This window comes from Pogoniulus pusillus, chromosome 34 (assembly GCF_015220805.1).
Source record: "Pogoniulus pusillus isolate bPogPus1 chromosome 34, bPogPus1.pri, whole genome shotgun sequence".
NCBI classification, from domain to species: domain Eukaryota; kingdom Metazoa; phylum Chordata; class Aves; order Piciformes; family Lybiidae; genus Pogoniulus; species Pogoniulus pusillus.
The window spans coordinates 6,712,807-6,842,500 of NC_087297.1; the positions used below are offsets into that span (position 1 = coordinate 6,712,807).

At 44.4% G+C, this 129,694-nt stretch overlaps 1 protein-coding gene and 1 long non-coding RNA gene across 4 annotated transcripts; one reads left to right on the plus strand and one right to left on the minus strand.

Annotated features, from left to right (window-relative positions):
* Positions 1-4,603: 4,603 nt before the first annotated feature.
* On the minus strand, positions 4,604-64,902 carry KLHL14 (kelch like family member 14). Of its 3 annotated transcripts, none has more exons than XR_010308380.1 (9): positions 63,726-64,902; positions 46,345-46,466; positions 24,184-24,273; positions 19,723-19,801; positions 13,140-13,330; positions 12,341-12,499; positions 8,137-8,294; positions 6,842-7,546; positions 4,604-4,750 (listed from the first exon to the last, which is right to left on the minus strand). XR_010308380.1 is itself a non-coding variant. In XM_064170730.1 (8 exons), exons 1-8 carry the CDS (start codon positions 64,661-64,663, stop codon positions 7,406-7,408), a joined length of 1,878 nt encoding a protein of 625 aa, XP_064026800.1. In that variant the 5' UTR covers positions 64,664-64,902; the 3' UTR covers positions 4,892-7,405. The 3 variants fall into 3 exon arrangements, 1 of the variants encoding a protein (XP_064026800.1); XR_010308381.1 differs by lacking the exon at positions 4,604-4,750 and having other exon boundaries at positions 4,892-7,268; positions 7,353-7,546; XM_064170730.1 differs by lacking the exon at positions 4,604-4,750 and having other exon boundaries at positions 4,892-7,546.
* An 11,848-nt stretch (positions 64,903-76,750) lies between these two features.
* On the plus strand, positions 76,751-78,327 carry LOC135189945 (uncharacterized). The gene is made up of 3 exons (XR_010308382.1): positions 76,751-77,090; positions 77,206-77,384; positions 77,480-78,327. It is a non-coding gene; the product is annotated as an uncharacterized LOC135189945 (long non-coding RNA).
* The last annotated feature ends 51,367 nt before the right edge of the window (positions 78,328-129,694 follow it).

A 129,694-nucleotide genomic window follows, 5' to 3' on the forward strand; every position in this document is an offset into this window, starting at 1 on the left:
TGCTGCAACCCTGGGGTGCATTACTGCAAGTTAAACAGAAGTCTTTTGGTCTCTTCTGAACCAGTCAGTGCACAACTGAAGATGCTGACCAGCTGGAGATCAGCTTGAAAGGGAAAAATCAGACTGTGGGTAAAATCCACAGACAGGGAGGGGAGACTGAGTCACAGCCCTGGAAAACAGTGAAAACTGAGGTTTTGGGTATGCAAGAACATTTCTCCTTATCCACTGAGAGCAGGAGAAGGAAAAACAGCCTTGAGGGTTCTGTCATTTGGGAAAGTTTTAGATGGTTTAAGGGAAAGTTTTAAATGATTTACATCTTTGGAAAGTATTTATTTTCTCCTTTAGTTCCTGGAATAATGTCTTTAAACTAATGAGACACTGAAGCTAGGCATTAGGAAGGGTTCTCTGAGGATGAGGAGCAGATACAGTCACACATCACTATGAAGGTCAGTGGGGGGGTGCTGGCCAGCGCCAGCCCTGCCGTGGCATAGGGGAGGCAGGAGCTGACCTCGGCCTGCCCCAGTCAGTCCTGCTTCCTATCACTTCTGCAAGCCTGAAGATTTACTTTCACCCTGAAGGTGATCAGTCAGTCGTGATTTTGACCTACAGTTTAATGTGCTCTCTTGCTATAGTTACAGACATCCTCCTTCTGGTGATGCTCCCTGCTGTGACTAATGGCATCTCTGCAGTTCAAGAGGTGGGTTTTAAAGGAAAACATCCAAATTTCAGTGCTGTTACTGAGTTCAGTGTTTTAGCAAAAGCAATGGCACAGCAGTCCTTGCTGTGGCCCATGCACTTGCCATTTTCCAGGGGCAGGTGTGGGTGTGTGCACTCAGAACCCCTAAATACACAGCAAACTACAACTTCTCTGTTGCTGTTTATGCAACGGGTCATCAGCCTGGGTGGGTATCCCCCCTTCAACTAAACTGTGTTTAAAGTCCACTCCATTCATCCAAAATACTCTGGATCAGCCAAGGGTTTGTTTTAAAGACGGAGCTGTTCTGCACAAATGCAAACAGAACTGGAGATGAGTTTGCAAAGCATCAGGAACTGAATACCACACAAGATACTGCTACATAATCACAGAATTAACCAGGTTGGAAAAGACCTTTGAGATCATCAAGTTCAACTTATTACCCCACACCATCTAATCAACTAAACCACAGCACCAAGAGCCACATCCAGTCTCTTTTTAAACACTTCCAGGGGTGACACTGAGCAAGCTTTACAAATGCCACCACCCCAGTGTAGGCTTCTGAAAGATGACACAAGAAATCATTTCTTAAAGATAAAGCCATAAAGATTTTAAAGGTATATTGCAAAATACCTTAACCAGTAATAAATAATCCTTTTGAAAACACTGCAGTGACTGAGAGTACTTCTCACACTGAGGAACAGCTTTCTAGATGCAGTGATGAGACCACTTTAAATACATTCAGTTGATTTGTGTGTGTGGATGGATGCTCAGGAAAAAAAAATTTGGGAAATGCTCCATTTGTTTAAATCTCCTTCCCTTGTTTTTGCTAGTTCTAAATAGGTTCCCTGTATCCGTTCACCTCTAAGCCCAATTCCATTCAAGGGCAGCAGATCACACAAGCTAATGCTACTGAACCAAAATGTCTAATCTGTGTGGCAAGCAAATCAGCAAAGAGTAGCTCAAGTTTTCCTTTTCATTGCTAGATAAGACTGCAGATGTCACCTGGATGCTAATTGGAGTCCCTGTACAATGATGTCAGATGCCCTGTTCTCATTCAGTGTTGTGGCAGGTAACACAGCACCTGTGCTCTCCAAGCAAGGATCAATGACACAAAGGTGGTTTTCTGCTGCAGGGAGAAAACAGACAATTAAAAAAATCACTATTTGTATTCAATCTCTGTTTACACTGGTTGACCACATCTCTTGCAAGTGCACATTTCTCTCTAGCTTCAGAAACACACAAATATATCAGCAGCAGAAGTCTCCTCTCATTTTACTTTGCAATTCAGGATTGCTTTATTAATCAACGCAAGATGCATTCATTGAACTGGATTAATCCTGCATAAGTAATTTTGAAATTTCCTGCTGAAGTTATTTTTCATTTCTGGGAACAAATCATTTATTTGGATTTTCATATATCAGGATCACAGAGATTTGCCACAGTCAGATTTTAATTTTAGTTACATCTGAGCTGGCTTATATATTAGGGCACATAGTTTTGCATGAGAGCATCTTCTAAAATCTGTAATTGGTGTGGAACACTGACATGCACAGAATACATCTGACAAGGTCCAGGGAGTTAGGTTCAGTTTCACTGATCAGCATCTATGCTGCAGATTAACTGAATCTTTTATGGCATTACAAGCCCCCCAGAATTCATTAGTGTACTTTGCCTTCCCAATACCCACCCCGACCTCCAGCACTGCCACTGCTGTTTCCTTGGTGTGGACCTGAGAGGCTGAAATACTTCTCCACTGCCACACTAACAACAGAGAGAAGTGTGTCTGAAACTGCTCAGGAGCGTACACGATGGCAATAGCCACCTTGTCCTCTTTAGCACTGTTCAGGATTCCTGTCTCCTTTGTCTGTATCTGGAAGGCTCCATTTAAACTGAAGCACAGCCTGGCCCCTCGAAGCAAGAGAACTAGAGCACCGTGTTGGTGAGTGATTGTAACACAACACAAAACAGTGTATGTAATGAGCTTTGGCAGGGGGGTTCTCAGAAATGGGCTCACAGATGCAGCTAGCAGAGTAAACTGTTGGATTAGAAGTGGGAAGAGGGACAAACACGTGAAGGAAAGCAATGCCAGCTTTTGGGAAGTGGGTGCTTGGCATGTTTGAAGACAGTGCTGGAAAGCCTGTTTCTAAAACACTATCTTTGCCCTCCTTAAGAGCTTGTGGGTGGGTTGCAGGTCAGCAGACACTCAGCTTTCTCATGCTTCTGGGGTGGTGGATGGCTCCACAGCTGAGGACCAGGGAAACAGCTCCATTTGCTGGTCTGTTTTTACCCAAGCCCATCTCTGCAGAAGTACCTATACAAGTTTGCCATGCTGAGGACCAAGAGGAGGACAGTAGTGAAGAACAGAGGAACAGTCCAGATGTTCAGGTCTCAGCAGCAGCTCTCCTCCTTGGCCACAGGTGCTGCCTGTAGTTGGGTGCTTGCCACAGCACAGGTACCCCAAAGAGTCGCCACTGAACCTTCCTCTCATGGTTTCTATTGTACTTAAGTCCGTGCACTGAAAGGTTGAACACTGCAACCCCTAAGTACGCTGCTGATCCGATCCTTCTGCTTGACAGCTAGACCACTATAAATGATGAGCTAAAGCATAGAGGAGGCACCATCTCCAAGAGCTTATTTAGCTTCATGTTTATTTCATGTCCTCTTTCATTGCATTGCCTGCATTTCTCTTCTGCTCTTCCTATCACCTCTCCTGTCATTTCTTTCCAGGCTTGCTCTGATGTGTGCTTCTCAGAAACCATCTTTGCCTTCCTCATTACTCCATCCCTTACTTTCTTTGTGCCTTTGATCCACAAGAACCTCCCACTTTCTCCTCTCACAGACTCTCTATTTTCCTTTTCAACTTTACCTTTTCTTTCTCACTTCATTCCTTTCTTTTTGAAATCATATCCCTGTCTAGTGCTTTTACCTTCTCCTTTACCTTCTGCTCCCACATTATTTGGAAAAAAAAAACAACACAAGTCTCCCTTCCTTTCCCATCTGAAATAAAACTCATCGATGGAATCATCCTGTTCATTGTGCTGTCTCACTGTAGTTGCTGCTGGCTTGCCTTCCTTCTGAACAGGACTGATCCCTTCTTGTCAGACCAGATGTTTTCAGAGTGCTCTCAGCCACCCCACCTGTGGCTCACATTTGCTGGAAGTAGAGGAATCAGGGACTGCCTTTTTTTGTGCTTATTGCCCCTGCCCTGGTTAGCATATAAAGGTTCTGGTCCATGACAAAGGTTGGTAGGCATGAATAAGTAATCCATGAAGTATAGAACTGTTATTGATAATGATTCTGCTTTGCCTGCTCAGCCTGGCAGTACTTCTTGTCCCAGCTCCTCTACTGCTCCCTCATAGAATCATAGAATCAACCAGGTTGGAAGAGACCTCCAAGCTCACCCAGCCCAACCTATCACCCAGCCCTATCCAGTCATCTAGACCATGGCACTAAGTGCCTCATCCAGGCTTTTCTTGAACACCTCCAGGGACGGTGCCTCCACCACCTCCCTGGGCAGCCCATTCCAATGCCAATCACTCTCTCTGCCAACAACTTCCTCCTAACATCCAGCCTATACTTCCCCCAGCACAACTTGAGACTGTGTCCCCTTGTTCTGTTGCTGGTTGCCTGGGAGAAGAGACCTACCCCCACCTGGCTACAACCTCCCTTCAGGTAGCTGTAGACAGCAATGAGTTGCCCCCCTCATGCCAGCACTTCTCCAAGAACAGAAATACCACCAGCAGCTCCAGGCACCACAGGAGGGATATTTTGAAGAGGAAACTGCTACAGCTAGCATTAAATTCCCCAAATCGAGACTGCATTTAACAGAGCTGTGTCTCTTGACTTACCTTGCCACAGGACAGAGGATCAGGACGAGCAGCCAGGGCAGAGGCACTTTTCATCCATAGGCTCCTGAGGTCAGCCCCTGCCTGTGGGTGTGCAGATGAGGCCTTCCCTGCTGGAAACACAGCCCAGGCACCTGTGGTCAGGTGAGGACTCTGACTCAGGACATTTTACTGTGCTGCTGAGCTTACAAGCACTGAGCAATGACACCTGGAGAACAACGAGGGTGTTATGTACAGCCACAAAACAAACAAATATTTTTACACATCTACATGATAAAAAAAAGTTCCAAAGAATTTAATGTAGATATTATTTATACATACACTTTATAAGTAGGAATATGGCAGACAGTTGAATTAGTACATAAAGTTTTATTTAAAGTCCCCCCCCCTACAAGCAAGCTTCATTTACACAGTCTAGTACTGTACAAAATTTACATTCTTTGTGTGACTTGTTCATTTAGCACTTTCCTTGGTCATGCCTTCCTGAAGGATAAAAAGATTTACACAGAGTCCTCATAAATCTTGAAATTATCATGGTAAAAAAGAGAACCACTTAAAAGGACAACAAATATCCTTTACAAATGGTACATTTTAGTAGAGACAGGTGACAGTCAGTGTTTAATGGCAGACCTTATCCTGATCTTAAGTGTCCTTCAAGGTTTCTTCACTTAGTACCTTAACAGTTTGCTTTTTATATATATTTATATTTATATACTTTCAACAGGAGAAGGGGGAAAAAAAAGTCATGATTGCACCAAATATATTTTACAAGGGATCCCTTGGATCTGAACAATATAAATAAATATAAAACCAACTAAGATTGCACTATATAGTAGAAATGGATTGAGATTTCAGGATATACACTCCACCTTTATGAGTTCCTTAGCGATGCTCACTGGAAAACTCCCCAACAGCACATTCAAATATTAGCATCTTCAGAGAATTCTTCTGTTTAAACAATTGTTTTTTTTCCCAGGCATGCAGTTACCTCGCCAATTGGGTTATTGCATTTGTATGGTATCAGTCTTCACTGCACTACTCCAGTTTTACAACTGTGTAATTCTGCTGCAAGCAAAAGAGTTGCACTGCAATAAACCTGGGCTGATGATGCCAGGGAGAAACAGTCCCATGGTATTTGCTCTCTGTTATTGATATCTCTCTCATATACACTGTTATTTCTGTGTACATTTGCCCTCTTTCTATTTTGCAAAGCATACAATTAATTCCTTGTTCCAACTACTACTTGTGCAGCACATACCAACCTCTAGTAGTTTCCCGTCCTTGCTTAATGCACAAGCACCAAGTCCTGTTATGAAAGAGATGTGCAGGAAGATGCAGGATCTGAGTTTCCTTTGCCTATTCCCTGGTGCAGTTACAATTAGGCAAGTTAAAGGCCAGATTCTTAGCTGGTGTAAACCAAAGGACAACCACTGGCTTCAATGGAGCAGTGTCCATTTATACCAGCAAAGAAGACAGTCCTGAAGGTAATGGATGCAGCACCAGTAATGGCAGAATCGCATATACACTTCACTGAGGTGGAGATGATCATGGTAACTGCAAAGTAGTAAAGAATCAGGCTCAGATTTTGTCACTGCTTTTGCAAAGCCAGGACAAAAAGACAGAAGTTTAAACCAGTGACAGCCTGCTTTGTGCAAGCAAGTAGTGAGTTCATTAAGCGAGTCCTGCGTGCTGCTGGTGCCATGTGGGAGCATTCTGAACTGGCTTTGCAACGTGTAAATAATTACACAGGCTACAAGGCAGTGGAAAGTCTGGCCTCACATTACTTTGAATCCATAGTTAAAGTTTTTTAGAGTACATGTGAAGATCAACCACACAGGAGTATTTTAACTACTTACCAGTGTCTCTCCGAAACGGTGCATAATGATTGAAGAGTCCAAAGTAATACATTTACAGTTAAAAGTAGTCTTCTTGTCTTTGGAAGCAACTAGCATGAATTCTATCTAACAGCTTAGTGAAAGGTAAAGAAGGGTTCTGGTGCTTTGTTAAGTGGTTACAGAAATAACTTTCTTTACAAAGCCAGAATTTAAGGTGTAGGGTCAGATTTCTGTTATACCAATACAAAACCAGTCATTCCATGGATTTCAGTGAAATGACTCTGACTTTCCACGAGTGTGATTAGAGGAATTTGATCCTAATCCCTAAGCTGCTGTTGCAAGAAGTGCTCTGCAAAGCATGGCTTTCATTATAGGCTGCTTTCCGCTGCACTTACACATGGGGACTTTGAAGGGAGAGTGTATTAGTTGCCAAGCTGTGCAAAAACTGAGTGATATTTCTTTACCTTTTATAATCTTCTGCTGCTGTGTTGCTTGCAGAGCATGTGAAGTAGCTGTAGTTTAGGATTACAGAGGAGGAGACAATTCTGCAATGCAGTGTGAGCTTTTCACTATCTGAATTCTGAAGCATTCATGAAAACAACATCCGGATGACTTCAACACAGATCACATGCAGGTAGATACAATGCACAATACTGATCTTGTCTCTTCAGGCTGTATTTGAACAGTTAGCCTTCATTTTTAATTATTTTTTTTAAACCCTTTAATTTGATGTGAGGAGTATCTCTCTGCAGCAGGAAAAGTTAAAATCAGTCTGAAATGGCAGTCTGTCTGCATGTAATGTTCGGTGTGTTTTAGCTACTTGCTTCATAAGACACCGGCATCTATCTGAGATGGGACAACACTTGGGTTTTGTTTTCTTTTAGTTTGCTCCTAAAGCATAAACATGGGATAAAGGGTAAATTATGGTAGCTTTCTTGTAACAGGAATCCTGTTCTAACAAAATATTTAGGTCACCTGTCACGATTTTCCCAGAAGCAATCAATGTTTGAGTCTGTGCTCCTCAGCTGTCACTTGTTGTATGGTACACAGGCTGGCAATATGACAGTTGAACAAGCAGGTCCTGCAAGTGGCTCAGCAACATCTCCTTCTAGTTCTGTCCAAGTCCCTTTCTCTGGACTATAGCAAATAGTAGAAGATTTGTAGGCTCCCTGCAATAGCACAAAAAGTCATATTAAGTGTGGCTTTGGGAAAATCCAAGTCATGTATCAGCTTTAAAGATGTCTGAAAGTGACTCATGGTTGAGCTCTACTTTGGAGCTGTCAGAGAGCTTTGATTTTCATATGAGCTGAGCACCCGGCCTCTGCAAATAAGGCTCCTTTACAAGCATCTTATAAGCAGAGATCTAAGCATGGAGTCCTGCAAATCAGGCTCCTTTACAAGCACCTTATAAGCAGAACTCTAAGCACTGAGTCCTGCAAATCAGGCTCCTTTACAAGCACCTTATAAGCAGAACTCTAAGCACTGAGTCCTGCAAATCACTTTTGCCAAATTTCATCTGTTTTTCATATTAATCCACATCAATGAATACAGTCTGATAGGAACTCATCTAAATAGCAAAGCTCAAAGGCAGAAAAAAATACCCCATACAAGTTGAAAACCAACACAAAACCTGCTCCTGCAGCTACTTCTTCCCTCATTTCCTCCCTGTCTCATCTAATTACTCAGGTGGGACAGGGAGGAACTAAGCAGCATGGTCCCAAGAAGTAAGCAGGAATGGAGGGTGATTGCAGGCACACACCATACTCCAGCTGTAGCCTCCTACAAGGTAAATGCTGTCGTCCAGGACTGCACAGCCAGGGCCACTGCGGCCCTCCAGAATGGGGGTCTGGAGAATGTTCCACTGGTCACCTTTTGGGTCGTAGCATTCCACAAGCATCACGTCAAGATGAGAGAAACCTGCATGAGGGTGTTGAGAGAAGAGACCCTGTGTCAGGTGTGCTGGTTTATTGTTTGTTTTACTGCTAGGGACATTAAATTACAATGCTATTTTTACACTTGTAGCACCAATGTTAAGCTTTCTTCTAGCAAACACTGCCACACGCACATAGGCCATCTTCTATAGCGCTAACGTCTCATTACTTCAGGCCAACTAAGCCTATTGAAAGCTTTTGCCATTGGTTCTACAGCCTTCTACAAACCACAAAGAGATACAAAACCTGAACAGATCAGAAAGTAACACTCGCTTATCACAGAATCATAATCATTAAGGTTGGAAAAGACCTTTAAGTTGATCAGGTCCAACGTTCTGCCCAACACCTCCATGACCACGAGACCTATCAGTTATGCAAGCAGAGTCAAGGAATATTCCTCCTGGTTTGTCAGTGCTAATGCAAGTATGAACACGTGGGAAAAGACAGTCCTGGCAATCTTTCTCAAAGGTCAGCACATCTAATCTCTCCAAAAGGCAACAGATTAAATCTTGCTCAGAACTCAATGTCTGATGAATCAAAGTACAGTTTAGACAACTGATGCCACTTGATTCCAGAGAAACAAAGTGCTTAGCACAACACACATGTTCAGGGCCAGTTTCAGTTTTCAAGCTCTTTTAAGGTACACCCTAAACATGTAGCTGTGATGCCACAAAGTCTTTATGGAGACAGGAAATGTATCCAAAAAACTCAGTGCTCTCACCCTTCCCTGACTGAAAAAGGCTCCACTTGACTGCCACTTTGTAATTATCCAAGGACAGATGTGGCTCAGCTCAAGACTCTCAAACTGTATCAATGACCATCTATTAAGCGAGATGAACACAGACTTAGAACTCCCCTGGAGTCCTGGTTCCTGCTCCAATATTTAGACACCTCCCTATATCAAACTACCTGCTTCTACTGAGCACTGTAGTAAAATTAATCACAGAATGGCTTAGGTTGGAAAGGACCTTAGGGATCATCTGCTCCAACCTCATCCAGTATGGCCTTGAACATCCCCAAGGAGGAGGCATCTACAGCCTCCCTGGGCAACCTATTCCAGAGTCTCATCAACCTCATCCTGAGGAGCTTCTTCCTAAGATCCAGTCTAAACCTACTCTCCCATTGCCCCTTGTCCTGTCCCTAGACACTCTTATGAAAAGTCCCTCTCCAGCCTCCCTGTAGGATCCTTTCAGGTAAACTCCAGCTTCCTTAATCACCATGCTGGGATGCTGGACACTACTGTCCTCTCCACCACGGTACAACAGCACAGAGCAGTCTGATTTTCTGGAAAAGGGCATTTGGTGACACTGCTAACTTCACAACAACACTGCTGGTGAGAGTACAGTTTCTGTCAGCAATGACTAGCTGTGATGAAACAATTTTTTGTGGCTGTAAGTTTTTGAAGGGGCCATCGAAAGGCCACCGCAGACTCTGCCCAGAGCTGCGGAACAAAGCGCAGCACGCACATGACCGGCGCTGATGCGGTAAGTGCACCGCCAACACTGCCTTGCAGATCCAGCCTCACAAAGGAGGGCTTTGCCAGGGAGCCCTGCTGTTCCCCACCACTGGACAATCTGTGGCATTTCAGTCCCCTCCTTCCTCCTTTCCTGCCAGCTCCTCCTTTTGTTCTGCTGTACGCTTTTCCCAAAGCCCCTGCAGCAGACAGCCGCAGCTGTCCAGAAGCCTGGGTGTTAAACACCTCTCACAACAGGAGCAAGTCACACATAGCAAAGCCACCTAGGGCAACAGCTGGAGAGGCAAAAAAGCAATGTTTATTAGAAGTTCCTGCTCTCCCACAAGGTGGTAGGTGGAACTGAGTGAAAAAATAGAAGGCAGGATGGAAGCAGCTTAAGCCTATGGAAACCAAATGATGTGCCTTAGCTATAGGAAAGCTGTGGCCCGTTTAGTGTGTAGGAGCAAAGCCAATGCTGTGGAGCTCTCCAACCTCTGGAAAACTGGCAGGTGGAAGCCTGCAAGCAACTTTTAGCCTCTTTGCCCTGCAAGGGGCAGTTCAGGAACACTCATCATAACCAGAAATGGGGAGTAGAGGCACATCAGCCCTGAACCTTGCTGTAGGTGTTTATGCACCAGTGCCAGTTCCCATCTGAGATTTTGTCCCCTACATGCACCACAGCCACTCAGATCCTCAAAAGCAGAATAGGACTTCAGACTCTCAGAGCAACTCAAAGCTGTAAGCATCCAGGCACACACCCTGGTGGTACTGGCAGTTAACATCACTGCTGATTCTGCATTACAATTTTCTCCTTTTTGAAAAAAAATTGATTTAAAGCAGGAAAGAAGAAGAAAAAAATGTGACTGTAAACTGCCAGATATTGTCACAAGACAAAGGAGCAGGAGCTGTGCTTTTTGTCTAAGTGGCTGGATTAAGCAGAAGGCCCTTAGCAGTAAGAGGAATGGCATGTAGGTATTAAGACAAAACCACCAGCTGCCTAAGCAGTAGTTACTCTGAGATCTTTGCAAAAGAGGAAAACAGGAGACCTCCTCTCAAAAGAGTTATAATTAACAAGCTACATTTAATATTAAAAAGAGATCTAAAGAGCTTAGTCCTAATACTTAACATCTGTAGGTTGTCTTGGGTGGTTTTTTTTTTCTCTTCATCAAATGAGGAGCTTTTTGTTGTGTTTTTCTCTCTGAACAAAGCCTTCTCTAAGTGCACAGTTTGGAGAATGATTTACAGAGGAAAATATTGCTGGTACTTTCGGGTCAAAGAATAATCTGTTTGTTTCATTGAATTCTTGGTAATGACAAATTGTCCATGCCTTTGAGTAATGGAAGCTCCCATTTTTATTATCTAAAGCATTCATTACTCATATATTTAATGTACTGTTATAATTTTAAAATGATTTGCATAAAATGGGTTCTTTTTTTAAATTGCTGGCTCAAGTGTCCTGTTAAATCCTGTTGCCTGGGTTTTAATGTACTTAGCAGCAACTGGCTAACACAAATATTCTTTTTATCAGGAGCTGGGGGACACTGAAGTGCTTTTTTGGCTATTAAAAATATCACAGTATCACAGTGTCACAGTGTCACCAAGGTTGGAAGAGACCTCATAGATCATCAAGTCCAACCCTTTAGCACAGAGCTCAAGGCCAGACCATGGCACCAAGTGCCACGTCCAATCCTGCCTTGAACAGCTCCAGGGACGGCGACTCCACCACCTCCCCGGGCAGCCCATTCCAGTGTCCAATGACTCTCTCAGGGAAGAACTTTCTCCTCACCTCCAGCCTAAATCTCCCCTGGCGCAGCCTGAAGCTGTGTCCTCTTGTTCTGGTGCTGGCCACCTGAGAGAAGAGAGCAACCTCCTCCTGGCTACAACCTCCCCTCAGGTAGTTGTAGACAGCAATAAGGTCTCCCCTGAGCCTCCTCTTCTCCAGGCTAACCAATCCCAGCTCCCTCAGCCTCTCCTCGTAGGGCTGTGCTCAAGGCCTCTCACCAGCCTCGTCGCCCTTCTCTGGACATGCTCAAGCATCTCAATGTCCCTCCTAAACTGGGGGGCCCAGAACTGAACACAGGACTCAAGGTGTGGTCTAACCAGTGCAGAGTACAGGGGCAGAATGACCTCCCTGCTCCTGCTGACCACACCATTCCTGATGCAGGCCAGGATGCCATTGGCTCTCTTGGCCACCTGGGCACACTGCTGGCTCATGTTCAGGCGGGTATCAATCAGCACCCCCAGATCCCTTTCTGTCTGGCTGCTCTCAGCCACTCTGACCCCAGCCTGTATCTCTGCATGGGGTTGTTGTGGCCAAAGTGCAGCACCCTGCACTTGGAGCTATTGAATGCCATCCCCCTGGACTCTGCCCATCTGTCCAGATGGTCAAGGTCCCGCTGCAGAGCCCTTCTGCCCTCCAACCCAGCCACATCTGCCCCCAGCTTGGTGTCATCTGCAAACTTGCTGATGACTGACTCCATGCCCTCATCCAGATCATGTGTGAAGATGTTAAAGAGGATGGGGCCCAGCACTGATCCCTGAGGGACACCACTAGTGACCGGCCGCTACGGAAATGTGACCTTTCAAATGGTTTCCTCCAATGGCATACAGTCGGTCATTCATTACAGCCAAAGCATGGATCGCTCGCTTCGTGTTCATGTCCTGTTTGCGGGCCCAGACGTCCATCACGGGGTCATAGCAGTACAGCCAGGGGACATACTCTCCATTGTGAACACCTCCTGCAAAGCACAGACATTTCTGTTAACTCAGGGAAAAGGGACACTGTGCTGCAGCAAGAATTCAGGCTCTGGGCTTTTTTCTTTCTTTTTAGCGGGGGGTGTGTGTGGCGATTTTGGGTTGTTTTAAAGTTAAATAGCAGGAATTGTATAATCACAGAATCATTTCAGCTGGAAAAGAACTTCAAGATTTGGTCCAACCAGTATCTAGCTCTAACAAAGTGGGTGTTAGCCATGTCCTTTCAGCACCGTATCTCTGACTCTGAAACACCTCAAGGGATAGGTGTCCAACTTCTATGCTGGGCAGCCCATTCCAGTGCTTGAGAACCCTTTCAGGGAAGAATTTTCTTCTACTATCCAATCTAAAACGCCACTGGTGCAATGTGAGGCCATTTCCCCTTGTCCTATCACTTGTCACTAGGGAGAACAGACCAGGCCCCACATGGTTCCAAGCTCATTTCAGGGAGCTGTAGACAGCCATGAAGTCTCCCTTCAGCCTCCTCTTCTCCAAACGAAATAACCCCAGCTCCCTCAGCTGCTCCTCACCAGCCCTGTTCTCCAGACCCTCGTCCAGCTTTGTTGCCCTTCTCTGGACCTGCTTCAGCACCTCAGTGTCCTTCTTGTAGTCACAAAAGACACTGGCCTGATATGTAAATCTTGCCATTGTGCACAGCTCCCGCGTGGGCTGCCAGCGGCTGCGGCAAGGCGGACACGTAGCGCCACTCGTTGCTCTCCAGGTTGTAGCACTCCACACTGGACAAGTAGCCAGTTTCATTTCTCCCACCAATCACATACAAGTTCTTGTCGAGGCGACAGGCATAGAAACTGGCTCTCCTGGAGGACAGGGCAGGACAAAACAAGCCAACAACAAACCAATTAGCCATGTCGAGTGTTTTTTTTCCCCTCTCCAGCAGAGTCCCTCGACTAAGACAGCTGCTCCTTCAAACACTACTCTAGGGAAAACTGTCCAGAACCTCCACATTTTCACAGCTACCCCAGAAACTGTGCCTACTTTGCTAATTGAATGCACGTTCCATATCAAATACCAGAGTTTTGGCATCAAAACCATTAAGCACACCTAAACCTGGCAGAAAATGCACCTTTCCAAAGCTGTTTGTTGCTTTTGCACAGCCACGGAAGATAAAAAGGTGCTCATTAATGTTTGGGGCATTACCTTGTAAGGGATATAACAACTCAGTAAGACAAAGTGAAAAATGAGGTAGATAATGTAACAATAATGAATTATCTTGACATTCACTTTCTTTATGGTCCTTCAAGGGTCATTGTTCCCAATTTACTAAGAGAACCACATCATCAAAATTTTTCTTCAATTATCATTTTTTCCCCCTTCCTTCTGCAGTACTGCAAATAGAACAACTTTCCTCATGCCAGGCACAACATTACATTTCCAGCCTTTAACTCAAGAGAGGTATGTCTCCATCCTGCCAACTCTGGGGAAAGTTTCAGCCACTTCTCTGCTTTCACATGCAACTCACCTACGCAGGAAAAGAATTAATTTTGCTGGCTAGGACTGCTAAGTATACATTAGTTCACCTTCCTCCTGTCTCCAAAATTAATGGTGAGTGTCTGTTGCTGAAGTAAAAATAGAGCAGTAGATGGTTTTGAGAGACCCTGTTTGGTGTAATCCACCTTCAGGGAAAGCTCCCTGGATTGTTCAGCAGGTTTGCCAGGGTAGAGGCCTTTAAATTTAAACTGCAATGATAGGAGAAAAGAAAACTGCAGAAGAGCACAGCTAGGCTAGGATGATGACCTGCACAAAACACCAAATGTCAAGGATTGTCAGTCCCAAACCTAACATTTTCTCATGGGTAAAATCAGAGTGGTGTGGGAGCTCAAAGACAAGCAGGCAGGTCAGGCGTGGCAAGGTCTAGCTCTGACAGCTCCTGCAAAGCAGGCACGCCGGAGTGTGGCTGCAGCTTGCCAGCCCTGCTCCATGTCTGACACAATGTGCTCTGGTTCCAGCCCAGGCACTCGCATTTGAGCCTGGGACCAGCTGCATAGCACACAGGAAGCCCTGGGAGCATGAGGGCCACCTGCACCATCAAGGGCTTGATCTTACTGAAGAGTGCAAAGCATTCAGGGTGAGCAGTGGTCCACATACAGAGCATAACACATCACAGTGAACAGCTCTGGTATGCCCCAACCTCCCTCAAGCTCCCCTATAGTCACCCCATGTCCCAGCTCCTCTCCAGGCTTCCTCATAGTCATCTCACAAGCAGGGGAGCTAGCAAAGCCTGGTGTGCAGTGTCTTTCACGTGCCATCCAGCCAGGCATGAGTCCAGGAGCATTTCCTTCAGTGAAGGCAAGAATAAGACCTCTCTCCTCTACCAGCTGCCTATTTTCACAGCCTGCAGCATCACAGAATCACAGGAGTTGGAAAAGACCTTTAAGATCATCAAGTCCAACCATGATCTAACTCTCCCAGGGCCACCACTACAATGCTTTAACACCATGGAGACACTTCATAGACATCTTCCTTTGTTAAATGTGCCTGAGACTGGCTGCTGGTTTGTAAGTTGGAGGAGAGGTCAGGCAGATATGATTAAACACTTGGGCTGGCTGCTTGGGCATTCAGGAAGGAGATCTGATGCAACACTGCCTGTTTCTGGTCTTACTCTTTGGATTTGCTGCACACCTGACAGGATCCCCACCAGCCACCGGCACTGAGTACCTCCTGACTGCTGCTTTGCTTTCACCTCACCTGCACATGGGCAACTGGGACAGCACAGGAGGGCAACTCTTGTTTGCAGAGAGTGGGAACACCACCACAGGGATAAGGCCACCAAAAAAACCCAATACAAATAGGAAGACAGGAAAAGTGGTGAGGGCCTCCAGCTTGACAGCTGAATTAAAAGAGACCATTTAATTTATCTGTCAATGGGCAGATAGAAGCTGATGGCATATATGGCTCTGCATGGTCGGGCAGCAAATTGTGCAGCTATGTTTTTAGCCTGATTTTCTATGGAAACAAAGCTTATTTGATTACACTCTATGTGTACTCTTGTCTGCCTGAGTCTTGTCCCCTCAGCAAGGCCTGCTGGCTGATTTCATTCTAATTTGAGGTGTTACAGACCATCAAGTGCTTGCATACTTTCTGAGAGTATGTGACAGGCCAGAGGCAAGATAGCTTGTAGCAGCCCCAAAAGTAAGAGGAGGTGCAGAGGTCACCTCCTGTTAGACACAAGAGCCTGCATGGGCAGGCACAGGTCTCCCATCCTCCTGTGTCTCTTGTTGATGCTTGGGTATTTGCTCCTCTATCTTCACACATCTCCTCTGACAAACCATCAACAAACTGCTCTCAGCATGGGAGATTTTCTGTTCAGGTCTAATAAAGAGAAGTAGGTAGAGCTGGCAGGCATTATTCTCTTAACTAGGATGTCACCGGTGCTGTTCTCTGTGTGTACTCCTGGCTTCATCCACACAGTGTCACTCTAAGGAGCACAAATGAAAGCGTCAGCAGGCTTCACTCTTCTGCTTGCAGGTGGATATTCATTCGGTGGCTCCTGTCACAAATATCTTAAGCTTCTGGGATTTTTGGGGGGGATACTTTTCAGTGAAATGGTGTTTAAGGGCCATGCAGTTACATAATGGCTTTTTTAACTGCATTAAAATACGATTCAGGTTCAAATGTAAGACAGCAATCTTTGCAGGAGAACTTTCCCCACAAAGCTAGGAAGGCACTATCCATTCTAATCAGATCTCTGGAGTGCACCTCGTGGTCTGAGCATGGACAATCAGACTTATTGTCTGGTTTTCTTCAGAACTTGCAAGCACTTGACATTCACTGATCTCTGAAATGCTTTACCTTCAGACCCTTCACTCAATCAACCCAACTAGCTTCTTTTTGTAAGTACACGCACATAAAAGGGAAGAATTTCCTTCTGATTTCCACAGATGATGAATTCATGCCCTGGAACAAGAAATGCAACTGCCAGTCTGAGGGTTAAAGCTACCAATGCTGTTACTGATCATCACAATCTCTGGACCTCATTTCAAAGTCACTTTTAGAGTGTATGCTTTCTTAAGCTTTTTAAATGCTAAATCAATCCTAATAGGGGCAATAGCAATGTCAATAGCAAAAGTCTAACCCAAAATGTGCATTGTTTTAGCTCTTTTGTTCTGCAGTTTCCTTTCTCAGCTCACTCACTCAGCGAGGACACCAACCTTGTGCATCTTCAGGCCCTGGGCACAATGCTGTGCTTTTTGCTGGTCTTGAAACAAAAACTTTTAACTTGGAATTTGAGGGCGGCGGGGGGGGAGGGAAGCAGCTATTTTAAATGTTATTTTGTTCCACACACCTTGTCCATCTCTGGGCTGCGTTGGCAAGATGCAGCAGTGCTGACTGAGGTGCCCAGCTACAACTGCTACACAAACCGAGCCTTCAGCAGGCATACTGCTCGAACTGAACTGCTCTCCAAAGAGCACACCCTTGCTGTTGCATCCTCAGGCAAATGTGCATTTCCAAAGCTTATGAGTCATTTGCTGCTTCTCTAAACAACGCATGTCTAAAAATAGTCCCTACTTTTCAAATGCATTTGTTTTCGAGATGTTCTTCCAATGAAAAGAAACCAAATCCGGCTTTAAAGAAAATACACTGACAGCTCTGAACCCATAATGGGGTTAGACTTTTCTTTATAGCTCATACAGTAAAATCAATCAGATATGGATTTTATCATATGAGATAAAAAGTTTACCCATCAAATATTTCATACACCTTTTCAGCTGGAGAATATACTGCCTGTGAATGAGACCCACGTTTGCCTGGCAGTCATTTCAAAGGAGCTATTACAGTCTATCCAGCCAATTATTCTCAGGCTAAAACTCCTAAGTAGGTTTTGACTTGATGGACCATAATGACTCAGAAAAAAAACATTAAACACTCTGTCTTGTCAATGGTGCCTGCATTATGCCAGCAGAGACAGGGTGTGACCCTGTGCTCCTTGGGGGGGGTGGAAAAACCGGCTCTTGGCTTTAATGGGAACTTCACCTGAGTAAAGGAGCTGGGAAAGGAAAATGTACAAAAGCTCCCTCTTGTTTGCACGATCTTCTAAAAACTGGACCAGATCTGACCTCTAAAGGCTGCAGCAGCTCTGGTGAAGTCGTTAGAGATGAGCAACTAAACCATTAAAAACATTTCAGAAAGTGATTTGGAAATCCCTTTTCCATCAACAGCCCAAATGCTTAGGAGCCTTCAGAGAAAAATAATGGGCAAGCCTGTGGGTTTCCTATCCTGAAGAGAAGAGGTGACCATTAATGCTGTCACAGAAGGAGCTATGTATGAGTGGACTATTACACTGAAATGACACTGTAAGGAGCTGAGATGCTAACATGTTACAGTGTGTTACTGGGCAGCTGTTAAGCAACCACCATGGGCAGCACTTCCTGACTCCTGGCTGAAGACGGCAGCTTCCACCACAGCAAATGTGGGACAGAAACTGATTTTCTAGTGAAACACAACTGGCCACTGTGGAGGTGGAAAAACCCTATTGTCTGCTATGTCCAACCCTCAACTACCTACCTGCCTTCTGAGCTTTCTCAGCCAAGTGAAACCCTTCAGCCAGCCGCAGACACCCAGAGGGCCTCATCAGGGCTCCACACAAACACTGTTCAGCCTCCCAGCTCACTGAGGACTACCTGCACAGCAATGGCCAATCTCCCGTGCTCCTCCTGTCTTCCCTGTGCCAACACCTCAGCTGGTCATGATGCAATCATGGGAGCTGAACCAGAGAAGAAAGAGTCCCTCTGCTTCAGGATAAATAACCCAGTTGTGGGGTTATCTCCCTGTGCTGGCAGGAGTCAGGGAGAAGGCTGGAGGCTGCCAGAGCAGCGTCCCTTCCTTAGAGAAAGCCTGCTGCTGGATGAGCTCCACTAACAGCTGAGAAAGAAAACAGAATTTTTGTAATGGATTTTAAAGTATAGGATGATGTTATCAATAAAACCAGAGACTATAATCAACTGTGATGCTCTTTTTAATCTCTGTTTACATGGATAATTTTATGAGTCCACTCAGTTCCAGCAAAGCACCTGCTCAGATCTGTTCCACTTGCTTTTGTTCATGCTCTGGCAAAATGCAGTATTTTTTGGAGACAAGCATCACATTATGGACTGTGGACTATCAACCTGAATCCTGAACAAAAGCTCTCCACAAACTCTACTGACTGCCATTTCACCTCTAGAAACTTGACAAGACAGCCATATTTGTATGCATCTCATCCTGCACACCTGGAATTGCAAGGTTGCACCCAGTCCATAAATTTATGACTGCCAGACATCTGAACACTGTGGGCAGCAGAAAAAAAGAGATGCAATGCTGACAGTACATGGAACAAGAAAAGTGCTTCAGGAAGACACTGTGAGATCTCTTGTACACTGGAGCCATGAGAACATAGGTGTTAAACTGAGGGATGGGCACTGAATGCTTTTTTATAGAACACTGTAACTTTGGGTCTTCTATACCTTTGAGAATCTTCACAGACTGGTAGGTGTTGAAAGGGACCTCTGGAGATAATCTAATTCAGCCTCCCTGTCAAAGCAGGTTACAAAACAGGCATCATTCAGGTTGAGTTTGGGGGTCTTTTTTCCTGCCAGGGTAGAATCTGGTGTTCAGAGTTGAGTCTACACCATCACAACTGGTCATTGCTCAAGTCCACACACACCTCTGCTCTTTGGTACCAGTAAGTTTACAACCTGTGCTACTCTAATATGCATTAACTGACAGCCACTTCACTCAAAGACCACCTAGGATTAAGAGTTCTCTGACAAGGGGAGAGGTGCTCAGGAGAGCTTTTCATGGCTGGCACGGCGAAACAGGATGGAGTCAACACAGGAAGGTTTCAGTGCCCTGTAAGATATCTGACTATAATTGCTGCTTGTTTACCGCAAACTCATCATGACACTTCAGTCAGGGAACATGACAGGACACTATGGAGACTTCAGAAAAATCCTTCAGACTGTACTCAGGCAACCAGTAATTGCACAAGGTCCATGGTTATTTTGCATGAGTTAGCACTGCAGGATTTGGCATCTGGAGTTTTGAACTTGGAAAGTTAAAAAGTATAGGAGAGAAACAAGACTACTGCATGCTGCAGCTTTAGCTCAGTGCTCTCAAAGCTTCTGTAGGCCTCCTCACTCCCAGAACTAAGCCAAACCTCAGCTGCATCTTGGCTGATAAAACACACATTGAAAAACACGTGGCAGGTTTTTACCTCTCTTGCATGGGTGGAAGTTGTATCCAGCTGTTAAACCTGGGATCGTATCGGCTAACAAAGTTTGTACTGTGTTTCCCTGTAAAGATAGATTATTGTGACACTCAGCTGTTGGTTTCATGTATTTAACATCATGATTGTAATATATATTACATATACTTCACAAGTTGACAGCTTTTATGAAGGGTTCCCCCTTTTACAACAATGTATGATTACACTGTGTGTACAGTAATAATTCAACAAATGGGGCACTGCGAGGTTTGAATTAGCAATCGCTAGTAGTAAAAGCAGCTAAGAGATTATTCTTCTTCTCTGTAATAAGATCTTGAAAATGTGTATTCAAATTTACTCATAGATGCTGTGGTACTCTCACAGCCACAATAAATCACAGCACTAAGCAAAATTATGTGCCCAAAAAAAGGCATCCCCATGGCGATCTTTACGACTAGAGTATTTTTGGGTCAGGTAAAAGAAGAAATCTAAGGGAGAACATATGCTTTTCTTTCTCCTCACGTCATCTCTGTGTGGAGCATGGCAAAAAAACCTTCTGCAAATAACCAGGAGCTGCATAAGCCATCAGCATGGGGTACACAGTGTTTGCACTAGATGGTTTATTCTACCATGTACTTTTGGTGTAAGTCAGAAGGAATTACACATGTGCATCGAAGGGGGAATAGACTCTTAAGAGTTTTATTCCAAGTGTGTTAGCTAAAATATGAAACATGAGCAACAGACACCAGCTAACTAGCTTATCCCTGCTGTCAAGCCCAAGAAGTGTAGTCATGTCTTCAAGATATTAAGATTTCACCTTATTTTACATGCAGATTGACATCAAAGCAAGAAAACTGAAGCAAGAGAGTGGATGGCAATTTCCCCTAACACCTGAGACTTCAACAGATGAGGATCTCGGAAACAGAAACCTTTGTTTATGTATGTCTGACTAAAAAATTGAATTAGAGGCTTCACAGGCCAGCAGAATAACCCAACTGCATATGTCACAGATCTCTAAATGGTCACTGGGTATTCTACAAGGTGAATATTTTTGCATCGGACAAGCCTCTCGCTTTGCTCGTTTCACTCCACACTTCCTCCAGCATGTCTAAACAGACCATCAAGGCTGTAGAGAAGAATAACCACAGAGCTGGAATTTATATTCATAGTAATTTAAGATCATGTTCTACAAGAAAATAAAGAAAGAAACCATGCTGACCACCCTGTCTGGAAGCAAAGTCATCCCCTCGCTGTGTTATAGGCATGTTCCATACGAGCAGAGGACTGATGAATAATGCAGCACTTCCCTTGGAACCCAGCGTGGTGCCTGATGAGGACCAAAGCCCTTTATGCTCAACACCACTCAAACACATCTCAAGATACAGGGACACTAAGGGACACTGGATTTAGTGAAGTGGAGCTGAATTCACAAAAGAAAGCAACAAGTCACAGATGCAAGAAACAGGAAAGCAGTGACAGCAGGCATTTAACTGCCTCCAGCTCTCACTGCTTAGGACATCTATGTCTATTTCAACAAGCAGGATTTCAGAACAATATAAGTATTGATCATAAGTCTGGACATCTGGTAGGAGGTTTTCATGTTGCTGTACTCACCACACCTTCCAGAGCTCCTGGGGACTGGTGTGGCCACTGGTTACATAGAAGCTTTGTAACTGTTGTCATACAAGGCCATGATCTGAGGCCCTGGCCCTCCTAACACTACCTGTCATACACACAGCCACTACACACACCACGTATGTAGTAGTCTGTAGGGCACAGGATAGAAAGAGAAGGGTTTAGTCAGCCTGGAGTGGGAATAAAGAATAGAAATCTGGTCACTTCACGAGATGGGGGGTGAAATTAAACCAGAACAGGCACAAAGAAGAGCTGCTATGGCTACAGGAGGAACAGAAAGTTCACCTTATGGCAGGAGACAAAGAACTTGGCATGTTGCACCTAGGAAAACAAAAGCTGAAAGGGGATAGGAGTGCTCTCTGTAATACATCAGAGGAACAAATCTCCAGGAGGGCAAAATTTACTAAGCTGAAGGCCAACTTTGGCACGAGAACAAGGTGATTTAAACAGTCAAAAGAACACATCTACTGGAAATTAGAATAAGGCTCCCAGTCATTTAGAGCAATTGGATTCTGTAACAGCTTTTCAATAGCAGTAGTGAGGGCTAAAAATCCAACTGCTTTTGGAACCTAGCTCAGAAAATTTACACAATGGGACTATATGATACCTGCCACGGCAGGAAAAGGACTTGATGACCTAGTTAAGCTGCCTGGTGTAACTGGTTTGACTCCAGTTTGAGTTTGGAGTTCAGTCTGAAAGAGAATTGTATCTGTTGTTTTGTCTTGCTTATCAGTCACGAAGCTAAAGGTTTGGAAGCACCTGTCAGAAGACAGAGCCTGAGACTAGTGGTCAGAAATCAGGAGTAGCAAATCAAGACAATGGACCAAAAGGAGGCAGGTGCTGCTCTTTGTGGGAAAGTCTCTGCAGCCATACCAAAAGGTGAAGGGCTTTGAAGGTTGGTCTTCAATCTGTGCCTGTGTTCTGCAACCTGCTCCCATCAGTGTTTACTGATGCAGAGATCCCTTGTGACTGGAAAGGCACAGCCATGGGAAGATGTTACAAAGTGAGGCAGAGTGTCTCACATGCTCTCTGTGTTGTCAGGAAGTCACAGGAGCAGCATGAAGGGGCCATGAGTGCTCTTTGGGGCCTGCTTCTCAAGAACCTGCTGGTCCAATGCTGAAGAAATGTATGGTTCTCCTTCCACTGGCCTCACCTCAGGGCTAACTTCTACTGGAAAAACACCTGGCACTTTCTCCTTCAAACCAAAAGCTTTGTAATGCTCTTGCAAGACAGTTCCAGCTAGGTCCACCTGAAGCCCCTTTAGCGCTGTGATGACAGCAGACAAGGGTTTTCCCATCAATTGCAGCAGGTAAGTGTAAGTGGTTCCCACGTAGCTGCACATTTAGGGCAAGTCAATTCCAAGGAAGAACTCGCCCAGCAACTGCACAGGCAAAGTCCATGATTTCAGGTCCACTTTTTGTGACAAGATCCATTTCTCTCAAGGTAAATTTGTGAAGAGATCAGTGTCAGCAGTACTTCTACCTCTCTTATTCCTATCTTCTCTACAGAAAAACCACAGCATTGGTATTCAAAGAACAAGGAAGCTCTTGGACATCTACAGCTTGAGAGTTGATCCAGGCGACCTTAGAACTAAGGTACTGCCCCCTCCAACAAACAGTTGTGCTTAGCTCCTACCTCAGATGCAGGCTATGTACCCCTTTTAACATCCCTCCATCACCTTGAAACTCAGTTCCCACATCTTAAATTGTGGGTAGTTACACTTCTCTTCTTTTATCCTCTCTGTGACACGGTCATTTAATTATAAACTGTCTGGAACAAGCTTTGCCTCTTACTATCCATATGCCTACCACCAAGCACACCATGAGCCCTCAGTTGTTGGATGAGGCTGACAGTCCTAATAATAATTGTCATTAATGATACCAAGCTATCTCCTGGTTAATATAAAGGAAAATGAGCAGTAGAACTAAAGTCCTCTTCTCCTAAGACATTCAGTGATAGGGTGGACTGGATTGTTTGTCTCAGGTTTTAGGAAGTGAACAGATGTAACAATTTTCTATAATTTGCTTTAGTGCAGATGCTGAAATGGGGCATTCACAATAAAATATATGCAGTATATGTAATTTCAGCTGGATCCTCTGGTGTTTTAAAGTAAAAATGTGTACCTGCAAGCTGTTTTATGGTTTCTCAGTCATAATTATCTCTGCTACACAGGCTGCTACAACTACAACTCTTTCTTGGTGTGCAAGCTTTTTAACAATGTCTTGACAATTCTGTGAATTTTGCAAGGCATGGTATTCTCCTTTTGCTTTGCTCAGAAGCCTGTTAAATTGTTTAATTTCTCTTTGCAGTAAATTTATGAAGTAATCAAATCAAAGAAGGTAGCAGCAGATAATCTATACAAGAAGCTCTTGCACAAGAGTACAAAATAAGAAAGAAAAGAAAAAAGGACCAGTTTAAGAATCTCAGAGCCTAGATAATTAACACATTAACAACTTTAGCTGCGAGTATCTTGTTTGAAAATAGGAGAGAAGCATTCATCTACTGCAATTGCATTATTACATTGTGACTGGAAGGGGACTGGAAATGAAGGTTAAAATTCTTAACAGCTGCTGCCTGGTGCATGCACTTGAAAGAGTCTGTTCTGCTGCTTGTGGCAGCTCTCAAGGGATGTGGGAGCTGATGAATGACTGGAGATGCTAATGCTGAAGTATTAGATATTTATTACATCAATATCTAAAAGTAGCCTTTACAAGGTTCAACAATTAGGCTGAAGGTCCTCAAAATCCCATGTTAATGACTCTAACAGCTGATCTAACCAACAAACTGACACAGGAAGGCAGATGCTATCTGTGCCTTTTAATATTCTATACATACCATTAGGGTTCCACTGGTCTTCTCCTCCCAGCACAAACAAGAAGTTTTCCACTTCCACAACGCAGTGATGGGCACTGTTATATGGCATAACTGCAAGCAAAGCAAGACATTTTGGTCAGCTCAGGGCACTGTTTCCATCAAGTATTTCCAAAAGTACAAAATACAGCACTGAAATTACATCTGTATGGCATAGCAGGGCAGTGCATCACCACAAGCATCTATGTCCACAGCCTTAGAAGCAAAGCCACTTCTTTGCAATCTTTGCTATTTAATCTTGCAAATAGGTGGGGGAAAAGCTGGAATTCTGGACTCTCAGTGGCCCTGCACCCCTCATGCCTGCCCAAGTGCTATTTCCCTACGAATCAGCAGACACTGGGAATCCTTGTATGTTAGGAAACATTAAAAGAGCCTCAGCCCAGCTTTGTTCTGCGGGCAGTGTTTCCACAAGAGGAGTCAGTCTGTTCGGTGGCTTTCTATTACACAGCAATGAACAAGCTGCATTTCCATACAGTTTTAAGTTTTTAAATTAAGGTCCTGCTGATTTAATGCCTTTTCCAAATGTATACGCTTAATTTCCTGTACAATGCCATTAGCAGCACAATCACACATTTTCTATTCATCTAATCAGGAAGCCCTTCATTAACAAAGATCAAAACTGTGGCATTAAGGTTTGCAGTATCTCTCTATTATTATTATTATTATTTTGGAGGTACTGTGATTGCTGTGAGCCAACTACAGTTGCAATAATCTATTTTTTAAATTTACATTTGCCACTACAAATGCTAAGAGACAAAGCCAAGGACTTGTTTTATATATATATAGAGAGAGAGAGTCACATATCATTGCCATGCACCATACAGAACTATCGTGATATCGTGTGGTAAAAACACAAACTTAACACTGCCTTTACTTATCCTACCACATAGAGTAGTTTTGGCCCAGTGACACCAGTAGGAAAAATGATGTCCTTGTTCAGCTCATCATATGGGCACCTTAAATCTAGGTGAGGACAAATGGGGAGGTGATGTGCATGTACAGGCAGGGAACTTATTGCTTGACACGGATCAACAGAGCACTTAGGAAACCAGTGCAGTGGGAAATCAATATGACTCAGGGCCAGCTCTTACTTTGTGCTCTTTTGCCAATGCCAAAAAAAAAAAAAAAAAAGAAATAAAAAAATAGAGGCAGCCTATCTCACACTTGGATTATTTTGGGTGATATATCTCTCATTTCATTTGTTTTATTATCTTTTATTTTTCTCAGGATGCAGCTGTGCAGTATAGCATATGCAAATAATAATAAGAAGAAACAGGCACAGCTTTGTTATTTAGGACACATTTTCTTAAAGATCAAGTGGGCTCATTTCAGCTTCTTGCTGAAGGGTTTTTTTTTTTTTTGCCAAGGCAACAATGAATAAGTAAGGTATGGTTTTAGTTTCTAGTAAAGGTCGAACATCATTTTCATAGTCTGTGCTCTTACACAAGTCATGGAAGTGAAGCAGTTCTTAAATTGGGCAGCCAGGTACAGCAGAAGTTCACTAATTAAGGTTATTTGTTACTACTACACTTCACATAACTGGGAAGTAATCCTATACTGGGCACTGCGTAAGACTTCATACTGCCTAGATTCCTGCAGTGGGATGGAGGAATGAAAACTCTTTTTAGCCTTCATATCATATTTATCTCATTCTTTAACCTCAGATGTTTTCCTATTTTAAAATTTTCTCTCTCAACCCCCCAGCACTTCCCTTGATTTTGTGTAGTACATAATGAATTTGGGTCTCCCACAGGACATTGTCAGTCTTCCTTATGTGCTTTCTGGGACTCCTCCTCTCAAGAAGAAACCCCCCAGGATCAGTCTACAGAGATTTCAATTCTTAGCTAATGCAAAGCTCTATTATGGTTTTCAATTAAGCTCAAGCCAGTGCTTGAAGCCTCAGCCATGCTTTTCCTTGGCCAGTCTGGAGATATCCAGCATTCCTCAAAAGAACCCTCTGAAGGCAACACACAGAAATATTTTTCACATGTGTTTCCATTTCTGCAAACACTTTATTTATCTTCCATGCTGACACAAACAGTGCCAGTAGAGAAGGAAATTATGTTTTAAGCTTTTCTGCTGTTCCCATGCATATAAACTATGCAACAAGACTCCCACATTTATGATGATAATTAAACCTTGAAAACTAAGGGCTTAATCCTGGCTCCTACTTAACTTGATGGCAACGTTCCCACCGACAAGGAATTTGGCCTAAATGACCCAAATTACCACCAGTAACTCAGAGGAAAGCTGAAGGGAAGCTTGCCTTAGAAAGGAAGGTAGTATTTGGGCTTCAGAAGGAAAGGTGACTGCAATAAAACACTGCAGACCTTTACTGTGACCTTTGTTTTTCACACAGCTTTGGGGAAATCTCTGTTGTTGGTCTCATGAATCTGCACATGGGGCTGAAGGAAGCTGAACAGAACAGGGGGAGAATGGAGCAAAAGGTGGACAGCTAAGAAAGAGGGAGTTTGGACACTGTAACTGTGAGATTTCCAACAGCACAGCCTTTCTGAGCACTTTCAGAGCCCCTCAGAATGATGAGTTAGGCACAAAAATCAAAACTATGGGAAGGAACATTTCTTTTTTTACCACTGTAAAATGCTTCTTGAAAGCACCAAAAAGCTTATACTATAAACCATAACTCCTTATGAACACACACCCATTTAGGATCTAAGTTTTCACAGATACAGGCAAAATTTGGTGGCAACAAGCATGGTAAATTCAGCCTCCAGTATGAACAATCTTCTCACTGGGCTTGCCGGGGTGTAACAGGAAGAATTTGGTCCATCACGCGGCCTGGCCAGGCTGCTGCTTTCCATAATTCCATACGACCTTTTGCCTGCTGTTTTGCTTTAATGAAGTGAAAATCCCACCTTTCCTTTTTCCCTTTCAGCCCAGTGGAACACCTGCCTGCCCCACAGAAAGGGTATTTGAAGAGAAGTTTGTACGCCACGCTCAAGCACAGCCCGGTGTGAGTTTTTAGCGTGTCAGTCAGTGAGTTAGAGGGAAAGGGTAAGGAGAAGCTAATCAGGATGAAATGAGATTAAAGGCTGTCTAATTTTACAGCAACTGTGATCCATCAGCCACTGTGAAAGTGACAGTGGAAATGAATGATGGAGACAGACAGGTGGGGCTGTACATTTCACTGATTTATCCTCAAATGCACTGGGCCTTATTTTATTGAGTGAACATGACCGCATTTATCATGACTGTCATCTAAACCCACTTCCCTCCATTTAAAAAGGTCACTTTACTAGGAGGGAGTAGGATAGAGGCACTTTCAAAACAGATTTCAAATTTAATAACACATGTTTATAAAACCCTGTGCAAGAATTCTCAACTTTATTAAAGGCCAATTTAAAAGGAAGGAGAAAAGACCATTAAGAAGAGGAGAAGATGGAAAAAAAGCCATGGTCATCTAAGAAAGGTGCTTAGCTACCAAGGTGATAGACACCAGAGCATTATGTGAGATGGACTGATGCAAACAGATTAGCTGGAGCAGGCAGAAACCACCTCTTCTAAGCCCCTGCCCCTCACATACCCTTTCCAAAGCTCATCAGGCCCATGCTTAACAAACTTAAGCTTTCCTGGACCAAGAGCTCAAAGTAGTTCGTGCAAGCCCTATAGAAGACAACAGCCTCACCAGCTCCCTTCCCATGCAGTTTGTGCATGATTAGTAGCAGACCCTAGGTAAGGTGGGAAGTAATTCCCACCTGCAGAGCTTTCTCAGGTCAAAACCAAATGGGTGATTTATACTTGAGAATAGTCTGGAAGGCAGTGGAGTCCAAGACTGCAGTGGTGTTGGCTAAGAAATATTTTACTACATAAATACCAGCGACATTGTGCAGGAGGTGACACTCATGGACGTTCTTCAGATGCAGGTGGAAGACACAGCAGCATTCTGCACAACAGGCTACCTGTCCCAGGCAAAAGCTCCTCACAAGCCAAACCTCAGTCAATGAAGGGTGCCAGATAATGTTCTGGGACCTGCTTTCTAAGACAGAGTCTACAGCTTAACACTAAATACTTATGAAACCAGGCACTATCAGTCACGATGAAACGACATTTCAGAGGCACCTCCAACTCTTGTATGGAGGTGACAGTGACACACCTCACTTACCAACAAGCAATATTGGCTGTTGCTCATCTTATCCAGTTTTGCCTGGCTTCTGCCACAGCTAGGAAACAACATCTGCTTGTTCTTCACACATTAATGAAGAAGGCATCAATTCCTCCTTCTTACACCTTCCACTGTCTAGTAGCACTTCAACGCTAACTAGCAGGGAAGAGGGTACAGGAATAGTGTTTTTAAAGACAGGAGGAGGGTTGAGCTTTGGTTCCAGGAGATGTGAGAGCTGTGATACAGCCCATAGCTACTCCTCTGCTCTGCTACAAGCTCCTTTCAGAAATGGCACTTGATTTTCTACTCAAAGGGGTTTGTTTGTTTGTTTTTAAATAATAATAACAAAGAAAAATAATCCAGAGATTTTTCACTGGCCTGAACTGTTCAGCTGCTTGGAGTACAAGAGGTACCATGAGGAAAGCCAAGAAATCTCTTCCACAACTACTGCACAGCTTGAGCACAGCCTGTTCAAGACTCAGCACACACCAAGAAGCCATGCTTACTATCGCTAATGACCTGTGCAGATGACGCAAGAGAAGGGAGTCTGCAGAAACACGATGTCATTACCAGAGGACATATGGAGTCAGTAATGACCTTCTGCAATATTAACTGCCTAACCTGTTGGCTACAGAATATTCAGCTCCTGCTACCTGAAAACTGGTTATTTCCACAGCTCTCCAGAGGGCACAGTAACCCGAGATGATGTGTGTTTCCAGTACAGAAGACACCTACAAACTTACTTCAGGAGTTCTGCTCTTGGCAAAGGCACAATATTCATTCCACTCTCAATCCTCTTCCCAAAATGCTGGCCAGACCACAGCTGGTCCAATTATTTCTTGACAACAGAGCATTGGATGCTGTTCACCTTTCATTGGCTCATACATCACCTGCAGAAGACTACGCCTTTATTACCAAACATTACTTGTTATTTCTCACCAAGGAGGTTATACAAATAACACCAGGATCCCTCAGTGAACTGATGACTTCCATTGTTTCTTATCTAGTAACTGTGGGGAAAGGCTGCCCACAATAAGCATGAAATTCTAGCCTTGGTGAACACGGTGGGAGTTCTGCCACTGGCTTTAAAGGCATCCAGTTTTCACCCACTGCTATTTTCTGCTGAAAAGATAATGAAACAAAGTTGAAAGAGGAGAATAAAAGAACAATAGATGGCAAATACCTCTGTTAACATTCCTATGGTCATCTGTAGCAAATCTCCAGTCCTCTCCACTCTATGGCCTTGCCTTGTGGCTGGACTTTGGACCCATGTTGAGGCCATTCCATGCCATGACACATACCCCTAGATGGGAGTGCTGCTGTTTGAGTGAGGACTGCAGTCCAGATTTTACCCCAAATATGCATGTCCCTAACAGCACCCCAAGAAAAAAAAACCAATAAGCTCTTGAATGTCATAGAATAGCATAGAATCAACCAGGTTGGAGGAGACATCCAAGATCATCCAGTCCAACCTAGCACCCAGCCCTGTCCAATCAACTGGACCATGGCACTAAGTGCCTCGTCCAGGCTTTTCTCAAACAGGGATGATAACCTCCCTGGGCAGCCCATTTCAATGCCAATCATTCTCTCTGCCAACAACTTCCTCCTAACATCCAGCCTAGACCTCCCCCAGCACAACTTGAGACTGTGTCCCCTTGTTCTGTTGCTGGTTGCCTGGCAGAATTGCCCAACCTTACCTGGCTACAACCTCCCTTCAGGTAGTTGTAGACAGCAAGGAGATCACCCCTGAGCCTCCTCCAGGCTAAACAACCCCAGCTCACTCAGCCTCTCCTCATAGGGTTTGTGTTCCAGGCCCCTCATCAGCTTCATCACCCTTCTCTGGACACATTCCAGTATCTCAACATCTCTCTCGAATTGAGGAGCCCAGAAGATGCCCCAGCAGAGCTTAGTGCTCTTATGACCACCAAACTGGTCTTTCCAAGACAAGGAAACAATTGTCTTACTGCTGACACTTTTCCCATGACGGACAGAATATGATTTATAGTATTCTTTTTGCTCAGGGTAGACAATAAAAGCCCACTATAAAATGTACTAACTGCCAGGAAAACAAACAAAGAAGGGAACACAGGAATCTATCCACAAAAATTAAGTAACACCCAAACCTGTTTCCTCCAATAGAAACCAGGCAGAAACTTTGCTCTCCTACATCTCTCCACACAGATGGGCTCCCAAGGATGAAAAATGGCAGATCTACAGGCAGTTTTCAAATTCAGGGAGGGAAAGTTGACCAGGAGAGCAAACCTACATACTTATGTAGAACTGGCACAGATCATTTGCTTTGTGAATCTATGCACAGAAGCTGAAATGAGAATGCATGTCTGAAAAAAAAATTAAGTCCATTAATAGATTTGGACTCAATTTACGTTATTTTTCTTCTGCTTTCTGTAACAATAAATGCTGTGATAAATGTATTCTTATGCTTCATCATAATGATCTGGAAAGCTCACTCTATATGAATGCTCAGACCAGAAATTTTGTTCTACCTCTTCACAAACTTTTGTTTTAGAAAGCATTCAGTCAGGAAACAGAACTAAAAACGTGTTTCTCAAAAACTGAACACCAAGCTAAGTATCACAGTACAAGCAGCTGCTGTTTAAATCAAGCACTATCAAAATTCCTGGCCTGGACCATGCTCATACAAGACCACAAATAATTCACAAAACACACCCTAGGGCTGCTGATCAACAGGCTGAAAGGTCAGGTTAATTTAAATCCCTGGCCACTGCAGGAGTCAACATGCACAGCAGTGTGAATTGAAGCTGTTGTGATCAACCCCAAATATGCATAATTAAGTAATCCCAACTGGCTTCCATTTTCAGTTGAAGTTAAGTTTGCAAGAATATTGTTCATGCAAGTATCCTTTCCTGTTAGTCAGGAGGAGAGAAGTGAGGGCTGAGACACAGAGTCTGCATCAACGAACTGAGGCTTGGACCGGGCTCTGGCGTGGAGATTGACATCAAGAAAGGCAGGTATGTCCTGAGCTGCATGGGATCCTGTCCCTGCCTTTGCCACATGATTTTACAAGGTGCTAGACAAGTGCTTTAAGCTATTGTTTTCCATCACTACCCATCTCCCCTGTCCTGAGCACACCAATTGATGTACGCTTCATTTCTGGAGAGCTTGATCTGCTCCCCCTGTGTCTGATACACAGGAGCACTCCATGCTCACTGCTCTAGCTACCAAGTAAATGGGAGAGGCAGGCTGAAAAATATGGAAGTGGGCACCCTGAAATAAAGGCTCCCTTTGGCTTTAGCCTCATGGCACCTCTGTCCCTCATCTGCAAAGCAGGAACAATGACAGACCAAGCTCCTCACAAACAGGATGGTGCAAAAACACCATTGGGAATGTCAAGGAAGCAGCTGGCCCCGGTGAAACGTGTGAAGGAAGCCTTGTGAACAATCCTGTCTCCTCAAGACTTCAGTGTGACAGGCAGGCTCGACTTGCTGAACAACAAAGAATAAATGGTGGGAGCAGAAATTCGGCACGGCCCCTTCTGTGCACCGACATGCGACAAGGAATGGTGTGTGATATCACTGGAGATTGTATCTTAATGCTCATGCAAACAGAGGCCGATTTAAGGCTGCCGAAGCCGCTCAGATCTCTCATTTCCTAACTCCGGAGGGCTTGGCACTGCCGTCTGTCTGCCGCTCCTGTCACGCAGGGTGCCAGTCCCTCGAGTGGGATCCTCCCTGGCTCTCACAGGCAGCTATCGCCTTCCTCATCCCCCAGCTGCTTCAGCATCTCTGAATCACCCACATCGGTGCTTTGGAGTACAAAGTACACCGAGCCCAAGGCCGGAGCTGCAGAAGCCTTCCTCCGGCTGCTGTGCCGCAGTTCCCTCTCACCGGCAGTCTGAAGCTAAGCCACTAGATGGGGTGCGATGTGCTGGGCTCCCCCCACCCCGGGAGAGGCATTTCCATCATCTTTTGGCTTCAGGTTTTGCAGCCAACCAAAAAACAAAGGAGGTGAAAAACATCACACACACACAAAATCCCATAGGCAGCTTCCTCCCAAGCAGTGAACTTCTGCTTGTTCCTGGCGTTGGGCATCAAAGGGAGCACAGCAATCGCAGCCAGCGCTCGGCACATGGATGGTGCCGGGTGCTGAGCCCCGCTGCCTGCACTGGGCACGGCAGGCGCTCAGCTCTGGTAGGGCTCTCAGTCATACCTGCTTTGCCTCCTCTTGACTCAGCCACCCGGGGCAGGCCGCACCAGGCTCAGTCAGCGGTTTCCCTGGCAGTCCACACTCGTTCCTCTGCTGCTCCACATGCCAGCCCTAGCCCCACACCGCGGGCAGAGCTCCTTGCCCACCAACACCCTGCCAGAGCTCTCCCCCTCCCGCTCCGTCTCAATAACGATCTGGAGGCTGGGGAAACAACACGCTGGCTTTTGACAAAGAACATGCTTCCTCGTTGCAGGGGTAAGGAAGGGGAAAGAGGGCATGAGGAAATTGATGCCAAAAAAGTCACCTACAAAATTAAAGGGGAAAGACTAAAAAAGAATCCTTTTTAGAACAGTCACTCCTTGCCGGTGGAGTGTTTTACTGAAGGTTAATGCCAAACTGAACTGCACATAGGTGGTCAGATTACAGCTCTCTCCCCATCTCCTTAAAGAGCAATTTTTTGGGGAGCATGCAGAAGCTGAAGCATGCCTGTTCCACCAACAATGTGCAAAGGGGATGGGTATTTACCTGCAACACACTGCTGCCAACTCTCCCATGCCCAGCTGCTTACAAGAACTCAGGCATCACCCATCTCAGTAGCACTACTTATTATTAAACCCGCATCCAAAACAACCAGGCAATACTTTCCAACATTTAGCTTTCGCCAGCTTCCCACAAACATTCAGATATCCTAGATCCCCTATATAGCACCTTCTCACAACCCAACCCAGCCCTGCAAGCTCCTGCAGGCTCCTTCTTCTTCATGGCCAAAGGAAAGAGAGCAAAAAAACAAGATCATGTTGAAATCTTCTCTTTTGCTTGTCTGGTATGTGCAGAGAAAATCCTCCCACTCAGCACAGGAAGACTGCTGACCTGAGGGCAGCTTCTGGGGATACTCCTAACACAGGGTAGCAGTACTGACAGGGGTCAGCATACCCTCCGTTCTCCTCTTTACCCCAGCAATAGGCTAACCTGCATTGTGATGCACCTGATTAGGCAGGATTACATTTTAGCTGTGAACTGGGAGATGAGCACGGGCAGAGAGGCTTGTGCTGTCCAACAGTATGGCCTGTCACATACCTTGTGAGTGAAAACTCAACCTTCATTTCTGATTAATTTGGATTTTCACAAAGAGCTAGAAAAAATGTGGCAGGAAAAGAAAGGCAAATGAACTAACAAAGTGCACTTGAGTTCTTTGATTCGCACAGTAAAGACTGCCAAACTTGGCAGTGCATCACTACCAGATATTAACATAGACCAATCCTGTCCCAGGAGTTTGTAGTCTTCCTTTAAATCAGGACAGAATACAATCCCAAATGCAGTGCACATCATCACATATATTCACACGGATACTGCTAAGTTACCACTGACACAAAGAGCTCTGATTCATACTACAGAGCACAAAGAGATCATCAACACAACCGCTCTGGTTTAGCAGTGTGCTTGTGAAAGCCACCACTGGTCAGCTGGGCTGCAATAACTGCTTCCCACCTCTTACAACTCACAAAGCCACTACCTTCAACTGCCTCAAAGCACTGAGGAGATTGTGTAACAGAGTACAATCTACCCCACATTGGTAACCACCTAGGAACAGAAGCACTAGCAGCCACTGTGGTTCAACTAGTGGGTGCTCCCTTGAAGAAAAGCAGTCAAGCTGGATCTCCTGCAGTCCTTTGTAACAGAGCTAAAAATACTCCACAGATGTCACACAAACACTAATAGCAACTACCTGCAAAACGAGCTGGTGAAGTCAGCCTATGACATATGCCAATGGACCTTATTTACACTGCACAAATCCACTGGAATGTTGCACTGACTACACACACCCCAAGAAGCAGTGTGGCATTTTTATTAGAGAAATACCTTCATTAAAATTCTGTAGAGCCTTTGAAGACAAACTTTAGACGTTGAGCCTGCAAAGACAAGCTCCATATGGTCAGCTGTATGTAGCCTTTCAAATGATAAGTCTTCTGATTTTCGTTTTCTGACATAAAGAAGCACTTTTTGGTGTTCTGCAAGATGTAGATCCTTTAAGCAATTACAAAAAGCTGTTTGGGACACTTGCTGAGATCTGTGTCATTGGAGGCTCACAATTACATTCATTCTTGCTGCAATACCGAGATGCATAACCATAGTTTGGATAAAGATGAATACTAAGCATTTCTGCAAAAATCTTGTCTTCAAATCACATTACAGATCTTGTGGCCTTAATTATTCGTTCCCTGCTCTACAGTACAAGTGCTGATAACCCAAAACATTTTCAAAAATTACCATCCAGATCACTAAATCCAAGCTGCTACATATGCTTGATGCCCCTTCAATTTACTTTCTTCAATTTACTTTCAATTTACTTTTAATTTTCAACCAGAAGATCAAAACCTCCCATTTAAAAAATAATCAGTTGAATCACAAAGCTTTGTCTTAATACACTAAATGTGCAAGATCAGAGATAAAATTGTTGGCAACCCTGCTAATGTAACTCTGCAGCAACTTCCCTGAAATAATCAGAATTAGACACTCAGTTAGGCTTTGTTTAGACCCAGGACAAAGAGCAGTGTTATTGCTGTGCTCCGAGGGGATAGTCCCAGGATAAGACTGTGAGTACTGGAATTGTTAATGGGATAGCAATACCTGAACCAATTTCATGGTACTGATAGCCCCAACTGGTGTACCCTTGTTTCAAAGGTTGCAGTTGGTCCAGGGCCTGACTTCAGCAGATGCTGTATCTGCTGGTGGCAGGAAACAAGACATTAAGAAAGCATTGACAAGTAGGTAAATCAAATATTTCTTTCCAAATTCTTACTATCTGCCAGTGGGTTGCTCCAGTGGAAAACCATCAAACCATGTCTAAGGAGAACAGACATTAAATTCACAACAGATTTCATCCATAGATTTCATGGAGCGCTATGAATTTGGTCCACACAGTTCACTTTTCTTGCCTCTAATAGCCTAGACTCTCCTTTCTTTGTGTTTTTGTTTTCCTGTGACACCTGCACAACATTTTTGCATCAGCTGGAACAAAATCCAGCTGAGGACCCAGTGGGCAGCTCTGGTCTCTGCCCTTCCTACCCAACTATGGAAGTTCTAGCAAAGTCAACCAACCTAAACTGGACACTCCTTCACTCTGCCTGCATCTTCCTTGAGGCTCCTTCCACACAAAACTGGGACACAATCCATTAGTCTTCCAATACCTAAATGCTACCTCTACAGCCTTGCTTCTGCAAAGAGAAGTTTTCTGTACAAACCCATCTTCTCCTGGAACAGCAAGTTCAACATTATTCAAACCAGTTTTATTATTTGAAGATGTAATACTGAACACTACTGGTCTGTGCCACTTAAAGCCAGGGGACTTCTCTCCAAGGCATCAAGTATTTCCTCTGAGGACAGTGAATTATTTTCCTATATTGAAAGTTTCAAATAACAGCCCTCAAGTGACAACAACTTCAAGTGGGCACCAGCACTGTTTTATGTGGGGCGAAACCTCCTTCCTCCACAGCTCTGCCTGTCTGAGAGGAGGCCAGGCTGTTAAAACCACGCAGCTGGAGTGAAGCCAAATCATGGCTTCAGGAAAAGGGAAGCTATGTCAGGGTTTTACTGCTGTTGTAGATCTTTGCAGTTAAGAAAAATCAAACTTCTGAGCACCAAAATGATAATTTCCTGGAGCTATGCTGGAGACAGCCCAAGAGCTGACAGAAGGACAGTGGCTCCAACCTTGCTAGGTGAAATGTGCCCAGTATAGAGAGCCTCTGAAACACCCCACACATTAACAAGGTTTAAATTGAAGTCTTGAGTGCTGTGTAAGCTCTGACATGGGACACCTCTGCCCTGAATGTATCTGTCTTTCCTGGAGCTGAAGTGAGTGGGATCCAGTAAATGCCCAGCTGATTCCAGCAGTTGTCACACTGCTGAACAGAGCCAAGTTTAAACGAGCTCATGCAGACTTTAGTGGCAAAACAGCTGGGAGACAGGAACTGCAAGGGGACTAGCCAGAAGGCTGGGATCTGGACACCACAGATCATCCAGCTCTGTGCTACTGGCTGCTAGAGTGCTTAAAGCAATTGTAGTTCTCTGGAGAGAGTATATAGATAAAACTGTGTCCTACGTTAACGCACCATCATATAGAGCTGTTTGCAGGCAGTACTTAGTAAAGTATTTAAGCATGTATTTAAACACCCTGCTGAACATCAGTGTGATTAATACTTTGCTGAATTAGAGATATGATATGAATACATTTTTCTGCTGTTGTAATTTTTCATTATATACACTTATAAGCTGGCCATAAGGATTTCCCTTCAGTTCTGCATCCAGAAAATGTGTTAACTTAGGAGTCAAATTCTGCTTTAGCTGTGCCTGCGCAATGCCTTTCACATGCATGAGGGCAGAAGACTGCTCCATGACCTTTAATTGGACATTTTTTCCTAGACTTTAATGACTTGTCAAGGAAAGTACCCAAGTGGTTCTTTCTTTCTGATCTGGCAGCTCCTCTCATATTCCCTTTACATCATTTCAATCAGAAGAAAATATCTTTTATATATGGTACATATTTTTGTTAAGGCTGTGCACACACAGCTGCTGCTGCTGCTGAGTACAGGTGTGAGCCACACACGGTTATTCTACCTGTAGAACTGGGGGAAGTGGAAGAGAAGAAACACAGCCTTTACATCACTTGCCATGGTAATTCTATTTAAATGTGTTTTAATGATTTCTAATTATATAGTTTGCTAAGCCTCCCCACCTAAAGTGAGGTAAGCACATCTCTCTCAATTTTCCTTTCCTGCTTAACCCAGGGAAGAGCATTCACCACCTCCTAGTTTCCAGGTTTTGAGTCGATCCTTCCTTTCCTTTCTTCCTCCCTTTCCTCCTCCTTTCCCTTCCCTTCTGAAAACGATCAGAACCCAATGCCTTGTCCTACCCTTATACATTAAGGTGGTTATTTTTACGACTGCAAAACTGTTTCTTCACTTGCATTTATCTAGCTTTTCCTCACAAGGAACCAAGCATGACTTAATGGTTGTAGCTGCGGCCATCCCAGATTTGAAGACTTTTTTCCCCTTAAATTAAAACTAAATCACACATATTAAATCCATTATCTACTTGTAACAAAATGGGAAATTTGAAAATGATACAGTCACAGATAATTTGTTACTGCAAAGGACAGGCTCACACCAGCCACTGGAAGCTCTGGGTGCTTGCTGAGCTCAGTGAGTGCCTGTGTAGGCCTACCCAAGTTCACAGCTAACAAATGTTCACACCATGAAAAGGATCTCAATTCCTTTTCACTGCCCCTCATACCTCTCAGCAGCTCCCCAGAAGCCTCAGTGGGGGTTTCTCCTGCCAAGCATCTGAGGTGCTGGGCTTGCTTCCACACCTCAGCTCTCAGGCACAGATCACAAGGGTTCAGGTTAGCTGGGGGCAGTGCTCTCAGAGGGTTCAAGGTCACCTCTTTTTTTTAACCTCTGGGGGTGATCTATTCACAGGCAAAGTGGCCAGAGTCACAGGGCTTGCTTGTACTACAGCTGCCTTTGTTGCTTCTGCTTGCCAAATACTAGAGGACACCAGTTGTCTGGAGTGATTGGAAGGCATATGTTAAAGTAATTAATTCATTTGCCCTAAAAGACTGAGGCCAGGATTTGTACCTTTGCTACTACTCAGCCTGATCTTAAGCAATGGGATTTCCACAGTCTCCCATGGGAGACTATTCCACAACCTAATAGATCTCAATGTCAGGAAGTTTTTTCCTGATATTCAGCCATAATTCATATCTATGAATTACGAGCTACTGTCGACATCACACCCATTGAGGCATTCCTAGAGTCTGCTTCATTTAAAATTATATGCTCTAGTTATGCAGGGTTTCTGTGTACTAGGGCAAAATGCTTTTTCTGCAGGTTAATTCATTACTATTCAATTTGCTAACACTTTTTTTTTCCCCTCGGTGTGAACAGTGGTTCTGCAGTTGCACACCCTATAGTAGCACAATCCCCATCTGAGAGTAGAATCACAATATATAAATATGACAAAACAACACACCAAAGCCCATCCCTGTAAAGACATATTAGTCTGTTCTTGCAGATCCTCCTGCACTCAGGTAAATGAAAGCAGTAGCTCATACAACACCTGGTATGAGACTGAAAGCTTAGGAAAAAACCCTCTCAAGTCCATAATAATTTTTACTCCTGTCTTAAACAGAGGGAAGGAGCAGTAGTAGGGGGGTGAGTAGGGAAGGGGGAAAGGGTAGGGAAGGAAAAGGAAAAAGGAACTTAATCAAGCAGTGAGAAAACAGAGGAAAATTGACCAGAGAATGACTTCCTACAAACAATGAGCTGCTGCAACGCTGCAAGGACATACAACAGCAAATCAAGTTGGGGATGCAAAATGTGCACCGACCTCTTGCCACTGGCAGCACTTCCCAAACTGAGAAAGATAGATTGAAAATAACTGTGCACAAAACACTTCTTGGAAGGAAACTGCTTTTTGTTGCAGCAACATTTGAAAGGAGGAAAGAATGTAAACTGTGTATCCATTTCTGAAAGAAGGCTGAAGACTTCTCTGAGGATTTGTTCTGATTACGTTTTGCACAGCTAGAGGTGCTCTGCCATCTTGTTTGCAGCCCATCTGTACATAAATACACTGTCAGATCAGACACTGAAAAAAGGGAATGCTTTCCAAGGCAAGCAACTAGAACCACACCAGAGTTCATTTTCATCTCCATGCATGCCTAGCTCTCATTAATGCTACATAAATCCTGGAGTGTGTAAGGTGTAAAAAAAATTACTCTTTGTTACATTTCTCTTTCTCACTTCTATGTTCTGACTTCCCTGTATGTGTGAGGTGTGTAGCTTATTGGCAATGTCTGACCACACTGAATAAAACTCCTAAATACAAGCTTAAAGCTGGATAGTTGCACTGAGCAGTCACCTTTTCTGTGTACTAATCTCTCATCTTCTGTGACTGCATTTTGCTGGCTTTGAATCTTTAAAAAGGGAGCAAATATAAGAAGTGAGTTTAAAATTAGCCTTTAATGCACTGGGTGTATTTACACCTGAGCATGTGCATGTGTGTACAGGCACTTGTACAACTTCTATGTACATCCACCCCATTTACTGTATCTGTCTAGTGGGTAATGTCAAGAGTTCTGCCTTAGCAATATGCTAATGCTCACTCAAGCTTTTCAATGCAGTTCTGAAACCATCCTCCACACAGCACTGAAGCAGAAGCTGCAGCATTCCCAACCGCTGGATAAATGGTGTAAGAGAGGTGAAATTTATCAGGGCTGCCAAGAATTGTTCATCAACATGTATTTTGGACTAACATAAAGTGTGCACTATTCTCATCAGTGGCAAAAAGGCAGGAAGAAATTACAGCTGGCATATGTCAAGAGATTTAATCTGTCCATTTGACCTGACCTGACTCACTCTTTGTGAACACTATTTCTTTTATTCAGTTACCAAGTGATTGGGGATAAATTGAGGGAGGAAATCTTTGCTTCTAACACCCTATCATTCTTCTAAAAAGTAGAAGTTCTACAGTGGGTGAATTTAATTATTTAAAAGATGTAACATTTCCAAAGGCACATTATGTGCTAGGCATCTAGTGGTACCTAAAGAGGCATTCATGCCTTTGAAAATGTCTCCCAAGACCCTCCAAAGTAAGTGTATAAATGCTGCCTGCTCTGTAAGTAACCAACCTGGACAAGAGAAATCTGAAGACAGCACTTCAGTACATGAAGAACCAGGGACTCCAAAGTCATTTCAGAAGAGCAGAGGAAAAGGACTCCTGCTTTTAATTTGCCCAGGAAGTACAAAGTATCATTCTGCACAGGAAAGGTTGACGCAGCTGAATGTCGCAAAACGGCCAAAGAAAACACAAGAGAAAAAAAATGCAGCTTAGTGCAGCAGAAATTAGGTGGGCTGGGGAGTGGAGTGACCCAGGTCCTCTGCTGCTGACTAGAGTATGAAGCAAACCATTCTACCTTCCCTCTTCATAAAGACAGACACTGAAAGGGTTTCTAGAACCAGCAGTATCCTCAAGTGCTGTCTGGCACTCAAAGTGTGGCTGCCAAAGATGGAAGTCTGCTGTACAGGCCAAAGAGTTATAGAACATATGCAAGAGGATTAAAAAAAAATCAAAACAACGGCAACAGAAAGATGTGCCCACAGCAGACCTCCTGCAGTGGAGACTGCCTGGTGAAAATGAAAGCACAGCCAAGCTGGGGAAGGAAGGAGAAGGCAGGCTGCCTTTCTCAGAGCACTGAGGATGAAAAGCTTACCTGCCGCTTGTTATGACCAGCAAGGCAGAGGAAGACAAATAAATAAGAGCTCCTTGATATTGTGTGATTGCTGCTGGCATGAAGGAGAGAGATGGAGAGGGAAGTCGAAGTGCCTGATCCATTGTTTGTCCTTGCACATGGACAAACACAGCAGATGTAAATATACCTATCAAAGGGCAGGAAGGCCAAGACAACTAAAATAAGACTAAGGGATAACCAGGAAAAGAAGCAACCATAAATCCTGACTAACCTCTCCAGTTTAGTGACCCCTAGGACATTCCTTTGTCTTTCCCACCCAAACATGATCAGTTATACTTTCCATTGGGCAATGACACTGGCTTTCACACTGGATTAAAACCCAAACCTTATGCAATACCTAAGCATAAATGTCTTCTTGCCCCCACACACGTTTGCCACTGTTGTGCTGCTCACTGAATCCTCTCTGTGGTTTCCAAGCTGATGTGGTTAACTAGGGAAGTTAAGGAATGTTACAGTTAGCATTGTACTTAAAAGGTACAGCTGTGAAAGAGAGATCTGCTTCAGCTTCACATGGATGGAGGGTGCCATGTAAGAGTTCAGTAATGTTTCCAATGGCATTTCTGAGCTTTAGAGAAGAAGGAATTTAGCAGGAAGGAGGATTTGCTGTATACCTAGAAATTTGTAAGACACAATTCCTCTCCTGCTCATCACTTCTAATCAGACAGATGGATACATTGCTATGGAAAAAATTCAAAACCCCCCAACCTAAAACAATGACTGCATCATTTTTATTTATTTCTTGCATTCTCTGTTCATGTAGCAAGAAATTTAATTCCAGTTGGATCAGTCTCTTGTGATACTTTTTCTTTCATTTAATATATTTTTTAAATGCTTAGAGGCATTATGACAGAAAAGCATGTATTTTTTGCCCTGGTTTATACCCATCATCCTTACTATTACAACAAGACAAAAGCATTAAAGTAAAATTAATCATGTCAAAAGATTTTAGCAAAAAACAAGGGAGACCATGCATAAAGCATCGCTTTGTCTAGTGTGAAGTCACGCTCTGATTAAAAACATATAATGAAAGTGAAAGTAATACATCATTGCCTTAGCAGTAGGGTTTTTGGGAGAGCTGTGCAATTCTGAACACACACACACACACACACACACACACACACACAAATCTTTACAGATAGGCTCTGGATTTTGAAACTTGCAACGATTACAGAATAATTCTAACAAGCAAAACATTGCTTCACATCCTTAAAGTTTAATTAATCTTATACACTGCACTTAAAAAACAACTAAATGAGTTGTAGGACTCTTGGCAGGACCGTAGCTGGTAATGAAAACCAAAGCAGCAGTGGCTGGTTCTGACCAGCGAGGTATGAGGTAGTGACAGAGAGATTCCCCAACTACTCCACAATCACGAAGATTGCAAGATATCATGGAATAATGAAACTCAGTTACTAGAGCAGAACACTTGGCGTTACAAAAGACTGCCCAATCCCCATCCACTCAGTAGGTGTCACCAGGCAGCGGCAGCCTGTTGCTGCTATGGGACATAGGTAGTCCCAGTGGAAAATGACCTGGTGTTTGCCCTGCATATGCAAGCAAGCCTAAAAAGAAGCCACAAAGTGATGATGTGCTCACTGTCCTTTGCAGTCCATAACAGCCTCCACACTTTGCTCAGATACAACCCAGCAATAACTGGTGTTTCAAATTAAACAGCAATATGCACATTATCAATCTCAGATTGGGACTGTGCCTATGTTAAGTAAACTCAGGTGGCAGAGAATGTTTGTAAAATTCCACTTACTTTCACCTTTTTTTTCTTTACTCTGTCTCTATTCTTTGTTGCCAACAGAGGAAAAATAACTCTCTGGGAAATACCAGACAGGGAAAATGCACAGTTATACTAGACTGTGAAAAATCTACTGATCCTTTGAGCCATAGCATTCTTGCCTATAGATGATGACATTAAAAATTGGAAATGGGTGCATGCTTCCCCTCCTCTTCTGGATCTATGAACAAGGCAAGTTGTTTTCCTGATACCTTTAGAATTACTCCCATTAGTACTGATGCATTTGGTGCTTTGGGTAGCCAGGCAGAGAGAGGTGGGCAGTATCCCCTGCCAATAGATCTAGTCTTGTCGAGGGAGCAAAATGAGATTGCTCCTCTGCTGAACTGTCATACTCGATAGCTTGTGCTGTTCCACCTGCCAGTGTCTTCATAGCTCCAACTGCAGCACCATGGCTTACATGGAGTCAGTGGTTTCTGATGGTTGATCTGTTCTTTCCGCATCACACAAGGCAGGACACAGAGCCCTAAGTGGCTGCAGCAGCCACTCCCCATGCTGAGAAGGGAAAAAGACAACTGGCAAGCTGCTCCCTCTCAAATAGGTTTGTGGGCCCTGCTGAGTAACTTGTGAGGCTCCTCTCAGAGTAAGTTCAGTGTTCTCTCATCCATCTCCTCCTCAGCAGACCTGCCACCGCACTCAGGACTGTGTCTGCAAGCCTCTTTCTCATCCTTCCTACCCTCAAACGCCACTAGCACAAAAAGCAGAACTCAAACAATGTAGATGGGCATTAGCAAGGAAAGGGGAATTTCTGTGCATGCTTACATTGGATCAGCATACCTCCAGCTGCAAAAGCTGACTTTTGGTTGGGGTGTCAGGGAGTCTGCTGGAGGGCGAGGTTAAAGAGAAGACTGTAAACATTTGTAACTACAGTAGGAAATCAAATACACCTAAAGAGATAATAAAATAGAACATACTCAAATATCAGACTACAAGGACCAAGACTTTTCCCATCACAGAACTTCCTGAGCAGGACACAGCATTTGCTCTGTCTCTATTCACTAGGGAGCAAACTTCTCATTTGCACTGATGAGTTGGGGGTGAACTACAACCTCAGGGCTGACAGCCCTGTCTAAACAAGTGAAAAGAAACAGAAAAAAAAAATCTTTCTCCTTTCCTGCTGACCATACATCTTTGATAAGAATAAACAGACCAATTATTTTCCAGAGCTGTGCCCTGGGAGAGTGGCAAAAGGGTAAAGGAACGAAATCACAGAATCACAGAATCATAGAATCAACCTCCAAGATCATCCAATCCAACCTAGCACCCAGCCCTATCCAGTCAACTAGACCATGGCACTAAGTGCCTCATCCAGGCTTTTCTTAAACACCTCCAGGGACAGTGACTCCACCACCTTCCTGGGCAGCCCATTCCAATGCCAATCACTCTCTCTATGAAGAACTCCCTCCTAACATCCAGCCTGTACTTCCCCCGGCACAACTTGAGACTGTGTCCCCTTGTTAAAATAAATGTATTTCTTCCTAAACTGCAAAATGCACTTGGAAAACAAAGATAGAACAATGTCCTTAAATTCCCCCACACCATAAATGTCATGGTACATTTACACAACACCATGACAGCCCTGAACTGTCACTGTGTTATCAGCTGATTAGTTTGTGGTCTTACCTGCTCAGTCACAGTTCTTCAAGACCCTGCACTCTTGTGCTGTAAAGCCCGTCAATGTTTTGTGGAAACACAAAGGGGAATCTCAACACAAGGGGGAACTTCTTTACTGTGAGGGTCCCAGAGCACTGGAACAGGATCCCCAGAGAGGTTGTGGAGTCTCCTTCTCTGGAGACTTTCAAGGCCTGTCTGGATGTGTTCCTCTGTGATCTGTGCTAGATTGTGTGGTCCTGCTCTGGCAGGAGGGGCTGGACTTGATGATCTCCTTCTGTCCCTTCCAACTCCTAATATCCTGTGATAGCACAGAACAAAAGTTCTACTCCAACTTATCCTCACTCGACACCCACTCATATAGCAAATTAGAAAACAAAGCAGGGGACATTTGAAACTCTTCTTCCAACTTTAAAATATATATTAAACAAAATTAGTGATATCATTTCTTGAGTAGTAATAATATTTGCAACGTAATTATCCTTGTTAACAATTAGTTCCTTTTCAGTGTGAAAAAATAAGCATTGTCCTCTGTGTTCATCAAACAATACTCCAGGCCAAGACATCCTTTACTAGCAGGTTTCGTAAGAAGAGGATCACTCATGTCACAAGAGGGCTGTCTTTTTGACAACCATTGCCTCAGACAACACCAAGAAAGATCCAGGGACCTTCAAGATTACCAGTGATAAGTGCCAAGTGCTTGAACATGAGCTAGCTATAGGACTGCAAGAGATGCATGACCATCTTTGAACCACAGCACAGAAGGTTATATTCATTAACCAGCATAGAAAGGGAAATTTTGTCATGATTTTTAGAGGTAACATAGGAAAGATCATCATTCTTTTGATAAAAGTACATAAAGTCATTCAGAAACATCTCTCAACGGCACTGCAGATGGTTATTCAAATACTAATGACAGACTTTTAAACCACAGCATTTAGGTACTGGGCCTCTAGGTCAAATCTTCAAGACAGCATCACAAAATTCTCCAACAGCCCCACTATCATTTCAGGGCATCTATACCGAGCAGCCTTTATGCTGCAGCACTTTGAGAAAGGCTCCTCAACTTTCTATGCAAAGGCTTCACTGCAAGTCCTGCATCATAGCAGGCTTTTAAATTCTTTTTTCCCCCAGTCTGCGCACATATTGAAGTGGATGGATCCCAGGAAAGGGCTTCAGATAAGTGATGAAGAACAGAATTCTGTAAAATGTATTTTACTGGGGGAAAGCAGCAGGTCTATTAGGAGATCCAGGTTTTACCAGTTGTCCAGTTTTAGAAGTATGGCTTTGATTTATGGACCAAAATTGCTCATTTATTATTTTATCTATACTGCTTTGGGCAATTTTGACAGTTAAAATTTAGCTTTATTGACCAATGCAGCCAGTTTAGCCACAAGGGGACTAATGCACACAGCCTGCTGCACTCAAGAAGCTATGATTTGATTCCATGACCAAGTCAGACTGGGAATCACAACCAACATAACACTAAGTTCCAAGTCTTGACGCTCAAGGCAAAATACTTACTCTAAAACACAATCAACCTTTAAAAGAAGGTGGGAAAGAATTTTGTGATAGGAGCTTCCATGCACTGTTTACTGCAGCTGATCTATTCCACCAATGCTTCTGTCAGCAGTGGACGCAGAGCAGTACAGAGGAAACCTTTCTTTAATGATTGTGGACAACAGATAAAGCTGGAAGAAGGAAATGAAAATGCAAAAGAGAATCAATGGAGTGCTCTAGTACTATGGCTTACCAGGGATCTGAGTCTGAGCAAACCGTCTCAAACACTGCCTTTTTTGTTCTTCCTCCACCAGATTTTACGCATATGTACATCAATATGCATGTATTCGTGTTGCAGTATGAAAGACTTACAAGTTCACTTAAAAAACTTACTGGAATGATTTTAAGCCAATGTTAATTTAGGCCTATCCTATTATAAAATTAGCATCTTCTGCAATCTCAATTTATTGCTCCATTGTGAAGCCCCTTGTGATACATAAACAAATCTCTGAAGAGAAACAAATCAATAAAGTGTCTAATTTGATTAACCATGTTTTTAAATTCATCAAGACAACTGTACAAAAATAAACCACTTACTTGTCAGTATTTTCCACGTCTTCTTTTCATCATCATAATACTGAACCAAATTGCTGGGTAGTCGGTCAGGTCCGGGAGGCAATCCCCCAACCAACAACAGCATTTTCTTATTGGAACGAATTCTTCACCCAAAACAAGAAGAAAGATGAACAACCACATTACCAAGGAGCATTTTTAGCGGCAACAAAATCATAACCATCAAAAGAATGTTCACTGCTTGCAGCTTTCTATTTCATTTTTTTTTGGTGTTTCTATCCCAAATCATGTCTCAACAATTTTTTGAGCTGAGCAGAAAAATGATCAGAAAAGCTGCATATCTCTCTACTCATGGAATAATAAGCTTCTTTTATGCAATTTGTTAGAGGTTCATTCTAGAACGACCTTTTTCTTATATTATCCCTTTAAATCATCACTCTTTACAGCTGAATACACATGAAATGCTCTGGAGTTGTACTAAGGTTAAGCATTAGAGTTGCATGTCAAAAATCGTATTAGTCAAAATCATTATTATAAGCCATTCTACACTCAAAGAACCTTGAAAAAATTAAGGTTATGCAGAGAGTTTGTGAGCTAACTCTTTAATCACACACTGAACTTCAGATATGTAGCTTAGTACAATTAGCAGCACTGGGCTAATGGTTATGGGTTAAATGGTACTTACAAGCACTTTTGTTTGTTTAATTTAGTCCAGACTCTTGCTTTCACTCTCCCCCCCGGCTCCCCCTTTCCCTTTGCTCTCCCCCTGTGCACCACTGGCTATAGCAACACCAATTGGTAAAAATGAGACTGTGATGTTGTTGTGAGCCTCCCCAGAGTGGAGCCCTGCCAATGCTTGCCACTGATCCAGCGGCATGAACCTGCTCAACTGTGCAAAGTCACTCTAATTCCCTCCCTCTGTTTTTCTACCTTCTCCCCCAGGGGGTAACCACTGAAAGGAGTGACTACCCACCCATCAAGAGCTGGCAATTCGCTGCTATTAACCGTGACCGTGATTCCCAATCTGCCTGGCAGTTCTTAAGAACAGGACTGCAATGTCTCATATGCAGTAAAAGCGGTTATCTGCACCCTGGCCTCCAACGCTCCACCTGATGAATGTACGATTGCCTTGCAACATTAAGGGATTCAGCACAATTGGAAGTGAAAAGGGGAGGGGAGGCCCAGACCCCCAGATGAGCCCTGATGCTTTAATAGTCACTTGGCATATAATTGAACTTTCATCAGTGATAGCAGGCTGGGGTGTGGCAGCACTGGAACAAAGGTGTGCGCTCGGAATGCTCCTGCTAAGTAGGAAGGCGACACAGACCAGAAAGTCGGCATTGATGGGAATGGGTGTGCAGGGGGACCGTGCACTTGATGGAAAGCACCCCTGCCCAACACCAACATCACCGCAGCAATCTGTGTGCCACTCTGCAGCAAACACTCCCACCCAGGAAAGGTACAGAATGCCACAAACCAAAGTTCACCACTGTGACTAAATGAGGCAGGGTCCAGCCACCACCCAGGACTTAACAGTGCACTCTGGCAGCAGGTGTGCAGCGCACTGGTGACTTAGGCTCTAAGTACTACCTGGAACATGGGCTGAGGACCCACCCATTTACATTTGTGTCAGGACTGCACCATATTTTGAGGGGACTGGGCAAAATGAGCTAGGTTGTGCTGTAGACAGGCTGCCCAAAAGGAGCTTCCTTCAGGAAGGGAACACACGGCTGATCCACATCATGCTGGGGAACCAAATCTTTCACATGGCTATCCAGAAGACAAGTACAGACTGTAGATATAATCTATCACAACAGTAGCCAGGGAATTATGTGGCAGATGGTCTGGTTTGTTTTAAAATGGATATAGGGCTCAGAGATGGTCCTGAATTGACTGTAGAGGAAATGAAACCCCCACTGCAGAAGCTGAGCTACACTGCAGGGACAGTGACACTGTCCCATGCTGTCCTGCTTTGCTCCTGATTTGAAGAGAAGCCCTTGCAGTCCAGTCTTTCTGACAAGCCAGCCTTTGCCCTCTGCACTGAACCTGCTATGTGCTGTCAAATGATGACTGTTACTTGCCAACCAGCCTGTATCTGTGCAGGGTATGCGGAACAGGCTTATGGTCAGTGTCAGCACAGACGCTACTTGCTGAGACCATGCCCTGGGGAAAGCTTTCATAGGTATTGCCAGCATCTTGAAACATTCACTCTCCACAGTAAAGTTTTTAATGAGGGAACATTTGACAAAAACTATACAACGCAGGGGTATGATAAACTACTTTTGTTACGAGTTAGGGATGACTGCACATGTAACAAGTGGCAGAGCGAAGCAGAGCCATAAGTCAGTTATGCATGGCCATCCCTAACGATAGAGAATAAATTGTTTATTCCAACCCTCCTGTGTTGTATGTTATATCACAATCAACTCCCCGTGTATTGTAAAATTCAGAATGCCCTTGCAAGGTTTACTTGATAAAGGAGTTTATTTTGATTTTCATCTTTCATCTGTAAAATTCCCTTCTAACTCCAAAGCACTGTGAAAAACCAATGAATGGGCAAGACTCAATAGCTAAGGTGAAGAATGAAATGTCAGATGTAACTCCGAGTTTCCAGACTTTGGCAGCTGCAACTATCCTTAACATTACTTTTTCAGCTAAACAAGCAGAGAAGCTCCTGCTTCTTGAGAAGGAGCAGCACTGCTATATGGGAATGTTTCAAAAGTATTTAGTATTTTCACACATTTAAAATGGGAAGCAGCATGAGCAGAAATCCTTAATGGAAATGTATAAAGGTAAGAGCCAGCATGGTCTCTACCAAAACCACAAGGACCTCTCACATGGCAAGGAAGAGATGGGTTCTTTTATTCAAAGTATCTATTTCATCTATACTGAGAGCTTTTCCAGTGAATCAAATATACGATGCAGTGACTAAAGATACACATGTCTTAAACTGATCTGTTTTCCTGGACTCAATTCAGCTTTTCAGGTTTTGGTCTGAATCACTACATTTTAGGTTTCACCAAAAAATTGTCTTTATTACATTGTATTTGTGCTTCACATTGTACTGAGTAGTGCTGTTAAGATCTCAAAATACATTCTAAAATACAAAAGACATGGAAATGATCATTGCTTTTCCAAATAGTAGTAAAAACACAATTCAGTGAAATCTGGCAAAGGTAGGATTAAAAAACACATCTAATATCTTAGCAAGATAAACTTTCTCCCCTTTTTGCCTTATGGCATATTTGCTATTCGGCTGAGTATGAAACACTCTTATCATAGTCCTCATTTCACAATGCAGCTACACACTGAAGTTCACAGTGTCTCTAGAAAGGCTGTCATGATCATCTTGTGTTTAATTAACAGTACTGGGTCCTGGTCAACAGTAATATTAACCATGCCCAGGCAGTCTGATGACAGGGAAGAAGCTGATATATATTTATATATTTATCTTATCCCAAAAGCATTCCTTGTACCTAAAGTTCCAAACTCTAGTTCTTCTTGTTGTTATTCTGCACACATTTGGCAATTTCTGTTCTGCAAAGATTTTAAAACACTTAATTCACTTTAATTAAGTTCCTGGATACCCCATGTGGTGTGAAATCTATTTTGTCTACTCACAAGACTGGAAATTAAAGTGTATTTTGAAGGCAATATTTTCAAACTCTTATCATTTCCTTCAGACACACAAAGCTAGGAAATGGAGATCTCATAAAACTGGCTTCATTCTCAGAGTGTTGAGTATCTGAATCCTACTCACTTCTCAAGCAGCAGCACATGCACCTGCTCTAAAACTTAGGTCTCTTGCTCATAGTCTAAATTAACCACGAATACACAGGGCAAAATGCTAAGCCCAAGAGAGTTTAGTGACTCACAAGAAAGACAGTAACAGAGCTCAATACTCCTGACAACCACTCCCATTCAAAGCTCTTTTGCAACCTTGACAGCCTCATGTTAATGTAAAACGCATGAATGAGAAATACTCTTCTTGTACATTGTTTTCTTTATTAGCATATCCATCAATCTTGTGCGATGGTTTTGCCTTATCTAGGCCTGTAGCAGAAGTTCATTCTACCAGAGCTGGCAAGAAAACAAGCCCCAACAACAAGAAGTTTGCTCCAGGCTCTTCTAGTTTTTAAACAATGCAGTAAGCAAAGAAAAGATCACAATGGTGAAGTGGTAATCCTGTGGTTCTTAAGGTATTTGGTGTAGTGTTACATACAGGAAAGAAAAGCATCTTAGCCACACCAGTGATCACGGCAATCAAGGACAGAAAAAAACAGAAAGACCTTAACGACTAGAGTTCCCTCTTAACTCAGGGCTATAAAATAAGCAAAAATCGGGACTATTAATTCTTTTCTAAGGGAAGCTATCACCATAGCTTTGAGTATGGAACAAGGCAGGTGGTTCTTTAGACCAGGGACCTCAGACACATGATGCTCGCTCCTGCTCAAGCACTGACCTTAAACACAGCAGAGCCAAACCCAGCTTCAGCTATTTGCTTACTGAACTCAGGTGCAAACAAAGCCAGCTCAGATCCAGCAAGGGCAAGTGAATGGAGAGGGAATTTTACTTACATCCACAAATCTCATTATATCAAAGGAGCTGAGTAACTGGAAGCTAACACATAGTGATACTGCCAACAGAACAAGTAGTAACCTCAGAAAAAGTGTACTAACCTGCAGTGGGAGCAAAATATTGCAGTGAGGTTTAGGTACCAACCTCAAGGTAAAGAGATAAATATACTGCCCCAATCATCATTTCAGTTACAGACCTTTTGTTCGATAACTTAAAGATAACTTAAATCTAATCTTCAGGAGACCTGGATGGTCCTTTGCAACCTTTTTCTTCTTCAAAGGTATCTGAAAGAGTGTCTCATGAAAATGTAAAAGAGAGCCTAGCTGCAGTCTGCAAACCTGAAGTGATGCTGCAGGCATCCATTTGCCTGTGACTGAAGGAACTGTTTCCACAGAATTACAGAATGCTAAGGGTTGGAAGTGACCTCTTAAGATCGAGTCACCCCCCTGCCTGAGCAAGTCACACAGGAACACATCCAGATGGGCTTTGAATGTCTCCAAAAGAGACTCCACAACCTCTCAGGGCAGCCTGCTCCACAACTCTGTCACCCTCAAAGTGAAAAAGTTTTTCCTTATGTTCATATGGAACCTCCTCTGCTCCAGCTTGCTCTCATTTTCTAATCACTGGACACCAACGAGCAGAGCCTGGCTCCATCCTTCCAACACTGCCCTGCACATCTTTATAAACATGAAAGAGGTCACCTCTCAGATTCCTCCAAGCTAAGGAGATGAACTCCTTCAACCTTTCCTCATTTGGAATATGTTCCACTCCCTCTATCACCTCTGTGGCTCTGCACTGAACCCTCTTTTTGCCACCACAGAATATGTGATGAGATCTCTGACAATTATCTTCCCTGCTCCTGGATAGGCATTTCAGTGCAACAAAAGTGTCATATGAAAACTGCTTATTTCAGTGGATTTTGGCTTCCACAGCTGACTGCAAAGATAGCCATGATTAGCAACACATGTCTAATGGAGAGAAAATATCATTATCCAGCAGTTTAACTATGAACTTGATGAAAGCTGCAAGATAAAAATGTAGAATTTATTTTGGACAGAGAAATTCACAGGGTTTTGTTATCACATAAAATGAATTAATGAACATCACAACCTACAGGCAAAGAGGCAGCCAGAATCTATTCCTCACTTTGCAGCACTGCAAGGGGAAGGACCTAAGCACTTACAGACACCAAAGTCGTGCAGATCAGACTTCTGCTGGACCTCTGACCCACCAGGAATTAGATTTCTTCTTATTAGCAAAGTACAGACCTAAAAGAATACCTTGACTTTATCAAAACCCAAAGCATGCTAAGGTCTCGTTCAGATTATGACCAAGAAATTATTTAGTTCCTGGGTTCAAAATATGCTAAGTGCATAAATGCTGCTTTCTGAATGGATTTTTTTCTGATTTTCCCAAGGTACACTTGAAAGTATGTGAAAAACTTTCTATTAGTACTGTATCTGAAAACCAGCCTTATTATTCACTCCAGTGTCATGAAGATTCTAGTTTTCATCTTTTCATTCTCAAAGTGGGCAAGCTTAGCAGGAGGCCCTGAGTACAAGTTTTCATTGCAGCAGAGCTCAGTGTCGCGTTCAGTGATGCCCAAGAGACAACTGCTCTCCTGCTCACTTAATTCATGCTGCTGACCACGGACAGGTTGAAGTTCAGGAACAGAAATACTAAGTTGAGAATTATTTGCTGCAGACATTGATAGCTGATTTTGTCCTCAGAATCTACAAGGTGGTGCTTGTTTGTTATGTTTTGTTTGGTTGTTTTATGTCAAATAGCTGGTTTGTTTGGTTGGTTTAATAAATGCACAGAAAAAGGAGAGTCACTGTTTGCTTCAACAACAAGTATCTATTCAAAAAGCAAAAGCGTAAGGGTAAACAAGTCTTCTGTCTGACAGGCCACACTTAACTGCTGCAAAATTACCTGTTACAGCTTTTTTTCTACAGCTGTGAGACAGTTTTCCATCTCCTGTATTAAAATATCTTAAAATCTGCTTGGAGCTCCCAACATTCTGGTTCTCTTCATGAATCAAACCCCACTGCCATCACTAGTTTATAACAGTCTCTAAGTAAATCTTGAAGAATTAGGGAATACTTTCAGCTGGAAGATATTTAAAGTAAATGTCCCTTCCTCTGCAAACTAATAGGCAGCTTCGGGGTGGGTGACCATTTTGGATGAGTGGCATCTACCATCAGCATCCCTTTGGGAGGAACACACAGGAATGTCCTTCTCATCTTTGTCTCCTTGTACTAGCAGATTATTCTTCATGTTGACAGGACACTGGTACAGTTCCCCAGGAAGCTGCTCAGTAGCTTTCCCATATGGAGTCCTGCCAAGGTTGCTGTGTTCATACACAACATTACTGCTCCTTATAGTCTGATAGGCTGTAAGAAACGTGCTGCCTTGACGAGATCATCAATAGTACCTCTATAAAGGAAATACCTACAGAAATATCTGCATACAAGTCTTTAAATTCACCAAAATCTGAGTGCTAAAGATACTTAGTAGCCACAAAGGGAGTATCTGAAGCACTGTGAGGGATTTGAATCAAAGGGACGTTACTAGCAAAGCTTGTATTGGTAAATAAGTAACAAAACCTCCTGTGTCTGAATCTTATTGGCAAAACTAAGCCAAAAAATGACCTTCCATATTGCTAGAAGTTCTGAAATACCTTAAAGAAGCTCCCTTGATCCTGAACAGGTTTCAGAAGAAAATGAAAGACAGCATCGCATACCACAGCTAGGTTTTGGTTTAGGCACAGCAGGTAAAATGGCAATGTTTATAGAATGCTTCAGGGTACTTCAATCTACATTTTTGCTGTAACAAACTTCCATCAATTCTCTTCTTTTTTTTTTTTTTGTCTTTTTGCCTTTCAGCCTGTGAAAACCCAAGCAGGTGCTCTTTGTGTATGATTCCATACCAGATGCCCACGATGACAGGAGGTCTCTGTATCAGGGGCTAGGTTCTCCCCAGCTGAGGTTCCTTCTCCTTAGGAAGCCAAGGAGAAGAAACACAATTTGCTGCTGTTTCACCCAGGCTATGGCTGGTTACTTTTCCACTGCCTTGCCCCCCAACCCTCCCCTTTCTGAAAGGAAGCAGCAGTCAGGGAAGGCAGAAAGAACCAACTGCGGCACCAACTTCTATTTACTTCCAGCTTCACTGCAAACCGTTTGCTTCCATTGAATTTGGCAGCTGATAATATTTGCTCAAAGTTTATTGTCTGCTTTCCAAGAATACAGCAAGAAGTGTTGAGTACTAAGTACCAGGCATGACAGTCTCTACAGAAAATTTCAGGAAGGCAACAAACACAACTAATTATGCCAGGAAGTATCTACTAATACACTGCAATTTCCCATATCCTTTAACTCGTTTAGATAGCCCTTTGGTAAACCCAGAACACCAGACTGGATCTGTTTCAACACAACAAACAACAGAGATGCTTAGAGAGCAGTAGAGTCCAGCTGAAAACTTCCATTCAGGATTCCTATTAACTCCCTGCTTGGCCTTTTCAGGCCATACTGTGCAAGGGATAATAACAAATGTTGCTCTGATGGAGAAAACTGCTCTGGTTTTTGAAATGGGAGTTGTTTGAGGAGATGAAATGGTGTTTTTACAGCTTAGGAGGATTTTTTCCATGAGGTGAGTTTAACAGAATCAAAGCCCTTTTCCTGGCAAACTATTTTCTGTTGATTTTTGTGTTCTGCATTTGCTCTCCTCACTCTCCTTGCCCCCAAGGCTCGCTGTACTTTCTCTTCAAGTACAAATCCAAACAGTTACACTGTCACAGCTCTGTTCCATTTAATGCACAGCAGTTACAGACTCAGAGCCTCCATATTCTTCTGCCGTAAGGAAAAAAACCTACAGTGACTCCAGGGCATTATGTGCCTTCAAAGGCCCTCTCCTTCCTACCTCCTCCTCACTTGAAAGGGTTGCACAACAGGCAAAGAATGAACGCAAAAGCCTCAGACAGACAACAAAGGCAGCCAAGTGTGATGCTCACCACGAACTTACAGAACTCCATTTGTAAAAGGTATACCTTAAATATAAACCCTACCAGGAGGACTCTGAGAGGAAATTTCCTTATCTAGGAGGCTTTGCACAACTAGTGAGCGACCTTCCTGCCTGACAGTAAAGTCCTAGATCACGTTTCCAAAGCACAGATAAGATCAACACAGGAGCTCAGGGCAGACAACTTCACTCGTAGGGACCTCCAAGACTCGTAAAGGAGCTGCACAGGCTGTTGTAGGGGGTGGAAAGGAGCACTTTTGCTGATGTACAGCAATTGAGGAGGACATTCTCATTTTCCCAAATACTTGCCCTCAGTTTGAGCATCTTAAGAATTGTTTAGTTTTAAATGTAATTTTCCCTCCAGAACAAGGAAGTCTGCAATCCAGTGAAAGGTTTTGGCTCACAGAAGAAGCTCAGAGATGCAAATACCTGAAACTGCTTCAAGTACTGAGAGGGGTGTGGTGAAGAACAACTGAGGAACAGCACAGGCCCAGCCAGCTGCAGCAGCCTCTGAAGATACAAGCTGAGAGGTCTGGAGAAATTGGCAATGGTGTGTGTGAGATAGGCACCTTGATGGAAAGGGCCTTGAGAGGCCAGGAGCCATGGTAGAAGAGGATTTCAGAGAACAGACAAGCAAAAGTGAAGAACTAGTAGGTTGGATCTAGGGAGACCCTACCTGACACAGTTGCTTGGGAGCAAGGAGGAACCCATGAGGCAACCTGGTAAAGGAAACTGAGTAATTTGGATGCGCAAAAGCTTTGGAAAAGGGGAGTTTGAGAAGCTTAAGTTCTGCAGCAAGAGGGGGCAGGAGGTGGGGAAGGTGCTGGAGGCATTAGGGCTGTGTGTTGCCTAAGGACGTACATGAGGAGGGGCTGGCAGTTCCCAACTAGTCCCCCTGATCAGGACACTGGCTGGCAGGGGAAGCGGAGTACCTGCACCTGGTATTTGGCACTCCTTTGCCTACAGCTGTTGTACAGATGGTTGCTTCTAAGAAAGCCCATTAAATGCTCTTCATAAATTACATTTCTCCTAACAAATACTACTGCTGGGCCAAGAAACTGGCTGTCACCTTTGCTGCTGTGGCTCTCAAAGATTTCACCAGCCAGGACATATGTGTCTTTAAGGAGGCTCCCACCAACTTTCCTGACCCGCAGCAGTCTTTTTAGGTCAAGGATGCTGACTCTGACTGTACCCTGAGGTCCATACTTCCCTCCCACCTGGCCATTGCACATCATATAATTGACCAGGTTGGAACAGACCTCCAAGATCATCTAGACCAACCTAGCACCCACCCCTGTCCAATCAACTACACCATGGCACTAAATGCCTCATCCAGTCTTTGCTTCAACACCTCCAGGGATGGCAACTCCACTACCTCCCTGGGCAGCCCATTCCAATGCCAGTCACTCTCTCTACCAACAACTTCCTCCTAACATCCAGCCTAGACCTCCCCTGGCACAAATTGAGGCTGTGTCCCCATGTTCTGTTGCTGGTTGCATGGGAGAAGAGATCAACCCCACCTGGCTACAGCCTCCCTTCAGGTAGTTGTAGACAGCAATGAGGTCTGCCCTGAGCCTCCTCTTCTGCAGGCTGCACACCCCACAGCCTCTAATGTGTCAGTCTCCCTTCCACAAATCAGCTGAGGGTGTCCTAGCACAGGTATAATTTCCTAATATGTAATCAAGCACACAAGATGTGATCCAAAGCCCACTAGAACAAACTGGTAAAGCCTCACATTCACTTCATCCACAATTCAATGCCAATCACAGAACTTTAGAGGCCAGAAGGGGCTTCCAGAGATTGAGTCTAACCCCCCTGCCACGGCAGGATCCCTTAAGGTAGTTGGCTCAGGAACACATCCAGGCAGGTTTTGAAAGTCTCCATAGAAGGAGACTCCACAACCTCTCTGGGGAGCCTGTTCCAGTGCTCTGTGACCCTCACTGTAAAGAATTTTCTCCTCATGTTGAGGTGAAACCTTCTATGTTCCAGTTTGTGGCTGTTGCTCCTTTATTGCTGCTGACCAGTGAAAAGAGATTGGCCCCAGCCAATTGACACCCACCCCGTAGATATTTGCATACATTGATAAGATCTCTCAGACTAATCAGTCTCAGGTTCTCAGTCACTCTTTATAGGGGAGATGCTTAAGTCCCCCAGTCATCCTCGTGGCTCTCCACTGGACTCATTCCAGAAGGCCCAAGGTGCCCAAAACTGGACACAGTATTCCAGGTGTGGTCTTACCAGGACAGAGTAGAGGGGGAGAAGAACTTCCCTAGCCCTGCTGGCCACACTCTTCCTGATGCACCCCAGGATGCCATTGGCTCTCCTGGCTACAAGAGCACATTGCAGGCCCATGCTGTCCATCAGCACTCAAAGCCCTTTGTCCACAGAGCTGCTTTCCAGCAGGGCAGCCCCAACCTGTACTACTACCTGTTGTTATTCCTCCCCAGATGCGGGACCCTACACTTGTCCTTAATGAACTTCACACGGTTTGCCTTTACCCAGCTCTCAGCCTGTCCAGATCTGGTTGGATGGCAGAACAACCTGACAGCTGTCAGCCACCCCTACCCCCCTCCCCAGTTTTGTATCATCAGGGAACTTGCTGAGGGTACACTCAATGCCCTCATCTAGGTTGTTGATAAAGACATCGAATAAAAATGGACCCAGTACTGATCCCTGGGGAACACCACTGGCTAGAGGCCTCCAACTTGATTCTATGCCATTGATGACAACTCTCTGAACTCTGTTGTGGAGCCAGTTTTCAATCCACCTCACAGACCAGGCATCTATACCACAACTCCTGAGCTTATCTATAAGGATGTTGTGGAAGGCAGTATCAAAAGCCTTGCTGAAGTCAAGGTAGATGACATCCACAACCCTTCCTTCATCTATCCATTTGGTCACAGTATCATAGAAGGCTATCAGGTTAGTCAAACAAGAGCTTCCCTTGGTAAATCCATGCTGGCTACGCCTGATAACTCTCTTTTCTTCCATGTGGTTAGAGATGAACTCCAGAATGAGCTGCTCCATCACCTTTCCAGGGATGGAGGCGAGGCTCACTGGTCTGTCATTTCCTGGGTCTTCCTTCTTGCCTTTTCTGAAGACTGGAATGACACCTTAACAATTCACATACATTTTAAGGACTTTTATCTGGATGTTAATTTGGGGTCTGGAATATTTCTCACTTGCAATTAACCATGATTACAAATATTAGTAAAAAAATAATAACCTCAGTACTGATGTTGGGATCACAAAGGGACAGGCAGATGGCTGCTACGGGAAACACACAACCACCTAGCTCAGTGAAAAACAAGAACACTTTTTACAAACACCAAACATGCCCTACTGAGATCCTACAGAATGGAAGTCAAACTGAACTAGAGTCTGCAAAACTTGTAGACAAACAGCATATTCAAAGGGGAATTGTTTAATTGCTAAGGGATGTAACCACTGTCTTCAAATGTTTAACCTCCTCTGCAGAAAGGAAAACAGACTGGATACATATATATGTCTTCCACACAAATGCTACTGTCTCATGCTGTTCAGTGCTTTACATTCACCTTCCTCACCAACAATTACCACCTTACTACTGAGTGAAAAGTGGTCACAGCAGCTCCATCACATGCCACTCTGTAATTTGCTGTCACTTGCAGTAATATTACCCTGCACCAAACCGTCTGGACAACACCCTCTCCCTGCTGAAATCGAAGCAAAATAAAAACCTCTACAACTAGCTTCTCCAGGACCAAAACGTGCACTTCTAATCTCCCCAAGGTCTAGCAGTGCAGGAAACAAAAGTGCAGAAAAAGAGCTGAGTCTATACATGATGGGACTTTGCTGAACACAGAAAGCAGCACAGTCAGGCTTGGCCTGCTTATCTCTTTGTCTTTTGATGTTCCTCCTTTCTCTTCTACACTTTCATTCCATATTTCTTGTCTATGGCTTTTCCCATCTCAGATCAGGTGGCTGATCTTCATCAGCTTTTCCTCCCCCGCATCTGAAACAGCTCTTCCAGAAACTGACACACTGAGCTGTTATTAACAAGGGCTGCTGTTTCTGTTAAGAATTAGTTTTCTTCCTTTTGTATCATTCTCCCTCTTCTTTTAATTTTCCAGAGTCTTTGTTTGGTTTGTCTTGTTTGTCTCCTTTCCTGCCTGGTATCCTATTCATTCTATCTTCAAAACTATTCTTTGCTCCCCTTTTCCTTCATCTGTACCTTGCAGTTTCTACTACCTATGTTCCACTCCTCCCCTGGGATATCTCAATTCCTCTCATGTCCTGTATTTTGCCCTTTCTCCTGGCTTCACTTCCCTCTGCCATCAGGTGCCTGATGCAGCTGTACTAACTGCTACTCTGCCTGCAAACCCTGGAGGACCTGACCAGCCCCAACACACATTGATGTCAAGATAAGCTATTCTGCAGCAAACAAACTACTTCCCAGCCAGCCTACCTCCTCATGTCTGACTTCTGGAGCAGAAGTCATTGTAAATAGTTACAGCAGAGCAAAACAAGAAAATTATGGCAATGCTCTATAAAAAAAGGCAACAATATTTAGGTAAAACATTTAATAATAGGCCTGTAATTTAAATATATTTTCTATAATGCTCCATTCACCACCTACAGCTGCATTGTACATTAGCACAAGCAAAATTAAAGTTTAAAGAGAGGTGTTCCATAGCATCAAAGTGGTTTTAAGCATTTTCATTGTTTCAAGTAAACATGGAAGCAATAATAATTCTCACCAGCTCACTCATCTCTAAAAGTGAAATTCTTTCCAGCAACATGGTAATGCTCTAACCCAGAACTTTGCACAAATTGAAAACACATCCCTTGTACTATATAAAATATAGGAGATTACGCTACAGCACAGAGACATTTTAATCAACTCAGTACTCAGCCAAGTCCCAGGAGTCAAATAAATCACAGGAAGATGAACACTCCCCTATCTAAATGTGCTTTCTTCCCAGAACTACAGAAGACATGACACAGCACAGAAGGGACAAACATCACTTTAGCCTAACGTTCATGGGCCACCTATGGGTCCAACCCAGTCCATGCTGAAATCAGATGGGATTTTTCCTACTGATGCCAAAGCCAACTGAGCCTCGAGAGGCTTTAATAGCAGCTTGCATGCTGAGGCCCTGCTGTAGGTGAGGATCACAGAGGCCCAGAAAGCTCCATCACTAACCTGAAGACAACAGAATTACTAACTTTGCTTGGAGTTAAGCACTGATGAAATGCCATCCAGCTCACAGCCAAAACACCCATCCAGCCTGCAAAAGCCCTAAGCCCGGAGCGTGGCTAGGTTCACAAGTCAGGAATGTCACTCCTCAACTTTTCAAAAGATGATCATTTTAGTTGCTGTACTTTGAAAAATAATTTCACAAAAATGCATGAGGGTGTTCAACTGTTACCTTCTCTCAGGAAATTTCATGGGAAAAAATAATAATAAATTAGCTCTCCCTGCAGGCAAACAGCATTTTTCAGTGCAGCACCAAACACGACCCAGGTATCTGCCAGCCCTGGCATCACCTGCACTGCAGGATCTGCATTTGTGGCACAAACTTTATAAATCGCTCTGCTCACAGTGCACAGACTGGCTCTTGTGATCCAAAAATTGCCTTCCTCCAGCCTTGACAACAGCAAAAGTCTTGTGTGGGTCCGAAAAGCAAGCAGGAGGAAGTTCTTCACCATGAGAGTGGTGAGACCCTGCAATGGGTTGCCCAGGGAGGTGGCTGAGGCCCCGTTCCTGGAGCTGTTTAAGGCCAGGCTGGATGGGGCTCTGGGCAGCCTGATCTAGGGTTGAGTGTCCCTGCCCATGGCAGGGGGCTTGGAACTAGACCATCCTTGCAGTCCCTTCCAACCCTGACTGATTCTATGATTCTAGGTGTGATTTACCATATAAAGAAGTATCTTCAAAGAAACAATCAGTGCTACTTTTAGTTATATTTCACTGGAGAATCACAGCCTTTGGAATTTCCATTATACAGGTTTAGATCAAGAAACGTAAGCAACTCCAATTCCAAAGTACTCCAAAGTGGCAAAGCACATAGGGGTACTTACATATGTAAATATACCTGGTTTTTTTTTTAAGTAGCATGCCACAAAAAAAAAAAAAAATTATGTTCTCTTCCAAAATAATCATATTTTTAAAAGTTATTGGCAAGTTTTAATTCTGAGAGCACTTCTTTATTCTATATGCAGGTAAGCAGATAGTTAAGGTACTGTGCTGCCTGCATTCCTCACCAGCCCTGACTAAACTGTGCAGTAGGTGTTATCCTGCAGCACAGTCAATCTCTTTCTAAAGACATATGAGTATTTTGTGAATGGCCTTTCATTAAGCTTTAAATTCCAAATGACCAAGGTCACCATCACTCACAGAAAAGGTGATCAGTTTTAAAGTCCTTTTCTGTGTAATAACTTTCCTCTACTCACACACATACTTCACTGGTAGTGACTTGCAAGATTACCTTCTTCAAATTACTAACTTAAGGAAGTCTTTGTAGATTTTCCTCCTTAAAATTTAATTCAACGAGTGTCAACTTCATCAACCTGTAAGTAAGAGGAAGGACAAGTCTAGAAATGTCTATTCCCCTGTTTAAGAAAGTGTTTGTACACATAGGCAGCCTGAAGACACCTTAGAGTAGGATTCAAGGATGGGCCTTTGTGGCTTTTTTGAGTTCCCAGGAATATTATCCAAGACCAAAACCAAAAATATATCCATTGCATCCTGTATCTCAGAGCATTTCAAAACCTCCAGTGTTCTAACATTTTGAGTAAGTTCTAATGCCTTCTCTTCTTTATAAAATAAAAGCCTAAATGTTTTTCTGTTCCAATTTTACCACCGCCAAAGAACCCAATCAAGAGAAGCTACTTATGATGCTGTCACCAAACAGCAAAGGTATGCTAAGGGTCTCCAAAATCCCACTGTCTGCAAAGATGTGAAGTCCTAACACAAACTAAAAAATGTGGTATTTGTGGTGTTTGGAGCCCCCCGTAAGTCATTAAGCACAACTCAGAATGTAATCTAAGTTTACTTAAAGCATGATCCTTTTGTGTGCGTTCTGGCTTACAGGGAAAGGCTGCTCCCAGCACCTGGGGTATCAGATTCCTGCAGCATCCATGACACTTGTAAACATTCAGTGGTCAGAACACCACTACATATCCTTCAAATGACATGGACCAGTGAAGCTGGAAGGTATCTTCACTGAACCAAGCCGGCTGGTATCTCAGCAATCCACCAGGACCTGAGCCTCGGCATGCCCCCAGTGGCGTGCAGAATCCCATCTGGGAAGAAGGCAGTGGAGTTTGCGGTTGTTTTTTTTTAAGTCAACAAGTTCTGAATATCGAAATGCAAAAGGGTACACACCAGCTACAACAGCAACATCTCAACAATCTTTTACACTGCAAAGTGCTTGTATGTTTTTTTTCCCCCGGAGTGAGAAGCAGCTGGACAGCAAAGTGATAAGCACCACAAAACACAAACACGGAGCAAGCTACCCAGAGATAATAAAAGAAGGCACAGCATTTCCAAAGTTAAATCATCAGGGTACCTATTACATGAAGACATGAAGAATCTTCTGCATTAATGCTGAGAGTATTATCTACAATATTTAATAATCTACTAGTTTTTCTTGTTGCTGTGAGGTTATTATTAATATCGACCTATTAGTTAAAAAGTGGAATAATAGAAAGTGTGCTTTGGTTTCTGCACTACCATGCCACTGTGTTGGGAGATGGCATTATCATTCCATCTTTGAATGAAATGAAGTATAAACACTTTAAAAGGAGAAAAATAAACATCCCCTTCATTCTGGATGCATTTCTTGCTTGTTAAACTACATGCTGTGCTTTCAGTTCCTAATACCAACCTCACGTTGTCAGTCTTTGACATCATGATTCACCTTACTGAATAAAAATAACATGTCCTAGAAAGAAAAACAGTGGTCCCAAGTTTCCACACACAAGATGGACACCACCCAAACACCAGCAACAGCAAGGTGTGCACTGATAACGCGGTTATTGATGACAATAAATTAGATTTAGGACTGTGCTATTACAGCTTTGAACACCCTGAAGACTCAACTCCTTGCTAAGAAGCGACATTGTAGGGGAAAAAAATAAATAAATACGGTCTGTAATCAATAATTACAACAGGTTCCCAAGGCACGGGCTCCCACACGCACCGAGAAGCCTCACGTTAGTGCCAGGGACCGGGCACGACGGCTGAGGGAGCGGCGACCGCCGCCAGCACGCTGGGCAGCGGGCAGCCGAAGGGCCCGGGAGAACGAGGGACTCAGCCCATGCGCAGCCACCTGAGGCCGCCCGCCCCGCCGGCCGCCTCCCAGAAGACCTCCAGCACTCAAACGCGGCCTCGCCCCGCGGCTGCCCTGCCGTGGGTCCTGCCCCCCACGCCCAGCGCCGCGGGGTCGCCTCCGCGCCCCTGTCCGGGCCAGCTGTTTACCGGACGGCCTCTGCCCGGGGCCGAAGGGCGAGAGAGCGGTCACAAGGGTACCAACTGCCACCTCCCCTCGCCACCTCCCTCAACGGGCCGAGGGGAGGAGACGAAAAGTTTGGCGGGGCTGGGGGCAGGCAGCTCGGCTCCGCCGCCGCCCTTCAGCCACCACCGCGGGCAGGCTTCTGCCGCCCTGCCCCACCGGAGGGCGCCCGGCCCGGCCTCAGCGGGGTCTCTGCTGCCGCCTCGGCCCCACGCCCTGCGGGGACTCCCCGCTGCTCCCAACCTCCTGCGGTCAAGAACTGCCATGGGAATGCCCGTGAGGGAAGCCTCCCCCGCGCCACGCTGCCCCCCTCACCTGCTGGCCAGGCTCTGCCGGCAGTGCTGCCTGAAGGGCATCAGGTGGTAGTTCATGGCGTCCAACAGCAGCTTCTGGCAGACGGGGTCGGTGCGCATGAAATCCACCGACTGGACCCGCTCCACCAGCTCCGGCGCGGGGATGAGGGCGAAGCGGAGGCGCTTCATGAGGTCTGGGGCGTACTGCATGCGAGTCTCCCGATCGTGCTCCAGCCAGAGCACGGACATCTGAAAAAGCGCCAGCTCCGACTCGACGGGGGGGGGCAGCGAGTCGAGCAGGGCGCGCATCTCCTCGAAGTTGAGCAGCAGCACGTCCTCCACCAGGTACTTGTTGGCCAGCTTCTTGGTCTCCTCCAGGCCGTGCAGGGCGGCGATCTTACACACCTGCTTGTAGTTCTGGACCGAGATCTGGTCGTTGAGGAACTGCACGCAGAGCTTGGTGACCTGCGGGATGTGTAGAATCTTGCTGACCGACAGCACCTCCTCCACCGTGTCCAGCGAGAGGGTCACGTTGGCCGTGTACAGGTACTCCAGCACTAGCCGCAGCCCGATGGACGAGCAGCCTTGCAGCACCAGGTTGTTGATGGCCCGCGGGCTGGCCAGCAGCTTGTCCTCTGGGGAGGAGGAAGGGGTGCCGGGCTCCTCCTGCGGCTGTGGCGGCGGCGGCTCCTTCGGCGGGCCCCCCAACCCGTCCTGAGCGCCGGGCCCCAGCCCTAGGGCGTGGGGGTGCCCTCCGCTCCCGCCGCCGCTGGAGAAGAGGGATCGGAAGTACTGGGAGCAGGAGGCCAGCACCGCTTTGTGGCAGTGGAACTGCTGGCCCTGGGCCGTCAGGGTCACGTCGCAGAAGAGCTGCTTTCTCCACAGCAGGTTGAGGCCGTGCAGCAGGTTGTCGCTGTGGCTGGGGTCGAAGGTGGAGGTCCTGTCCCCGGATCTGGACATGGCGAGCGGCCTCCGACACACCTGCCTTTTAAACCCTCCTCCAACCTGGGCAGAGGGGTGGGGAGGAGAGCGGGGTGGGGGACAGACGGGACGACACAACAATAAACACAGAGCTTTAGAGGCCCGGAGGGCGCATCCCGGCCGTGTGCACACCGGTGGCGGGGGGAGCAGTCGGGAGACGGACTCCCCTCTGCCCGCCAACACCGCCACCGCCACCCCCCACTCTGGGCATGGACAGTCTCGCTCGGAGGGACAGAAGCTTGGGAAGGCTTTCTCACCCCACACCGCCCCAAAATACACACGTTACCCCTTTCTCCTCCCTCCTCAGTGAAACCTAGGCTGCTCTCCAGGGGAGACGCAGTAAAGCTGGAGCCGTTTTCATAGCTGAGCCCCCTCAAAAAATAATTCCAACCAACCACTCAAGCAACCAAACGCACACAAAACCCGAGCCCCCACCCCCTGCTCCGCGATGCCCAGAGAAACTACGAAGTGGCTAAAACTCTGCCGGGAAGGCGAGCAGCTCTGCCCGCCACTAGCCCCCCGACCCCCTCCGCCCGCTTTGGCAACTCGGCGGTGCCGGGACCCGCTCACTGCCTAGAGCCGGGTGGGTGGCAGGACAGAGGCGGGGGCCTCGGCCCTGGCTGGCACCGAAGTTAAACCTCCCCCTTCTCCGACCCGGCGGCGCGGGGGTGTTGCAATACTTCGCACCCCGGAGAAGGAGGGGGGAAAGCGGCAGCCCCAGGCCCGGTGAGGGGCTGCCCGCCGCTGTCCTGCCCGGCTTGCTTCTCCTCGCAGCAGACGGCGCCGCTGCCGTAACTCCGGTAACTACGTGAAGTTCAAGTTGGGGGAAGGACGGGGTAGGCGGGCGGGGGCGGCGGGAAGCCGGGCCCTGACCGGCGGTCCCTCGGTCCAGGCGGGCTTTGCCGCGGTACCTCTCCCTCTCCCGCCCTGCTCGCCTCGACCCTGTGCCCGGCTCAGAGATGGGGGGGAGGGGAGGGTGTCAGCGAGCAGTCCCGAGCTGCGGCCGCACCTGCGGGGGCTGCGCAGCCACCGACCCGCGCTGGCCGCATCCCGCCCCGCCGAGCGCCGCCGCCGCTGCTGCTCTTCCTCCTCCTCCTCCTCCCCAGCGGGATCCCGCCGAGACCTGCTCCTGCCATTGCAGCGCGTTCAGTCACTCCTCGCCAGTGCTGGGTTTCCTCTGCCTCCCTTCACCCCCACCCCCCCCACCCCCGCCCCATTTATCGGCACAGCGAGGGGCTCCCTCCAGCCGCTTTCGCTGCCCCGCTCCGCGCCCCGCCGCCGGCTACAGAAACCTCCCGGAGCCTCTCCCTTTAAGTGGACCCGGTCAATCCCCCCCTCCCCACCGCACACACACATACATACATGCACACACATATCTATACACACACACTCCTCCTCTTTCTCCCTCCTCCTCTTTCTTCCTCGTTTTGCCCATTTCTCGCAATCGGAGTTTATTCTGCAAACGCGTTCGTTACACAACCACCACACCCCCCCCCCCGCACACTTCCAGCACACACCCGCACACACAGACACCCCTTTCCTCTCCCCCAACAACAAACAAATCAGGAGACACAAGAAAATGCACAGAGACGGTTAGACACAAGGCCAGAAACTTACCTGCTCCACAACCAGCTGCCAAAGTAAAGGTTCACTTAAGCTCCCCCCCAAAAAAAATCAATTGTCCTTCCTTTTTAAAGGTTTGCTCGCTCCTTCAAAAAAAAAAGGAGGAAAAAAAAAGAAAATAAAAAAAATAGAAAAGAAAGAAAGAAAGAAAAAAAAACCCAAAAACCTTCTGGTTCCCAACTCGGAGCAGTCACTCTTTACAATTTATTTTGTCGTACATCATTTGATCACCATGAATTAGCAACAGCAAGAAAATGTACGAGAGAGAGAGAAGGAGAGAGAGAGAGAAAGAGAGAGAGAGCGCAGAGCTTTCTGCAAGAGAAGAAGAAGAAAAAATGTACGTGTGACAAATTATGCTACCAAGAAACAACACATCATTATCCTTGGGCCTGGGGCTCAGTGAGTCGTAACGAGAGTAATAGGAAATCCACGGTTGGGGAGAGAAACGGTCGTGCATGGCCGGTGGAGAGAGACCATACAGGGGGATGGATGCTGGAGAGACTCGCAAAATTATGGCTCAAGGCTATTGTAAAAATTGTCGAGCGTAAATGACTGCGATTTCAAACATCTTTGGAAGAAAGAAGGGGAAAAAGCGAGCCCCCCCCCACCCCCCTTCTGCCTCCCTCCCTCTCGCTCTCCCTCTCTCTTCTCTCTCTCTATAAAGAACCGTCAAGTTTTAGTGCGCATTGCTAATTAGTCAATTTCTCTCTGCCTTCACAGGCTGGCGACTTTGCTGCTGAGCTGAAACTGCTAATTTCTGTGACCAGCTTTTTTCTTAGCTGTGATCTGGATGAATGAGTAGCTGTCTCACAGAGATGACAAAAATAAACTCTAATCCCCCCAAAAATTTCCACTACATCTTTCTCATGCATAGATTTATGATCTTCAAGCGCCCTATGCAATATGCAAACTTTTTATGTGTGAGTGTGTGTGTGTTGCTGGGGGGGGGGTAAGTCTGTTGTATTCAGGTTGCAGAGTATTTGTTTTTTTGTCTCTGCCTCCCCTTGCACCCCAGATATGATGGAAATAATGTCTAATTTCCCCACCCGATATATTGGCTGCCCCCCACCTTGCTTTGATAGGATGCATCCTCCTTCCTTGCAAGTATGATGGGGCTGGAGGAGAGAGAAAGTGAGGCTACTAAATGGTGTTAGTGGTAAAATTGTTCCCTTTCCATTTGTTCCCCTGCACTGTTCAAGATTTATGATCTTGTTTGAAGGCATATTTTCTCTATCGTTTTGTCTGGTTAGACAACCGTCTCTGAACTTCACTGTCAGCTCTTCAACAGATAAGGGTTCAGAAGTCACTCTTTTTCCTCTCTATTGGAAGATTAGCATATTGTCAGATTTGTCTTTTGGTTTTGAGACTTTGCAATGCAGAAGCCTGGAATCAAATGGCAGAAAGCAGCTGCTGTTTCACAAATGTAACCTTTCAACTTTCTGCCAGAGCTGATACCCTAGAAACATGCACAGCACAGCCCGTGGGTTGGGGCTCTGTTTTGGTTTCTGCTCCTTTGTAGTTGTAAGAAGCAGAGAGCATTCTCACTGTAGGCATTTTGGGCTTGTTCTTTCTGCCAAGGGGCATTTTGGTAGAGGACATGTTCTCCACACTTTATCCCATGATATATTGCACCCTCACATTTATAGCTCTGTTCTTCTGTTGTCAAACCTCCAATTGTCAAAGAAAAAAAAAAAAAAAGGTGGGATGTGTGCCCTTGACTAAAACACACATGAAAGGAGACTGGAGTGCTTACAGAAAGTTTTACCTGGTGTGAAAGCCATGAGCCCTATCCCCTTTCCAGATAATACCCAGGCTCCCATTAATTAAAATACACACCAGAAGAAGGACTTTCAATTCCAGGCCTCACGGTCTTTGTCTTTGACATGGCCAAGGATGCCAATACATTTACAGAGATGGAGTCAGATTGCTCAGGAACTGGAACTGAAAGGCAGTTTTGCTTTTATTTTCTGGTGACCTTAAAGAAGTTCTGCCATACCTTTCTGGTTTTCCTTGCCAGATAGCTCACTCCCTCCTCCTCCTCCTCCTCCTTTGGATGTCAGTTATTTCTGCAAGAAATTTCCAAGACAAATTGGGCAGATGGTGGTTTAGGGCATGGTATTCTTCCCAAAGGAATGACTTCATCATATGGTGCTCCTAAAACCATTTTCCTTGGTTTGTTCCCTGCTGACCATGATCAGGTGAAGAGAGACATGGCTTCTAAGGCTCCTCCATTTTGGTAGGAGCTGGTGTCTTCAGTGATGCGAGTTGTCTCCCACCTGTAGTAGATGGGAAGAGCAATTTTCATCTCATGCTTGTGCTGCTGAACTTTATTGCTGTCATGGCTGTAAGCAATCCCCACGGGGTTTTGTGTCAGTTTCCACTGACTGATGTGTCACATACTCTTATACCATTGTAAGCTGCCAAAATGTGCCTGTGCCAGCATGTAGCAAGCTTCTGGGACTAGCATACTGGTGTGTTTTGCTCATTAGTCAAAAGACCTGGTTAATATTTTTTGGACTTTGCTACACTAACTCAAGTTGAAATAAAGTTCAGCCTTACTTACATATCTAATCTGTGGTCACTTATGAATTACATTGGACAAATATTTCCAAAAGCCCCAAATATGGTATTTTCTAAATGCACCTGTACACTTTTAAAGGGAAGCTTCCAAATTTCTAAGTCACTTGAGTGCCTTTCGAAATTTTACACATTGTAGCTGTAGAGAATTAAAGTTCATCTCTTAGAGACAGCAGCTATCAGCAGAAACTACTGCCTGGTTTCTTTCTTCTACAGTTGGTCTTAGGCTTGCACCATGTAAAATTATCCTTTTTTTTTAATTTGGAAGAAAACTAGTTCTTGCCACTTGGTCTAAACAGGATTTCACATCTCTGTGAGTCTAAGACCATCACAGACTTCAGGAGAACCACTGACAGCGAAGAGTATCTCTCCCAAGGCACTGAACATTACTAACTCCTGAGCCTTCCCTGTCATGGCTATAGGGCTCTATCCCCAAGAAGGATTTCCAAAGAGCAGTGAGTAGTGCCCTATGCTTTCATCTCTTTGAAACCACAGGTTTGGAGATGTTATGCTATATTTGTCCTTCCTTCCTTCCATCCATGCAGACTCCTCAACTTACAGAAGCCTTGCAGTAGGAATGTCAATACTGCACAATGAAACAAATCACATCTTGCAAGTAAAGGAAGAAGTCCTCATGCAGAAGAGGTCTTCCTCAAGACATTATAGTTCATTGTTGTTAAGGTCCCAGGGAGCAAACTTGGTAAATAAGCAAGGTAAATACTTCTCAGAGCAATCATATGAAAGTGAACATTATTATCTGTGCTTGTAGTATGAAACCCATCTCTGCACAACTGTTTTGGGGAGGACTTTTTGCAGATTTTCTTGTTGCAATACACACTGGTATCCTGGACAGCTCAGAAATCAAGTTACATGCACAATATCTTAATTATTAAGCACAAAAATAAGTGTTAATTCTGAACACCTGCCTCTCTGTCATTGAGATTGCTGTCAGCTTCAGCTGGCTGCTGTTTGGAGTGCAGAAATTGCCTTTGTGCATGTTGCCTGCCTGTTGAAATCTCATCAGTCTGCATTTCTGCCACTGTTGAATTTCAAATGGTAGAACACCAGAGCCACCTGTATATGAGTGGGATCTCTCACCATGGAAAAATTACCCACCCTGAAGTTTCTGATGTGCAAGTTTGTAAGCTCACACCTCTGCAGGTAGACCTGGCATCTCAGGCACACTGTTGCTGGAGTACAGATAAACTACTCACTTCACCCATTGCCTGACAGCGTCAGTCTAGGGGTAGGGCAAGAAAGGAACATTTTAGGAGGTCGAGGAGGTGGCTGTTAGAGCTAGAGTCCACAGCTCTGGAGGTCTGGATTTCCACCACTGGCACACAGTGGTTGTACCTACACTGGCTTCCACACTTTGAGGTTAGGACCTGGGAACCATCCAAAGTTTCCAGGTGGTTTGTTTTAGCCTGAGGAGGCCTTTTCTCTGGAAAGTGAGGTGTTGCTGGCACTTCTGGGTTAACAGTTGGACTATGATTATGGAGGTCTTTTCCAACCTTAATGATTCTAGGATTGCAAGAAGCTAGGAAAGAGAGATATCTGAGACCAAAAGTTATCTTGGATCTAATATAGATGTAACAACCTTGACCCAGGTGCATCCTTTAATGTCTCTGTGCTTCAGTTAACAAATGCTAAAAAGGGTTTTCATTAGTGCAGTCCAAGGCTCTCTCAGCTTGTGGTCCATCAGCCCTGCTGAGCACATCTGCCCAGCTCCACCCCCAGCTGGGTATTTCTGCATGTTTACTTCCTATGCCAGTGGCTGTCACAACTGTGTGGCTCTAGAGACTGGCACAACTGGCCCCAGAGGTGTCACAGGCATCTTGATCACCTGCATTGTGTCCTGGTTAATCTGTGCTTGCCTAGTGCTTTGAGATGCCTCCAGGAATACTGCCTGGTTTTATTTATACACACAGACATATCCTGAGGTATTGTTTCTATGCCTGTATACAGAACAGAAAGTTTTCTGTAACAGTTACAATACAATTCAGGATTCACTTTGGCCCTGCTTAGGCAAAGCTCTGGTGGGGAGAACTAGATGATGATAACCAGGACCCTAAAAGCAACCAAAGACAAACTTCCTCCTCTCCCAGTCCCCAGAAAAGCAACAGGGGAAACTACATAAAACCCAAAAATGCCATTGACTGCAATGCTGTGCAATTGAGATAGCATAAATAAAGTTTTTAGGAAACCAGTAGCTTCTGCAAAGTCTAAGGTATTGCCTCTGAAAGAGTTATTAAAATAACTTGCAGGGGGCAGAACTCAGAACTGTTAAAAGAAGCAGCTAAGCTTGGGGAAAATGCAATCTAAAAGCAAGGTGGATTAAGCAAATCCTTCTGTACAGAATCACGCTACAACTAGGAACCCTCTAACCATCACTCGGAAAAGCTTATGCTCTGGGACTCGATTTTCAGGCACATAATACAAGCTTTAGTGATTGTGTCTGCACTGTACTCCCAATTAAGGGATACTCTCTTGTGCTTAAGTCCATTTCTGTTCAGGAAAGCATTTAAGCATTTCTCAAAGCCTATTCTTAAGTGCTCTCTTGAAAGGGAATGCTTTTCTGACATGGGACATGTCTGCATCACCATTTGCTTTGGCTGAATTTTCCCAGCCTGCTGCACGCAGGACTCCCTGCACAGCTACAAGGAGGATACATTGGTGGTGACACCATAACTGCTCCGAAGTCAAAGAGTACTCCATCTCAGTTAGGTTGGTGTGGGGTTTTTAGGTTTGTTTGTTTGTTAAGCAGCATTTTGGGGCACATAAGGGAAAGGACAAGTTTCAGATCAAGAGGAACTAGCTAGACTGCAGTGGCTGGATTTAGAGTACCTTGTTGTACCGAAGCAATACATAATCCATAGGTTTAGCGTGGCTCTGACAAGTCCCAGGGGAGCAGTAACAGTTTTTAAGGGAGAGAAGAGTTCTGAAAAAAAAAATTAATTCCCTTTCAGGCAAAGTCTGCTGACAAAGACTTTTGTTCTCCATCACATCTAAGTGCTCTGGGGACAGAAACCTTTCCTGCTGTGCTCCATTCCCACTGTCCCAGGACTGTCTTCTCCCTTTGGATATTGCAGAGAGGACCCACTGGATGTCAACTCTTTCATGAGGAAATCATGATTTACAATAAAATGTGACATTAACTTTGACTAACAAAGTACTTATTCATTGACATCATCTTGGAGGCTTAAGTTAAACAGAAGTATAAAAAAGGCCAAAGAAATGTGAGTTAAGGTTTACAGGCTCCCTTTGCCTTACATGTTTCTAAGATAACACAGAGCACCTTCTGACCTGGCTGCTTAAATACTAGGGCTGTGCTTGAATAGCACAGTTTTGTTTTACTGCTGAGGGGGAAAAGGTGATCTCCCCGTGGGGATCACACGTCATTGCTTTCTCAGTAACCAGACCTCTTCACCACTGTGAAATAGTCAATGTGCTGCTTCTTCCCCTTATTTCAAACTGTATCTTTGAAGGTAAAACCTGCTAACTCAACTTAGTTAGCTTGAGAGGAAAACCAACAAACACAAACCATGGAAGCAAGGCTTCCCAAGATTAAAACCTGGTAATCTTTAACTTTGTGTAGCAGTGAAGGCTGCATAAATGGTGCTGACCCTCACTTGTAGGAGTGAGTGATTTTGGTGAGCTCTGGTAGTGGTTTTGACTTAAGCCAACTAACAACCCACATAAACAATGACCTCTCTTTTGTCTCCACTAGGTCCAACTGCAAAATAACTACCTGGAGTTGGTGTAGCAAAAAATATATCTCCAAATGTACTTTTTTTGTCAGGGAAGATATAACTATGGCAGCAGACATTCTGAATTGGGAGGGAAAAGGAGCAGCAGAAGAATCCCTTTCCTTTGCTGAAGTGTTTCTCTGCTTCTCAAAGTGAACTTCTCCCAGGCAACCAGCAACAGAACAATGGGACACAGTCTCAAGTTGTGCCAGGGCAGGTATAGACTGGATGTTAGGAGGAAGTTCTTGGCAGAGAGAGTGATTGGCATTGGAATGGGCTGCCCAGGGAGGTGATGGAGTCACCATCCCTGGAGGTGTTCAAGAAAAGACTGGATGGGGCACTTAGTGCCATGGTCTAGTTGATTGGCTAGGGCTGGATGCTAGGTTGGACTGGATGATCTTGGAGGTCTCTTCCACTCTGGTTGATTCTATGATTCTGTGTCCAGGTTCCTGGTTCTAATCTGCCTTGGACAGTAGAAACTAAAAAAAAAAAAGCATCAGTGGATGGCTGGCAAGGCTCTCTGTCACCAGCCAGCTGTTCAGGTCAGTATCTGGTTCACGTAACAAAAGCAACCTTGTATTTGGTTCTGAGTCACAGTGCCTTGGTATCTGACCAGATCATCTGTGGTCTGCTTTGGTGTGAAGGATGTGCCAACCATTCACAGCTGGAAATTGTTTCCTCCTCACCTTTTCAAGTATTTCTACAGTGCCAAACAGGAAACATGAGGAAATCAACTCTAGTTCTATTTCTGTTGTACCAGAGAATTAAGAGGAGACTTTAGTTTTCCCTGTTATCAAACTCACAAACAGTATATGGGAAGCAAAAAGTATGAGAGTAGATATAATTCTTCTAAAAAACAGATCAACCAGAATAAAGCAATAGTTGATGTTGGAGCCCAGTCACCAGAATCCCAGCTCTTCAGCTCCAGTTGCCTGGGTGATTTTCAGGTACCTATTGCTCATGAGATAACATCTTCCTATCTGCCCAATGCCTACACCAAGACATAAATAAACATCCCAAATATCCTAAGGCTGAGAAATGACACTGAAGAAAAATGCAAAAGGTTTCTATTTTAACTCCAGTCGAGTACAGCTCAGAGCAGACAAAGGTTCATTGCTGATGTAAAGGGACAGTCCTAGTGGACCCAGTGCTCGCTCACACAAGCTATGAATCTGGCCAATAGTCCTTTACTGATGATAAAACAGGGAGACAGGCAAAATGAAGAACATCCCTCTGCTGAGAAATTTCATTCTTTAAAATTAGTCTTATTTTAGTTACAAAAGACTGCAAAAGTGTTCACAATAATAAAACTTAAGGAGCACAGAAATCCTAATCTCAAGGATGGCCACAACGATTTAAAATGAATGTGATTAAAAGGTAATTTATATATTGCACCTCGACTTGGGTTTCAGACCTGAATGGGTTTTAACTGCCGAGTGAGAAGCCCTTTAAAGTGGGATTAACAACAGAAACTCTGGCTTTTTTCTTTTTTAAGCTACCTTGGTGCTGTTCTAACACCCAGGCTTCTTCACAGCCCTCGGTCCACCATCAAGAGCTCCCAGTGACAGACACCAAGACTAAAGCTTGGGCAGTGACCCGAGTTATTTTAGAAGTTCCAGCTCAACATAGAGGATTTCATGCAGCAGCTCTGATGATAAAAAAAAATAAAATTACAAATGAATTTACCACATGGAATCTCACAACATATTGTGCAGTAACTCAGAAAATAACTTGGGCTGCCATTTGCACATACATAGATATATAAAAAATGTATTAGCAGCATTTATAGACACTGATCTATTAAGTCATTTTCCTACACTACCTTCAGACCTTTTGTAGGAAGCAGAAAACCTATCATTAAAGCTATGGTTTGCCAGACAATTACTTTGTCAAATCTCAAGAAATTGCATAATAAATTGTATACATGCATCAAACATGAACAGCAGAGGGGTATAACAAGCTGTGTATTTCCAGTCCACTTGTTCTTTCATCTAAACAGTAGCTTTTGTTTTGAAGAGCAATCCCATGTTCTTTTCAAGGCATAAAATGTGCCTATACATTTATCTATCAAACTAAGTAGAAATAATTGAAACACTTAATATGCACAGTAATAAAGAAACGCACCAACAGCTTCATTATTAATGTCTATTGATTATTTATGTTTTCAAATAGGCAATCGTAGCTACTATTATTTTATCCTGTTAGTCTATATGTGCATTTTGGCTTTACCTGTTTATTGGCAAATTTACTATCCACATTATGGGTGTTTTTATTGCTGTACACTCATTTGCTATGCGCATAACTGGGGTCAGTTTACGAACTGACTAGTGTTTACTCAATTTGATTACTATGTAACATTGCTGAGGCTATTCCCCCTTTGGAAAATTAACTGTACAAGGAAGCCCAGTAAATCTTTACTTAAAAATTCCAAACTTTAGATTGATTTCAGCAGTGGGTCTGTATTGATCTAAAAAAGCTTTGCGTTCCTAACTAAAAACTAATCTTTATTTCACCCTTTAGTGACTGCAGCCATAAATATGTTCACTCCTACTGGAGTTTAGTGGATTAATGGTTATTGGAGATTGTGGCTTCCAACTGAGGTTGGTAAACCTTAACCTTTGGAGGACAACATGAAGGCATTTACCCCTTGTCATCTGTAATAGCTGGGTCCCTTTCTGACAGTTACCTAAGTGTTAAAGAGGAGGCAGAGCAGGGGATAGGAAATAAAGCACCAGCGGTTCACTTTAGCTGTTAATCACATATCAGACCACCAGTTGTCTGCATTTGGCTCAGATCTGGGGCTAAACTCTAGCAGCTGCTCTACCACTCAGTGGCCTCTCTCCAGCAGAAAAGGGGGATCAAGAAAAGAAGAAGACCCACAGGCTGAAATGAAAATGAATTGAATGAAATAACCACATTGGTACCGATGCCACCATGAAATACATGAAGTGATACTCAGCCCAGCAAAGGTGCAGCAGTCACAATATCCAGAAAGGCAGCTCTCCAGAGCAGAAGAAGGAAGAGGAGCCTGACCAGGAGGAGAGCAAGCAGGAGGCTCCCTCAAGAAACTCCTCTTTTCTCAGACTTCCCCCTTTATACAGAGTGTGATAATAATGACCTGGGGCACACCTGTAGCCGACTCCAGGCAGCTGTCCTGGCTGACTCCGAGCTGCTGATAGCCTGTAGCCCGTGGCAGGCCTGGGATTCTGTCCCAGCAAAATCAGGACACCACTGTGGTTGGACCTGGCTGTTCTTCTGATGCAAAGGCATTGAAATGAAACAATTTGGTTTTGAACTCCAAAATTTCCAAGCCCTAGAATTAGTTGTGCCTTAGAGGTAAAAGACAGAAGTGCCATGCCTCCTCTTCCTTCATTTCACCGTGTTTGTGGGAGATGCTGCGTGTGACTCAGGAATGGTCTTTCCCCCCATCTCTGACAGAAGATTTTTGAAGGCAGCTGGCAGGAGACATTACCTTACATTCCACTGCAGTGACTTATTAGTTATTACCCAAAGCATAATTATCCTAATTGTTATAAAACCCCTAATTGCATTAGTGTCTTAAAGCAGGGTTTATTCCAGAATGTCGTGTTCTGAAATAGATGTCAATTAGCACTTAAGTTATGAACAAGCCATCCCTACAAAACTTTAATTCACTCAAGTCAGCTTAAGTTACTCAAGAAAGTAATGTGAGGGTAGAAATTATTCCCACATGTAAGGACTGAAAGATCTGCCCTAACTTTTCATTAAAGAGAATAATGATTATTGAGAACATAAAAAAAATTATTTCATTAGCAATACAGAGAAGGTTTCACTGGAACACGAAATATACAAACCGGTAGATGTCAAGTGATTATATTAACAGACACAATTCAATATCCATTGTTCCAGAAAATATACTGAGCTTAAAGGAGAGATTTCTTCTGCAAGAAATATTGACTCCAGCCTGCCTAAATTCAAGGGAGAGATTTATTTTTCACAAGCAGGTACCACCTTGTGACAGACACTCTGCAATTGTTCCCATTTGAGAGCGTAAGGGATACTTGTGTCAAAAAAAGGCATCCGCTTCTTGGAACTTGATCGTCTTTTAAAACCTTTCTTTCTATTCATTCTTCTATTTTTTGCAAATCAAATTCCCAAGAAAGAAGATTGCTTTTGTAATAACATAGAATCACAGTTGCTGGCAGCTGTTGCAAATGATTCTAGGCAATTTACCTCACTCGAGACGTTTCCCCAACATCAAGGTAATCAGGGTCAGTGAGATATAATCTGGTAACAATTCTAACAGGTTTCCCATCCTGGACCAAAAAAACCACAGTCCCAGGGGACATGCAGATTGCTTGCTGTGCTTTGGCATTCACTCCTAACACTTAGCTGAAAATCTTGCATCTGTTTTTTGGTTGGGTCTTTTTTTGTTTGTTTTTTATTAAACTAAGAGCATTGATTCAAACATTTAAGCAAAGGTAATGAGACCGCAGGAACAGCAAACATCTGCTAGCAGAACAGTGCCCTTATTTTGCCAGTTCATTTGTCTTACCTTTTTCTTGTTTCTTCCATTCTCTCTGACTCATCTCCCAGTTTCAGCCTGAGACAGTTTGCACCCAAGAAGATCAATAAAGCACAGCAGCACTTGAGGCAGGACCCTGCTGATTGCTCTCCTGGATGGAAACAAGGATTTGTGGGGGTCCTGTAGAAGCTTTGCCTAACATCAACACCCACTGGGACTTTGTAAAGATAATCTCAGTTTTAAGAACAAAGTATTAGCTTCCTTAAATGTATTAGTTTTCAGAAGTCTTTTATGAGCAGGACTTTGATGAACCTTGCCTGAACTTTGTTTCCCCTTACTTTACAGAACCAGCCTTCAAAATGTGACTGAAGTGGAGAGAATGAGTGGAAAGAAAAGAGAGCACTTCTGCTGCAGACAAAACTCTGCCTCTTTCTCTCCTCCAAGCATACATGGAGACTGCACATAAAATGATGGCAGCTAAGAGTGTCCTATAAACATTAGTCCCTAAAAGCTTTGTGCCATATGAATAAGTCACAGTAACGGCAGACACCTTCTGATTGCACCTGGAGTGGAGACAAGATGGAAAATTTCCAACACATGTTCAAATACTGAAGTTGAGCTTTCTACATTTAAACCTCTCTCTGAATGCAGGGGTATTTGATGTAGCACTGACTACAGCAGTAAGAAGAATGAAACTGGTCATTTTGGCCCAGCATGAAGCAGGAAATCATCCACTGCCATGCACAAGAGGGAAGAGAGATTGTCTCTCCCTTCTGCACCAGCTGCAGAGATCTTTCCAGAATTTGGGAGATACCTTCATCTGTCTGCCTGTCTACCTATTCCTGCAGCAGGGCAGACCCAGTGGCTGTCTGAGCCACCGTGTGGTTAGCACTGTCAGGAGAACCCAGTGCCCCAGGCGGGCACAAGAGGGGCAGCAAGAGACAATCAAGTTCATTTCTACTAAACCAGCTTTGCAAACCAGTTGATGAACAAGGAGATTAGATCTCGATGCTACCAGGGTATCAGTGTGATGGATCAATGGATCACAGAATTGTTTAGGTTGGAAAAGACCCTTAAGATCATTGAGTCCACCAGTTAACCTAGCACTGCCAAGTCCACCACTAAACCCATGTCTCTAAGCACCACTTAATGGCTCAAAACAAGGAAATGAGAGTAATGAGAAGGTGTTTTCTAGCTGGGAAAAGAGTTTACAGAGTTGAAATGCCCGTGGGTTTTTTTGTGAGGAGGACATGCTCACAGAACATCACAGCTTCACTGAGAGAGGGGGAAATTATTTGTGGAAACCTTTCTTAAACATTGGGAGCTTGTCAGTTATGGTCCTCTAGCTGAGATCAAAGTTGGGGCAGCTAGAGTGAGAGTGCTCTTCTCACACAACACCAAGCTGCTTAGAATATCATAGGGAAAATACAAAGAAATTAAAAATGACCACATCATTTCACACAGCAGTAAATATGTCAGAAGGACTTTTTATCACATGGACTTGATGCACGCTGGGCAGTAAGAAAATAGATTTGATCAACAGGAATATCTGCTCTACAGCTAATAAGATCTACTGAGTCAAACCTCCTTTTCATAATGCTTAAATATGGATTTAAATGAGGGACTGTAACAACTCCAAATGCACCATTTATGTTTATCATGTAAATAATGATGAGTTTTCAAATTAGAATGCAGATCAAAATAGCATGCTATTTATTCAAATGGCTTCTTGGTTCAGAAACTCACTCTCTGAATGGTTCAGAAGTATGAACTATTTAGGCTGGGAGTGCACAATACTGAGACCCAGGTGAGTAACATGCACACGAGTGAGGTTCTGCTGAACTTGGTAGGTTTACTCAGCTGAATGAAGTTACTTATGGCTGAATGTACCCGGAGGAGAGATGTCAGAATCAGTGAGGATACTTTATTTGTTGCCTTCCAAGGATTCTGTGAGCTTATCACTAAGATCCTTGTGCTGGTTTGAGGCTAATTGGAATATTTTAATGAGAAAAATTAGATTATAGGCTGTGAAAAGAAAACAATGCTGATGTCTACTTCACTCATAGGTTGGCTGAGATGTATAAAAACAAGGACACAAACACAGATAAGAGAGTGAATGTCTCTATCTGTCAGAGTCAGTGCCTATGTTTTCTCCCTAGGGCTTCTGCTGTGTAACCTGACTAATCCTTCTGCTTCTAGCCTCTTTGCCTATCCTCCAAACTCACCTTGCATGTAAGGCAGACTCTGGGATAAGGTAGAGGGGTGGAAAGAACGTGGAAAGAATGTTGGGGGCCCCTCCTGGGGACTCTAATTTCTGGGAGGGGTATCGTGATTTTGTATTACCTTTAACTTGTATATTTCTGTATATAGCTGTATACATTTGTAATGTATTGTAAATATCTGCGTGTATATTGTGCTGAGCTGTAAATATAAAGCTTCATTCCTCAACTTCCAGCTGGCTGAGTCTAGTCTGGGTGATTTCATATGAGTAGGGGGGCGAGCAACTCCCAAGCCATCACAATCCTATTAGAATTCACTATTTGCTGCTAGGGGGAATAATTTCTGTGTCCAAAGCACATGCACTGTGACCAGTAGTTTGCTGGGATTTCTGTCCTTTGCTTCTGCCCCAGTGAAGTATTCAAAAAGTGCAGGATGCCTTGTCAGGCTCCTGTTCAAGTGCATGGACCTTTGGAAGTGCTGTGCTACCCTCTCTCAGCTGCACACTGGCCCTTGTGCATGCACAAACATGGCAATCTATGTGTCCTGCATTTGACACTTTACCAGTTAAGCAATAAATAACTCTCTGGAGTGTCCACTCTAGATGGAAAACAGACACATTTTCACCTTTGATACTAGGACCTCAGCCAGGGGTGACTTCTAAAGTTCTCCAAGGCTAAAAGCCAGTCTTGTGCAAAAGGCCAGTACAAAGGTCTTACAAGTCAAGTTATTCAAGTCCTCCCTCAGCCCTGAAAATTAGTCCTGATTGCTGTGCTTTGTGGCTGACAACAGGCTTTGGGCTGCCTCTCAGTGGAAAGGTGAGATCTAACAATAACTGAGGTCCAAGTGCTCAGGGGATACTAGAAAACCCAAAGGTTATTTGGCATTATCTTCTCCCATTCCATACTCATCTCCCCCTAAACAGACAGAGTCCATCCCCTTCTACTTCTGAGTTAATTATAACTTGCATTGAGTAGTGTCATGGAGAGAGACATAAAAAGCAGCAACACTAATAGTACTCAAGGGGAATTTAGCAGCTCTACAGCAGAACAAAAATCTCCCAGCAAAGAGTTGTGGCAATAAATGAGCCAGTTTGATACCAGTCAAAGTCCACATGCAGATAGATGTATTTGCTCTGTATTGGCCACGCATTTCCAGCTTCATGAGATATGGATATTTCTACAGGAAGGATTCCACATTTAGGCTGAGAGGCAGTGTGTCTCTGTAACACAGCACTGGGCACTGCACCCATACAAGGGCACTACAGTTCAAATGAGCTTTTGCAGCTCCCTAAAGAGGAAGGTAAAAAAGGCCTGGGCACTGCTTGATAAGAAATATTTGGACTTACATTTCAGCAGAGTTGATGGGGGGATGAGGCAGGTAGAGTGGGTTTCTTGCTGTCTTAGTGCCTCTTTGAGACAACTCAGAGACAGACAGGCAAGCAGCATATGAGCAGCGTGATATGAGGGCTCCCTCAGCTGAGATCCTCCTGAGCTGTGTGGGATCATGGGCAAAGTGCAGGATGGAGATGATGCTGGAAGCAAAGCAAAACAGAATCATGGCGCAAATATTTAGCTGATTGCTTCTGCTTCATTTCTTTGTGCTACAGAGTCTCAAGGTCAGTAGTGCATTGAAGGTAGAGGGAACAAGGTGAAGCTACTTGCAGCTGGGATCCCAACCAGCCCATCCACTTCCTTCCTCTTGATTTCTACTGGCTTGGCCAAATCATCATGTTCTTCCACCAGAAACTCATTTGCAGTCCTTGATTCTTCCTCCCTTTCTGGAGACTTCTGTCTCTTTTCAGTGAATAGTTATCAGCCTTCTCCTAAATGGTCTGAGCATATTTTTGCTCTTCTGGTGGGTTCTACCTTGTATGAGGAAAAATGGCTGGTTTTCACCCAGAGGGCCAACGTAGCAGCAGAGCTGTAGCAAGAACTCACTGGCTTTATTTAACTACATACTACTGAAGAGTTTTCCTTTATGATATCTAAAAATCCTATTTGCAAAATGTGCTGAGCTTGGTAAAATGTGAGCACAATGAAACCAGTGCTGTGGATACCATCTCAGTTGTCTACACATTTGAGATACCTGTTTCTTATGAGATGTCTTCACATAGCAAAGGGCTTGAACTCATGATGTGAACTCTGTGGCATGGATCAGATGTGACTGATAAAAGGAAAAAAATGGTTCTGAATCTGCAAATAGTTGTCCCTGGACATCAAAGCAGCCTTTAGTATTTAATTCTTGGAGGCTGGAGAAGGTAAGAATGATCAAAGCAGCTTTTAGTATTTAATCCTTGGAGGCTGGAGAAGGTAAGAATGATCAAAACAGCCTTTAGCATTTAATTCTTGGAGGCTGAAGAAAGTAAGAATGATCTCAAAGGCCTGGAATCCATAGCCTCCATTTATGTTTCAGGCTTCCTCTTTTCGAGACGTGCCACCTGTGCTGTGCAGTTGATGAGGGAGTGTGGTTGATCTAAAGAAGCTGTGAGGCATTTCCTTTGACTAGAGCAAAGGCAGCAGAGAGCTTTGCAAGCCATGGATCTGTGGGGAGTCTGACTTCATTTCTATGCCTTTTCCTTCTTTGCAAAAAGATAAAGATGGAAAAAAAGATAAAGATTTTCTCATGGTACTTAAAGGGCCAATTTCTACAGCAGTGAAGACATCCAAATGGTTGCTCCAAGTCTTCCAGACACTGCAAAGACTTTTCTCCAGATGGAAAAGACCGATTTAAACAAGAAAGTGCTGAAAACTGATGGAAAGGAGGAAAAAAAAAATGCCCTAAATGCTGATTAAACACAGAAGTGCACAAGCATTTACTATAACTTTCTGTCCCTATCTTCAAGTCAAATGGAACTTCTTGACTACCACTTGGTCTTCTTCAAAGGCTTATGGAAAATAAACAGTCTCCCTGTGCAATTGCACTGAAAAAGCACCAGATACAGGGCTCCCTTCCCCCACCATCTTTCTGCACCGTTGCAAAGACTTACTTAATGATTTACATTGTTCACAGGGTCACTCAAGCAGGCACAGTGGAATTCCACCTGATCGGTAACATGGGGTACTTCCTATCTGAGCTGGAGTGTGAGCTGTTTGTCAGCTCTCCTCACACATGGGAGCTGCTGAGGTGACTACAGAATATAAGGGCAACAATATACTTCTTTTTGGTTTGTTTGGGTTTGGTTTTTTTTCCATGGCATGAAAAAACCACCACATGGAATGCCACTAAAACAGGGGGCAGAGTGAACTAAGCGCACCAAGCCATTATGCAGCCTCAATGGCACATGGGACATTGTCCCCACTACCAGACAGAAAACAACAACCACCAAACCGAAAAACCTCACCAGAGACAGAGATCAAAGGGTTAGTTTTTTTCAGTGATCTTGTCATGTGGCTTCTTAAATGATAATGTAAAGGTTTTAAAAAACATTTACGGTAATTTCTGCTAAGTGTCACAGCTTAGTGAACCATTAAAAGTGAAGCAGCTCACTGAACCGCGCGGAAGTGAACAGATGGAATTCCACCCTCCCTCTGCTCCAGAGCCTCCTCAAACAATGCAAAGTCTTCTTTCAAATCTCCTCCTCTGAGCTCATTACCCAGGGCAAATATGTGGCAGGTTCTACTGCCACAATTGCTGGGGCTTGCTCTTCTCCACGACCAGGCTGTGTGGTAGGATTTAAAACATGATAATAAAATTTTACTCTGCTTTCTACACTTGTGCAAGCCTTTCTTTGATCCTCAAATTATACTGATGCTTGGAGAGAAATGCATCCTGATTTCAGCTTCCCAGAGTTTTATGGATCTGCATTAGTCTTGTTTTCTCCAGATTTTACTTTTTAAAACTGTATCTGTTTTCATAGAATCATAGAATCAAGCAGGTTGGAGGAGACATCCAAGATCATCCAGTCCAACCTAGCACCCAGCCCTAGTCAATCAACCAGACCATGGCACTAAGTGCCTCAGCCAGTCTTTGCTTCAACACCTCCAGGGACAGCAACTCCACCACCTCCCTGGGCAGCCCATTCCAATGCCAATCACTCTCTCTATGAAGAACTTCCTCCTAACATCCAGCCTAGACCTCCCCCAGCACAACTTGAGACTGTGTCCCCTTGTTCTGTTGCTGGTTGCCTGAGAGAAGAGCCCAACCCCACCTGGCTACAGCCTCCCTTCAGGTAGTTGTAGACAGCAATGAGCTCTGCCCTGAGCCTCCTCTGCTGCAGGCTGCACACCCCCAGCTCCCTCAGCCTCTCCTCACAGGACTCTGCTCCAGGACCCTCAACAGCTTTGTCGTCCTCCTGTGGACACATTCCAGTATCACAACATCTCTCTTGAATTGAGGAGCCCAGAACTGGACACAGCACTGAAGGTGTGGCCTGATCAGTGTTGAGTACAGGAGCAGAATAATCTCCCTTGTCCTACTGGCCACACTGTTCCTGATCCAGGCCAGGATGCCACTGGCTCTCCTGCCCACCTGGGTATATTTTCTTTGTCAAGAGGTGTGTGCACCTCTGTAGTTCAGAATTTTCTAGAGAGGAAGATGCAGTTCTGCTGTTTCACTATCTCTTTTTACATCCTGCTCTCTGATTCCCTGTCTAGGCAAGAAGCAGCTCTGCACAGGTACACATGATCTTGCACTCTCCCAGCTAATTTTTTGGGAGCATTTTATGGGCTCGTGGAAATGTGGATCATTATCTCAGGGCTGAAATTTCCACCGAGTTTTGCAGGTTTTGTGAGCACAGCATGAACCATCTCCTCAGGCCAGCTTACAGCAGAGGCTAGTAGAGGTCCTGGAAGCTCCAGTGGGGCATGTGAGTCAGTGGTGCAGCAGCTACAGGGAGAGGAGGCTGTGGAGAGGGGTGGGAGATGCTCAGTGCTTGGTAGGTGCTGAAGTGTTTGAGGAGAGAGGATTCATGCAATAAACTCCAGTTTCATTTAAGGCCATCCTCTGTCTCCAGGAAGTCCTACTGATGGGTAAAAGGTGGCACTCAAACTCAAATCTTGTTTATATTTGGGCAACTTTCACACCCCAACCCCAAACTGCAAGGTCTCTACCTACAAGATGGGGACTTGGTAAGACTAATTTGGGCTTGGTCCTTTTGTAGCTTCTGAGGCTGTTCGTGTGTCTTCAGTGCAGCACAGAAGTCACCATTTTGTTCTCAAGCACACTGGAAAATCAGAAGAAATGTCTTGGAGCTTGAATGCTAGACATGAGGCCTGCTTTGACATATGGGATATAAAAAGCACCCTGGCATGTTGAGCTCTCCGTGCTGAACTGCAGCAAACAACTCCAGCCTTTCTGGATACTGGAGAAGGTTGGAGTTGAACTTCGTGGCCTGCCTGGCTGAGAAATAAGTGTTTGTGGGAAAGGAAGAAGGAAGGTTCTGGCACCTCCTTCCCTGGAAGAAGCAGCAATCCCTGTCACGGGCTCTGTACAGCAGCAGGAGATGCTGCCAGCTGAACAACACATCCCTACGGGGGCATGAAGTGCTGCTCAGCCAGGCATGGCTAGCCCTGTCTCCGCCTGGCCAGGCTCTCTGCTGACTGCAGCACGCTCTCACCAAGGACATCCTGTTTCTCCCCAAGAAGAGGCAAAGTACTTCCCTCAGCACATTCCCCTGACCCACCACACAGCCTCTTGTTTTCATGAGCTTCTGCTGTCTGTCTCTCTATCGAGGCTCTTACTAGGCAACGTCTTTCGTTTCCTTCCCTGGGTAGCCAGGATGTAGCCAGGTGACTCTGGCTCTTGTGCTGCTCCTTGGGCAGAATGAAAGGATCCACTCTGGTGTGACAAACTGGCACGCAGGAGAAGATACAGAGAGTTTGCTCAGAAATGGCAGCTGAAAACACAGGTAAACTGGGAAGAACTGTGTTATCTTATGGGGGGAAGTTACTGCTCCTCCCAGCTGGAAGCGCTAGGAGAAGCAGAGTACCTGGCTGCATCTCTGTGCAATGAAATGCACATGCCTGAAACACCTCTCTGATCACCTGCCCATGCCCATGGAGCAATCTGTATGGATCAAGATGTACTTCTTCGAATCTTCCAGACTGTCACAGCAAGTGGGAACAGCCACCACGTTACGAGGGTAGACTGCACCAGCTCTTTTACAGCTGCTTCTGAAAAGATTTTCAGCAGTTCAAGTGTGGGATCAGACCCTCTGCATGGAAGTTATTACCCTGATTTTTCAGCAGCTTCCTTAAGGATGCACTCCCCAAATAGCCCTAATTCATATCCTCCCTCTGTCACAGCCTTGGGAACTGTGCTCTGGATGAAAGCCTGAGCGCTGGTCCTTTTATTTGTGGCAACAGATACAAATGACTGCTCCATGTTTCATTATCATCTTTCTCTTTTTTTTGTTGTTTTCTTTTCTTCTTCTTCTTCCTTTCTTATTTTTTCCTGTGTTACCATTTACATTGCATGCATACACTTGAGCAACTTGGCTTCAGTCTTGATTGAAATATTTAATGGATATTACTCATTGTTGGTATTCTCTCAATGTTGTTCTCATTCATTTAGTAACTGCCAAACCTTCCCATTTTTCAAGGTTGCCTGGCCTTTTAAATAAGGGAAGCATTTTGATACCTTTATTACATTTCTTTGTGGACACATTAGCTTGTTTTTGCTTTCATTTTGACTCTGAGTCTAATAAACAGACTAGAAACAGCAGTTTCTCCATTTCTTAAATACTGCCTGCCTTTCCATTATTGCCCACAAACAGTTGATTCCAATCAACTTTCTTCAACTCATTCCATCCTCAAAATCATTGCACTTTTATAACCATTCACAAATATTTTCAGCAGTGTTTCCAATCTGATGATGTTATAACCTAGCCCTAAGGGTTTATTATCTTTTATATTATTCATTTCACCTAGCTTCATTTCCTTGGACTAAGTCCAAAATAGCCCCTGGTCTTGTTGATTGCTCCTCAAACCGAAAAAAACAGTTTGGTACCAGACTCAGAAACATGCACCCATCCTTAATGACTCCTCTACTGCTATGCCCATCAATGTCACTCTAATTGAAATTCCACTATAGTCACTGCCTCTGCCTTTTTACAGCTTACCCCTTATCTGTGTAAACATTTCCTGATCTATGTCTTTGTTTTAACCACTTCCCAGGTGCATGCCACTTTCGTTCTTGGATTGTTTCATACCTTTAAGAGGTCCTTATTCATGCTTCACATTTGTCAGTTATTTGACAAGCTGGATGGATAAGGAATAGCATTATAAGGAGCACACTACCTATTTTTGGATTTCCCTTTGGTGCAGGAGTAGGGCATGTCTTAGAGCATTTGCTAACTATGCCAAGAATGGTTACTCAGGTGCAAAAGAAAGTGGACACAGTAAATAGAGGCAAAACACTCTCCCTCCACATTTAAGCCCTGTCTATTCTTTTCTACATACCATTTTTCTTGGGAAGTTCTGGCAGTAAAATAAAACAGAACATTTAGGATGCTTCAAATAATACAACCTTCCTCCCGGGGAGCAAACCATGAGGGGGGCTTCCTGACCCTAGCAGTGTTGCAGTGCCAGCAGAGAGAGACTGCTCTTCCATTGCTTAGGCATACACTCAGCCTTTGAGAGCCTAATTTGGCTTCTTATATAAGCAGATCTTCCTTAAACAGAATTTTGAGCTAGCAATGAGCCCTTTACACTGTGTTTCTGGGGAAGGTAGACCCTTTCCCCTCATTTATTAAAAAAAAAAGTAGGTTTTGCTCTTACATGGCATGCTGAGAGCTTGGATTATTGAGTGGCTGGATGGAATTGTTTACTCCCCACACTGCACAATCTCACTGGTGGTATTGCTAAATTGTGAGAGACTTTAAAGGGTACCCAGTGCTGCTGAGACTCACTGAGATGAAACCTTCACAGATCTCAGGTCCCCTGAGCACTGACCTTATCACTGAGGGGGGTGCACCTAGACTCCCACAGGTTGCTTAAAAAAGCCAGTCCTGACTGGTGAGGATACATGTAAGATAAATACCAAGTGAGGTTTAAGGGCTTGAGAAACCTCTCCACGCACTGGTGCCCGTGAGCAGAAGTGTCAGGAGTACGTCGTATGGCCAGCACATTCAGATGTGTGCACCTGCTTTGGTGGTGTTCTGTCTCAGGGAAAATTGGATCCTGTTCAATTAATGGAATTAGTGGTCTCAGTTAAATAATCTCAGCATTGATTTTGACATTTGAGAGATATTTTTAGGTCAGTCTTCGAGGTTTGTCTATTTATTATGTAAAAATAAAGCTAAGGGGAAAAAAAATTACAGAAGGTCTCTGGAGTGAGCATTAAAAAAAGGGTTCTGGAAGGGTGTATTTCCCAACTTTCTCAGATTCCAGTGTGTCTAAATAAATAAACGAGGTTGCTGAGAGGAAAAAGACAAGAGAAATGTGTACAAAAGACAATATTTACAGTGCTTTTCCTGGACAGCCTGCTCTGCGTGACCCTGCTTTAGCAGTGGGGTTGGAAGAGCTGATCTCCAGAGGTCCCTTCCAACCCCTACCATGCTGAGATTCTGTGATCACTGAGATGGCCAGCTGGTTGCCATCCCAGCACACCCAGCCCACTGCTGCAGGAAGAACACGTCTGCTTTTCCAAACAGGGATCCTGCTTCCCCAAGAGCCAAGCTTCCCCTTGGCTCACTCCCTTCATAGCAGAGCAGGCAGTAGCTTGCAGGACGGAGCCGACAGCCCTCAGCACTTCTGTGCTCTGGGCACTCCTGCTTACCCAGGGATGCTGCACCTGGCAAGTGGTTCCAGTGAGCAGCTCACACTGGGGTGCTGCTTTCTCACTACCTCAGCACCTCTAGAAGTCATTGGTGAAAGGATCACTATGTCCTTCCATTCCTCATACCCCTGCCAGCTGAATATTGCCCCCAACCTTGATTTGGGCATAGCCCAGTTTGCAGTGCACGTCTAGCGTTTATTTCAGTGTCTGTCAGAGACCCAGGGTTAAAGCTATTGGAGGTCCAGATGACATCTGGCTCCTCAGCTCCTCCAGAATATTGGCTGCAGTGTTTATCAGTGCATTATTCATCAAAACTGATGATGCAAAGTACAACATGCTGTCTGCAGCTCAGTGTAAGAGTGGAAGGAAGTTGGCAGAAATGCCTGGTGTTCTGTGAGCAGCATGTAATCAATAGTCTGGGTGCTTGTTCACTTTATGTTGATGACTATTCCCTCTGGAATGTCTTTGTATATTTTTGAGTTCTCTGTATCACCAGCTGTGCGATTTTTCGCTCTCTTTTCTTGATACCAGCCTTCATAGGACAGAAGGGGCAACCTTTTATGCAGTAGGTGTCAAATCAAAGAAACTATTTGCACAAAGCCTGGAAACGAGTCAGACAAAAGAGATTTCATTGAGAATTTCCATGGCAGCATAGGATTCCTTCCCTCTTTCCATGATTTAGTTTTATTCTTTTAAGGAAAAAGGAAGAGGTGAAATGCAGTAGAGGTATAAACTGCTTTAACTGTCATTAACATTTCAAACTGAATTCTGCTTTCCAGGCAAGGTACAATCTAGCAAGACTCCAGAGCCTCCACTGAAGTGACTCCCACATACACCAGTGTCACAGGGCAGAATGTGAACGCTTATCTTTAATGCAACAACTTGCAAAACAATAATCAGAATCTCAGCTGGGGTAAGTTGGCAACTTTCCATTAAAGTCAATGGACCTAGGCTGATTTACACCAGCTGACGATCTGCCCCAGTATCTGCTGCACTAAACACACCACATGCACACACAAGTCACTGCTTATTTATTCTTGCTGCTAGAGCTGCATCTGAATTTGGTGCTCCAACCACCAAAGAACAGTGGTGGGTGAGTCTTGTGCAGAAGGCACATTGCAGATAGGAACTGCATGGCTTTTCTTACAGATTTTCCCTTAGCACATCTGTATCAATCTGCAAAGTCTGACAATGCAAAAATTATACAGAGAAATGGAACTAAACCTGGCTAGTTGTGACCCAAAGTGAAATAGCAGCCTGCAAAAGTCTGTAATGGAGACTTAACACTAATTGTGGTAAGCAAAACTGAAAGGAAGCAAAGCAAAACAGAATCTTGCCACCTCATTTCGTGTCTCTTCTGAGAAGGGCTGTGTGATTTTTGTTTTTCCAAGGGGTTCACAAATAAATTAGCTGGACCTATGTGGATCAATATGCACAGGGCTGAGCAGAGCTGCTGCTCAGGAGTTATCTGACATTGTTCCAGAGCCATGGAAGGTCATCCATGGAGTGGATAGGGGACCACTGCTAGGTCTGAACAGTGGGTCAGTCCCCTAGTGCCATTGAGCCAGTCTGCTAGATTTGCTGTACTAAAACAAGACTGCTGATAAAGAATATTGGTTTGGCTGTCTAGGTAAGAGAGCTCAGATTAGAAAATCTGGGAATGTAAATCAACAACTTATTTGCTCCTTCAGCAGAGATCTGTTGTGCTTTCAAGGCTGAGAAATGTGCTGTAGGGCATCTAAAGGAAAAAAATGAATTAGAGGGATGATGAGTTTCAGGCTTGAGGATGTTTGCTTCAGCAGTGCTCCTGGAATTGAAGTGACATTCATGAAGCTGAGTAGACTCAATAGATACTGTCTGCAGCTCTTCTGTCACAGCATGTGCTCATCCTGCCTGAGACAGAGAAGTGAAGTAGTAACTTCAGTCCTACTGCCATAGCTAAGTGGCCTTCCAGGGCTGGCAAATACAGGCATTAAAGGCTCACATGGAAATGTGAAGAATATCAGAGGGGCTGTCCTGGGCACCTGGGGACAGTTTTTCAGTAGCTGCAGAATCCCCAGAGAAAGGGGTGGTACAAGAAACACTCCCACACCGAGAAGGAATGGAAGAAAAGATATTTTGTACTTACAAAGGTTCTGAGCATTAGGTCAAAAGACAAACTGTCCTTGAGGATGTGCAAGACTGAGGGAACACAGGTTATGCTGGAGTTGGTATCTCTGCCTTGGCTCTATTCCACATGCTTTCTGCAATATGTGGAGTATGTCCTGGAAGCATAATCTTTCCTAGAGGAGAGTTCTGATTAGCTCGTCAGACTGACCTGCTCATCTTATTTGTCTCAGTTCAGTAGGCATGCTGCTAAGCTCAGGCTTTTTGGATCTCTCTGAGTCATGGGGTGCTCTGGCACAGCAGATCTTCTAGGCTGGGAGTTAAAGAAGTGACAATGCTAGAGGCAAGCGATTTTCGAGAACCACAGACTAGAGGAGGAACTAAAGAGTGAAAGTGGGTCACTGCTGCTATATACTGGTGTGGAGGCTGGATTTTGATCACAGCCTGCCACCAAATCGTGCCACATTCAGACCTGCCCCTCAGGGAGTCATTATGGTGCCAGAAGATCTTGCTGTGGGCAAGGAGGAAATGGTGTTACTGTGGTTATTCATGAAACACTCGGCAAGGCAGAACTTCACTGCAGTCACTGCTTTGCCTGCATGCAGACTGCAGGAACTGGACTGGAATGGCAAAAGAATTTGCTTACAGTCATGAAACAGGTCAGGAGCTGGGGCAGGCCAAGGACCAAGAACATGTAAGGTGGTGCACCACACTGTAATCATTAAGCCGTTTGTCACCCTTTGCTCCTCTGCTTTTCAGGCTTTCAAGGGCCTAGCCCATCTCCAACAAAAGCAGACAGAGGGAAGCCCAGGATGAACCTTGCCATCTGTAGCTATTTCCTACAGAAGAGAACAGGGATTTTTTTTAAAGTTCTGGTTTAGCCAAGTGCTTTACAGATGGTTTGCTTGGTAGACTGAGGGAACATGGACAAATGGGGGTAGCTTTCACAGAATCACAGAACTGTGACTCCAAGGGACTCCAAGGATCATGCAGCTCCAACCCCCTGCCGTAGGAGGCTGTGGGTTCACACACTCAGAAAATAAAGCAGAAAGGCTAGAGAAGACCTCTAGGACATTTGTTGTGGGAAGTCACGGAAGTAATACCCACCTGATACCCGCCTGAACATGAGCCAGCAGTGTGCCCAGGTGGCCAAGAGAGCCAGTGGCATCCTGGCCTGCATCAGGAATGGTGTGGCCAGCAGGAGCAGGGAGGTCATTCTGCCCCTGCACTCTGCACTGGTTAGACCACACCTTGAGTGCTGTGTTCAGTTCTGGGCCCCCCAGTTTAGGAGGGACATTGAGATGCTTGAGCGTGTCCAGAGAAGGGCAACGAGGCTGGGGAGAGGCCTTGAGCACAGCCCTACGAGGAGAGGCTGAGGGAGCTGGGATTGGTTAGCCTGGAGAAGAGGAGGCTCAGGGGAGACCTTATTGCTGTCTACAGCTACCTGAGGGGAGGTTGTGGCCAGGAGGAGGTTGCTCTCTTCTCTCAGGTGGCCAGCACCAGAACGAGAGGACACAGCCTCAGGCTGCACCAGGGGAGATTTAGGCTTGAGGTGAGGAGAAAGTTCTTCCCTGAGAGAGTCATTGGACACTGGAATGGGCTGCCCGGGGAGGTGGTGGAGTCACCGTCCCTGGAGCTGTTCAAGGCAGGATTGGACGTGGCACTTGGTGCCATGGTCTGGCCTTGAGCTCTGTGGTAAAGGGTTGGACTTGATGATCTGTGAGGTCTCTTCCAACCCTGATGATACTGTGAGACTGTGATACTGTAATACATTAGAGTAGGAAGATAGATACATTGAATTCTGTTGCAGTACCAAGAGTTTTCATGGGGGTGGTGTCTTGAGTGACTCAGGTTTAGAAAGTTCAGAGCACTACCAAGTTTTTTAAAAAAGGCTAATTTAAGACATTAACTCCTCTAATGGTCAGGACAAAGGGCAGTAGGTGGAAGCTGAGGCATAGGAAGTTTCATTTAAACGTGAGGTGGAATTTTTCCCCTGTGAGGGTGACAGAGCACTGGAACAGGCTGGTCAGGGGAGTTGTGGAGTCTCCCTCCCTGGAGATATTCAAAACCTGCCTGGATGTGTTCCTGTGTGATCTGGTCTAGGTGATCCTGCTCTGGCAGGGGGGTTGGACTGGATGAGTTTTGGAGGTGCCTTCCAGCCCCTGACATTCTGTGACTCTGTGATTGCTACTAACTTCAGAAAATCTATTAAACATAGATTCCACATGTACCTTTACAGGGACTTTGTCTGTAATTAAACAATGTTATATGAATGTTTCATGTGTGGGAGTTAAATTGCACAAACCCAAGCCACTCAGCAAAAGCAAACACACAAACCCCCAAAGCCATTTGAAAGTTTTCTGCTTTCAGTGCCACAGCTCTGGAATGAATCAGCATGAAAAAAGGAAGGACTCTGAGCTCCTTTTTTGTTTTCTTCGGTTTTGGTGGGGTTTGTTTGTTTTGTTTATTTCCCTTTGCAAACCAATCAGCTTGGATCATCCCCCTTTGTAAAGAGCATCTGCACATCAATTACCCAGCAGTTTAGAATGCCATCATCTCATTTTGTGACCAGGAAGTGAAATCCAAATGTCATCCAATTCTACCAGTAAATGACATTATGGTAACTTGTGCTAGATATTGCGCTGGGTAAAAAAAAAAAAGACCCAAAACAACTCCCCAGCTTTGTTGTTGTTGTTGTTTTTAAACACAGAGATAAGTAAGAGAATAGGTATAAAGATTTGTCTTACAGATTTATCAGAGTAATAGGTGGGACTGGTTAAATCAGAGGCTGGAGAAAGACAAAAGGATTTTTAATTCATTCCATACACTCACACTATCAGCTTGGTGTTGCAGGTGTAATATTTCCCCTCTATGTTTTTGGCTCAGGTATTTTCACCTGCAGATCTGTAGACATGTCTGTGTATGGGCAGAAACAGAAGCTGCTAAAGGCACAGTAGAAAATATATCCCTAAAATATTGATTACTTTCCTGGTTGTTAAATCATTATTAAAGCATGTTGAAAACTCATTTGCAGTCTCTTCTAATGCTGCCAGTGTCACAAATGACATCACTTCTTAACAAGATGGATGTTTCCAACGCTGGGCTCAGAAATGCCAAGTGGAATTAGCAGCTTAAAAAAAAATGCATTTCACTGTTTATTCATGGTGACAAGTGCTTCTTGCACTGTACTTTCAAGCTGCTGGCCTCTGCAATGTGGCTGCAGCTTTAACTTGCAAGCTCAGGGCAGCTCCAAGCAGGCAAAGCAGAAGGGAGTGTGGCAGGGCACAGCTGGGTGGATGAATTCCACCCTCCCCATTGCTCCAGGCCAGTGAGCTGCATTCTTCTGAATGCTCCCTATGCTGTGGCCACCAGAATTACAATGAAAATGTTTGCAAAGTATTCTTGAGTGGTCTGAAGAAAGGGACTTCATGCAGAGAAGATGTCGGGCGGAAACCTTAAAGCCTTTAGAAAAAACAGCGGTGTGAGGCAGATGTGTGCATTTGAGAGCCTCTCTTCTGCTGTTAAGAAAGCAATGACAGAAGCTTTGCACAGGAGAGGATTTACTGACATGGGATCAGATGGTCATATGGCCCTTCCAGACACTGGGATGAAGCAGCAAGCTCTTAATCCGCAGCTGTGCTGTCCTACCATCCCAACATTTCTGTCATGGGCAAAGTGATCTCTTTGGAAAACATTTTTGAACCTTTTAAAGTCCTTTCTTCCTTTGTGAGGAAGAAAAGTTGCCATCACTGTGTTGTCCAGTTCACCTCTAGCCTCTCTCATGACAATGCATACATTGGCCAAGGCTCTAGTGAAGGGAGTTCACCTCTCAAGCTATGCCTGGCACTATGCTGCCTTTGCTCTCCCTGCTCTGCAAGTAGCTAGGAAGAGGTTCAGGCAATTTGTTCTCCTTGATTGATGAGTGCAAGGGATGTGGCATGTCAGTGACTTGCCCTTCAGTGAACAAGAGGAGAGGGACAGAGAGGACCCTGTAAGGGACTGGTAAGAGATGTAGAATAGCACTCATAACATACTGCTATTTGCTGTGCAGCACTATGAGATTCTGAAGAGTATTACTGCATGAAATACAGAAGCTCCTTCAGAACTTAATCTATAGTCAGACCTCCTGTGATCCTGCAGTGTTGCCTGTTGGGTTCACTCTCCTTAGCTAGTATGAGCCTTCAAAATGCTTTCCAATGTACTTGCAGTGGGAAAAAAGGTTTTAGGACATGACAACCAGCTGCTAGTCAGACATTTGTACCACAGACTCCCACACTGCCCCTGAAGTGCAGAAGATTTTATAAACCTGCCTTGAAGTGATGTTTGCTTCTTCATTTGACCCTTAGCTTTTATTGTCCCAGAAAATAACTGCAGCTCTGTTTAGTGTCCTGTGGTTTATCTAAGGTCTTGGAGAAAGAGCCCCAGAAAAAAATGAAATGAGAATATTCAGTAATGTGAAAAAGAGCAGAAGCAGAATGAATACAAGCAGGGAGCTTTTAAAAGGGACTTTTTCTGGTGGCTGAGGACAAAGAGGCAAGAGATGATGCCTTGGAGCACGTATTGTTGCTCTTTATGCATTGCAGTGGGAAATCAAATTTACAAGAACAGTAGGAAGGGTGGAAGCAGTGAAACCCCAAGCAACATTAGTATATGCAGCTGAGCCACAGCACCCAGGAGAGCGGAATCTGGGTCACAGCCTTGTCCTACCTTACAACACGATGCAATGGCCTCTGAGGAGTACAACCAGTGACCAAAAAGCAAGAAGAGAGGAGCCTGGATGCTCAAAATCCCCAGCAACAGGACTGCAGTTTCTCTCTCTGAAAAGGGCATTTGAAAGCTAAAGTCCTAAAAGAGGAAAATGCATGCCAGGAAGGGACCACCCAGGCCCCTCTTACCCTCAGTATAACACATTTCCATTTATTCTCTCCCATGACATTATACAGTACTAAGAGCTCCATCTCCAGCAAGAGCTGTGAGACAACAGAGGAGTTTTTCATCAGCCTTTGTGGGCTGCTGCTCTCTCCTGTGCTTCCCCATCATACAAACCTGCTGTGTCCTCTCTCTGCTCTCCCACGCATATGTGGGAACAAGTTCCACTCTAAGATGCTCTCATGCTCCTAAAATCTACTTCTTTCCTTGTGGCTTTTTTCCCCTGCTGCTGCAGTTAAAGAAAGCTCCATCTGCATCACAACTGCACAAAACCTTTTGCTTTTCCCTTCTCCTGAATCCCTCTCCACCTCAACCTCACATAGGTCACCACTGTACCTGTCACCTGCGCTTTCCTTCTGCAGAGACACCTTCAGCTCTCCTCATTTAGACACCTCCACTGGTTCTCTTAGGACTGGATGCTCAGGTTCCATTTTCTCCTAGGCCTATTTGAGGTGCTCTCTTCCTGAGGGAAGCCTTAGTGCTTTTCTACCACTTGTGTATCCCTCCCACCTTGTTGCCCATCTGGTCACTCAGCTATGATGAGCTCTCTTCTCTCACAGATTCTCTGCTTCTCTCATGGACTTTTGTAGTGATACAACACACACTATGGACCTACTCAAGAAAGCCAAGACCTTCAACAGAGGCTCTTCTTAGTTTCCTTCCTTGAGATGGGCTGTGCCTGCCTTTTTATCCCTAGACCACCATGAGTGCTGTTAATGGGCAGTCAGAGGCTCATGGAACTTCTTTCATGTTTCCCACTGAAAATCTGTCCAGCTTTGTCTCACACCTGAACTATCCCACAGAAGCTGTAGGAAAGGTTGGAGTAGATGATTCCCAAGATCCCTTCCAACCTAAGCCATAATACAATTCTGTGATTCTATGATTCTAAGCTGAGAAACATGGTCCTCATGTATGGAATAGCAAAGTAGCCTGGAAGATAGCTGTGATTTTGCTTCAAACTTCTGCTGAGGAACTCCAGAGAAATGCTGGTGTTGCTCTCACTAGATGTGTCTGGAAAACTGCCTAGGACAACTCACAAGTAAGTCATGTCTTGTCCACTTTGTCACACAGAGTGTGCTCAGCCTCCCAGGGTCTCTGCCCTCCAGATTGGAGTTTGGCAATATTTCCATGACTACTTCCTCCTTTTCTGCCTGCCTGATCATTGCAGAAGAACACACCAGCTCTGTTGGTCCTGACAGCGGTGCTGGAAAGGGTTAATTTTGCACTGTCTGGTAGGGAGGCTTCTGTGTAAACACTGCTGACATTTCATCGCTGGGATTTGTCAGAAGCCAAAATAAGATCATATTCACCAGTTTAAAGGCCCTGAAGACATGTCGCTGGCATCTCTGTGCTTTGGGCTGCATTAGTTTCTCAGCTACAGATCTTGTTTCCACAGATTAAGAACACCCTCAGAAAGTTCTGTATGCACGGCTGAAGCTATTTAAGAACTGTGGTTTACAGGAAATGTAAGGACAGAGTAGAGAAATGCAAAGCAACGAGAGAGGATAATATCAGTAAAAAGAATACATTAATGAAGCAGTCTCCTAGACAAATGAATGATCTCCCTTAGGCTGAGATGGCAACTCAGAATAATCTACTGCCAAATACAAGCTGGGGATTTTAGTCTCTCGTTCCCTTTGGCATCTCTGCACCCAGAAAGACATCAAGGGTTTGAGATGAGGGTCAGGTTGGGGTAAGTGGAGCAAATAAAACGCAGCTTCCTAATACATTTCACCTGGCTCTGTACCTGGATTTCCAAATGGAAACCTTGTCTGGAAGTGAAACAGCTCCAGGCTGTGTTACGACTCTCTGGACACTGTCTCTGACTTCTGCTGCATGACTGAAGAGAGGTGAGGACAACCATGCAGCAGCTTCTCTTATGAGCTGCTGGGGAGAAGGGGTTGTAAATGGAGAGCAAACCTTGCCCTAATAATTTTAATGTCTGGCATTTAAAGCAAACAATATGAGCTAAACCAATACAATCCAATCTGTGATTTGTAAGCACTGCTGCTAGTTACTCTTTTTGTGCAACTACTGTAAAATGACAGCCAGCCCAGGCTAAGTTAATGCCAAAAGATGGGTTTGTGCTCTGAGCTCTGCTATGCCTCAGCTAATCTTCTGGGTAGGAAAAGCATAAATACTACAAGTATCCAAGAATAAGTAACGCTTGTAAGTTTTTCAGAAGAAGATAATGAGACACCATCACCAGCTGGCTCAGCCGTACTGATCCGGGCACGGCGATGACTCCTGGCAGGCTCGAGGATGAGATGTGAGCAGCAGGTCACAACTTTTAACCTAACAGTTCAGAAAAGTGAGTTTCAAGGGGAAAAGCCTGGGCTTTGGGTATCCAACCATCTCCCTCAGAGTAACATAGGCTTGTCTGAGAGCATCCCCTCAGGTGGTACCACCCAGGGAAGGAGGGCTCATTCTGGGGGGATGCTTAGGGCTTGTTTTTCCCTCAGATGAGTGTTAGGACCACCACTTGATCTTTGCTTTTGGGAACTGAACCTGAGGCCTGTAATAGGCAACAGTCATGCACTGTGGTGATCTAAATAGGTGCCTAAAAACTGTTAAAACAAAACATTGCAGTCCATGTTCTGCTTAAATAATCCCAGGAAGGATATACATGAGGATCTGACACTTTTGATTCCAAGAGGAGGGGGGGAAGGGATTTTTGTCTTACTGCCCAAAGTCCTGCAACACCCTAAAACTACAACCTTGCTCTACAAGAAAGCTGGACAAGGCAGTGTCCATGTAAGGAGATTGAGGAGCTAACTGTTGAGCTAGGAACTAGCAGCATATGTAGCATGGCTGTGGTGGAAGGAATAGAAGAGTCTTCTTCCCAGCTAAACACTACGTGGGTGCATGGAGACACACTGGCACCAGCCACAGTGGTGTGCATGTCCACTCCAAGGGTTAGAGGAGTAGTTAGGCAGCAGCACATCTCTCTCACTTCAATCTTAGCTGTCCACCATGAGCCAGTGCTTCCCTGTCCTCCCAGCTTTGATGCACAGCCCTTCCCTAGGCTGCAGGTACTGGCGCAGACATAGCACCTCCAAAGCACCTGCAGTTTCAGCAGAAGAAGTGCAGCACACACACCACTTGGCCAGGGAGGCAATTCACCATCTGCAGCCAGGTGTAAGGCAGGGGGTAACACCCTGCCCAGAAGTCACCCTTGTCTTATGAAAGCAGCATGAACTCTTCACATAGCTGAGCACCACACCTGCCTAGCAAGGAGGACCTTGTAGGAGATGAGGCTGTGTGAAGGAGGAGGTCTATGGAGGCCTGGGCTAGAAAATACTGGATGGGAGTTTGGAGAAATTAATCTCTCAAAGAGTCAGTTCAGGGCTCGGGGTGTTGAAAGGCTGTGCCAGAAGACAAGAGACAAGATATAGCCTTTCTTTTCTCTCCATGAGTTCAAACTTGGCCCATGGTGGCAGACACTAATTGCTATTTCTGCATGAAGGGTGTTTGTAACACTGCTTGGCGGGCTCAGGCCAGCCTTGACGGCCAGAAACCTGCAGTGAGACAGACCTGTCACTAAAACTCCCAGAGGCTGACAATGTCCCTGCTAGGGTGTTGGGAGCAAATGTGCCCCAGGGTCCTCCAGCCCTCAGGGATGGGTGCAAGAGAGCCTTGCAGGACTGTCCCATGGCTCACATAACCTAACTCCCACATCAGACAGAGGGACACACCTCTGTACAGAGCAGGGAGAGATCCTACCTTCAATTTGCTACATGTCATCAGTCCAATAATCACCCAGCACCCCACTCTCTAGGTAGGCACCCACATCCCTACAGCTACAAGTGTCCCTCTTTCTCATGGCAGTCAGTGACCCTTGGGCAAACAGAGACTGAATGGACATGGGATGGCAGGTGAAGATGTGATCACAGGATGCCAGGTGTCGGAAGGGACCTGCGGAGGTCATTGCGTCCACCCCCCTGCCAGAGCAGGATCGTAGAATCTAGTGCAGGTTGCACAGGAACATATCCAGACAGGGCTGCAAAGGCTCGTGGGGAGGAAGGCACTTTGTAGAACTTCTGTGCTTGGCTGAGGCAGCTGCTGGGGCACATGGCAGGCAAATGGGGAAACATGGCAGAGTCTTTAAGACAGCTGCACTTGGTAAGGTCAGCCAGGACAGCAGGAGCTGCCTCTTGTTTCAGGTCACACTGCCCCACTGCTGGGGATATCATGGGTTAAAATACATGTTCTTGGTCAGCACTCTAATTTGGGTAGAAAGAATGAGTGTTGGTTAATTTTGCATTCTTGCTATTTCCTGAGACACGGTAACAAAGAGGACACAATAAGCTGGTGCAGGATGTCAGCCTTTAAATTCACACAGCTTTGTCCTTAAACAGTAAAGATTTTTTTTTTATCCCTACTGACACCTCAATATATAGCAAAGGACACCCTGAAATGGTCATTGCTATTTCAAATGAACGAGTGTCAGCACACCACATTGTCAAAAGGAATTATGCACAAACCCAGGGTGCTTGAAAGCTGAACTTGCCCACAGTTGTGGGATTTTATGCAGGCGAGAAGCTGGTAGCGGTAGGAAATAACTCCATGTGGTGTTTTCCATGGGCATGTTTGAATTACACACACAAGGAGAGCCTTCCATTGTTCACCTCGCCAGCCTGAGTATATAATTTTCCTGCTGTCTTTCCCCCCCTTTTGTTCTTTTCAGCTATTTTGTGATTAACACTGTCTGGGGAAGAATTTCACTATTTTCTCTGCTTTAGCAGGATGTGAGTGAGGTGGTGCTGCTGCATGAATCTTTTAAAAGCAGCCTAAGAAATATTTAAGACCTCAGCCTAGGAGGAACAGCTCTCCCAGGCATAATTTTTGGTGCTGGTTGCAGCAGGGAGCGTATGCTGTGAGGAAAGTATTATTTTTCTAAATGGAAGGTGTCAGATGGTCACGCAATGTGACTGCATGTTCGAGATCACTGCCTCCCATCTGCAATTTGTGACGTGTGAAAGATTCTGCCCAAATGTGCTCACCAACTGGAAACCCTCGGCACTTTTTTTTTTCTTATCAGGAGAGACCAAGATAACCAATGGTTTTACAGATCAGGGATCCTATCAAATTAATATCATTCTAGGATAAAATCTGCTTTAAATACAACCGCTAAACTCCAGCAAAGTTAACTAGTAGATACGAGTTTGCTCGACTGATTAAAACCCCCTACTAGTAAAACAAGAAAACAGACATGCCTTTTTTTTTTTTTTCCTTAGGAAGAACTATTCTGCTCCTATCTTTTAACCAAAGGCTTGGTATAAAACATGACAGTCTTTTCCAGCAGTAATTAATGCCACCTAATTATAACACTTACTAGGCTCGTGCCAGGCTTTAATATACTGGGGATAGTTTATTCTTGTCCAGCTTCCCGCTGGATCAAACAAGCTGATTACTTATTGCCTCTCTCTGTTGGTTAAATGGATGCCACTCTGGCTGGGACACAGGCTTAGCAAAGGTTATTTGCCTTCAGAGGAGAATTTGAAGCCTCCCAAAAGGGGAAGATGCTTGGCAATGCTTCCCTTGCTCTCTGTCCAGCAAGAAAGGCACACCCAAGGGGTTATGAGCCTGCAAGCTGAACACCAGCTGTGCCAATGGGGTGGGGGACAGATGCCCAGGGGGTCCCAGACTGCAGGTGCCTGCTGCAAGGTTCAGGGGCTGCATGGGGCAGTGTAGCCAGAGCAGCCTGTTGTCAAGTGTCCCTGGTTCAAACAGGACAGAAAATGAGGCTATGAGGCAGCAGTCAGCCTAAACCAGTGTCCCATCTGGCCATGGCACCCTCAGCTTTGCCAAGGAGCAGTGCATGGTAACAGACTTGTAAGAACCATGCCTTGGCTCACTCAGTGTTTATAAACCTCAGAGTGTTCCAAAACAGGTAGACATGGTGAGTTCAGGGGATGGATATAAACCTTATCCAGCCACTGGAGCATCCTCTGGCGTTCTGTTGTCTGAGCTGACAGCTATCAGAGGTAGAACTCCTCTCCTCTGAGTTACTGCTTTTGCATTCATTGCATTTAATTTCCCTTCTTGGTTCATCCAGGAGGTAATGCAGCAGGCATCTCTACCAACTTCCCAAAAGGGAGCAGATGTGCTCATGACTCAGCACTGGGTGCCTGAGGAGGGGCTGCTGACCAAAGCTGTGTGATGAACGGTGCCATTACAGATGTGGCTGCAGCCATTTGCAAGTAGCAGAGCGATCTGTAACCTGACTGTTGTACACACAAAGAGGAACAGGAGAAGGAGAGGCTTGTACAAGTTGACTAAAACCTTTCTGGAAAGATAGCAACTGGCTAGGACCTGGTTAAAGTTATTAGAAGCTGTTCCTGGTACCGGAGTTAATTAGGTTACAGATACCTCTGCTGACTCCCATTACCACAGGGACAGACTTCAGGGACCTGTTCTTACAGAAAAGTCAGAGGCCAAAGTGCAGGAGAAAAACATTTGAGGAACAGCCTTTCATCTGTTGAAAAGCCATAGCAAAGTGGTGACCAAATCTGGCCTGCATTGCCTCTGGAGTGAGCCATAACACCAGCCTGGAAAAGAGGGAAGAGCTTGTCTCCATTTTCAGATCTTTCCATTAGGAGAAATACCAAATAGAAGCTACAGGTGCAGGCAGCTTCATTCAAGAGCTGGAGTGGAAGGTCTCTTGGGTCAAGGAGCCCCTCCTCATGTGAAGCCATGCCAGACATACCCACTGAGCTCTACTTGGTTTTGCTTGAGTCAGTGCAGCAGGAAGGCAGAGATCTTTCTTCATTGATTCAGAACCACTTTCTAGTTGGCTAGAAACCCTCCTAACCAGCCTGTTTGTGCTTCTGCCTACACTGTCCTTTAGATTACACAGCTCTTCTCTAGACCCATGTTTATCTCTTTTCTTCCCTTGTGGATGCACACAGCCAGAGGGAAATTATCTCTTCAGAGGCTTTGTTTTTTAACACAAATTAATACCTTCTGGTGTCTCATACAAAAAAGATCCTCATCCTGCTGACCAGCCTCCCAGCCCTTCTCTGCACCTGCCCACCTCATGCTCCTTTCTCTGGGTTTTAACCACCACACTATTTCAGATGATGCCTTGACCTTGCACAGTGGATATTCCCCTCCCTATGCCACAGCTACCTGACCTTCAACCTTCCAAGAAGCTTCTGCATGCTGGTTTTTCATAGTCTCCTTTTGATGTACAGGTCCTACTCTTCCCAGGCCATATCTAATCAATACATTCCCAGCTTACTATAAAAGGAACAAACACTGGGACTGTAAATCTCTCCTGCCCAAGCAGAGTGGAAAGCTTGCTACAGGCATTTCAAATGGAATCTGAAGCAGAGCCAGTTTTCTAAGGTGTTCAGGCATGCAGAAATGTTGAAGCCCCAGAGCACCTCTGTGCACAACTTCCTGCATCTATCTTGAAGCCCACCTCACCCAAGCTGGCTTCTTGCTTGTCCATGAGCATTGGAACCTTGGACAATTTGCTTTTAGGAGAACCTGGAATACTACAGCTCCGAGAAGAGATATTTGCCACACTCACATCTGATTTAGCAAACCAGTACAATCATAGAAGGTCAGGTTGGAAAGGACCCCAAGCATTATCTGGTCCAACCTTTCTAGGTGATAGGGTAGTTTAAATCAGATGGCCCTGTACCTTACCCACAGCCTTCCACCAATCACCTGTCTCTTCTCTAGTCCCATGGGAAGCGATGGCAAATCAACCAGACCATGGCACTAAGTGCCCCATACAGGCTTTGCTTCAACACCTCCAGGGACAGAGACTCCACCACCTCCCTGGGCAGCCCATTCCAATGCCAATCGCTCTCTCTGACAACAACTTCCTCCTAACATCCAGCCCAGACCTCCCCTGGCACAGCTTCAGACTCTGTCCCCTTGTTCTGTTGCTGGCTGCCTGGCAGAAGAGCCCAACCCCACCTGGCTACAGCCTCCCTTCAGGTAGTTGTAGCCAGCAATGAGCTCTGCTCTGAGCCTCCTCTGCTGCAGGCTGCACACCCCCAGCTCCCTCAGCCTCTCCTCACAGGGCTGTGCTCCAGGCCCCTCAGCAGCTTTGTCGCCCTCCTGTGGACACATTCCAGCATCGCAACATCTCTTTTGAATTGAGGAGCCCAGAACTGGACACAGCACTCAAGGTGTGGCCTGACCAGTGTTGAGTACAGGGCAGTTTCTGACCAGCAGTCACAGGACCATCATGTTCCTCAGAGTTGCTGTGCAAGGGGCTTGCTGTAAGTCACTAAAATGCAGCCCAGTGTTTTGTCAGCATTTGTTGTGAGGCAAGTCAAATGAAAAAAGGAAAAATATCCTTTGGATTTCAAAGGCTAGAGCCTGGTGAGACATTTTCTGACAAATGAAGACCATGCTGTAGGATTATTTTCATTTAAAAAAAAAGAGAGACTCTGAAAGACAACAACAGAAGTTATAAAAGCCCTAATGAAAAACCCTAAGCAACAGCCCAATGCTAAGAGTCTGTCACCTGCTCTGCCCTAAAACTGTGGTGAGCTCAGCTGAGAAGTGACCAGAACATCCCCAAATGTTAAGTGTGTGAGGCAGGAAACTTGGTGGAGATGGCTTTGTGGGAAGATTTGATATTGTTCGGAGAGCCACCCAAGCATGGCAGGGCTGGAATTCCATCTGTTCAGCTCTGCTCAATGAACTGGGTCACTTTCAACGGTTCACTAAATTCTGACTATCTAAAAAGTACAGTTATTATGCTTTTAAAATCTTGAGCTGCACAGCAAGATCACCTTCCTGTTTTTTTTTTAACTCTGTCACCCTCGAGTTTAGCACCTCTGCAAGGGGGTTAAGTGTAGTTCACAACCCAGATGATGGGTCATGTGTCACATCCAACATTTGGGTTTCTGGAAAGGAGATGTGAGCAAGTTTGCTTATTAATAAATACCCTTGTGGCAGAACAGCCCCTGGCAAGACTTTTTGTTTCCTGAAGAACTAACCTCTAACAGTGAGAAAAGTTGACCTTCCAAGACTGATCTTTGCTTTTTAGACCTGATGGAGGTTTCTGTGCACACTGGGGGCTGATCTCTGGTTGTAGCAAAAGACATTAAGTATTTGGATGGCCTTTTTGCACAGTTGCTCCTGGTCATTGTAAGAATAGCTACCAGAGCAGTGGCAGGTCATGGAAAGAATGTTTCTTGAGGGAACAAAACAACTTGCTGGAGGATGGGGAAAAGGATGAGGCTTGCTGAGATGGATAAAAACAAGAACATAAATACAGATAACAGAGTTGCTCCCTGGTTTCTGGCTGCCTCCCTTCCCTCTCCAACCTGCTGTCTGTGTAACTAATCCCTCTGCTTCCCAATCTCCCTGGCCAGCTCTCCAAACTCACCTTGAATGTAAGGCAAAATCTGGGATAAGGTAGAGGGGTGGAAAGGAGGTGAAAGAGTGGTTGGGAGCCCCTCCTGGGGACTCTGGTTTCTGGGAGGGCTGTTGTGTTCCTGCATTACTTTTTAACTTGTCTATTTCTGTCTCTAGCTGTATATAGATTGTAAATACCTGCTTGGATCTTGTGCTCAGCTGTAAATAGAAAGCTCCATTCTAATTTCTAGCACAGCTAAGTCTAGTTCTTGGATATTCAACCTCTCATGGGAGGAATTTCAAAGCAACTAATTACAGGTCACCTCTGAAAAATAAGTCTTGTGTGCTGTATCCAGGTTTGGCTTGAAAGAGCAGGAAATACATCTACCTCTGCCAAGACATGGATCTTCTTCCATGAACAACAGGCCTTAAGAATCAGAATCACAGAATTAACCAGGTTGGAAAAGACCTCTGAGATGATCGAGTCCAACTTATTGCCTAACATCTTCTAATTAACTAAACCACAGCACCAAGTGCCTCATCCAACCCCCTTTTAAACACCTCCAGGGATGGTGACTCCACCACCTTGCCAGGCAGCCCATTCCAATGCCACTTCTTCTGGGAAGAACTTCCTAACATCCAGCCTAAACCTGCCCTGGCACAGCTTGAGGCTGTGTCCTCTTGTTCTGTCACTGCTTTCCTGGGTGAAGAGATCAGCCCTCACCTGGCTACAAAGAAGGTGATCTCTACTCCAAAACTCACTTCTCATTCTTGTATTTAGTTCCAACTGATCCCTACATAGATCATACTAGGGCAGATTTACCATACTTTTTTTCAGTGTTATATCTTCTTTTTCCTCTGTCAAGGAGGTGAACAACATTTACCTGCCTTTCAAAGGTGCTCTGTGTTGCACAGAACATAACATCACGAAACCAAGAAAGAATGAGCACAGCTCACCAACAAAACTATATGGACCTCTAAAAAGAATCAAGTGAAATCAGCACTTTGGAATTTAATGTGAAGAACACATTATGGAGCCTGCAATTAAAGACTTTCCCCCCCTAGATGGTCACATAAATAAATGAACCATTCAGAGTGAATCAGTTCACTGAGAAGCAGGAAAGTGCACAGCATCAGCTTTCTGATCACCCCCTGACACGAGTACTGCAACTTCCACACCCTGACCTCTCTGTGCCAAATCCCTCCCCTCTAGTCCATTTGGGTCACTGACAGACAAGTACTCAGGATGAAACTCCTTGAGGAGATATTTAAACTTCTAAGCACTAAATGGACCTACTGAGTCACTGCAGATCCTGTATATTTAAACTCCTTCCAACTTAGCAGACAAATCTGAGGTCCAATTTTAGTGTAAAGCAGCAGCAGGATATAATAGTACCTCCCAGCCAGGCATGGACAGGCTGGTGGAGGAGATGAGGTCTCATTTTTGTCTAAGTCAGAGTCCTGGAGATGCAGAAGACAGAGAGTGCAGTACATTGATTTGGGACTTTGTACAGATAAATAAGATTCATCCTTTTCTATTGGGAAGGAAAGAATCCAGACTGCAAACTCTTTGAATTCTTGCAGGGCATTTTTTAGGAAAACAATAATATTTTTAAAAAATATATATAATAAAAAATAAAACCTTGCAAATATTTCAGGGGCATGAAACTACACACCAATGGCAGCATTATTTTTTCTTTATCAGTCAAAATGATTGTAAGCATTATTGTCAGATTCTCATGTGATTCTATTATAAATTTTCATTTCCATTTCATGACTGATTACATCCACTTTTCTATCTTACTTTCTTGCATACATTTCTTCAGTCTCTGACCAATATAACTGTGATAGCTAAAAGGAAAAAAAATGAGCTTTGGAGTTAATTTGCAGTATAGCTCCAAAGCAGACCTTCAGATACATCTTAAGAAGTGGCCACTGCATCTGTTCATTGATTTTATTGTTTTCTTTCCTGTGTCTGGACTGACCTTGCATCACTGTCCTACCAGTTAGTTGTTTTTCCTAGCTCTAGTTCTCGAGTGGTGGCTGGTGAGGAGCTGAGCCCTGTGGTGCAGGATCCAGATCAGCCCATCAACCTGCTGTTCAGCCTTTCATTTCACAACTGTAGTCAGGATGCAAGGCTCACATCTGGGTAGGGAGTGAGTGTCACAAATTCAGTCTAACCCAGGATCTGATGCCTTGCAGAGTAGCTTCTCCAGCCCTTATTCAGCGATGCAGGCATTATCTGCCTGACTGAAGCGGTCATTGCCTTGGTCATTACACAAGGGTGACAGGATATAAAACTGCCCTGCCCCTTCTATATGCTTAGCTATGAGAATCATCCAAACTGCTGGGGCTACCCCACTGAACTCCAAGGTTCAGGCAATTGGAAAGACAGAAGAGGAAGAGATCTTCTTCAGAGCTGCACTAGGTAGGATACAGACATAACCTATTTGCAAGGCAGTGACAAGCAAACAAGAAAATTAAGAGATGACAATAGGTCAGTTCCTGTAAGATGCAGAGTGTCATCAGCACTCTTGACAGCAGGTGACATTAGGCAGTTTTGAGAACATCCCACTGGAGCTGCAGGAGCACATCCCAGAAGCATACTTCTATGGTGCTCATCCTTTTGGGTGGCAGAGGCCTCCCAGTATGGTCCCTCCACATCCAGTATTATTACCATTTCTGCTTCACAGAAAGAGGGGCATTGAAGCTTAGAGAGGAAAACAGCCACACTACTAAAACCAGTCTTGAGTTTGGGTTCACGGTTAAGATCTGAAGGTGAAGTTCACATGGCTGATGTTTGACTTCTACCTTGAGGACACCTAAGGCTGAGAGGAGAGGGAATGAAGAGTGAAGAGTTTTTACTTCATAAATCTTAAAAAATTACAGTGTAGAGTGCCTCTGATGGTGCAGCTACCCTCATGCTGCTCAGATACTGAGGCACTCGGAGAGGGAGTGAAGATAACCCTGTGTGTGATTTACCCTCACTTTAGCATGGTTCTGCATTGTCTTGCACTTTGCAGTTGCCTCTGTCTTTATGCAATGAGCCCAAAGCACCTGTTAGACAGTCCCTCTGGCCTGGGAATGTGCTGAGTCTGTAAGCAAAGCTACACAGAAAATACTTTGTGAATCAATAGCAACAGAATCCATGATTTTAAATTCCAGTCTCTTAGTGTATAACTCTTTTACTTGACCTAGTGTCAAGTGACTCATGCTCAATATAAAAGGGTTTCTGGATTTTGCTTGGCTGGGTTTCATTTGGGGTTTTGTTTGCTTGGTTTTAGGAAGAACCAGATGAGCAAAGGAATAGGAAGGAAAGCACTAAAAGCAATGGAAAGAAAAGGACTCTGCATTGACCACATCAGTATTTGCTACTGATTTGATGTAATCAAATACATATGGTCAAAGGTATAGCAGATAAATAATAATGAGATGAAGTGACAATTAACAATACAGCAGGTAAATAACAAGATGAAGTGACAATTGACAACTACCCTGGACTACCAAATCACACAATGGAACAGGATGGCCAATCCTTTAAACATATTCCTATATATGCAGTGTAGGGGTTACAAAAAAAATCTGTATTAAGGGAAGAGGTTTCAATCTGATTGGCATGTGCAAGAAGTATCTGGCAGAACAAAAATGTCCTTGGAATTTTTTAAAAGCATGGATGACAACTTCATAGCTTCTGAAAAAACAAAACAATCCACACCAGTTGTATCCAACGTGGTACAAGCTATACTGGAGTTCATCTAACAGAAGAAGAGAAATTTATGTCTGAAATAAAATCTGACAACTGCTCAGGATTGTAAATTGGCTGTGTTTGCTATGTGAAAACAGAATCCAGCCCGAATCCCCAATACATCTGTCTGGTGCTTTACAAAAGGTGCATTTTACACAGCCTAAAATATCTGAGCCACGTAATTTAAGCAGAAAAATATGAAGGATAACTGCAAACTGTGTGAGAAATAGCTACCTCACCTAATTCACATAAGTCCAGAAGAAAGGACATATGAGCTAAGAAAGCATGGAAATACAAACAGCTATAAATACCAAAGCCAAAAAGGAAAAGTTAAAAGGATGAAATGCCAATTGCAGTGAGCAGGCATTAGAAGCAGAGTAATACAGAAAACTGAATAGTAAAGCTAATGGACATGACAAAGTTTGCAGATAAAGAACTAAAAGAAGAATGAAAGAAGAATCTCTTACTAGGATTCTATGACTAAAAGAATCTTTTCAGTCTCAGAAGAATAAAAAGGGTCTGAATGGAAAGGTGTTTGTAAAGATGACAGAAATGTTAGAACAAACATTTATTATATAAAAGGGTAGAAGCATTCAAGGGATTTCTCTTTCACCTGGGAGTAAAAAAGTGGATCTATGTTTGCATGATATGAAACTGCCACTGTACTATTTCCCAGTGTTCCCAACTGGAATCACAGAAACAGTCTGTTTGGAAAAGCCCCTTAGGATCACCAAGTCCAACCCATATCCCGACTCTACATGGCTCACCCTAAACCATATCCCCAAGCACCACATCCAAATGACCTTCAAATACATCCAGGGTTGGTGACTCCACCACCTTCCTGGGCAGCTCATTCCAGTGCCTAACTACTCTTTCCATTAATTTTTTTTTCCTAATGTCCAGTCTAAACCTACCCAGTTTCAGCTTGAGACCATTCCCTCTTGTTCTATCACTAATTACCTGTGAGAAGAGACCAGCACCAACCTTTCTATAGCTTCCTTTCAGGTAGACAGCCATGAGGTCTCTCCTCAGTTTCCTCTCTTTCACACTAAACAGCCCCTACTTTTTCACTTGTTCTACATGAGATGTATTCTCCAGGCCTTTCATTAGCTTCATTTCTCTCCTCTGAACTGACTCCAGGACCTTGACATCCCTCCTTTACTGAGGTGTCCAAAACAGAACACAATGCTTGAGATGTGGCCTCACCGGAGCAGTGTACAAGGGGACAATCACCTCCCTAATCCCGCCAGACACAGCAGGAGTATTATTCTATTACAACAATATATCAGGATGATTGTAGGCACCCATCACAATAGGTGCCTAAAATCACCAGACATTCTATTCAGAGCTAGCCAAAGACCTCTTTAGATTGTGAGCACTGTTTTTTTTACAGTTCTTGAAACGATCCAGATGTTGCAGAGGAGGAGGAGAAAGGCAGCACTGTGCCAGTGTTTGAGTCAGTGCTATGACCCTGCTGGCTCCAGGCCTCTCAGGCTGATATCATCCAGAGTTTTGCAATGGATTTGACAGAAGATTTAATTAACAGCTAATATAGTGTAATTAGTAGCAATTAAGATGGTTTTACAGAAAACAGTTCTTGCAAACCTAACTTCCTAACATTTTGATGAGGTTATTAATTTAGTTGGCAATTACACTGATGTAGGATACTTCAACTTTTGTCAAGTGTTCAGCCTGGTGCCTCAAAGTATTTCAACTGACACACTACAGCCACACAAAATCAGTGTGGCACAAGTTAAATGCATTACAATTGGGCAAAAGGTATGTCTTAAAATGTAATTATAAACAACAGTCCTCACTCACTGTGTTTGTTGCTCCTGAGGTGCTTGCCTCAGCATCATAAAATGGTTTGGGCTGGAAGGGACCTCAAAGATCATCTAGTTCCACAGGCTCTGCCATGGGCAGGAACACCTTCCACCAGACCAGGCTGCTCAAAGCTTCATCCAACATTGATCAATGACATGGAAGAAAACACAAAATCATTCTGGCAAATTCTGCAGATGATGTGACATGTGGGACCATGTTAAACAATGGCTTGGAGAGATCTCTGCTGCAGGAGGGTCTGCTTGCTAGGACAGCAAGATTTCAGTGAAGCTCTATTTGCTATATCTAAGGAATTACACCAGGAATAGAGAGGGCATCTTCATAACAGAGGCAGTGAAGATAATGCCTGGTCCAGTCTGGTCCTGCATGAGCTGGGGTTTGTGAGCATATACACAGATGGATTTGGTTGTGTCAGCTGTAATTACTGAAGTCCTGTTTATGTGCCCTCATCTCAGGTCGATACCAAGTTGCAGGTGGAACATGAAGGAAAGTCAGAGATAATGATATATGAGAGAACATGCCTTACTAAAGAAGGCTTGAGCACTATTTGCCTTGTCAGGGTGAATCACAGTATGTTAGGGGCTGGAAGGGACCTCAAAAGCTCATCCAGTCCAACCTCCCTGCCAGAACAGGATCACCTATAGCAGATCACACAGGAATGCATCCAGGCAGGTTTTGAATATCTCCAGAGACAGAGACTCCACTACCCCCCTGGGCAGCCTGTTCTAGTGCTCTGTCACCCTCACAGTGAAGGGCAAAGATGGTTCTGAAAGATGGAAAATTGATGCTAAATGGGTCCTCAGACTTCTAGTCAGAAATACAGCAGCTGCTGGGGCTGGAGCAGTAACATTTTTAAAGCTAAACGATGAGCAAATGACTTTGCAGTAATGAAAAACCTGGTCAGTCAGTCCCAAATAAACATTTCTTTTCTGTCTTCTTGACTTTGCTGCTGATTTTGCTGTTTAAGAGTGAAAGATTCGTTGCAAAGCTAGATCCAGAGCTAAAGGCAGAATGTTCAGGAACTAGAGGTTTAACAAGTCCTGCTAATAAGCCCATTATTTCCATTTCCTAAGCAGGCTCTGTAGATCTTACTCTGCCTGGGAGCTGGATAAAAACAGCCAGCTAATGTACTAAAGGTCAAAATTTCCAGGAGTGCTCTACAAATGCATTACAACCAACTATTAATAATTCTCTCCTTTTTTTAAGGGCTCTGGTCATGTCCAAGGGAATGCCAGCTACATTTTTCTTAATGTATGAGCACAAGTTACACATAACAACCTAACAACACAATACTGCCTCTTTAATGCTAATCTATTCCTTGCAATCTACTAGATACATGTAGAATCATTGGTGTGTATCAAGAGAGCAAAATCAGATTCTGAAAATATCTGAAAGGATGCACTAGAGTGTACATAATAATGTATTTTAATCTGCCAGGCCTTAAAATTAATCATGAATTCCCACAGAGATTTTAATAATTTTGAGATGATGTTTTTTGTTTTTTTTTTTTTTCATAGAGTGATATTCTTGGACAGAGTTCTTGAAATGCTGCATGGAAATGTGTGGGGGAGGAAAAAAATGGGGGCCTGTTTTCAATTACCAGGTTAGCTAAGAAACAGATAGGAGAGCTACTCTTTAATTGGTTGGTTTATTCTATTGTTTTTGCTTCCACCTAACAGATAATCAGTAAGGGACCTCAAACAAACTTCTATCACATCATAAAGTTGGCATACAGCATAAAGTTTATCTCTTTGGTTATGTTCTTAAGAGAACAATCCTCATCGGCAAGCACAGAAACTGAAGGACTTGAGAGGCTGAGGGAGCTGGGATTGGTTAGCCTGGAGAAGAGGAGGCTCAGGGGTGACCTTATTGCTGTCTACAACTACCTGAGGGGTGGTTGTGGCCAGGAGGAGGTTGCTCTCTTCACTCAGGTGGCCAGCACCAGAACAAGAGGACACAGCCTCAGGCTGCGCCAGGGGAAATTTAGGCTGGAGGTGAGGAGAAAGTTCTTCACTGAGAGAGTCATTGGACACTGGAATGGGCTGCCCGGGGAGGTGGTGGAGTCGCCGTCCCTGGGGCACTTCAAGGCAGGATTGGACGTGGCACTTGGTGCCATGGTCTGGCCTTGAGCTCTGTGGTAAAGGGTTGGACTTGATGATCTGTGAGGTCTCTTCCAACCCTGATGATACTGTGATACTGTGACTAGAAACTTCTTGGAGACGTTTAAGCCATGAGGTTAACAGTGGCTTCATGCTCCAGGGCTTCCTCAAGTTATTAGGCACAGGCCCTATAAAGATAATTTTAGGATCTCATTTTGTCCTAAACTTTATTATCCCTATATGAAAACCAATATATCATGGCTCACCATGGCTTCAAGACACTCAGGGCCATAGTTCTCCTCCAAATACCTACAACTCCTACTATCATGTTTTACCAGATCAACTCTTCATGATCACAACAGACCCAAGCTATTTGATTTTTTGTTAAGTGCTCTGTCTTTGACATATGGCCATGTATAAATTGTGGTAAACAGCATTGCTATTGCAGGTCTATGACTTCCAAGGCTGAAAAAAGTGTTGGTTCAAACCATGCTATTTCTATGACTTCCAAGGCTGAAAAAGTGTTCATAGAATCAAAGAATCAACCAGGTTGGAAGAGACCTCCAAGATCATCCAGTCCAACCTAGCACACAGCCCTACCCAATCAACCAGACCATGGCACTAAGTGCCTTATCCAGGCTTTGCTTCAACACCTCCAGGGACAGTGACTCCACCACCTTCCTGGGCAGCCCATTCCAATGCCAATCACTCTCTCTGCCAACAACTTCCTCCTAACATCCAGCCTAGACCTCCCCTGACACAACTTCAGACTGTGTCCCCTTGTTCTGTTGCTGGTTGTCTGGGACAAGAGAACAACCATACTGTATCTATGACTTCCAAGGCTGAAGAAAATGTTGATTCAAACCATGCTATATCTATGACTTTCAAGGCTGAAAAAAGTGTTGTTTCATACCACGCTATTGAGTCCACCAAACCAAAGTCTTTCTAACACATGTGCAATTAAACCAAGCTCCTGTGCACCTCTGTTCCTCAGGAGATATTCGTGGCATTAGGAATCAAGCACGACAAGCAAAATACATTTTAATACTTTAAAAAAAAAAACCTTGTAACTTTTTAATTAAAGAGTATTACTTCTGTTCTACCATTTATATGAATTTTGCACAGCTGTTTGCACTAATATGCGTTAAAATGGGCAATTACCACAGCAATCATGGAATGAGACAACACTCTTGCTCCATTTTAAACATATAGCCCTGCTTTTATCTCTCTTTCCCCCCCCAGACTCACCTGGTTTTATGCTCTTTGCCTGCTTGTTTGTTCCTTTCTAACAGCTGGTGCCAACAAATATTTCAAATACTGAATATCTGACACATTTCTGGGTCTTGTGTTAACAGCTTCTGGACTGAGTTTTTGTTGCCCTGTTTTAACGCTTAGGAGAAGCAAGAGGCAAACCAAATAGCGATGTTTATGATGAGAGGGTGGATGAAGGGGTCGAGGAAAGCTGGGAAGAGCTGAAGTGTGTCTGACACAGCAGTTTCTCTCCTGTACCACTATTTTATTTTTATGAGGCTGCAGCAAATTGATAGCTTCTGATACCATAGTCAATAAAACGTTGTGTAAATTCCAGCGATGGGCTGGAAAAAAGATTGAATTAAAAGGGAGGTATTGGGTCACAGCCATATTTCAAGTCATTTCTGTGCTGCCTTATCCCTGTACATGGGGGGAAGCAGGTTCTTCACAGCTAACCACCCAATTATTACCTGCTGAGCCCCCAATATTGGATTTGCATCTAATTGCCCCCCTCTTTTTATGCAAGACAATTTACTAACAGTTTCCATTTCATGCCTTAGGAAATATATATATATATATATATATATAAATAATTTTTTTTTCCCCTCAGAAAGTTTGGACAAGTCACAAAAAAAGTGTAGGGGGGATGGATTTCAAAAGAAAATGATTCTGAAATCTTCCTGATCCTGGAAAACATTTCTTTTGTAAGTATAGCATGGCTGTCTCTTTAGCTATAATTGCCATATCTTTATTACTACTTCTTCCAAGAAGAAGTTTTCTGCAGGATCACAGGATGATTCAGGTCAGAAGGGACCTCAGCAGGTCTCTAAGCCAGTCTTCAACTAGGCTCAGCCACGAGCTCATATCAGGTGCTTGGAAATTTCACTGATCAAGACTTGAAGAGCTCCAAGAATGGTGTCTGCATAACCTTCTGGGGCAGCCTTTGGCACTGCCTCACTGTGTTCCTGAGGAGATTCCCCCCCCCTTTTATCAGTGTGAAGATGCCATACTACTTCTGGCTCATGCCAGTTTCTCTTGTCTTCTCACCATGCACAGTTACAGAGATTGGCTCCATCTTCTTACTTATTTCCCACAGGTGCTGGAGGGCTGCCATTAGGTGCCACTGAAGCTGTCTCACATCCAGGCTGAACGAGTGCTGGTCCTGCCTCCTCACAGGACTGCAGCCTATGATGTTTTTTGCTTAGGATATAGATTCTGCATTTGTCCTAAGTCCTAGCAGTCTTCTTCACGGCACCCCACGCAGCTCTTCAAGCTTTTTTTGCCATCTTACTGTCACAAACTAACACTATCCCTTACTTGCCTCAAATTGTGCCACAAAAAATGTGACCTGAGCCAGTAGAGCTCAGGTCACAAGGACTATGTGGCTCTCTCAAACTCTCTGGGGCCATTCTCCATCTCAGTATCTGGCATGTTTAAGAGCTCCACAATCTCTAACAACCTCTAGAGACAGGCTTACTGCTATATGCTCACAGGAGTTTCAGCACAGGATTACAGGATTACAGGATGTCAGGGGTTAGAAGGGACCCAAAGAGATCATCAAGTCCAGCCTCGCTGCCAGAGCTGGATCAGACACTTGCTAGAGCACAAAGATTCTCCTGCATCCTCAGCTCCCCTGTGTGATGAAGGAATGAGCTGGCCATGGGCAATGAGGATTTTTCTCCACATCATGTACAATCAAATGCATCCCATTTACAAAAAAGTCCCAAACCAACAACCAACCAAACCAAACAATAAAACCACCACCTCTCCCCCAAACCACAACCAACAACCCCCCACAAAACCCCCTCAAATGCCCCCCCCCCCCAAACATTCCCTCATCCCTGCAAACCAAACCAACCAACAGATGACCCTAAGCAACAGCAATCAAAGACAACCTCATCTTTCACCCTTGAGTACTGCACTGGAGAATTCCAGAGGTGACTGCTCCTGCCACCTGCCTGGCCACGTTGTAAAACTGATGCCACTTGGTATTTGTGGAAGAAAAAGAACAAGAGCAACAAAAATACTAAGAAGAGATCTTAGAGATCTTGTGGGCAGTCTTTGCATTTGGGCTTATTAAATTCTGTATGATTTGGAGGGAAAAAAAGCCCACATATTTGTACCCTCCAGCTGATTTATTAAAAGCTTTAATGTTTATCATTACATTAATTTGATAGACTATGACAAGAGTGAAGTATGTTCCAAGCTTCCCCTACAAGTGATGGTGCCCATAATACTAAAATATAGTTCACATTTTATGCAGCAACTTTTATAGAGAAGGACTCCAAAGCATTCACAAACAGGAACAAACAGACAAATACGACTTTGCTTACCACTGAAATGCAACCTGGAGCTAGAGATAGGTACTCAGCAGTGCACAACAGAAGAAGAGTTTATGACAGAGCAGAAAGAAATATTTTGCACCTGCTAGAAACTGCAAAGGGAATTTAGCTAAGCGAAATGAAATCCCCTAACTCAGCATCTGGAAAGGACATCCTGCTTATGTACTTTTCCTCCTGGAAAAAGGTCTCATTTCTGGCTCTTCACACTCAGTCTTTTAGACCATGCTGACTCACCACGAGCAGTGGAACTCGGAGAAGATCATAGGAGTGAAACCAAAGGGATTCAACAAAAATTACTCCAAATAACAGATGGGATTACTAAGGAATTATTGACATTCAGGAGACCTGAAGAGCTACCCTATGGAACCAAGCAGCATTTATACTGCACGCTACTTCTGGTATGACACAGAGTGATGCAAATGCCTTGTGGAAAGAGGTGTCACTGCATCAGAGTATTCCAGAAGAGCAGCATTAGGAAAGCCATACACGACTACCTCACACCCAGCCTGATGCCAGCATTAACCCCTTCACCATCCTCTCCTCACCAACAATCATTACCCCTGCTCACCAACCACTTCACCTCATGCTACTGGGAGCACCGGGACCGTGTCTGAGACGCTAGGAAGGGTCCTGCAGGCATCCCTGCAGCGTTTGTTCCAGCAGAGGTTTAAATGGCAGCTAGAGAGAAGGGACTGCTGTGCCCAGACGCTGCAGTGTGAGCACTGGTGATGAACAGGGAAAACACTGTAAAACACTTCAAATATGTCTATAACAAGACAAATTGTAACCCCTGTATAATCATTCTGAAGAGCTAAGCAATTTTTTAAATAACAACTAGGAGTATCATCTTGGATTCCTTTATTAATGTCTGCTTAGTAATTACACTCCTGGAAATTAATGTGATATTTACTGAATTGCTAACATTTTGTCCTTTTAATTAAACACCTCCTTAACCAAAGCAAGGTTGAAGCCAACATATCCAAATGAAGCAGTGAGAACTCTGTGCTTGCTACCAAGCCCTCAGATATTTATTAGTAAAGTCTGGCATCTAAAGTTGGCCAGATGCTTGGTGTAGCACCTTGTATGGATGCTGTGCCACTATTGCCAAGAAAAGGACAAGTACAGAAGACATCAGAATAAAAGCAGAGAGAATGATGATGAGAGAAGGTGAAATTTTAAGGGCAATCTCCAAGAGATTCTCTTTCTGGCCCCAATGACATGTACCACAGTAATGCAGAGAGATCATCTCAGACAGTATTTTGCTCGACTGTACCATGTTCAGCATCTCCTGCTGCCACCATAAATGCCCAAACAAGAGGGCAACAGCTAGTCCTACTAATTCCTTAGCCTCAGTGTTATCCTTACCCCACTCAAAGCAAAGGGGCTGTGGCACTGTTGCCTGTGAAAACATCTGGATCTCCAGGAAAGGAACAAGGTTCTTTTGTGACATGCTGCTGCTGTGCCCTGGGGTGTCAAGAGACAAACAACATAGTTGTTCGTGTGCTTTCTGAAGCTCAGTGCGAGCACAGGCACAGACATCTCACTGCACTGACAAGTATGTTCTGAAACTCAGGGAAATGCTCATTGTCTTTTGCCTGGTGACCTTGCACAGAAACTGTAGTTCATACCTGGCCTGGCATTCTGTCCCAGCAAAACCAAGACAGGGAGTTAGGAGAAACTTGCCTCCTTGCTGCATGCTGTGGTGGTGTCTTTCTTTGTTGGCAAGGGATTCAACCTGCATTTGAAGCAGAAGGTACAAAAAGCAGCAGAAGCACAAGCTCATACAGCTTCTTTTCTGTGTGCTGGCAGGGAGTTGAACCTCTGAGTTAGATCCCAAGTCCTGAGTAAGTCAGGTTTTAGAGTGACTTTGGCCTTTCTAGCCATTTCCCAATCCAAGGGCGTGCATTTGCTGAGGAGTTGCTGAGCCCACTCCAAAGATAAGTGAGGATGCTCTCATGTGCATCCCTTCTATTCTCCAGGATTTTATTTTTCCCTGGGGAGTTTAACTCCTACTTCCACATGCTGGGAGCAAGGGATCTGCATCTCATCTAATCTTGTAACCATATGTAGCATCTGCTGCAAAATTATGAACTGGACAGATTTCCCCAGCATTAAGGCCCTGGGATTCTCAGGGAATTCAATAGTTATGATCAGATTTTAACAAAGTGCAAATTTATTAGAGAATTGTATTCTTCAGTCAGATCACAATGAAATGCTTTTTAATAATTGCTTTCAGCAAGTTTCCTAAATAGCCTGAACACTTCTAGATAAAAACCTATGGAATGAACAAAATCCCACATATTTCAAGACCATTCCCTGAAGTCTGCCACTTTGAAGTGTTAATTTTAGGACATAATCTAATATTATTTGTGTCTCACTTAAATCAGGTTTTTGTAATATCTTTATTTCTCTAATTTTTGACTGTCATCTGGATTATTATGGAGGAATATTGAGTCTGTCTAGTAGATTGTCTTTATTAAAATTGTCTTAAGGGTACAGTAACTTTGTGAGTTACTCTTACATGTAGTGTCCTGGTCATGATTATCCAGCCTGTCAAGACAGCATCAGGACCACAACCAGGTGAGTTTTAAAGTTAGCTGATGTCAGTAATGACTTGCCAACATATCTGTTTTGAAAGGCTGCCTAAGACCAGAGATAACTGAAGTCCAAGATTTAAACTAGAGGATTTTTATGCCACAACACAGTTACTGCCACATCCTAACTCTGCAAACCTATCAGTAACTAAAGTTTAAATCCACAAGTGTTGCTGTCTTTAATGGGACCATTTCTGTGCCTAAAAAAAATCAATCATGTATACACATGCAGAACTGGAATCACAACAACAGAAAACAGATGCAATGATTAATTACCCAATTGAAAGTTGTTCACAAATACTGTGTCTGGCAACTCTATAAATCCATTGAAATCTGTGCTAACAATAAATGATCAAGGCCTGATACCGGGACCATAGCCTAATTGGTAGGACAGGAAGAGATAGATCCAAGAGGTATTAATGAAGAGTACATTTAGACATGGGGAAGATCTTTCTGGAAGTAAGAGCAGAGAAGTGTGATCACAAGTTGTTTAGGGAAATGATAGATTTGCCACCACAGAGGAACTCTAAAGAAAAGGTTAGGCAAAATTTCCAGGTATTTTTTTTCCTGGTTTCACTCCTTGTCTTGTGGCAGAGGAGCAGAGAGGGTGCTCTCTGGGGCTCTTCCACCTGGCCTGCTAGTGAGTTGTCAGTGTGGCATCCTTGCTGCCAGAGCACAGTTTCACACTCGCTCTGGATCAGTTTAGGAGCAGATCCCCAAAAGTGAAGATCAGACATGAAGCAGGCAAAGCACACAGCTGTGCTCTTGCAGACCTGGTCTGAAAGCACAACACAGTGTTTGTAACAGCTTGTTGGTCACTGTGGCCTGGGTTCAGCTTCAACTCTGCCCTTCACAGATGTGTCAATGCTGTATCTAAACCTCTATCCATGTAATTTCTCAACATTTCTGCCTTCCAAACCAAGTTATGATGTCCTTCATGCCCTAGGCCCTGGTGAGATGCTGACTGCTCCTTGGCCCATACAAGTTGCTCCCACACCCAACTGCTACATCCAGGCAAGCACTTCCTTGCTTTTTCCATTGCTGTTGTTCAGGCTTGGGCAGAGCATTATACAAATAGCAGCAGACTCACTTCGTTGTGTTCTTGAAGTTTTTTTGGTCTGAGGTACCTATAAAAATTGGAATCAGTACCACAGCTGCTGTGCTGACAGCTCAGCCTTGCTTCTACCTGAAACTCCCACATTATGCACCCTCCAGCCATCTGCAGCTCCTCTCTTCTTAGCTTGCAGGCTGTATCCAGGCTGTGTTGTACACATTGGTACAGCATCTAACACACTGGGTCCAGGACACAGCAGTGTAGCCTGTAGGGCCAACAGCACTGCAAAGAACTGACAACAGTGTCTGAGAAAGGAGCAGTGTATACTATACATCTGCAATCTAATGTCTTCAGCACTACCATCTGGATCATCTTAAGGTTCCATATGCTATGTAAGTGCTTTGTAAGAGCAACTCCTGACATAGGTTACAGATTTCTGGAAACTAGGAAAAGGAGATATTGAACAGCTACTGCTGCTATCTCCTTTAACAATGTTTTTGTTCTCTTATCAGAGAAATCCTGATGTGACAAAGGAACTGAGGGCATCATAGAATCACTTTGGTTGGAAAAGAGATTTAAGACCATTGAGTCCTGCAAATCTGTATGATTTCTCTGGCTGTGCTTTGCATGCTACTCCTTCTGTTTGCAGTGCTACAGTTTGCTGGTACAATATTTTGAATACCCCTGGCTGCAGAGAGAGCTCTCAGTTAAGTCACCCCAGAAGCCAGAACTATGTGTAAATGGGAGTGTGGTCTCTGAAGTTTCTGCTTCTTAAGTTTATGGAAGTTCTTCGAATCATTAATAATTTCATTAAGGATGGAAGCACACAGCACTTCTCTCCCTCTAGTCGGAGATGTGCCAGATTGTTGTTTATCTGTGATCTTCCCAGCAATCTATGAAATTTGAAGTCTGGAGTGATGCATATTTAGGTCTTGGAATCTGAAATTTCCGTTTAATGCCACTTTCTCATCAAGTGTAGAGTATGGTGTACATCTCCAGATGGCCTATACAAATGCTCTGCCGTACTTCACTCACTTTTTGAATGTCAAGCATCTCTGGGATTCGGCACATCACCAATTAGCATCTTATATCCATTTGACAGAAATGATTCCTCATTATTTCATACATTTCTTCTTTAATAATATTTGCACACTGAATTCCTCTCTGCTAAGAGAACAGGAGGTAACTGCAAGATCAGGGACTCTTTGTGAAAGGTTTCTCTTCTGTGCTATCCTGAGTTGTCCATTTGTTTAAGCTAGTGGCCATCTCCGAGCTGAAACTCGATCAGTGAAGGACAGTTGCCTTTTGGTCTCACACAGCACTGAGCAAACACTCAGTACTTGCATGAGTAGCTTTTATATTGTGTTATTAAAGGATGGGGGTGCTTGTAACCATTCCACACCTCCCAGCAAAACTGAGCAGAAACCTCCAGTAGCCTATGCCCAAATCTGGACACCAGCTTGGGGTGCTGCCACTTATGGCATCCCAAAACCAACTCCCCAGAGCAGCTGTTCCCACTCCAAAGTGCCTCACAAGTAAGGGGCCATAGCACCTTTTGTTCTTGCTGTAGAATCACGAGGTGTGATCTCACTGAAAAGCAAACCTCATCCGCCAGCGTTTTACAGCCAGGTTCCTCTCTCTCACCCTCACCCTATGCAGCTCAAGTACCTTACGAGTGCTGGTAGCATCTCAGCAGCTCTAACTTCCTGTGCCTGTGAGCATGAGCGTATGCTGCTCAGCCTGAGGGGATCTGGCTGGTGGCAGAGCCATGGGCTGCAGTGGTGTGAATCAGCAGAGGCCTGGTGATGTTCCCTCTGCTGAGACGCTCACTCCTCACAGCTTTACAAAAAGCAAACGTACTCACATGCCATGCCAGGAGCATGCAGTAAAAGCTGCTAGAGGGAGATGCAAAGGGTGAGGGAATGCTGGTGGTGACTCAGCGAGGCAATGAAGCCAGGACTTCATCACCTTTCCCACTTCTTTGTGTTTTGTTTTGAAACCAAGAGATCATGGGCAGGCACAGGAAAGAAAATGTTTGTATGTGACCCCGTCCTCAGCTTCCCAGGTGAAAATGTAAAATATATGCAAGCAGTTTTTTAAAATGCACATTATGTTTCTGATAGAGCAGAACTGCTGGAGCAGATCAGATCTCTCAGTTAAATATGCATTCATACATTTAAAAAAAATGTGTAATATTGACTCGATCAGATGTAATGGCTCCTGTAGAGTCATTACCGGCTGCAGTGCAGGCTCTTTATTTGCTATTGTATCAATTTGTAGGGTGGACTGTCATGGTGTTAATACAGATGTATGTTAATAACAGTATGGAGGCAGAGAAGAGGCTGCCTGTCAGCAGCCAGATTTTAATTCCAGCATTTTTAGCCTTTTGAAAATATACTGCAGCTTAAATTCTCCCTGCCTGCTGAGCAGGGTCTGAAGCGTGGCCCTGGGTCGGTGCTGCATGTGGGTCACCAGCTCCCAGTCTGCAGATAGTGGGGCACATATTGCAGGTACAGCAGCAAGATGCAATGCAGGGTGGAAGAGAAGGAATTTGGCCTGAAAAGATCAGATGGTGTGTATCTTCACTGGCAAACGAAACCGCTGTAGGGCTGGAAGACAGTGTGTGTGAACAGATCAGAAAAGGGCCTGATTTGTATTTGCTTTGACATGAGATAAAAATATCTAAGGCAATTGCAGCTAAAATATGAAAGGGAAAATATATTTTCTAAGCTCAGATACCATATTGCATGTCTTGGACATGTGAACCATTTTTACAACCAATTTATAGATACTTAAAGGACTGAAACAAACAGAGCTATAGAGAAATAAGCAGCAGCCTTACAATAATTTCTGTAACTTCATACTGCTGCAACCCACCAGCTCACAGAAGAAGCCCTCCACGTAAAGGCAACCAGAGAAACTATAATGATTTTCAGATACAGTTGACAAGAGACCATTTAGTAAACTTTCCTTTTTTTTTTTTTTTAACTAACAGTATGCAGGGATGCTGTATTCTAGCCTGCTACTAATAATCTCATCAGAATGCAAAAGCAGTGACTGTGTTATAAAACCAATGATCTGTTATATTCTGCAAGAATTTACAAAAGCCTAATGTCATTTACTACACCACGAGAACCATACTTGGATTAAGAAAACAAAAAAACCCCAACAAAAAACACAACTCCAGAAACCCCATTGTAGCTGATGAGAAACCAAACTGTGTGCTAATGCCAACTCTGAAAGGTAAGGCACATCTGAGGGTTAAAAACCAGAATATATCCTGAGCTGGGGAAGTGGGATGGGGTTTGTGACTGGGAAAGGGTCGCCCACGTTGATCTGAACTGTGCTTGTATCACAGATTTGCTATGGCTGCTCAGTCCTCCTCGTCCTGCAGTGCCGGCAAGGCTTGTGCCCTGGGAACTTTGCCCAAGGAGAGTTTGTTGGTTTGGGTTTTTTTCCCTAACACTTCTGACAGAAGAATGAGTGCATCGTTCCCAGAAAGAGGTTTTCAACTGATTGCAAAGAAAGGATCTTTTTTTTCTTTTCTATTTTGTAGAACACTGAATAAGTGACGCAAAACCTAGACAGACCCAGGACCTTGCCATGCACTGAACCTATCATCATCATCATCACGGTTATTCTTTTCATCAGCAATAAGATGTGTTTTGCAAACATAAACTAATTAAGCCCCACAACCTTGGAAATGAGCCTGTAATTTCCTATAAAAGGAGAAAGTTAAGCGAAGGCCAGATTGTGACACACTTACTAACTACGAGCGCTCCACAAGTAGCTCCATTGACTTCGGCGAGACCCTTTTTGGTGTAATGTGTAGTTCAATGAGAGGTATCACAGCCTGGTGTTAAATGACTTGCCTGGAGGCACACAGCGAGTCAGAGCGGGGCAGCACCAGGCTCCAGGACCCAATTCCATCACTCCCAGGGAAGTAAATTGTACCGAAGTTGATGGGAGCTGTGTGCGTGTGCTCGACAGGACCCAAGGGCCCCCCCTTGACTCCTACCTGCCAGCCTCGCTCTCAATCCCTCCGTCCAGGCTAGGGAAGAAATAACAGTACAAAGAGCTCCTTGGAAACAGCCTGCAACGAGTTGTGCCACTTGGAGAATTTCAGGTGTCACTGGCACTAGTGCTTGCTTGTGTCAAAGGCTGAGATCACTTGTGCCATAAAAATCCAAATCCTTACTCTGGCGAATTGGAGTGTAGAAGGTATTTGCCTTTAAAAAGGCTGGAGACAGGGGGCAGCCAGGCTGCCTGGGTCAGGGCTCAGCCCCTGAGCAGCTAGGGACAGGTTCTGGGCTGCCACAGTCTGCCAAATTGTTGGCATCTGGTGGGCAATGGGAACAATCCCTGCACAGCCCTCAGGGCAGCCAGGTACCCCGGTGTGACACCAGCTCTGCTTGGGTGCAGGCTGCAGGTGCTGCAGACAGCTTGGGACAAGGAGCATCTGTAAACAGGACAGTGCACTCCCTGTGGAGAGTCATGACACATTCTGCAACTCCAGGACACAGGAAAATCAGAAATGAATGGCCTGCCTGCAGTGAATCATGGGCTGAATTGCATGCTTTGTAAAGAGGGAAGTTAGCCTCGTGTTGCACCATAAGGACTAAATATCACACTAAGGAATTGCTCCTCAGGAGCAGTAAACACTGACTGCCACAGGCCTGGTTTGGAAATGGCTCCCAAGCAAGACATTGGAGGCTGCAGCAATGCAGTCAGGCTGCTAGGTCAGGCAAAGGAAACCAGTTCCGGCATTTCAGAGCGTCTGTGTTTCACAACAGCACTTCAGTGCTCTCCTAACTACAGCAGACATACAGTAACTGCATGCCATGACATGCAGGGGCTAATATTTCCTGTGGTATGGGATCATAGTATCATAGAATTATAGACTGTTTTGGGCTGGAAAGGACCTCCAAAGGCCATCTAGTCCAATCCCCCTGCAGTAAGCAAGAACACCCTCCACCAGATCAGGTTGCCCAAAGGCCTGTTGAGCCTGAACTTGAATATTTCCAGGGATAGGCTCTTAACTACCTCCATGGGCAACCTGTTCCAATGTTCTACCACTCTCATGGTAAAGAACTAACATCCAATCTAAATCTACTCTAATTTCAAAACATTGTCCCTCATCTTATCACTACAGGCATTTGGAAGCAATCCCCCTCCTGCCAGCAGAAGTAGGTTATCCTCTGAGGTCCTCATTGCTTTTACTTGGTTTCAGAAAGACTGTTAAGAACAAGTCAAGAGACAGAATATTTGCTTGTTAACCTACATTTCAGGGCAGCTGGTTCTTCAGTGTCATGTGTAAGAAGGTGCATTTATTACTGGTCAGATTCACTTGATGGCAGTGAACAGAAAATAGATCCGGACATCAAGCAAGTGGGCTAACAGAAACAAGAGAAAAGATTTCTACCACTAAAAGATAGAGGGAGAAATCCATACACATAATCACAGAAACATTCAGGTTAGAAAAGACCCTTAGGATCACCAAGTTCTACCCATAGCCCTACTCTAGAATGTTCACCCTAAACCATATCCCCAGACACCACATCCAAATGCCTTTTAAACACATCCAGGGTTGGTGACTCAGCCACGTCTCTGGGCAGCTCATTCCAATGCCTGACCACTCTTTCTGTGAGAAAAAAAATCCTAACATCTGGTCTAAACCTACCCAGTCACCTCTTGAGGCCAAGATCTTAGCTTAGCATAGAGGTTTGGGTCCATGCTGAGGTTTTCTGAACCAGAAAGCATGTGGATTTTTCTCTCACAGAACAGCAACAGAATCTTATATCTCTGTCTCAGCTTGCATTTCTTTCCATGATGGAAGCCCAGATGACAATAAGAGAAGAGATCAGGTCACCAGCAGCTCTGGAAAGCTGCATTTCCCCCAAGCCTTCTGAGACACGCTTGTCCTAATGTCCCTTTTCTCCCTTCTCCACTATTGCTACTTTCATTTGCTGACAAGCCCAACATTAAACATTTGCTGGAGTTTTCATATCGATAATACGTTATATTGCCATTACTGAACAGTTTGGGGCTTTGTGGCTAGCTACCATGACAATAGATGCACAGCCTGGAACCAGTTTTAGTTAATTAGAGTCAATCAATCCAAACTTTGCTAACTTACTCATGTGAAACAATAGTATAATGAACCAAAGTCTGCAAGATGATTGGGAAACACAAATTATTGCACCCTGATAAATTAAATGTGACTATTGCAAAACCTTCCTTCTAAATGAATACTCAGAGAGGGAATGTATGGGTGAATAAGCATAATTTAGAATTCAGGGGGAAAAAAAACCACTAAAGAAGCTGTTCTGGCCTCATCTGGATGTTTTCATTTTTCTTTAAAAGAAATAAAAAGCCAGACTGCTGTTTCTGTGAGCACAAATGGGTGTAATGCTTTGAAGATTAACATTTTCACACCAAGCAGTCTCCTGACGTTGACCCCTCACCACTTACAAGTTAAATCTCACAACACATGTGGTGTCTTCAAGAAGTGGAATCATTCTCTTCAGTGTGTCCTTCACAACTGCTTGTATTTCAAAGCTGTTTGCTAAATGTTTGTCTGACCTTGACAAGGGAAAGACCTAAACCCCAAGCTGGGATGCTGCTGTCAGCCAGGCTTTTCTTACACACAAAAAGACTTTCTGCCCCCATTTTAGGGACATATGTATTTCCCCAATGCTTGGAGTTTGATTTATGTACTAAAAGAGAATTCCCTGTTTCACATCCATTTTCTCCTGATTTTCTGGAAGTGATATTTTTAGCATAATAGAATCCAGTTGATAAAAGCAATAGAATCATAGAATCAGTCAGGGTTGGAAGAGACCACAAAAATCATCTAGTTCCAACCTCCCTGCCATGGGCAGGGACACCTCACACTAGATCAGGCTGGCCAGAGCCACATCCACCCAGGCCTTAAACACCTCCAGGGATGAGGCTTCCACCACCTCCCTGGGCAATCCCTTCCAGGATTTCACCACCCTCATGGTGAAGAACTTCCTAGTATCAGGTCTGAATCTACCCATTTCTACATTTGTTCCATTCCCCCTAGTCCTATCACTACCTGACATCCTGAAAAGTCCCTTCCCAGCTTTCTTGTAGGCCACTTTAGATACTGGAAGGCCACAATAAGGTCACCTTGGAGCCTTCTCCTCTACAAACTCAGCAGCCCCAACTCCCTTAGTCTCTTCTCATAGCAGAGCAGCTCCAGCCCTCTGCTTATCCTTGTGGCCCTTCTCTGGACACCTTCCAGCACCTCCATATCCCTCCTGTAATAGAGGCTCCAGAACTGGACTCAGTACTGCAGGTGGGGTCTCTCCAGTGCAGAGTAAAAGGGGAGGATCACTTCCCTCGACCTACTGGCTGCACTTCTCTTGATGCAGTACCAGAATGGTGTTAACAGCTGTTGTACTGTGCTGGCCTCTAATAAACCACTCCCACAGTTTATGGCTTTCAAGGGGTCTTAATTTTGTCCAGTATGGTTCTAACATTTTTTATACACACAGTATGTCCTTCAGATGTGCCACAACATACAAAAAGATATGTGGCAAAAGGCTGAACCCTTGTCCTAAGGCTAGCATGCAGAGATACACAGTGCACACATGGACTAGACATGCCTCAAAGATCCTCAGAATTAAGACACATAGGACTTAAGGAGTGGGTTTAAAAGAAAGAACAGGGAACTCTCATGTGATGGCTTCATGAACCAGCATGAGATTTGGCAACTGAATGCATCACCCAATGTGCTTTCTGTAAATACTTCAAATCACTCATTTGATCAAAAACCACTTTCCAAAAGTAGTTTTTTCTGTACATTGCTGTAGTGACAAAATCTGGAGGAAGGTGACACTATTTACCTACCCCAGATAACAATTTAAGAAGCTCTTGAACCTTATGGTGTTGTGACAAGGTTTGTGTTCTAGACTGCAGTTCTTTCCCAGATGTTTCCTACATAATCATCAGTCCTGAGGACTCTGAACTTTTGGCTTGCTGAAACACAAGTGTATCAGGAAAGAAAAGGTGGGATATTTTCTGCCCCATTACAGACTAGTCATATTTTCCTGCCATGTCTATTTGTATACTGTTTCCCACAAAAAATATTCTAAAGCTGCACATTGTTATAACCATATGAGGGCATAGTAGATACTACAGAGAAATAAAGTTGATGGATACTTCCCCTCCTACCTGCTTCGATGTTACGTGGATTCTGCTTTTCATTCAGAGCTTAATCTGAATTTGGATTTGAAATGCTTCTCCCTGTGAAAGAAGATGAACATATGGGTGTTGTTTATATTTTGCTAGTGCCCAGACTGCCCTTCTTCTGGCATTCCTGGATACATTTTGTAGGGGTGGGAGGAAGCAAGAAGGAATCATTTAAGACTGCAAATTAGAGGTTTGGCTACAAGAAAAACCTGAGATATCATTTTTACATATCACAGTTGGATTCCTGAAGCTAAGGCTGTCAGCTGTTAATAACAAATTCAATCAAAACCAGCTGACAGACACTTCTCAGGTAGTACAAAAGCTTTTAAATGGTATCTTTCTCTGCATTTCAATGAAGAGGTCAAGAAAACCAAGAAAATAAAAAGGAGGATGTAAACAGGTAGCACTTATCAGCACCTGAAAATCATCTGCAGTATTGATTTTTCAGAAACTATCCTCTAGGGATTTTTCTACAGTAATTCCACTTCTCTCTTTTGCTTTACTCTATCTTCTGAATTTTCTTGCCTGAATTCTGTTGTAAATACAGCTAACTATGTGAGTTAGAGCAAATGCTCTTCTGTTATGTGCAGGAAAGGCACAGGCCTGGTTACAGGTAACCAGTGTTTGTCACGTCTGTTCTCCCACAGCTGTGTGCTACTGAGCAGTGGGAATGACGCTAAGCATGTTCCTCCTGTGACAGGTTTGAGGAGAGAATTTTAAACACAATCAAAGCACTCAAGGCTATGGAAGCCATAGCAAATGAAGGACAGTTATCCCATGAAGTAAACCTGGGAAGCTGGGGCATAGAACTTAGGTCATAGAATCATAGACTCAACCAGGTTGGAAGAGACCTCCAAGATCATCCAGTCCAACCTAGCACCCAGCCCTAGCCAGTCAACCAGACCATGGCACTAAGTGCCCCATCCAGTCTTTTCTTGAAGACCTCCAGGGATGGTGACTCCACCACCTCCCTGGGCAGCCCATTCCAATGCCAATCACTCTCTCTGTGAAGAACTTCCTCCTAACATCCAGCCTATACCTACCCCGCCACAACTTGAGACTGTGTCCCCTTGTTCTATTGCTGGTTGCCTGGGAGAAGAGGCCACCCCCCACCTGGCTACAATGTCCCTTCAGGTAGTTGTAGACAGTAATAAGATCACCCCTGAGCCTCCTCTTCTCCATGCCAAACAACCCCAGCTCCCTCAGCCTCTCCTCATAGGGTTTGTGTTCCAGGCCCTTCACCAGCTTTGTTGCCCATCTCTGGACATGCTCCAGCACCTCAACATGTTTTTAAGAGCCTAAAATAAGGTCCCTTAACTCTAGGAAGCCAAGGTTTGGTTTAACAGGCAGTGTGAGTCTAGACAACACTGGCTTGTGCGTATATTTAGAGAACAAGAGCTTCTTTAAATATCTCTTGGATGGGAACTCAACTGAATCCAGTTACCTTCACTGATATGCCTCTGACCGAATCAGCCGCAACATGACCTTGCAAATTTAATTCTTCAGTAGAATAATGATGAGAAATTAAATCATCCATTTTGCTCTGACTTTTCTATATTCTTCACCCTAAAATTGCTGCTTGGCATTCAGTTTCTCTCTCCCCAACTCCCGCACACAACACCTTTGGTTTTGTTTTAAAACCTGGGGATTGTGATGCAGAGAGAATTATTGCAGTTTTCCCAGATGGGGACAACCACGAGTGCCTATCAGCATCCCAACAGTGCTGTGCTCTCTTTATATGCCTTTTTCCTTACCCATCATTGACCTGACCATGTCCTTTTGCAGTTACTTAATAACTGTGAAGTCTCTGCTGATAGCATGCTGTTCACAAAATAGGTTTCTCAACCTTAAGTATACAATAGAAATACCCTTTGTTTACTTCACACTAGTCATACCAATGAACACAACTCATATTTGCATCTTAATTTCTATGCAGACACAAAGTTTAGGCAGCCTCTAACGGTGTACAGGAGAAATGGGACCAGTGATCATGCACAATTACACCACTGCTAATAAACACAATCACGAAATGGGTGAACCTGGTTTAGATTCTATAAATCTTCTCTTACCTTCATCTCTTGCCTGTGAAAAAATCCTGTGTGATGCAGTTTAGATCCAA

Bases quoted from the DNA above. Each gene is read 5' to 3' on its own strand.
- KLHL14 (XM_064170730.1), bottom strand. From the start codon at position 64,663: ATGTCCAGATCCGGGGACAGGACCTCCACCTTCGACCCCAGCCACAGC. The intron at 46,467-63,725 runs GTGAGGGGGGCA...TTTTGGGTGAAG, and splicing joins CGGCAGAGCCTGGCCAGCAG to AATTCGTTCCAATAAGAAAA. The intron at 12,500-13,139 runs GCCAGTGTCTTT...TGTGCTTTGCAG, and splicing joins TGGCAAGATTTACATATCAG to GAGGTGTTCACAATGGAGAG.